The 114,793-nt window shown below is 68.3% G+C and overlaps 18 protein-coding genes and 1 long non-coding RNA gene across 23 annotated transcripts; 7 read left to right on the top strand and 12 right to left on the bottom strand.

The window, feature by feature from the left end:
* Positions 1-272: 272 nt before the first annotated feature.
* On the bottom strand, positions 273-1,771 carry POLD4 (DNA polymerase delta 4, accessory subunit). The gene is made up of 3 exons (XM_082318888.1): positions 1,466-1,771; positions 1,167-1,278; positions 273-1,040 (listed from the first exon to the last, which is right to left on the bottom strand). Exons 1-3 carry the CDS (start codon positions 1,677-1,679, stop codon positions 1,016-1,018), a joined length of 351 nt encoding a protein of 116 aa, XP_082175014.1. The 5' UTR covers positions 1,680-1,771; the 3' UTR covers positions 273-1,015.
* Positions 1,772-3,100: 1,329 nt separating this feature from the next.
* Positions 3,101-5,735, bottom strand: LOC309592932 (glycine N-acyltransferase-like protein 3; the record flags this gene model as incomplete). The annotated part of the gene is made up of 5 exons (XM_082316927.1): positions 3,101-3,521; positions 3,608-3,728; positions 4,468-4,588; positions 4,689-4,796; positions 5,658-5,735. 5 exons carry the CDS (start codon positions 5,733-5,735, stop codon positions 3,101-3,103), a joined length of 849 nt encoding a protein of 282 aa, XP_082173053.1.
* A 391-nt stretch (positions 5,736-6,126) lies between these two features.
* Positions 6,127-8,260, top strand: LOC309593158 (glycine N-acyltransferase-like protein 3; the record flags this gene model as incomplete). Its single annotated transcript, XM_082317313.1, has 5 exons — positions 6,127-6,204; positions 6,650-6,757; positions 6,851-6,977; positions 7,062-7,179; positions 7,858-8,260. 5 exons carry the CDS (start codon positions 6,127-6,129, stop codon positions 8,258-8,260), a joined length of 834 nt encoding a protein of 277 aa, XP_082173439.1.
* A 1,687-nt stretch (positions 8,261-9,947) lies between these two features.
* Positions 9,948-20,043, bottom strand: CLCF1 (cardiotrophin like cytokine factor 1; the record flags this gene model as incomplete). Of its 2 annotated transcripts, none has more annotated exons than XM_082317161.1 (3): positions 9,948-10,439; positions 12,710-12,876; positions 19,928-20,043. In XM_082317161.1, 3 exons carry the CDS (start codon positions 20,040-20,042, stop codon positions 9,948-9,950), a joined length of 774 nt encoding a protein of 257 aa, XP_082173287.1. The 2 variants fall into 2 exon arrangements, with proteins under 2 accessions (XP_082173287.1, XP_082173288.1); XM_082317162.1 differs by lacking the exon at positions 19,928-20,043 and adding an exon at positions 19,042-19,069.
* Positions 20,044-21,397: 1,354 nt separating this feature from the next.
* LOC309593582 lies at positions 21,398-23,572 on the bottom strand. The gene is made up of 3 exons (XR_014228871.1): positions 23,486-23,572; positions 22,468-22,544; positions 21,398-21,915 (listed from the first exon to the last, which is right to left on the bottom strand). It is a non-coding gene; the product is annotated as an uncharacterized lncRNA (long non-coding RNA).
* A 1,709-nt stretch (positions 23,573-25,281) lies between these two features.
* Positions 25,282-27,432, top strand: RAD9A (RAD9 checkpoint clamp component A). Its single transcript, XM_082316892.1, has 11 exons — positions 25,282-25,373; positions 25,458-25,528; positions 25,660-25,794; positions 25,883-25,997; positions 26,075-26,174; positions 26,288-26,397; positions 26,483-26,589; positions 26,673-26,737; positions 26,813-26,914; positions 27,016-27,229; positions 27,299-27,432. Exons 1-11 carry the CDS (start codon positions 25,340-25,342, stop codon positions 27,395-27,397), a joined length of 1,152 nt encoding a protein of 383 aa, XP_082173018.1. The 5' UTR covers positions 25,282-25,339; the 3' UTR covers positions 27,398-27,432.
* An 80-nt stretch (positions 27,433-27,512) lies between these two features.
* PPP1CA (protein phosphatase 1 catalytic subunit alpha) lies at positions 27,513-31,607 on the bottom strand. Its single transcript, XM_082316893.1, has 7 exons — positions 31,530-31,607; positions 29,895-30,026; positions 29,457-29,687; positions 28,936-29,040; positions 28,567-28,790; positions 28,125-28,259; positions 27,513-27,874 (listed from the first exon to the last, which is right to left on the bottom strand). Exons 1-7 carry the CDS (start codon positions 31,582-31,584, stop codon positions 27,764-27,766), a joined length of 993 nt encoding a protein of 330 aa, XP_082173019.1. The 5' UTR covers positions 31,585-31,607; the 3' UTR covers positions 27,513-27,763.
* A 4,246-nt stretch (positions 31,608-35,853) lies between these two features.
* Positions 35,854-41,728, top strand: CARNS1 (carnosine synthase 1; the record flags this gene model as incomplete). Its single annotated transcript, XM_082318959.1, has 9 exons — positions 35,854-35,864; positions 36,739-36,970; positions 37,346-37,435; positions 37,634-38,121; positions 38,521-38,701; positions 39,285-39,370; positions 39,789-40,020; positions 40,115-40,386; positions 40,502-41,728. The coding sequence occupies exons 1-9, from the start codon at positions 35,862-35,864 to the stop codon at positions 41,726-41,728; spliced, it is 2,811 nt and encodes a 936-aa protein (XP_082175085.1). The 5' UTR covers positions 35,854-35,861.
* A 3,033-nt stretch (positions 41,729-44,761) lies between these two features.
* RPS6KB2 (ribosomal protein S6 kinase B2) lies at positions 44,762-48,392 on the top strand (the record flags this gene model as incomplete). Its single annotated transcript, XM_082317340.1, has 15 exons — positions 44,762-44,872; positions 45,681-45,715; positions 45,805-45,925; positions 46,026-46,094; positions 46,176-46,323; positions 46,423-46,480; positions 46,567-46,667; positions 46,753-46,843; positions 46,932-47,022; positions 47,172-47,279; positions 47,361-47,423; positions 47,521-47,598; positions 47,681-47,788; positions 47,862-47,974; positions 48,224-48,392. The coding sequence occupies exons 1-15, from the start codon at positions 44,801-44,803 to the stop codon at positions 48,390-48,392; spliced, it is 1,425 nt and encodes a 474-aa protein (XP_082173466.1). The 5' UTR covers positions 44,762-44,800.
* A 657-nt stretch (positions 48,393-49,049) lies between these two features.
* PTPRCAP (protein tyrosine phosphatase receptor type C associated protein) lies at positions 49,050-50,673 on the bottom strand. The gene is made up of 2 exons (XM_082318813.1): positions 50,572-50,673; positions 49,050-49,709 (listed from the first exon to the last, which is right to left on the bottom strand). The coding sequence occupies exons 1-2, from the start codon at positions 50,572-50,574 to the stop codon at positions 49,134-49,136; spliced, it is 579 nt and encodes a 192-aa protein (XP_082174939.1). The 5' UTR covers positions 50,575-50,673; the 3' UTR covers positions 49,050-49,133.
* A 705-nt stretch (positions 50,674-51,378) lies between these two features.
* On the bottom strand, positions 51,379-56,467 carry CORO1B (coronin 1B). Its single transcript, XM_082317113.1, has 11 exons — positions 56,385-56,467; positions 54,971-55,173; positions 54,746-54,868; positions 54,530-54,659; positions 54,246-54,427; positions 53,922-54,041; positions 53,745-53,849; positions 53,519-53,664; positions 53,375-53,432; positions 52,263-52,565; positions 51,379-51,816 (listed from the first exon to the last, which is right to left on the bottom strand). Exons 2-11 carry the CDS (start codon positions 55,169-55,171, stop codon positions 51,691-51,693), a joined length of 1,494 nt encoding a protein of 497 aa, XP_082173239.1. The 5' UTR covers positions 55,172-55,173; positions 56,385-56,467; the 3' UTR covers positions 51,379-51,690.
* Positions 56,468-57,341: 874 nt separating this feature from the next.
* On the bottom strand, positions 57,342-58,757 carry GPR152 (G protein-coupled receptor 152; the record flags this gene model as incomplete). Its single annotated transcript, XM_082317314.1, has 1 exon — positions 57,342-58,757. The coding sequence occupies one exon, from the start codon at positions 58,755-58,757 to the stop codon at positions 57,342-57,344; it is 1,416 nt and encodes a 471-aa protein (XP_082173440.1).
* A 1,668-nt stretch (positions 58,758-60,425) lies between these two features.
* On the top strand, positions 60,426-64,232 carry CABP4 (calcium binding protein 4; the record flags this gene model as incomplete). Its single annotated transcript, XM_082318326.1, has 6 exons — positions 60,426-60,707; positions 61,405-61,435; positions 61,918-62,061; positions 62,144-62,253; positions 63,949-64,096; positions 64,204-64,232. 6 exons carry the CDS (start codon positions 60,426-60,428, stop codon positions 64,230-64,232), a joined length of 744 nt encoding a protein of 247 aa, XP_082174452.1.
* Positions 64,233-67,101: 2,869 nt separating this feature from the next.
* Positions 67,102-73,863, bottom strand: OSBP (oxysterol binding protein; the record flags this gene model as incomplete). 2 transcript variants are annotated; one of them, XM_082318017.1, is made up of 14 exons in its annotated part: positions 67,102-67,934; positions 68,014-68,234; positions 68,371-68,552; positions 68,650-68,745; positions 68,870-68,973; positions 69,664-69,784; positions 69,862-70,107; positions 70,193-70,324; positions 70,485-70,539; positions 70,623-70,725; positions 71,144-71,342; positions 71,447-71,694; positions 72,421-72,629; positions 73,547-73,863. In XM_082318017.1, 14 exons carry the CDS (start codon positions 73,861-73,863, stop codon positions 67,792-67,794), a joined length of 2,376 nt encoding a protein of 791 aa, XP_082174143.1. In that variant the 3' UTR covers positions 67,102-67,791. The 2 variants fall into 2 exon arrangements, with proteins under 2 accessions (XP_082174143.1, XP_082174144.1); XM_082318018.1 differs by having other exon boundaries at positions 70,193-70,318; positions 73,547-73,649.
* Positions 73,864-74,313: 450 nt separating this feature from the next.
* On the bottom strand, positions 74,314-84,433 carry PATL1 (PAT1 homolog 1, processing body mRNA decay factor). 3 transcript variants are annotated; one of them, XM_082318145.1, is made up of 19 exons: positions 84,355-84,433; positions 84,033-84,144; positions 83,289-83,503; positions 83,137-83,211; positions 82,264-82,458; positions 82,067-82,168; positions 81,658-81,747; positions 81,245-81,456; positions 81,082-81,171; positions 80,720-80,903; positions 79,047-79,170; positions 78,837-78,934; positions 78,673-78,732; positions 78,003-78,151; positions 77,414-77,573; positions 76,619-76,774; positions 76,215-76,306; positions 75,392-75,541; positions 74,314-75,257 (listed from the first exon to the last, which is right to left on the bottom strand). In XM_082318145.1, exons 1-19 carry the CDS (start codon positions 84,367-84,369, stop codon positions 75,236-75,238), a joined length of 2,301 nt encoding a protein of 766 aa, XP_082174271.1. In that variant the 5' UTR covers positions 84,370-84,433; the 3' UTR covers positions 74,314-75,235. The 3 variants fall into 3 exon arrangements, with proteins under 3 accessions (XP_082174271.1, XP_082174270.1, XP_082174272.1); XM_082318144.1 differs by having other exon boundaries at positions 83,137-83,214; XM_082318146.1 differs by having other exon boundaries at positions 74,314-75,541; positions 83,137-83,214.
* A 1,357-nt stretch (positions 84,434-85,790) lies between these two features.
* On the top strand, positions 85,791-93,578 carry STX3 (syntaxin 3). Its single transcript, XM_082317130.1, has 11 exons — positions 85,791-86,067; positions 87,456-87,536; positions 87,615-87,714; positions 87,816-87,890; positions 88,027-88,094; positions 90,375-90,483; positions 90,741-90,814; positions 90,914-91,048; positions 91,956-92,066; positions 92,818-92,931; positions 93,420-93,578. Exons 1-10 carry the CDS (start codon positions 86,038-86,040, stop codon positions 92,905-92,907), a joined length of 873 nt encoding a protein of 290 aa, XP_082173256.1. The 5' UTR covers positions 85,791-86,037; the 3' UTR covers positions 92,908-92,931; positions 93,420-93,578.
* Positions 93,579-95,565: 1,987 nt separating this feature from the next.
* MRPL16 (mitochondrial ribosomal protein L16) lies at positions 95,566-97,297 on the bottom strand (the record flags this gene model as incomplete). Its single annotated transcript, XM_082317744.1, is given in 5 exon segments — positions 95,566-96,090; positions 96,518-96,666; positions 96,789-96,854; positions 97,205-97,270; positions 97,273-97,297. Coding segments are annotated over 5 exon segments (792 nt in total). The 3' UTR covers positions 95,566-95,604.
* Positions 97,298-97,672: 375 nt separating this feature from the next.
* CBLIF (cobalamin binding intrinsic factor) lies at positions 97,673-99,746 on the bottom strand (the record flags this gene model as incomplete). The annotated part of the gene is given in 9 exon segments (XM_082316925.1): positions 97,673-97,734; positions 97,809-97,927; positions 98,013-98,236; positions 98,238-98,483; positions 98,570-98,745; positions 98,820-98,963; positions 99,061-99,204; positions 99,362-99,541; positions 99,677-99,746. Coding segments are annotated over 9 exon segments (1,365 nt in total).
* Positions 99,747-105,732: 5,986 nt separating this feature from the next.
* On the top strand, positions 105,733-107,838 carry LOC309592870 (membrane-spanning 4-domains subfamily A member 15-like; the record flags this gene model as incomplete). The annotated part of the gene is made up of 6 exons (XM_082316795.1): positions 105,733-105,822; positions 106,045-106,164; positions 106,461-106,517; positions 106,830-106,961; positions 107,527-107,640; positions 107,722-107,838. 6 exons carry the CDS (start codon positions 105,733-105,735, stop codon positions 107,836-107,838), a joined length of 630 nt encoding a protein of 209 aa, XP_082172921.1.
* Between the last annotated feature and the right edge of the window lie 6,955 nt (positions 107,839-114,793).

The following is a 114,793-nucleotide window of genomic DNA, read 5'->3' on the forward strand; positions in this document are numbered from 1 at the left end:
CCCACAGATGCGGAGAAGAGGAAAAATCCCGCCTGCAACTTCGTGATGCCGCTGTGGTCCAGAAGCGAGCCCCTGCCGCCCGCCCAGTCCCGCACAGGACTGCGGCTCCCGCGGGGTGCCGTGGCACGTCACGGCCAAGGGCTTCTGCGTGGGACGAGGCAGTGCCTCGCCGGGCTCGTGGGCCCACCGGACGCTCGCGGTGACGCGTGGCACGTGCAGGCGGGGACGGTGGAGTGGCAGTGCCGCAAGCGGAGGATGTACTCGTGCGCGCGGGTAAGGACACGCGTGGGCACAGGGACGCCCGGGCTCCCCTGCTGCCCCCACCCACCGTCCCAGTACGCCCCCACCCAGACCAACCAGTGATGACGCGCTCCAGCCAAGCCCCCGCCAGCCTGGGGACACCTTCGTCCCCGGCTCTCCGGCGCTGCTGGCCACCACCCCCCTCCCTCCCGTTACCCCAGGGACGGGGCAAGTGGCACTGCCCGCTCCGTGCCGGCCTTGCGGGCACCCGGATGGGCAGCGACTCGCGTCATGGCTCCGTTTTGATTCTCCTCCAGGTGCAGAAGACGGAGGACAAACCAGCAGCGCTGCCCTCCCAGGTACCAGCAACCCGCGCTCGCTGTCCGAAGGGCTCCCCTCTCCCAGTTTGGCCAGTTCCATTGGTATTACTGGGAGTCCCGGCACCATCGGCTTCTGGATCTGGACTCGCCAGCTCCCCTCGCCCTTTCTGTGCCTCGTGCTCCCAGGGCTGGCATTAAACTCTGTGTCACCGCACAACCCGCCTGGCTCGCTCTGGGGAGGGGGGTACAGACCCCTGCCCTCAGAGGGGCTTCGCCCCCCGCCCCGGGTGCCCCACAGACAGCACGCGGCAGCCCCCCACCTTTGCTCACACCAGCCTTTAATCCGCCCGGTGCCCCCCCACCGGGGCTGCGGCACAGCTGCGGACAGGCCTGGGGGGCAGCGGGCACGGTGTCCCCCCCAAAAAACTCTTCACTCCGGCGTGGGGCGCGGGGGCTCAGAGCGGGTACTCGTGCCAGAGGCTGCGGGGCAGAGCCGGGGGGTCAGCGGGCACCGGTGCCCCCCACCCCTGGTTGGTGGGAGGGTGGGGGACACCGGGAGAGGGACGGGGGTGCTCGGTGCGTGTCCCCCCCCATCCCGCCACCCACCTGTAGGTGACATCGGGGTTGTCCCGGTGCTCCAGGAGGGCGTCGCGGACGGGGTCCGGGGGGCTCAGCCCCAGCGCCTGTGCCCGCTCCCAGCGCTGCAGGCGGGTGATGCCTGCGGGAGGGCTGGGGTCAGCGGGGCGGGGGGGGGGGGTCCCGGTGAGAGGGGGGTCCCGGTGGGAGGAGGGGTCCCGGTGGGAGGAGGGGTCCCGGTGGGAGGGGGGGTCCCGGGAGGAGGGGGGTCCCGGGAGGAGGGGGGGTCCCGGGAGGAGGGGGGGTCCCGGGAGGAGGGGGGGTCTCACCGGTGCAGGGTCCGTACTCCCAGGCGAGGTCGAAGCGTCTCAGCATCTCCAGGACGGCCTGGTCCGGGGGGACCGGCGGGGGCTCCGCGGCGGGCGGCGGGGCGCGGGGCCGGAGCCGGGGGCAGCCCTTCAGCCCGCCCCGGAGCCTGCCCGCCGCTCGCCCCGGTCGCCGGCGCCGCGGGAAGGAGTCGGTGATGCGCCGGGGCTGCTCCATGGCCCTGCGGGAGAGCGCGGCTGGCGGCGGCGGCGGCGGCGGCGGGGGGGGCCCCGCCGCTACCGGGAACCGGGCGCCCGCCCCGCCCCTGCCGCTCGCCCGGCGGAAGGGGCGGGGCCGGGGCGGGGCCGGGCTGGGGGGGCCCGGCTGCCGTCACCCCCGGCCCGGGCGTCCCCGTCACCCCGGGCACTGGCTCCCCCATCTCGGCGGTCCCCGTCACCCCCCAGCTGTCCCCCGGGTCCTGTCACCCCATCCCAGCTGTCCCCATCACCCTGGGCACTGTCACCCCCTCGCTGTGCCCGTCACCCCGGGCACTGCCACCCCCCAGCTGTCCCCATCACCCTGGGCACTGTCACCCCCCAGCTGTCCCCGTCACCCTGGGCACTGTCACCCCCTCGCTGTCCCCATCACCCTGGGCACTGTCACCCCCAAACTGTCCCCATCACCCCAGGCACTGTCACCCCCCAGCTGTCCCCATCACCCTGGGCACTGTCACCCCCCAGCTGTCCCCATCACCCTGGGCACTGCCACCCCCTCGCTGTGCCCGTCACCCTGGGCACTGTCACCCCCCAACTGTCCCCATCACCCTGGGAACTGCCACCCCCTCGCTGTCCCCATCACCCTGGGCACTGTCACCCCCAACTGTCCCCATCACCCCGGGCACTGTCACCCCCCAGCTGTCCCCATCACCCTGGGCACTGCCACCCCCTCGCTGTGCCCGTCACCCTGGGCACTGCCACCCCCCAACTGTCCCTGTCACCCTGGGCACTGTCACCTCCCAACTGTCCCCATCACCCCAGGCACTGTCACCCCCTCGCTGTCCCCATCACCCCCAGGCACTGCCACCCCCCAACTGTCCCCATCACCCTGGGCACTGTCACCCCCCTGGCTGTCCCCATCACCCCCACAAGCCGTGACTCGCGCCGTGACTCACGCCGCGCAGCCGTCACCCTCTGCTCCGCGCAGCGCTCTGGCTGTCCCCCCTCCCCGGGAAGCACAGCCGGTGACCCACAGGCGTTGTGCCTGTCTGTCCCCCTGCCAGCTGTGGTGACACCGTCCCGGGGGGGGGTCACACACAGCAGGTGACACCGGAGCAGATTTGCCTGATGCTTTTCACCCCTCCCTGGGGGGGCTGAGAATAGCTCAGGGCAGGGCCGTGGTCCCGGCACAGAGGGACAGGGTGACTCCCCGGGGACACAGCTGCGTCTCGCAGCGGTGACACCGCACCGCCCAAGCCACCAAGCCGAGTCATGGCTGTAACGGCTGGCGCCAAGCCAGGTGCAAGAAAACTGGTGCTGGAGGGAGACACAACCCTATAGCAGCCATCAGAGAGTCCACACTCCGCTTTAGTTTAGTTTCGGTTTTCTTCCTTGCCCCACAGCGCGGGGACATCCCTGCCCCAGGGCGAGTGACCGAGGGGGTCAGGGTCCAGCCCTGCCCAGGCCGGGGTTGTGCAGGACAAAGCGGCAAAGCCCAGGCAGTCGCTGGTGGCCCAGCTCCTCCTGCAGCCGCTGCATGGGCCGGTTGCCCGTGGCCGTGTGCCCAAAGGCGGGAAAGCCACGGGCCTGCGCCCGACGAGCCGCGATGGCCAGCACCGCCCGCATGTGGCCGCGCCGGCGGTGGGCAGGGAGGGTGTAGCCGTGGGCCCCCGTCCCGAAGGGGTCGGTGAGGGCCCAGCAGAGGGGCTGCCCGGCCCCGTCCTGCAGGCAGAGGCTGGGGAACCGCCCCAGCACCTCCGCCAGGTACCGCCGGCTGCGCGCGTTGCCCCCGTACGCCCACGTCTCGTTCAGCAGATCCACGTGCGCCGGGCTCAGCGAGCCCACCTGCACGCCGGGGGCCAGCCTGCGGCGAGGGGTGGCCGTCAGCGGGGGCTGCCGGCACCAAGCCGGGGCTAGCGGGGAGCTCGCCGGGGCCAGCGGGGAGCTCACCGGGGCTCGGGCAGGGTGCTGGGGTCGGGGTGCACGTAGGTGTAGTACTCGGAGACCTCCAGCTCGATGCCCTTGGCCCCCGCGATGGCCTGCGACACGGTGGCCACCCCCTCCTGCAGGCCTGGGGATGGTGCTGTCAGGGGGCCCCGCTCCCCCAGCACCCCCATTCCTGCCCCCTGCCTCCCCTTTCTGACCCCAGCATGCCGGCGGTGCCCTCCCCAGTGTCCCCAGGGGCTCCCCACAACCCCAGTCTCTATCCCCAGTAGCCCAGTCCCTACCCCCAGTGTGCCCAGCACCCCAATTCCTGCCCCCAGTGCCCCACAAGTCCAGCCCCAATGCTCCCCAGTGGCTCCCAGTGCCCCCACTAACCCCAATTCCTGCCCCCAATGCCCCCCAGCACCCCCGAGTCCAGCCCCGGTGCTCCCCAGTGACAGCACCCATCAAACCCCTACACCTCAGTGTGCCCCCCACAGCCCCAGTGCCCCCCAGTGCCCCCAAGTCCAGCCCCAATGCTCCCCCATGGCCCCCGGTGCCCCCACTAACCCCATCCCTGCTCCCAGTGCCCCCCAGCACCCCCAAATCCAGCCCCAGTGCTCCCCAGTGACAGCACCCATCAAACCCGTTCCCCCAGTGCCCCTCCAGCACACCAAGTTGTGCCCCCCAATGCCCCCAGCACCCAAACGCCTGCCCCCAGTGTCCCCCAGTACCCCCAATTCCTTCCACCAGTACCTCCCAGTGCCTCCGGTTCCTTACCAATGGCTCTCCCACGCTCCCAGTGCTCCCCAGCACCCCTGATCCCCACCCGCAGTGCTGCCCGGTGCCTCCCGATGCCCCCCAGGACCCCCCCGTCCCCGGGCCACCGAAGACGTGGAAGGCGGTGTCCCAGCGCAGGCAGCCGGGGGTCTCCAGCAGCGCCCGGTAGGCACCCACGTCCCGGTAGAAACCCGCGTGCATGTTCCTGTAGCAGTCATCCACCGGCATCTGCGGGGCACCCACGGGTGCCCTGAGCCCCCCTGGCGTGTGCCAGGGCACCGTGTGTGTGTCCCCCCCACCGCCACGTCCCCCCGTCCCCGCCGGCCACCTCGCCGCTGCGCCGCGCCAGCACGGCCCCGAAGTGGGGCCACGAGTCCACCACGACCTCGAACTCGCCCGGGTTGCCCCGGTTGATGTTCCTCACGGCCCCGTGGACCTGCGGGCAAAGGGGTCAGAGCTGAGGGGGGGGGGGGCAGATTTGGGGGTCCCCGGGGCTCCCCGGCCTGGCTGCACCCCACAGCACCCAGCCCTCCCCAAAGAAACCCCCCCGCACCCCATGGGGCTCGGTGGGGTGAAGGCAGAGGGGGCGGTGCCTAAAGCCAGGCTGCCCACAAGTGGGCGGGGCTAGGCGGGGTGGGCGTGGCCAGAGGGAGGAGAACCAGGCAGGAAGCTTGGGATTGGCCGCATTGCATTCTGCCTGGGTTGGGATTGGCCGGCTTGTATGGGGGATCTGGGAGGGGATTGGTTGGCTTGTACGGGGCTAGAAGGGGATTGGGTGGCTCGGAACCAAACTGGGCTGCGATTGGCTGGGGTAGAGTCCAGCTGGGCTGGGATTGGCGGGGACAGGGTGGCACTGGGGTCACTGTCACTGGTGGGGAGGTGACACTGGGGGGCCCGTCACCGGGGACAGGAGGCGGAGGTGACAGCGGGGTCCCCATCGTGGCACAGGGCAGGGGTGACACTGGTGTCCCCGTCACGGCACAGGGCAGGGGTGACACTGGGTCCCCGTCACCGACAGGGCGGGGGTGACACTGGTGTCCCTGTCACAGCACAGGGTAGGGGTGACACTGGTGTCCCCATCACAGCACGGGGCAGGGTGACACTGAGGTCCCCGTCACCGGCAAGGCAAGGGTGATACTGGTGTCCCCGACACGGCACAGGGTAGGGGTGACACTGGGGTCCCCATCATGGCACAGGGTAGGGGTGACAGCAGGGTCCCCATCGTGGCACAGGGCAGGGGTGACACTGGTGTCCCCGTCACGGCACGGGGCAGGGGTGACAGCGGGGTCCCCGTCACCGGCAGGGCGAGGGGCAGGCTCCTCCGCAGGGCCCCCTCCAGGCGCTGCAGCTGGGCCGGGCACGTCAGGATCAGCATGGTCCTGCCGAGAGACCCTACAATAACACGGGGACAGGCCCCCGTCCCCGTCCCCGTCCCCGTCCCCAGCCCCTCCGGCACTCACCCCGCAGCAGTCCCGGGGCCGTGGGTCCCAGGGTGGGCGTCTGGAAACCGTGGGGCAGGCGGTGACACCAGTGGGTCCCAGGGCCACCAGCAGCCGTCACGGGCTGGCGAGTGTCCCCTGCCCAGGGGGCATCGGGCAGTGTCCGTCCCACCGGGCACCGCCCGCCCTGCGGCCTCCTGGGGACGGGTGCTGGGCCAGGACACCCTGCCCCACGGCCACCCGTGCCCCACAGCTCCGGGATCCTCGGTGTCACCGCCTGCTCCACGGATCCTCGGTGTCACCGCCAGCCCCACGGCCACGGGGACCATGCTGATCCTGACATGCCCGGCCCAGCTGCGGTGCCTGGAGGAGGCTCTGCGGAGGAGCCTGCCTGCCACCCTGCCGGTGACGGGGACCCTGGGGACACCCCCCCCGCTCCCCCCTGCCAGTGACAGGGACCCCGGAGACCCCTGTCCCCTCCCTCCCCTCCATGCTGGTGATGGGGCCTCCAGTGTCCCCAGTGCTACCGGTGACGGGGACCCCGGGGACCTCCATGCCCTCCCCTCCATCCTGCCAGTCGTGGGGACCTCGGGGACCCCTGTGCCCCCTGCCCCGCAGCCCCACTGGTGACAGGGACCCCCAATGTCACCGCTGCCCCATGCCATGACAGGGACACCAATGTCACCGCTGCCCTGCCTGTGTCGGGGACCCCATCCTGGGAGGTATCCTGGGAGGCTGGCAGCACCCAGGGTGCAGCCGGGCACTGTGGGGGGACAGAGGGACCCGTCACAGCCCCGTTGCCCACCACAGCTCCCCCATGTCCCCCCCCAGCGCTGACCCTGTCCTGCAGGTCCTGGGGACCGTGATGACGGTGGCCCGGGGGAACCCGGCTGCCCACGAGGTGCTGGTGGACTCCTGGCCCCATTTCGGCGTCGTCTTGACCCGCCTGCGCCCAGAGGTGCTGCTCCGGGTGCCCCCCATCCTGGCAGCACCCCACACACCATGGGGCTTCTGGGGGGGGGCCACACTCAGACCCTGTCCCCCCCTCCAGGAGCACAGGGACCCCGGGGACTTCTACACCAACCAGTTGACGGTCTACTACCGGGACGAGGGTGCCTGGCGGGCGCTGCTGGGGGACACCGAGGCGGTGGGCTGGACCCGGGCCTTCCAGATGCAGGGTAAGCCTGGCACGGGGGGCCTGGGGGGGGCCGGGTACCCCCCAACCCGCTGCACCCCTGCCCGGGCTGACGGCGCTGCCCCAGGGATGCAGGAGGGGATGTATGAGGCCGTGCGCCAGGCGGCCGATGCCAAGGGGCTGCGGCTGGTGACGTACCGGTACCAGGCGCTGCTGAGCCCCCGGCCCCCCCGGCCCCGCGTGCAGTGAGTGCGGGGGCACCTGGGGACATGGTGGCACTGGGAGTCCCAGTCACATCCCCGGGTGGCACAGGGGTCTCCAAGCACAGCCTTGGGTGGCACAGGGGTCCCAGAACACATTCATGGGTGGCACTGGGAGTCCCAGTCACATCCCTGGGTGGCACAGGGGTCCCCAGTCACATCCCCGGGTGGCACAGGGGTCCTTGGGCACATTCCTGGGTGGCACAGGGGTCCCCAATCACAGCCCTGGGTGGCACAGGGGTCCCAGTCACATCCCTGGGTGGCACAGGGGTCCCAGGCACATCTCTGGGTGGCACAGGGGTCCTTGGGCACATTCCTGGGTGGCACAGGGATCCCCAATCACATCCCTGGGTGGCACAGGGGTCCCCAAGCACATCCCCGGGTGGCACAGGGGTCCTTGGGCACATTCCTGGGTGGCACAGGGGTCCCAGTCACATCTCTGGGTGGCACAGGGGACCCTAAGGACATCCCTGGGTGGCACAGGGGTCCCCAATCACATCCCCGGGTGGCACAGGGGTCTCCAAGCACATCCCCGGGTGACACAAGAGTCCCCAGACCCATCCCTGGGTGCGGCAGCTCTCCCGTGCCATCCCCGCCGGGTGGGGGTCGGTGCAGGTTCCCCCGTGCCCCCCCCCCCCACCTCTCTGCTCTGCCCCATTGCAGGGTGCCACCGGGCCTGCGCCTGGCACCCGTGTCCCCCTCCCACGTCCCGCTTCTCAACGCCACCTGGGATTTCGGGGGCAACGCCCGCAGCCGGCGCTTCCTACTGGGGCTGGTGCGGACGCTGCCCAGCGCCTGCCTGCTGGGACCCCGCGGGCGCCCCGTCTGCTGGAGCCTGCTGGACCCCCTGGGGTGCCTCAGCCACGGCTACACCTTGCCCGCCTGGCGCGGGCAGGGGCTGAGCGGGGTGACGCTGGGTGCCCTGGGCCGGCACCTGCACTCTCGCGGCTTCCCCATCTATTGCGGGGTGCTGCCCCGCAACACCCCCTCGCAGCGGGCCGTCCGCGCCGTCGGCTTCTTGCCACAGCCCGGTACTTTCTACATGCTGGTCGTCACCCCTCGGTAGCGCCCGGGGATGGGGGTGCCCGTGGCACCGGGGCTGGGCTACCCCCCGGGATGGGGGTTGCGGGGGCATAAGATGGGGCTACCCGGGCCCGGAGGGTGCTGGCTCCCCACCCTGCCTCCCCCCAGACGGGGGGACCCCCCCCCTCACTGAGCTCAGTCTGGCACAGCTACCCGTTCACTCTGGTCCCTACTGACGGCACGGCTGGCTCCTTGGGCCCCCCGCCATGTGGCGCGGGCGGGGCGGGGGCGCTGGAGAAAGGCTTTTATTCGTTCATACAAGAATAGATCTTCTGCAATAAATACCCCAATAAATAATATCTCCAATAAATAAACACTCATAGACGCACCGGGACAGCGGCCCTGGGGCCCCGCCTCCAGCCCCGCCCACCGCAGCCCAGAGCCCCGCCCTCATGGGGGGGGGGCCTGTGGGTTGCTAGGCAACCGTGGGAGAGGCGGGGCTTGGGCAAGAGGGGGCGGAGCCTGTTGTAGGAAGGGGGCGGGGTTTGCTACACAGGCTGGTGAGCGGGGCTTATTGCCATCCGGGGAGGGGTGGAGCCTAATGCTCGGGGGCGGGGCTTGCTGCTGGGTGGGGCGGGGCTTATTCCTATGCTCTGGGGGATTGGTCCTTTCAGGGGTGGGCGGGGCTTGCACCCACTCTGGAGCCCCTGGGGGTGGGGCTTATTGCTGCCGTGAGGCAGGGGGAGGAGGCCGCGGCCCTCCCCAGCCCCACGGGCGCGGGGACGGTGCCGAGGGGACACAGCACGGCGGTGGGGACACCGTGGGGGCGCCGCCCCCGCCTCAAGGCACAGGCGGTGGGGACAGGGGGGGCTTTGGTGGCACTCGGGGTCAGGAGCCCCATTTCTCAAGGGACACGGGTGATGGAGGGGGGGCATGGGTGGCTTTGGTGGCACTTTGGGGTCAGGATCCCCATCCCTTAAGGCACTGTGATGATGGTGGGGCTGTGGGGTGGCTTTGGTGGCACTTGGGGTCAGGATCCCCAACCTTTAAGGCACAACGTGGTGACAGAGGGGATGTGGGGTGGCTTTGGTGGCACTTTGGGGTCAGGAGCCCCGTCCCTTAAGGCACAATGTGGTGACAGAGGGGATATGGGGTGGCTTTGGTGGCATATGGGGTTAGGATCCCCATCCCTTAAGGCACTGTGATGATGGCGGGGCCGTGGGGTGGCTTTGGTGGCACTTGGGGGTCAGGATCCCTGTCCCTTAAGGCACAACGTGGTGACAGAGGGGATGTGGGGTGGCTTTGGTGGCACTTTGGGGTTAGGATCCCCATCCCTTAAGGCACTGTGACGATGGTGGGGCTGTGGGGTAGCTTTGGTGGCACTTTGGGGTCAGGATCCCCGTCCCTTAAGGCACAACGTGGTGACAAAGGGGTTGTGGGGTGGCCGTGGTGGCACTTTGGGGTCAGGATCCCTGTCCCTTAAGGCACAGTGTGGTGACGGTGGGGCTGTGGGGTGGCTGTGGTGGCAGTTTGGGGTCAGGAGCCCCACTTCTCAAGGCACACCGGTGATGGAGACGGGACGTGGGTGGCTTTGGTGGCACTTTGGGGTCAGGAGCCCCATCCCGCAAGGCACGGCAAGGTGGCGGTGGGGACGTGTGGCGGCCCGTCGGGGTGAGGAGCCCCGTCCCCAGCCCGGCGAGGCGGGGAGGGGGGACATCGGCGGAGGGGACTCAGAAGCCCCTCGCCTCCAGGCGCAGCGTCACCACGGCGGGTGGCACCTTCTTCTTGAGGCGGTTGAAGTCCTTGGCCGAGCGCCACAGCCAGGTCTGCAGCTCCTTCAGCAACCAGAAATCATCCATCTTCTTGAGGAAGTCATTGGGGGCCACGGGGGTGCCGGGGGGCGCGGGGGGCCCGGCGGGGCCGGCGGGCAGCGGGTAACCCAGGGAGGACATGACGCCGGCGATGCTGAGCACCAACCCTTGCAGGCTGGAGCAGAAGTGGCCGAGGCGATGGCGCAGCTCGGCGGTGCCCGCCTGCCCGTCCAGCGCCCGCAGGTAGCAGAGCAGCCGGCTGTAGGCGCGGTAGTTGGCGGCCAAACGGGCGTTGTCGGTCAACCCTCGCCACAGGTCCAAGTCCACCGTGGCGCTGGGCACCCGTTCGGCGCGCGCCAGCCGCGGCGGGTTGAAGTCGGGCTCATTGAAGGGGGGGCCCAGGTAGTTCAGCTGCAAGGTAATGGGGGGGCGGCTGTCAGGCGTCGGGGGGGGACACGGGGGACACTGAGGACAGCGTCGGGACTGTCCCCCTTGTCCCCCATCTCCATGTCCCCCTGCCTGCCATGTCCCAAGTCCCCATGCCCACCGGGTCCCAGTCTCCACGTCCCCCACATCCCAGGTCTCCATGTCCCCCTGCGCACCATGTCCCAGTCTCCATGTCCCCCACATCCCAGTCTCCATGTCCCCCACATCCCACGTCTCCATGTCCCCCTGCCCACCACATCCCAGTCTCCATGTCCCCCACATCCCAGGTCTCAGTGTCCCCAATCTGGACGTGCCCCCCTCATCCCAGGCCTCCATGTCCCCCTACCCATCATGTCCCGCTTCCCATTAGGTGCCCAGTCTCCATGGCCACCAGGTGGACATACCCGATATGTCCCAGGTCTCCATGTCCCCCTGCACACCATGTCCCCAGTCCCCGTGTCCCCCATATCCCAGGTCTCCGTGTCCCCAGTCTGGACATTCCCAACACATCCCAGATCTCCATGTCCCCCTGCACACCATGTCCCCCTGCCCATCACATCCCTCTTCCCATCATGTCCCAGGTCTCCATGTCCTCCTCCCCACCTTGTCCCCAGTCTCCATGTCCCACAGGTGGACGTGCCCACCATGTCCCCTTCCCTTTCATGTCCCTGGTCTCCGTGCCCATCATGTCCCCCGTCTCCGTGTCCCCCTGCTCTCATCCCACGTCCCCCAGGTGGACATGACCACCATGTCCCATGTTCCCCAGGTGGACGTACCTACATGTCTCACGTCCCACGTCCCCCAGCTGGACGTGCCCACTACATTCCCTTCCCTTCCATGTCCCCTGTCTCCGTGTCCCCCTGCTCTCATCCCACGTCCCCCAGGTGGACGTGCCCACATGTCCCAGGTCTCCCCGTCTCCCTCCCACCCACGTCCCCAGCCTCCACGTCCCTCTCCCCGCCATACCCCCGGTCTCCCCATCCCCACTCATCGCGCCCACAGCTCCAGGCCGCAGCCCTGGAGGCACCCACGGGTGGGGCCGAGCCCCCCTGCACCCAGCCCCACGGCAGCACCACCACCCTTGTCACCCCACGTGCCGGCAGCACCGGGGCTGAGCCGGCAGCACCAGGGGCACGTCAGGGCAGAGATGGGGAACCTCTGTGTGAGCCGGTGCTGCCGGCGGGCAGGGACAGGCAGATGCCTGCACCCCTGCCTGCACCCCGGGGTGCAGGGCGGCTCCCAGGCCCCTGCCCTCAGCTGATGAGACATTTCCTCGGCCCCCGGCGTGGGTGCAGCCGGCCACGGCAGGGGAGACCCGCAGCCCCCGGGGAGGGCGGGCAGCACCGGCACCGCCAGCAGCGGGCGAGGGCACGTGAGTCACCTGCACCGACAGGGCGCGGCGCGGCACACGCGTCTCCGGCGTGCACGTGCGTAGGAGCAGCGATGCGGACGCGTGTATGTGCAGGCACACGGACGCGCACGTGTGTGCAGGCGCATCAATGCACACGTATGTGCAGGCGCATCAATGCACACGCACACAGATGTGTGCAGGCACGCGTGTGCAGGCACACCGGTGAGCATGCAGGCACACACGCGTGCAGGCACTCCAATGCGCACATGTATGTGCTGGCGTGCATCTGTGCAGCCCGACTGACGCACAAGCACACACGTATGTGCAGGCACATGGATGCACACGCACAAAGGTGTGCAGGCACGCATGTGTGCAGCCACACGAACGTGCGGGCACACCAAGGCACGTGCACAAAGGCGTGCAGGTATGCACGCACGCAGACACACTGATGCACACATACGCACACGTATGTGCAGGCACACACGCATGCAGGCACTCCAATGCGCGCACACACACGTATACGTCCTGGCACACGCATGCAGGCACACTGATGCACACACACACATATGTACGGGCACGCACGCAGCCCCGCTGATGTGCACACACACACGTACGCGCAGGCACATGCACGCAGCCCCACCGAGGCGTGCACACACACACGTGCAAGCACCGCAGTGTGCATGCAGGCGCGCTCCCACGCGCGTGCACACCCTCACCCTGGTGCTGGCGGTGCCGTGGGGGGGCACAGAGCCAGGGAGCGGGTGGGCACAGGACCCTGGTGGGGTGTACCCGCTCCGGGGAGCTCCGACCAGCCAGGGCGTCTCCCACGGGAGACGGGCGTGGACGGGGCAACCCACCCCGGTGCCGCAGGGCAGGGGTACGGTGCGGGTGAGCCCCTACTCACGTAGGTGCCGGCGAGGGTGCGGAGCTGGTGCTCCAGGTAGCGGGTCAGGTCGTAGGTCTTCTGGATGGACTGGCCGGCGCCCAGCTCCTCCGTGCAGTTCAGGGCGGGCAGCGCCGGCAGGTTGCAGAGCGCGGCGCAGAGGAAGGTGAAGATCCCCCAAGAGTCTCCTGCGGGGACACGGAGCCTTAGCGGGGGGACACACGAGGTTTGGGGGGGGCACCTCATCCAACCCCTGGGCCTGGGGTGACAGGGACACCCCCGGCCGCGGGCAGGACCCCCTCAGGCACGGCACTGCCGAGCCCTCGGGGATCCCCCCGTGCTGCTGCCAAGCGACCCACCTGCAAGTGGGGAAACTGAGGCACGCAAGGGTTATGCGTAGCTGGGCAAGGGGCACCCACGCCTGCAACAGAGCAGCTCAGCATCGCCCCGGCACAGGGCACCTCATGCCTTGGCACGGCCGGGAGCCCGGAGCGACGCTGCCGGTGCACCGGGAACCCCCCGCCTTGCCGCACTGACCCCGCCAGCACCGCCGAGCCCCGGGCTCCCCTCCGTGCGCTCCCGCCCGCGGGCTGCAGCAACAATCCTTTATATGGTCTGGAGCGAGCGCGGTTCGCAGCACTCCCGCCGGGACGGCACGGCTGGGTTATATTTGGGCACGGCAACTCACCCACCATCGCCGCCGGAGCGGGCTGGGCATCCCACGGGGCTGCCGGCAGCCCCTGCCCCCGGCGGGGACCCCCGGCCACCCCCACCAAGGGGCCCCTGGGAACGGGGGGGGGCCGGGACGGGGACCCCGAGGGGCGGCCGGGGCGTGGGGTGACCTTTGCCGAGGCTGCTGGAAACCGCCGGCCAGGTCCCCGTCATCGCCCCTGACGTCAGGGCGGCCTTACGAGCCCCGGCCTCGTTAGCCGGCGGTTGTGCAAAGGTCACGGCCCACGGCCAGGATGCTCCCGGCCAACTGGCACCTCTCGGTACGCCGGAGCCGGGCTTCCCGGCAACTCCTCTGCCGGGAGGACCCACAGCCGGCACGGCTCATCACCGCAAGGCTCGGCGGGGCTCCCGGCGTGGGCAGCCCCCGCGGCGGCCCCCCGGGGAGGCGAGGCCGGCGGGAGCCCCGCGGTGCCCTCGCGCGTCACCGCTCCCCGTCACGAGCCGCCGGGAGGTTTGGAAAAACGGGAGCAGCCAAGCGCCGGTGACGCACGAGGGTCCTCGGGGACGCCCCGGCTCCGGCCGTGCCAGCACCGCTGCAGCGGGTACCCGGCTGCCCTTGCGCCCGCCAGCCCATGGCGTGAGCAACAGGCTGCTCACGGTGGTGATACACCCTGCGGGTGTGCGACGGGCTGCTCACGGCGGTGATACACCCTGCGGGTGTGCAACACACAGTGCAGCTGTGCAGCGCATCACGCAGGCGCGTGAAACACCACGCGTGCGCGGGATGGACCTTGCAGGCGTGCGACACCGCGCAGGTATGCAATACAGCATGCACGTGCGCGACGCACCGTGCATGTGTGTAACACCCCGTGCGTGTGTGCAACACCCCGTGCGTGTGTGATACGCTGTGCAGGCGTGCAACACACCCTGCAGGTAGGCGATGCAGCGTATAGGTGTGCCATACACCGTGCTGGAGTGTCACACGCCCGTGTGTGTGACATCGTGCATGTGTGGGCTACACCATGCAAGCGTGCCGATGCACGCTGCGCAGGCATGTGACACGCTGTGCATGCGTGACATACCACGTAAGCGTGCAAGACGCTGTCTGTGCGTGACACACTGTGTATTTGCGCAACGCACCGCGTACGCGTGACACCCCATACAAGCGTGCGACGCCTGCGCACGCGTGCGATGCGTCATACACGTGTGACGCACCACGAAGGTGCGTGACACGCCGTGCCCGTGTGTGACGCACACCGTGGGCTTATCTCAAGGGCTGAGCCCCGCGGTGGGCCCGTGGCCGGGCCCCGGCGTGCCGGTGCGTCCCAGCGCATGGAGCGTGCCGCTGTCCTGCCGAGCGTGCGTGCGAGCGTGCGTGGGATGGGCGGCGGGGGGGCCCCGCCACGGTGACTCACCCGCCCCCGGGTGTTTGCGTTGGCCGAGCCCCGGCACCGCTGGGCTGGCCGGACCCTCGCCCGCCGCCGGCTCGAGTTTCCAGCGCGGGATTTACACCAGGCCTGGCCCTGCCGCGGCCAAACCAAACACAGCCGGGGGAGCGGGGCTGGGGGGCCGGGGCTGGCAGGGAAGGGATGGGGACGGAGCCGCCGGCAGCTCCCGGGCAGGTGGCTGCGCCGCGGGGTGGAGGAGCGTGAGGATGAGGAGGAGGGAGGAAGGGGACGGGGAGGTGGATGGCGGAGGTGGATGGCTGAAGGCCAGGAGATGGCGGGATGCACGGCCGTGGCGGTGGCACCATGGTGGCCGTGGCACAGCGGTGGCATTGGCACAGACATGGCCATGGCACGGCGTTGGCGGCGGCACAGCAGTGATGGTGGCCACGGCACAGCAGCGGCACGGATGTGGCCATGCCACAGCGATGTGGGTGGCACAGCGACAGCCACGGCACAGCGGTGGCACAGACATGGCCATGGCACAGCAGCGATGGTGGCGGTGGCCCAGCCGTGCCGGGTGCCAGCCGCTCTCCCTCGCCCACCCTGGTCACAGCGGCTCGGCGCCGGGTGGAAAATGTCTGGGCACCGGCACAGACAATGGCGGCGGCGGCGGCCCGGCGGGGAGGAGGGAGGCGCGGGGCCGGCACAGCTGGATCCCGGTGACGTCGGAGAGGAAGATCCCGAGGGTTTCAAAACCGGCCCTGGAGCCGAGCCAGGATGCTCCCAGCCCACGTAAGCAGCTCACGGCGTGGCTGCCCAGGGTCACCCGCTCGGCGGCGGGGGCAGCTGGGGAGCCGGGGGCATGGGACCGGGCATCCCCCGGCTCCGCCAGGCAGTGCCGGCAGCACCCGGCGGCACCCGCGCTGCCGATGCTGAGGGGCTGCGGTGGGTGGCAGGGCCCACCGGCGGTGCCACGGGCGTCCCTCGCACACGTGGCGGCAGGGATGCGGCTCGCCCACCTTTGGCGGGATGCGCACGGAGCCACGGGCGCGCCGGCGGGACCCCTGCCCTCCCGCAAGCCACCCACACCCCCCGGCGACGCAGACGGCCGATGCTGGCCAGACCTCCCGGCGAGCGGCCGAGGCGGGAGCGCAGCCGCGGTGCCGGGTGAGCTGTTCCCCGGGCATGCTGTGGGCAGAGCTGCCGAGGTCAGGAGCGACCGCAAGCCGCCCAAAGCCGTTTTCCCGAAACCCTCGTGTAAAGCGGCGCCCGGGGCGTGGGCGGCAGCCGGGAAGGGGGGACCCTCGCACCGGAGCCCCCGGGCAGCGCACAGAGCCGAGCCAGCCCCGCGGCCCCCGGCACCGCGGTGGGAGCCGCCGGCCGTATCTGATGGGCCGGTGGCCAGCGGCGAGCAGAGCCCCATCCCGCCCAGCGGCCCCATCGCCGGTGTGAGAGCCCAGCAAGGGAGGTCCCAGGCATGAAGCCGGCGTTGAGGACAAAGTAGCCCTGCCTGCAGGCAAGGCAGGGAGCAGGCAACAGGCAGCAGCCGCCTTCCCAGCCAGGGCTGCCTGCGACCCCGACCCGCAGCACTTAACCCTTCCCCACGCGCCGTCATGGGCAGTTTCGCAGCCCAAGGCGGCAGCCGGCCTCTGCCCACCGCTCCGTGGGTCTTGGAGTGGGTGATGCTCAAGGACGGACACCTCTGTGTCCCCAGGCTGGTGGCATTTAACCCTGCTGTGGCCGGGGAGGTGATGCTGTGGCGGCGGGCAGGCACAGCGGCAGCCCTGCCGTGAGGATGCTCGTGCTCTGCGGCGGCCCCCGAGCACCGGTGGGAAGGACACACGGGAAGGACACACGCGTCCCTGCTCCCCAACAGCGGCCACGGCCGTGGGGTCCCCATCCCACCCCGTCCCGTGGGATCCCACCTGCCTGCTCCCAACCCACCCCTCCATCCCACCCCTCGCCCAGCTCTCCAGCAGCCACCAAAACCCACCAGCCCTGCCTGCAGCCCCTGCCTGCAGCCCCCGGTGCCCACCGAGCCCCCGCTGGCCCCCTCGTCCCCCCGCAGGGCTCCCGGCGAGCGAAGCCGCCGTGCCGGCTGCGTGCGGGGCCGGGGAGCGGGTGGGTGCGCGGCGGGGGGGAGCACGGCCCCGCGTCCCCCCGCCCCGGCCGTGCCTGCGCTCGCAGCGCTGAGTGTTTACATCCTGTCTCCTCCGTGTGTTTATAAATGCGGCCGCGCACGGGAGACTCCAGCGAGGCCGTAATTAGCTGGGCCTGGATTTCCCATCCGGCTCCAGCCAGCGGCACGATGGAAACACTCCCGCCGGCGAGGGGGACGCAGGCCCCTAATCCCAACCAGACCCCATCGCCCGGCACGCACAGCCAGCCCGGCACGGGCACGGCACCCACCGCCGCCAGCACCGGTTGGCACCCATGAGCCACGCGAGGCACCCGGCTGCCTTCCCACCCCTCCCGGCGCAGGTCGCGGAGCCGTGGAGCCCCCCGGACCCACCGGCTGCCCACCGCCGGCCGCCCCGACACCGCTCCTGGGCGGTGGAGCCAGGGCGAGCCCCTCTCCGGCGGACCACGGGACCCCCGGTGCCAGCCCGCGTGGCACTACGGAGCCCAGCGCGGCACATCCCTCTCCATCCCCTGGCACCTCCGTACCCGCTGCCATCGCTGGCGTTTCCCGTGGCCACCGTGCCGCCGGGGACACCGCCTGGGCGGGCTAGCGTGGGACTGGCAGCTCCGCGTGGCCGTGCCCGCTCGGGACGGCTGTGCCCTGATGCCTGAGCTGGCCCCACGGCACCCTGGCCAAGCCCAGGACACCTCCGTTACCCATGGGCCAGCAGCTTGCCACCCAGACGTCCCGTCTGTGCATCCACGTGCCTGCCGGGGAGTTGGCGCTGGCACTCGGCAAGCGGGCGAGGGACCACGGGTGCCCTGTGCCGGGCAGCGGGGTGCCAGCCCCCATGGCACAGGGGGAACGGGCGCTGCCCCGGCGGCCGGGCAGGTAGCAGCGGGGCCAGGGGGGTGATTTATGGAGCTCCGTGCCACTTAGCAGGGCATAAATCTTCCCCCCAGCCCGGCCCTGTAAGCAGAGCCCTCCGCATTTCCCTTCGGAGGCTGCTCGCGGGCTGCGCCTAATGCAGCCCAGATGTGCGCCGCCACCGTGCCCTCGCGCAGCCTGCTAAATAGGCGCGGGGACACCGGTGCTGCCGAGCGTCCCCGAGCCACGCCGGGGCCAAAAGGCTGGGTCGCCGCCGGCCGGGGATACCCCAAAACGGGGAGCATGGCTGGGGCGACCAGGCTTTCGCCCCCCGGCTCCTCCCGCCATGCCGGGCTCGGTGTCCCCTTCCCGGCCCGGTGCCGGCCGCTGGCTGACCGCAGGCCCCGGGTCCGGTTGTGCCACCGGCTCCACGTCCAGCGGCCCCGGCGGCGGGCGGGAAGGGGGAGAGGAAGGGGTGAGGGAGGACGACGGAGCCGCTCGGGATCCCGGCCTCGCTTTTCCGGTTCCCCGGCGCTCGCCCCGCTTTGCCCGTCCTGCGTCATGCCGGCACCGCGGGAGCTGGAGCCAAACCCGGCGCCGGCATCGTGCTGCCCCGGCCCCGGTCCCACCGGGTGGGAGCCCGGGGAGCCCCGCAGCGCCCACAGTTTGACCTTTTAAGGGTGTTTTCCAGCATTTTCCCCGTCCTTTCCGGGCGAGGAGCCCCTGATCCCGGTGTGCCGCGGGGCCGGCCAGCCCCCCAACCGCCCCGGCTCTGCCAGGACCCCCGAGGCGGCCGCTCAGGCTGGGGGAACAAAACCATCCCGCAGCGGCAGCCGCAGCCTTGGGGACGCTCCCATCCGGAGAGCGACATTTCCCCGACACCCCAAAATCCCGCTGCCGTCTCCCGGAGGAATCTCGCCTGCTCCGGCAAAGGCGTTGGGAGGCAAACCCCAAAATCCGAGCCCGGGCAGGAAAAATAAAGTCTTCCTGCCCCCCCAAATCCCAACGCTTTTTATTTTCCTCCCCTCTGTCAGTCCCGGGGTTTAATTCTCCGTGCTCAGCGGCGGTTCCCTCCCTGGTAATCACAAACATGCATGGAAAAGAGGGAACGAGAGAAAGGGAAAAAAAAAAAAACCCCAACCCAGAGAAGGGAAAGTCTTAAATCAATCCCAAAGCCAGACAGACGTTTTAATCACATCAAATTAAAATCAGCAGTGGCTCGGAAAGGAAAAACCACGGCAGGCAGAGCGCAGGCAGCCCCCCGCCCCGGCCCCGGCCGGCAGCACCCAGCGCCTCGGTCTTACCTGAGAGCTCCCCAGCAACATTTAGCATAGTCGGGGGTGCGGGATGGGGTTGGGGGGGACGAGAGGAGCCCAAAGCGGGGGGGCCCTGGCTCTTGCTCCGCGCCCCGAGCGGCCGGCCGAGCCCGCCTGCTCGCCTCTGCCCCGGCTCGCTGCTCGCTTGCGCTCGCTCGGGTGGTTTTGGGTTTGTTGGTTGGTTGGTTTTTTTTTTTTTTTTTGGTCTTCCCCCCCCCCCCCCCCCCTATTTGTTTTGGTTTGTGTTTGCTTGGGTGTTAGGTGGGAAAAAAAAAATAATAAAATAAAATAACGCTGTCCGGGTTGGGTGGGTTTTGGGTTGGGTGAGTGCGTGCACGGTTCGCACCACGCTCCGGCTGCCTCGCTCGCCGCCTTTTCCCCCTTCCACCTCCCTTGATTTGCTCTTTTGATTGGTGTCCAGGAATGCAAGAATAAAAAAAAAAAAAAAAAAAGAAACAACAAAACCGCGAGCTCGCATACACCCTCTCCGAGCCGCTGCCTCCCTCCTTGGCCTTTTTTTTTTTTTTTCGAAATTCAAGTGTTAAGCAGAACCAGGTTGCTTTCAAGAATGTATTTGATGCGATTGTACACAAGAGCGGGCTCCATTCATTCCCTCCCTCTCCCCCCCCGGCTTTTTTTTCCCCCCTGCTCCCCACCTTCCCCTCCCCAGCCCCGGGGTCCCGGGGCCGGCGGGGGGGGAGGCTGGAGCCGAGCCCCGGGGAAGGGAAAGGGGGGTCGCGGGGTGCTGCTGGCCGGGATGGGGGGGGGACACCCCCTTCCCTTCGCCCCCCCCCCCCCCTCCCGGTTTCTGGCTCCCTCCCGGCTTTTGTTAGCGGCGGTGCGGGGCCGGTGCGGGGGTCGGGGGGTCTCCTACCTGCTCGCAGCTCCATGCGGGACAGGCGCGGGCTCGGGAGGTTGGATGGGTGCTTGGGGGTTCCCGGAGAAGCAGGCAAAGATCCCGCACGGCGGAGCGGGACTACGGCTCCCATTTGCCGGTCGGAACCCCCGCTCCTCTCCTCCTCCCGACGTGCAGAGCCGCCGCCGCACGCCGAGAGTCCGGTCCCCCGGGGGGGGGGGGGGGGTCCGGGGAAGGAGGGGGGGGGGGGGAACGGGGCGAGGGGCGGCGGAGCGGCCCCTCTCGGGGGGCCGGGAGGGGGGGGGCGTGGGGTGCCAGCCCCTCTGTGTGCGTGTGTGTGTGTGCGTGTGTGTGCGTGTGTGTGTGTCCCCGTCCCCCGTGGGCAGGGGAGAGGTGGGAGCGGGGAGGGGCGGCCGGTGCGAGGCGGGTGGCGGGACGGACGGACGGACGGACAGACGGGGGAGGCTGTCCTCTCCTCAGGCACGGCCAGGCCCCCCCCTCCCCTGCCGGTAAAGAGAGGGGGGGGTCCCCGGAGGGGCGGGGGGGGGGGCTGGATTCCCCCCCCCCCCCCCCCCCGCTCCGGTTGGACGGGGCCCGGCCGCCGCCGCCCCGCCGGGATGGCGGCAGGTGAGCGGCGGGGACGGGAGCGCGGCCGGCGGGGTCCCGCTCCCAAATCCCGGGGGGGGGGGGGGGGCTCCGGGTCCCGGTGGCGGCAGAGCCCGGAGCCCCTCGGAGCGGCGGAGGCTCAGCCCCGCTCCCACCGCACCGGCTGCCGGGACCGGGACCCCTCCGTCCCCGGGGGGGGGGGGAGCTTGCCCCGGTCCCCACGGGGGGCAGCAGCCAGCAGCCGCCTCCTTCCCAATGAACCTCCCTCGTTAGGACGAACCCGTCACCCGTGGGGGACTTTGGCGAGGACCGCGGCCGTTCCCAGCGCCCACCCGGGGCGAGGGCAGAGCCCCCCGGGGCCAAGCGGGGCGGCAGCAGCAGGGGAAGGGACAGACAGACAGGACAGACAGACAGCCCACCCACCCACACCCCCTCGTGCCCCTCGTCACCCTCGGCCACCGGTGGGTGCTGCCACAGGGGGGGAACGGCCTCGCCTGCGCTGGCTCCCCCCAAAAAAAAGCTTTGTTTAAAACAAAGAGGCTGCTCGGAAGCGCCGGGAAGGGCCGGGAGGTAAAAGGCGGATTCGTTTCGACTCCAACCCTCGGCCTTGGCCCCGTCTGAACGCTCCCAGCTCCTTCGCCGGCAGCGATCGCGTCCTCCCGGCTTCCCTCCGGGACACGGAGCAGCGGGGAGCCTGTTCGGATCACGCCGAGACCAACCTGTCCCCAAATCCACCGGGAAACCTCCCTGCCGAACGCACCAGCTCCAGCTTTAGGGATCCCCCGTCCAGATAAACCACGCACTGACACGCACCCCGCGGCGCTGCCGGGGTGATTTATTGGTTGGGAGCCGCGGATTTGGTGTTGAATCCGTGAGGAAGCACCCAACACACGTGCTCGGGGATGGCGGGGAGGGGGCTCTGGATCCCCCTGGTTAAGATGGGGGATTCTCCGCTCGCCGCTCCAACCCCGGGGCGATGCCGTGCCTTCGGCGAGCCTCGCCGATCGGCAGCGAGCCACGGAGGGAGAGCCGGCGAGAGCGGCTCGGCGGAGGGAAGGTGCCTCGGCCCGGCTCCCCAGCAGCGTTCCGGAGGCGGGGGGGGGGGTCCCCACCTCCGCCCCTGCCCGCACGGCGTGGGGCCAGCTTCTCCGCTCCCCCAGCCCGCGGTGCAGGGTATCTGGTTTCCCCCCCCGAGCCAACAGCCCCCGCCAGCAGCGCGGAGCAGTTGGGAAAAGCCGCCTTCGCGTCCCCCGGGGGCTGCGGGAGCGGCTGCCAGCCCCGGGACGAGGGGGGGGCCGTCGAGTCCTGCCCGTCGCTTTCCCGTCCCCTCCCCAAAAAAAGCAGCGCCGAGGTCGTTTCTGGGGAGTTTTGCGGCTGCACGGCTCACGCTGGGCCAACACCTGAGAGAAGAGGGGAGGAGGAGGAAGGTAACGCGGCCGGCGGACGTGGCAGGAGCCCCCCAGCCGGGCAGTGAGCACAAGATCCCCCCCACAGCCGGTGCCTTCCTCCCCAGCTGCCTCCTGCCTTCCCCAGCCCCCTCGCCTCTGCCAGAGAGCCCCGCGCCGGCCGGCGGTGCCGAGACGGAACCCCTGCCGCCCCTGCCCCGGGACGAGGCGGGGACACAAAGCACAGGCAGGTCAGACCGCTGGAGAGCCCCAGTCGGGCCAGCATCATCATCATCATCCTCCTCCTCCTCCGCAGGCCCTGCCTGCTCGCCCAGCCCCGGGCAGCTGCGTGGGTGAGGCCGTGCCCCGTCCCTGCCCGCAGGGACCACGTCACCGGCAGCGCTGTGGGCAGTTGACCTCACCTTCGTCCTAAGCCGGGCGACGCCGGGTCCCGACGCCGGCGCCGCTGCCGGCTCTGCCTCCCACTGCTGACCTTTGCGGCGGGCAGCTCGCCGTCTGCCCACCCGCAGTCGCGCCGCCACCCCTGCCTGCCCCTCGCCCTCCTACCTGGCCCCTCCGTGGCTCCCAGTTCCACATCCAGCGCCAGCCGCGACGTTCCGGGGCTGCACCAGAGCCCTGGGCCCCTGCCAGATGGAGGAGAGAGAGAAGAGGGGCTGCGGAGTGCCCCGAGTGCCAGGGGGGACCCAGAAAACCCCACAGCGGGGAGAGTTTTAGCCCCAAAGCGCCTGCAGCCCTTCCGAGCCATGGGCTGGGGCAGGCAGGGCGCTGTCCCGGCTCCTCGGGGACATCCCCAGGGGCACCGAGCAGACGCTGGGCCTGGCGGTGGCAGGCGCCTGTCCCCTCCTGCCGGGCAGGGAGCAGGAGCCCAGCTGTGGCCGTCTGTCTCCCCGCGCCGCTGGCTGGGTGAGGGCACCGCGCCATGTGCTCGGGACGCTGCGCCGGGGAGGAAGCCGCGGATCACGGGAGAGCGGGTGGCCGCCGGCACTGGGAGACGGCCCCGAGTGCGCCGGGCAGGAGGGGGCACCCAGGAAAGGTGACAGGGATGAGGGTCCCCAACCCTGGGGGCTGCCAGAGCCCCCCAAGGGCTACCAGGCTCCTGCCCCCGGCCCGTAGCCAGCCCAGTCCCCGGTGCCTCGTCAGCGCTGGCTCAGGGCGGCCAGGGGAAGAGGGAGGGGTGCGGGTGGCTTTGGCCACCGCTGAGGTGTGTGTGTCACGACCGCAGCCAGCTGCGTCCTATCCGCAGCCCCATAAAACGCCGAGCCCCGAGGCCAGAGCCCCTCCTGGGGACGCCGGCTCCAGAGGAACCCGGCTGCTGTTCAAGAGCTGGAACGGACGCTCACACACAATCCCGTCCTCCTCCTCCTGGGAGGAAGGGGCCGGTAGCCAGTGCTCACCCCAGGGGCGGAGGGAGGCAGATCCAGCTGACCCCGGGGGGCCGGACCCCCAGCCCAGGCCAAGGCAGGCCCGGGAGTCCCCCGAGCTCCCCGCCTGCGGTCTGAGCCTGGCCGCACACACGTGGCTTGGCCCGCAGAGCGGCCCTGCAAAGGTCGAAAGTTTGCTGTACCTGGAAGGGATGCGCTGCCAAGGGGCGTCGGGTCTGAAATCCCAGGCGCAGGGCATTCGGAGAGGCGCTGAGCACCAGCGGCACACCTGAGGCGGACAAGAGGAGGAGGAGGAGAGGCTGTAGCTGCGTGTTGGAGCACGGCAGCCGTGGGAAAGGGGCTCCGCGTCCCCCTCCCCGCCTCCCCCCTCGGGTGCCAGCCCCGCTCCGCAGGCTGTGCGCTGGGGGCCCCTCGGCTCGGGCTCCGTGGCCACCGAGCCCAGGAGGAGGGACTTGGGCAGCCGCTGATCCTGCCGCGGGCGGGAGCCAGCTGAGGGACCCCGCTGCGAGCGCGAGTCGAGTTCCTCGCAGCCAGATCCCCCCAGCCTCCCTCGAGGCCCCAACCTGAGAGCCGGTGGCTCCGGGCTGGCTGCTTGCGTGAGGAAAGCAGTTTGCCGAGCTCGCCCAGCCTCCCCGGCAGGACCCCTTACCCTCTTCGCTGCTTTCATACCCTCGCCCGCCTCGGACGTGGCACTGGCCTTTCCAGGATGAGCTTCCCGCTTTCTGCTGCGGCACGGCCTGCGGGATAGAGAGAGCGTGAACTGCTGCCAACCCGGGTACAGCACCCCCGTGTGCCCTGAGCTGTTGCCTGGGGCAGAGGTCCCCCAAACACCAGGCTCCCTGGAGGCTCCCCCAGCTCCTGCCCACCCCCTGGGGAGCTGCCGCCCTTCCCGGCCCCGCAGACAGGGCCCACGGGTGGGCAGCGGGGGAGCACCGCGCCCCAGGAGCGTGGGCAGGGGCTGGCGGTAGCAGCTTGAGGGCTGAAGGGGAGGAGAGGGTGAGCCCGGCGGAGGGCAGCCTGGCCCCGGGTGCCGCTGGGAGAGAGGGGGGAGCCAGGCGTGAGGGGGGACGCTCACCAGGCGCGAGGGGAAGGGAGAAGGGGGCGGTGGGAGCCCCGGCAGGCTGCACCTGTGGGGAGCGGGCACGGGGAGGCCGGCTGGGGTCCTGGGGAGAGCCACGGTGCGGGCTGGGGGCTACCACAGCCGCGGGGGACGGCGCAGGCCCCTCCGAGAGGCCCGGGCAGCCCGGAGGAGGCTCCCGGGAGAGGGCCGGGGCCTGGCAGGCCGGGGCCAGGCCCCGGGGAGAGCCCGGGGATGGGTGAGGAGACCTGGGAAGGGGCCCGGAGGACCGGGGAGGGGCCCGGGGGCAGGCGGGGAGGGGCCGGGGGGCCCGGGGCCGGGCCGGGGAGCGGGGCCGGGCCCCGAGAACCGTGCGGAGGGACGTACCGCCGCCGCTCAGCCGTCGAAGCCCCATTGGTTGAGCGCCACGTCAATCTACCCGCCGGCGGCGCATGCGCCCTGCCGCCCAATAGCGAGCTGCGTTGTGGGGGTGTGGGCGGGCCTGCCCGCGCGCGCGCGCCGGGAGCACGGGGAGGGAGGGAGCCGCGCCCCGGTCACGTGAGTCGAAGCCCGGCATTCGCGCCTACCAATCGGTCGGCGGCGGGGGCGGGACGGAGTTGGGTTCCCGACCAATGGGAAGGCGGCGGGACAGGGCGGTGCGGAAGCGGGGAAGGTGGCGGCGCGGCGCGGCGGTGGAGCGGGCGGAACCACCGGCGGGTGGACGGGGGGGGCGGGCGAGACCATTCCGGGGGCTGGAGGGGGGCGGGTGACACCGGGCGCAACCATTTGGGGGGGGGGGGGAGGCACCGCCGAGGCGCTCCGGAGCCGGGGGGGGGGGGGAGGTGGGCGCGTCCATCGCGGGGGGGGGGGGGGTTGAGGGACGCTGGGCGCAACCATTTGGAGGGGAGGGGGCGTGGCCTACGCTGGGGGCGGGGCCTGGGGCAGAGAGGCGCGAAGCCCACACGTGGCCGATCGCGCCATGAAGTGCGTCGTCACCGGTAGCAACGTCAAAGGTGAGCAAAGGGGGGGGTATGGGGGGGGGCAGCGAGGTGGGGGGGGGCCCTGCCTCCCCCTGACCCCCCCCCCTCGCCCCCCAGCCCTGGGCCGAGCCGTGCACGCCCTGTCCCGCGTCGGGGACGAGCTCTACCTGGAGCCCACCGCGAGCGGGGTACGGGGCGCCGGGGGGACACGGGGGGGGGGGGACACGAGGGGGGGGGGCCATTCGTGCCCCCCCCCCCCCCCCGCTGGTGTGGCCGGCGGTGCCGTCACCCTGCGTGTCCCCCCCCCTGCCCCCCGAAGCTGTCCCTGCGCGCCGTCAACTCCTCGCGCTCCGCCTTCGCCTCCTTCCTCTTCGCGCCCCTCTTCTTCCAGCTGTACGAGGCGGGCGGCCCCCAGCCCCACGCCGAGCCCCTCCGATGCAAAGTCCTCATGAAGGTGCGGCACCCCCAAAGCTCCCCGTGTCCCTTTTTTGGGGGGGGGACCAGGCAGGGTGACCGTCGCCGTCCCTGTCCCCTACCCGCAGTCTTTCCTGAGCATCTTCCGTTCGCTGCCTTCGCTGGAGAAAACGGTGTGGAAATGCCTCGTTTTGCTCAAACCCCGCGCCGGCCGCCTGGTCGTGCAGCTCCACTGCAAGTACGGTGAGTGGCGGGGAGGCGGGAGGGACGCCGTCCCCGCCGTCCCGCCCCGCTGAGCCGCCGCCGCCATCCCCCGCCAGGCGTCACCAAGACCCACAACTTGGCCTTCCAGGAGTGCGAGCGGCTCCAGGCCGTTTTCGACACCCGGCGCTGCGCCAGCAGCCTCCGCGCCCCAGCACGGTGAGGGCGAGCGCGGGGAGAGGTTGGGGCGGGGAAGGAGGGACCCTGCTGGCCCTGGGGGGTTTTGGGGTGCTCAGCCCCCAGTGCCGTCCCCTCCCTCCCTGTGCCCGCAGGGTGCTGGCGGAGGCCGTGGTCCACTTTTCCCCGACGCTGGCTGAGGTGACGCTGGGGGCCGGCCCCGGGGGCAAGATCAGCCTCCGAAACTACGTGGAGGACGAGGCGGGTGAGCCCGGCGGGGCGGGGGTGCCCCTTCCCCGGCCTCGGGGTGCCGGCACGGCCCCCAGACCCACCTCTTCCCCCCCTTCCAGAGCCGAGCAAGACGATGGTGACGGAGCTGTGGCTGGCCGAGGACGAGTTCCAGACGGCAGCCGTGGCCCCGGGCTCCCACATCACCTTCTGCCTCAAGGAATTTCGGGTGAGTCCCTGCCCGGGTCGTGTCCTCCCCCTCCAGCCCTGGGGTCACCCCTCAGCCCCCCTCAACCTCCCCTTTGTCCCCAGGGGCTGCTGAGCTTCGCCGAGGCCTCCAACCTGCCCCTCACCATCCACTACGACGCGCCTGGCAGGTAGGAGCGGGCGCCCCGGCCCCCCGTGCCGGCCCTGCCCCTGGCCACCTCGCCTCAGGCCCTCTGTGCCCCCAGGCCGGTGATCTTCACCCTGGACGACGCCGTGCTGGAGGTCCACCTGGTGCTGGCCACCCTCTCGGACCCAGAAAGCGGCTTGCAACCCACCCCGGCCAACGGGTAAGCCTCGGGGTGGGTGACAGTCCGGCTGCCATCAGTAGGGACCAGAGTGAACAGTCCCCCCCACTCTACCTCCAACTCATTCGCTCTCACCCCAACAGTGTGTCCCACCTGCCCGCGCCATCAGATGACTTTGCCGATGACCTCGAATCCTACATGATTGCCATGGAAACCAGCACCCACGAGGAGGGCTCGGGGGTGCCCCCCAGCCCCACCTTCCCCCTGCGCACCCCACGTCCAGCCGAAAGCGACCCTGAGGAGGAGGAGGAAGAGGAAGAGGACGGAGCTGTGCCGGGGACGCCCCCTCACAAGAAGGTCTGGGGTGGGCACAGGCGTGCCTGGGGATGGGCACAGCCCCCTCCTGACCCCCACCTCTCCCCACAGTTTCGCTCCCTGTTTTTTGGCTCGGTGCTGACACCGGGGGGGCCCGGCCCGGCCCCCACCCAGGAGGTGCTGGCAGAGGACAGCGACGGCGAGTACTGAGACCCCCGAGGGCGCGGAGCTGCCGGCACCCCGCCCCTGCGTGACCCCCCCAGGCGCTTCCAGCCCCCAGGATGGGCACCCCCCCTAATCCCCCAAACACAGGCACCCCCCCACGACCCATTACAAGTTTATTCCCAAAAAATTCCTCCTGCCTCGCCCCTCCACTGCCATCCCAGGGCTGGGCTCTGGGCTCCCCCCTCGCCCCAGCGGTCCCTGCCCTGGGGGGGGCTGGATTTGGTTCGGTGGAGCGTGGCGGGCAGGGGGGGGAGCAGGATCTTACAAATAAAAAAACAAGTCGAAAGAAAAGCGACCTGATGCTGAGGGCGGGGGGCCGGGCCCCAGCCGGGCGCAGGGGTGGCTCGCGGCTCATTTCTTGGCTTTGGCAGAGTTGCGGGGAGGGGTGACGGGGCGTCCGGCGGGGTTCAGCCCGCTGAACTGCCCATATTTGCCCTTGTTCTTGTCGGCCGGCTTCAAAATCTGGCAGGGAGAGGGGGAAAAGGGGTGAGTGGGGGGTCTGCATGCTGTGCTCCCTCCCTGCTCCCCTCCCGCCTTGAAGGCAGAGGCTCCCCCCAATTCCGTGGGCACCAGGAGCCCCCTCCGCTCTCCCTCCTGCCCCCCCCAGCCCTGCGTGCACCAGCACCCGCTCCCTGCAAGAACCGGGGCCCCCCCAGCCGCCCGTGGTCACTTTGGGCCTGTCCCCCCCTCGCTGGCGGTGCCCCCGACCCACCTGAAATGAACACATCAGCGTTTCGTCCACGCTCATCATGGCGCCCGCGTTGTCAAACTCCCCGCAGTAGTTGGGAGCCGAGAAGAGGGTGACGAGCTGGCGCTTGGCGAAGAACTCGTAGCCGTCCTCCACCACCTGCGTGGGTGTCAGAGCCGGCGCTGAACCGAGCACCCCCGGGGCAAACACCCACCCTCTGGGGCAAACGCCCCCAGGGGTCCAGCCCACAGAGTCCCAACAAGCCCCCCAAGCTCAAACATCCCCTCTGGGGGCAATTACCTCCCCAGGAACCCCACCTGAGACAGCCCCAAGAGCAAATATTGCCCTTGAGGGGCAAATCCTAGGGGTAGCAATGCCTGCCTCATACCCAAGACCCACCGGGGACCCAAATTTCCCTCCCAGGGGTGCACCCGCTTGCCCCCAGCAGCGGGGTGCCCGGCGGTACCTGGTGCGCCCGGCAGATGAGGTCCAGGTCGTGCTTGTGCAGGAACTTCGCCACCACCTCTGCCCCGAAGGTGAAGGAGACGCCGCGATCGTTTTCACCCCAACCCTGCACGTCCTTGTCGGGGTCGGACCAGAGCAGGTCGCAGAGCAGACCCTGATCTGGCACATCCGTGGGGCGCATGATCCGCCGGATCTGCTCCATCGACTGCAGGTCGGGAGAAAGCCCTGCACGGAGACGGGGGGGCATCGTCAGCTCCTGCCTCTTCGGCAACAACCCCCGTCCCCCTGGGGCACCCCCAAAAAAGCTCCTGTCCCCCCCTCCAGCCCCCGGTAGCTGCTTCCCCGAAGCCCCGGGCAGGGCCGTGCCCACCTCCGTGGCAGCAGAAGATCTTCTCATCCACGATAGCGGCGATGGGCAAACAGTTGAAGCAATCGGTGAACGTTTTCCAGAGCTTGATGTTGTACCGTCGCTTGCCTGCAAGGCAGAGGGTGTGGGTGCCTAGCGCTGCCCCTCTGGGATACCAGGGGGTGCGTGGGGCTCCCTGTGAGCCCCCGCGTGGGCTCGTGCCCCCCAGGTGAAGCACACAGAGGCCAGAGGCCCCGGCAGAGCTCCGGCTGCACGGGGACAATGCCGTGGGGTGGCACTGCATCACGCATGGGGGGCACGGGGTGGGCGTGGGACGCTCAGGGTGGACGATGCTGGGAGCACCGGGGCGGTACAGGTTGGTCGTGGGGATGAGGATGGCACAGGGGTGGCAGGAGGACTCCCCCCGGTCACAGCAGCTGTAGACGGGGTGGGTGCAGGACAGCACGGGGAGGAGAGCGGGTAAGGGACGCGCGGGGACGGCAGAGGGGTTGTGGGGGGCACGCGGCCGCAGCCTGAGCACTCACACTCATCGTAGAAGCCATAGATGCGGTTGATGCTGGCGCACTCGTGGTTGCCGCGCAGCAGGAAGAAATTCTCGGGGTACTTGATCTTGTAGGCGAGCAGCAGGCAGATGGTTTCCAGCGACTGCTTGCCCCGGTCCACGTAGTCGCCCAGGAACAGGTAGTTGCTCTCGGGGGGGAAGCCCCCGTACTCAAAGAGCCGCAGCAAGTCGTAGTACTGCCCGTGGATGTCACCTGGAGGGGGACACAGGGTGCGCGTGGGACCCCAGCTCCCCGCAACCCCCCACGCCACCCCACAGCGGGTCCCAGTGCCGCCCATCCACGTCCCTGGGGAAGCGCAGGGCCGCGCCACTAGCCCAGCTGGCCCCCGCGCCCGTCCCGGGGGCTCGCCCAGCCTCTGCCCGGGGTGCCCGGCCGGTGCGGCACCCAGCCAGCCCTCACCACAGATCTTGAGGGGTGCCTCCAGCTCCAGCAGGATGGGTTGGCTGAGGAAGATCTCCCGCGACTTGAGGCACAGCCCCCGGATCTCGTTCTCCGTCAGCTGCACGTTCTTTCCCGGCCGCGACCCTTGGACTGGCCCCACCGGAGAGAGAGAGAGAGGTGTCAGGGACCCCGCCAGCGCCCCACGGGCACCCCACATGCTGGCACTGAGGGACAGGGATCTGGGCCGTGGTGCAGCCTGTGCCCGGGCGCTGGCAGGAGCGATGGGCATGAGGGATTCGGGTGTCCCATCCCGCACCCAGAGATGGCCTGCCCCAGCATGGGTGGGCACGGATCACCCCCCGCCCCAGTGGACCCCTCTCCTGCCAAAGCTGGGGGTTGTGGCAGGGCCCCCCAAACCACGGGACCTGCAAACCCAGATCCTCCTCGCTCCCCGGTGCCTGCCAACCTGGCACCCCTGTACCCCAACACACCCCTCACGCTGCTTATCTCAAATCCAGCCCCTTGCCCGCCCTCCCCCAGCCCCCCAACCCAATATCCAGCCCCCATCCCCTGCACAGCCCCCCAAGAGCCAGCCCCAAAACCCCCACCTCTCCCCTCCCCCAACACCGCCCCCCCAGCCCCCCAGGACTGCCCCCCATATTCTCCAGCCACTCCCACCCCCAAAACCTCAACCCCAGGACCCCCCCCAGGGGGTTCAGCCACTGCCCCGGCCTGACAGGGTGGGAGGGGACAGATCCCGGGGTGCCCAGCTTTTGGGGTGACCAAAAGCTGCTAGGGGGAGATTGGGGCAGTTGGGGAGCGGGTAGGGGTTGTCTGGGGGGGGCCAGGCTCGCTGGGGGGGGCTGGAAGCCGTTAAGGGGAGGGGCCAGGCCCATTAAGGGGGGGTCAGACCCATTAAAGGGGGGCCAAGCCTGTTAAGGGGAGCCCAAGCCCGTTAAGGGGGGCCAAGCTCGTTAAGGGGGGCCCAGGCCCGCTAAGGGGGGGGGGCAGGCCCTTTAAGGAGGGCGCATGCCCATTAACGGGGTGCTAAGCTCGTTAAGGGGGTGCTGAGCTCGTTAAGGGGGGCCCAAGCCCGTTAAGGGGGGGGCCAGGCCCGCTAAGGGGGTGCTAAGCTCGTTAAGGGGGGCCCAGGCCCGTTAAAGGGGGTGCTAAGCTCGTTAAGGGGGTGCTAAGCTCGTTAAGGGGGGCCCAGGCCCGTTAAAGGGGGGGTCAGGCCCGTTAACGGGGGGCCAGGCCTGCTAAGGGGGTGCTAAGCTCGTTAAGGGGGACCCAGGCCCGTTAAAGGGGGGGGTCAGGCCCGCTAAGGGGGTGCTAAGCTCGTTAAGGGGGGCCCAGGCCCGTTAAAGGGGGTGCTAAGCTCGTTAAGGGGGTGCTAAGCTCGTTAAGGGGGGCCCAGGCCCGTTAAAAGGGGGGGTCAGGCCCGCTAAGGGGGTCCCAGGCCCGCTAAGGGGGTGCTAAGCTCGTTAAGGGGGGCCCAGGCCCGTTAAGGGGGGGCCGGGCCCGTTACGGGGGGGCCGGGCCCGTTGGGGTCCCGAGGCCGTTGGGGGGTCCCGAGGCGGCTGCGGGGGGGGATCCGGGGCTGCTAGGGGTGGCGGGGGCGGCGGGTCCTGGCGGCGGGGGGGGGTCCCTCACCCTCCAGGAGGCGGCTGATGATGGAGTCGAGGTTGAGCTTCTCGGTGTCCGCCATGGCCGCCGGACGCTCCCGCCCCGCCCCGCTCCGCTCCGCCCCGCCCCTCGCGCCGCGCGTGCCAGCGGGAGCGGCCCTGGCCGGGGGTGGCGGGGTGGGGAGGGTGGCGCGACGCCCCCTGCCGGCGCGGAGGAATCATCGCGGGGGTCACCGGGAGACGGGACAGGGGAGAGGGGACAGGGGACAGGGACAGCCTCCGCCTGGGCACCGCGACCCCACCGTCCGGGGCACCCCATCCCCGGCGTGGGGGCACCGCAGGCACCCCCACCCCTGGCATAGAGACATGGGGACACCCGTGGCAGGGGGACACCCGTGGCAGGGGGACATCTCGGGCAGGGGGACATCTCGGGCAGAGGGACACGGGGACACAGGGGACACCGGGTACCCGCATCCCGGTCCTCGGGCCACGGGGACAGCCTGGGGACACAGGAGCAGGGCAGGGGGGGTAGCCCAGGTCAGCAGAGGGGGTCCCAAGGGCTGGGGTGTGATGGGGCATGGGGACACGGGGGGACACGGGGGGGACGCGGTGCCTGGCGGGGACCAGGGGTTGCCCACGGGTGGGCAGGGGCCCCGGTGTGTTCCCCCCCCCCCGGCGGCGTGTGCCAGCTCGGGGACCCGTGGGGCCACCGTCGCCAGCAGCACCGGGCGGTTGCTGGGAGGCTGTTGCCACCCCGGTGTCCCCGGTGTCCCCTTGGGCACGGCTCTGGGGGGGCCTCTGGGCCCACGGCGGGGACCGAGCCCCGTTTGCCGTGCTGTGCCACACTTCACGTGCCGTGCCGCGCTGTGCCACACCGGCCATGCCGCACCGTGCTGTGCCACGCCATGCTGCACATGCCACGCGTGCCATGTGCTGTGCCGAGCCACGCCATGCTCTGCCATGCCATTCCCTGTGTGCCGTGCCATGCCATTCCCTGTGTGCTGTGCCATGCCATTCCCTGTGTGCCGTGCCGTGCCATGCCATGCCGTTCCCTGTGTGCCGTGCCGTGCCATGCCATTCCCTGTGTGCCGTGCCGTGCCATTCCCTGTGTGCCATGCTGTGCCGTGCCATGCCATTCCCTGTGTGCTGTGCCATGCCATTCCCTGTGTGCCATGCTGTGCCGTGCCATGCCATTCCCCGTGTGCTGTGCCATGCCATGCCGTGCCATTCCTTGTGTGCTGTGCCATGCCGTGCCATGCCATTCCCCATGTGCCATGCCAAGCTGTGCCATGCTGTGCCATTCCCCACGTGCCAAGCCATGCCATGCTGTGCCGTGCCATTCCCTGCGTGCTGGGCTGTGCCATGCCATGCCATTCCCTGTGTGCCATGCTGTGCCGTGCCATGCCGTGCGGTGCCATTCCCCATGTGCCATGCCATGCCATGCCATGCCGTGCCATTCCTCACATGCTGTGCCATGCCATGTCATGCCATTCCCCGCGTGCCATGCTGTGCCATGCCATGCTGTGCCATTCCCCATGTGCCATGCCATGCCGTGCAGTGCCATTCCCCATGTGCCATGCTGTGCCATGCCATGCTGTGCCATTCCCCACATGCTATGCCATGCCACACCATGCCATTCCCCATGTGCCATGCTGTGCCATGCCATGCTGTGCCATTCCCCACATGCTATGCCATGCCACACCATGCCATTTCCCATGTGCCATGCTGTGCCGTGCTGTGCCATGCCATGCCGTGCCGTGTGGTGCCATGCCCTGCGTGCCATGCCGTGCCGTGCCGTGCCATTCCCCACACGCCGTGCCATGCCGTGCCGTGCCATTCCCCACATGCCGTGCCGTGCCGTTGGAAATAGCACCGGGGGGGTGGCAGCCGCCTGGCCCCAGCCCTGACATTTCTGCTCCGCGGTGTCAGTTTTACAGCCGGCCCCGGGTGACCCCGCCGGGCTGTCCCTGTCCCCCCTCCCTGTCCCCTGTCCCCTCTCCCTGTCCCCTGTCCCCCCTCCCTGTCCCCCCTCCCTGTCCCCTGTCCCTGTCCCCGCTCCCTGTCCCCCCTCCCTGTCCCCCCCGTGCCCTCTCCCTGTCCCCCCTCCCTGTTCCCATCCCCTGTCCCCTGTCCCCTGTCCCCGCGGTGGCACCCCGGCCCCGCCGCCCCCGTCTCCCCCCTCGCCCCTGTCCCCGCTCCCCCCCCCCGGGGGCTCCGCACCCTTCGCACCCCGGGGCCCCCCCGGGCTCCCCCGGCCCCGCCCCGCCGCTCCCCGGGGCCGCCCCGCCCGGGCAGGAGGCGCCGCCGGGACCGGAGCGGGCACAGCGCAGCGCGGGGCGCGACCGCACCGGACGGACCGACGGACACCGCCACCGCCACCGCCACCGCCACCGCCGGTGGGTGCTGGCGCGGGGGGGAGCGTGGGGCCGGGGGTGCGTGAGTGTGGGTGCCTTTTTTTGGGGGGGTGGGTGCGTGTGCAGGCAGCGGGGGGTGCTGGTGCTGGGGGGGTGCGGGATTTGGGTCGGGGGGGGGGGTGTGCACGCGTGGGGGCGTGCGTGTGTGCACGCCTGTGTGTGCGTGTGTGCAGGGCTGTGTGTGTGTGCGTCTGTGTCTGTGTGCATCTGTGCGTGCATGTTTGCGTGTGCATATGCGTGTCTGCATGCATACATGCATGTCTGTGTGTGTGTGCACGTGTGCACGTTTGTGTCTGTGTGCATGCGTGTGTGGGCACGTTCGTGTGGGCACGTGCACGTCTGCATGCATACATGCATGTCTGCATGTCTGTGTGCGTGCATGTTTGTGTCTGTGCATGTGTGCGTGCATGCGTGCCTGCATGTTTGGGAGGGCGTGTGCATGTCTGCCTGTGTGCATGCACGTGTGCGTGCCTGCGTGTGTGCATGTTTGTGTCTGTGTGCATGCACGCACGTGTGTGCGTGTGCACGGAGCAGCGCGGGTGCGCAGGGCTGGGGACACCCCGGGCTCGTGGGGCGGTTGTGGCCATGGGGTGGCTGTGGGTGGCAGGGTGCGCGCAGGGCTCTGTGGCGTGGTGGCCCTGTGCTGGTGGCTCTGTGCCTGCCGGTGACGGTGACGGTGACAGTGACGCCGTGGGCAGCTGGAGCTAAGCCGGGGGACGTGCGGCCTGGCAGCTCCACCATGCTGGGGAGACGGGGGGCCGTGCCCAGCCTGGCCAGCTCGGGGACAGGGACAGGGGGACGGGGACACCCCGGCACACCAAGCCACCGCTCCAGGTCCCGCTGCGGCAGCGTGTCCCCATGGCCTCCCTCGCCATCTCTGGGGACGAGGCCAAGGACAGGGGTGCAAGCCCAGCTCAGGGCGAGGGTGCCAGCGCCTGGCGCGAGGTGCCCGTGCCCCCCCGGCCGCGGAGGGGACAATGGGGCTCTGTGCCGCCCGCCGTGCCCGCCACCTAATCCGGGCCACGGGGCCGGGGGCCGGGCACCCCGGGGTGGCGCAGGGGGGGTTTAAAGGCCAGAGCCGACTGCTGTCCCCTGTGCCAGGCGTCCCCGAGCCCGCGTCCCCTGCGTGCTCTCAGGCCGCGGCTCCCACCCCAAGGTACCTGGGGCAGGCGGTGGGACACAGCTGTCCCAGCTTGGGGACTGCAGGGCCATCTCCCAGCTGGGGACGGAGGGGGCACAGGGTGGTCCCCAGGCTGGGTGGGGGGCACAGACCTGCAGGGACCCCTGCGGCTGCCCCATATCTGGGTTTTGGGGGGGTCCTCGTGCTGGTGGGCACTCACCGGTGGGCAGGGGACCAAGCCGTGTGTCCCCTAACCCTGTCACTGGGTCCTGGCCACCCCGTGGGGACACCCTCCCCGTAGCCCCTGGGGTCCCGGACCCCCACGGGGCTGTAGGAGCTGGGCTGAGGAAGCCGGGGTGGGTGGCTGCAAGCAGGCACGGCTCAGCTCCGTGCCTCAGTTTCCCTCTGTGCCCAGGTCTGCCAGGTGCCCTGCAGGGAGCTGGGGCACCCCAGTGGGGTGGACAGGGAGGCCCTGGGTGCCCGGATCCGTGCCTCTGGGCTACCTTGGCACCCCAGGGCAGGGGTTACCCCCAGTTGTGCTGAGCTGGCGTGGGATTATGCTAATCCCTGCTTGGGCTCAGCCGGAGCTGCCGGGGTCACCAGGGCTGGCACCGAGGGGACAACCTGGGGTCACCGGAGCTGGCACTGAGGGTGGCCCAGGAAGGGTGCCTGGCTCTGGTGGGTGCTGCAGAAGGGGTGCCCTGGGCACTGTGGGGCTGGGGAGGGGGCTCCCCGGCGCTGGGTGGGGGTGGCTGGGGGGTGGCAGGTCCCCGAGGAGCCCCGCTGACTCTGCCTGTCCCTCTCTTGCAGCCCCTCGGTCACCAGGATGGTGAGTGGCCCCCGGGTGGGGGGGTCTGGGTGGATGTGGGTGCCCCATCCCAGCGGGGCACGGCCCCGGTGAGCCCCGGCGGTGCCGGGCACTGCCACGGGGAAGCGGGCGGCGTGGCGCGCTGTGCCCACCCGCCGCGTGACCCCGTGGGGACAAGGGGACGCTTTGTCCGGGAGCTGGCAGCCCCGGCGGCTGGCACTGCCCCGCTGGCCCCGAGGCGGTGGCTCTGTGCCCGGCACCCGCAGCCCCCCAGCACCCTGACACCCCCACCCATGCGTGGGCAGAGGCACCCTGTGCCCCTCTGCTCCGTGCCACCCCTTACCCCTGTGTCTGCCCCATGTCCCCCATGCCAGCACCCTACACCCATGCCAGCCCCGTGCCAGCCCCTTAGCCCCATGCCAACCCATTAGCCCCATGCCAGCCCCATGCCAGCCCCATGCCAGCTCCTTAGCCCTGTGCCAGCCCTGTGCCAGTCCCATGCCAACCCATTAGCCCCATGCCAGCCCCATGCCAGCCCCGTGCCAGTCCCATGCCAACCCATTAGCCCCATGCCAGCCCCATGCCAGCCCCGTGCCAGCCCCGTGCCAGTCCCATGCCAACCCATTAGCCCCATGCCAGTCCCATGCCAGCCCCATGCCAGCTCCTTAGCCTCATGCCAGCCCTGTGCCAGCCCCATGCCAACCCATTAGCCCCATGCCAGCCCCATGCCAGCCCCTTAGCCTCATACCAGCCCCATGCCAGCCCCATGCCAGCCCCTTAGCCCCATGCCAGCCCCATGCTAGCCCCTTAGCCCCATGCCAGCCCCATGCCAGCCCCGTGCCAGCCCCATGCCAGCCCCTTAGCGCTATGCCAGCGCTATCTCTGCCACCCGCAGCTCTCGGTGGACCAGATGAGCACGGAGCAGGCATCGAGCCTGAAGGAGCAGGAGTGGGCAGGGCCGGAGGCGCTGTGCCCGGGCTGGCTGGAGGACGAGGTCCCTGATGGCGAGATGCCCGAGGACAGCGGGGACCCTGGCTGTGCCACCCACGCCTACGAGCTGCTCCAGGGTGCCCTGCGCCAGGAGGGGCTGCCCCACACGCTGGATCGCTCTGCAGAGCCCCGCATGGGTGGGGGGCATGGGGGGCACGGGGAAGATGGGGTGGGGGGCACGGTGCCAGGCTGGGGACATGGGGGTGGCAGGGACTGGGATGGCGATGGGGGCACGGTGCCAGGCTGGGGACACGGGGGTGGCAGGGACTGGGATGGCGATGGGGGCACGGTGCCAGGCTGGGGACACGGGGGTGGCAGGGACTGGGATGGCGATGGGGGCACGGTGCCAGGCTGGGGACACGGGGGTGGCAGGGACTGGGATGGCGATGGGGACATTGTGCCAGGCTGGGGACATGGGGGTGGCAGGGGGCTCGCAGCCAGGCTGGGGTGCCAGGGACAGGGTGACAAAGGGGTCCCCAGCCTGGGGCTGTTAACCCTTGCCTTGCTGGCAGGATTTGGCCCACTGGACATGACCGTCTGCATCCTGGGCTCCCCCACCACCTTCCTGCCTGTCCTGCTGGAGGGTGGCACCCGCTGCCCAGGTGGGTACGGCCACCTCATCCCCATTAACCCCAGTACACACCAGTGCCAGCAGCTAATGCCACCTCAGGGTGCTGGGGCAGCCGCAGCATCACTCCCCCAGTGCTCCTGCCCTGGGTGGGTGCCCCCTTTGCCCCCCTGGGGGGTCTCAGGGCAGGGGGCTGGGGACAGCCGCTGCCCGTGCCCCTGCCTGCCCGCAGGTGCCATGGTGCTGTGCCTGTCGCCCGCCTGGGCCAGCCGGGTGCCCTCGGAGACGTCCCCGGGTGCCTGGTCACTGCTGCTGTCCCGGGGGGTCTCCTTTGAGGCGGGGGGCCGCAGCACCCTGGAGACCTTCGTGCCCCCCCGCCGGGCCAACTACGTGATGGGCACCTTTGCAACGGGGGACCCCGAGGGCGGCTGGGTGGGCGAGCTGGCCCGTGACCTCGACTGCCCCACGGGGGGCTCGGTCCCGCTCGCCCGCCGGCTCGAGGACCCGCTGGTCACCCGTTGGGTGCTGGCGGCCCGCGCCGGCCTGCCCGTGCCCCCCACCCTGGCCTTTGTCCTGGGGCCGAGGGCGGACTTGCCCGCGGACCCGGTGGCCCCTGGGGTGAGGCTGGTGCGGCTGGAGGACCCCCAGGGCCAGGAGAGCCTGGTGCAGGAGGAGGTGGGTGCCTTCCTGGAGGGCACCGCCATGGAGCCCTACAGCCAGGTGGGCACGGCGGGGCACGGGGGGCACCCACGGGGCAGGGACATAAGGGGCACAGCTGGGGTGTAGGGGTCAGGGGCATCCATGGGGCATGGCGGGCTGGGCAGGGGCACCCATGGGGCACGGTGGGGGCACAAGGGTGGGGGGCACCCATGGGGCATGTTGGGGCATTCGGGGGCACCTATGGGTCACAGGCAAGTGACATGGGGTGATAACTGTACCCAGGCGGTGGGGTGGCTGTTGGGGTGGTGGTGGCACGGGGTGGCACAGGGTGGCACGGCGGTGCATGCAGGTGGTAGGGTGGCACGGGATGGCACGGTGGTGCATGCAGGTGGTGGGGCGGCACAGAGTGGCACGTGGTGGTGGTGGCCACGGTGTGGGGTGACATGAGGGTGTACGCAGGTGGTGGTGCGGCCGGCGGGGTGGCGGTGGCGCGGGACGGGCGCCCGCAGCACCCACGGGAAGGCGGAGGGGGCGGCGGTGGCGCAGGCGGTGGGTGCCCGGCTCCACGGGCTGCGGGAGGAGGAGAGCGTCCTGCTGGAGGCCCTGGTGCCCACCGCCCGCCTGCCCGTGCCCCCCCCACGTAAGACCCCCGCCCTCGGGTGCCCACCACCCTGGGATGGGAGGGAAAGGCCCCCCGGGCTCCCTTGGGTCCCTGCGGCTGTGCCGGCCATGTGGTGGGTGGCCATTGGGGCACCCAAATGCCTGGGCTCCTGGGGCAGGGCATGAAGGTGGCCATCTGGGACCCTCACAGTCCCCATGGGTGGGGGAGAAGGTGGCCACCCTGGACCCCCACAGTCCCTTGGGTGGGGAAGAAGGTCACCCTGCACCCCTGTGGTCCCCTGGGGTGTGTGGGAGGGGAAGGTGGCCACCCTGGACCCCCATGGTCCCCTGGGATGGGGGTGATGGTGGCCACCCTGGACCCCCGTGGTCCCCTGGGGTGTGTCAGGGAGGAAGGTGGCCACCCCGGACCTCCGTGGTCCCCTGGGGCAGGGCAGGGTGGTGGGGTGACCACCTTTGACTCCCTACAGTCCCATGGGGCTGGGGGGTGACAGTGGCCACTGCGGTGCCACACGGGGTCCCAGAAGCCCACGGGGGTCGGGGGGTCGGGCAGGGACCCCCGTCCCCGGGCGGCGGCCGTGCCTGCCCTGTCCCTCGCCCCCCAGGCAGCCCAGCCCCGCGGCTGCCCGTGGCCCTGCGCATCTGCACCCTCGTCTGCAGGTCCTGGGGGGACCGGCCCCAGCTCTGCCAGGTACGGCCCCGCCCGCCCAGGCTCCTCCCCTTCGGGTGGGTGGGGTGGGGTGGGCGTGGCCGTGGGCATCCCCACCTGTGGGTGGGGTGCAGCCGTGGGCATCCCACCAGGCTATGGGGTGGTGGCACGTGTCCCCAGGCCCTGGTGGCCATCCATGTCCCCAAGCTGTGGTGGCCCTACATGTCCCCAGGCTATGGTGGCCATCCATGTCCCTGTGTCCTGGTGGCCCTGTGTGTCCCCAGGCTATGGTGGCCATCCATGTCCCCATGCGCTGGTGGCAGCCGCTGTCTCCAGGCCATGGGGAGACAGCCGGTGTCCCCATGCCCTGGGTCACTGTGTCCCCAGTCTACAGGGTGGCAGCCCATGCCCCCAGGCTATGGTGGCCATCCATGTCCCCATGCCTGGCATGTCCCCGCAGGTGGCGTGCGGCGTGGGGCGCGCGGAGGCGCCGGTGCGGCATGGGGCGGCGCTGCCCCAGGGCCTGGACTCCAGCCTGCAGCAGTGGGGGGTGGTGGCCCCGGGCCAGCGGCAGGCCCTGGCCACGCGGCTGCGGGGGGCCGCCGAGACTGCCATGGCCGCCCTCCTGGCCGCCGAGGCTGAGCTGAGCCCCCAGCAGCGCGGCGGCGCCCGCACCCACACCGACCTCCTGGGTGAGCACGTTGGGGGCCAGCACCAGTCCCCGGGGGCCACCCCATGGTGGTGGCACTGTCCCCGCGGTGCTGAGCACGGTGTCCCCGTCCCCAGGCGTGGACTTCTTGCTGGCGTGCGTGGATGACACCCTGGAGCTGATGGCCCTGTCCACCAACAGCCAGCGGTGCCTGGAGACCTGCCTGCTGGCCGAGGCCATGGGGCACGCCGTGGGGGAGCCCCCCGGTGACCTGCCCCGGCTGCTGGCCGAGGCCCTGCTGCACCGGGCGCAGTGTCACCTGGTCGAGGGCAAGGACATCCTGCTCATCGGGGCCGGTGGCATCAGCAAGAGCTTCGTCTGGGAGGCGGCCCGCGACTACGGCCTGAGGGTGAGGGGGCTGGTGGGCACCGCCATCAGTAGGTTTCAGAGTGAACACTGGGTGCCACCAGTCTGCAGGGGCCCCCACCTCTGTCAACCGTGGTGACGCTTCTTTGGGGACACAGATTCACCTGGTGGAGTCAGACCCAGAGCACTTTGCGGCCGGGCTGGTGCAGACCTTCCTGCCCTACGACAGCCGGGAGCACCGGCGGGACGAGGAGCACGCGGAGCGGGTGACGGAGCTGGTACGCGCCCGGGGACTGCGACCCCACGCCTGCCTCTCCTACTGGGACGACTGCGTGGTACTGGCGGCACTGGTGTGCCAGTGCCTGGGGCTACGCGGTTGCCCGCCCGCCGCCATCCGTGTGGCCAAGCAGAAGAGCCGGACCCACCAGCACCTGCAGCGGTGCCGCCAGGGCCGCCCGCCGCCCTCCGCCTTCGCCGTGCCCTGCCACCGGCTGCAGAGCCACGGGGACGTGGACCGGGCGGCCGGCGCCGTGCCCTTCCCCGCCGTCGCCAAACTGGAGTTCGGAGCGGGCAGCGTGGGCGTGAGGTTGGTGGAAAACGCCGGGCAGTGCCACGCTCATGCCGCCCGGCTCTGGCGTGACCTGCGGGATGACGCCGATCACCCGGGCATCGGGCTGGGCTGGGGCAACGCCATGCTGCTGATGGAATACGTGCCGGGTACCGAGCATGACGTCGATTTGGTGATCTTCGAGGGGCGGTTGTTGGGCGCTTGGGTGTCCGACAACGGCCCCACGCGTCTGCCCGCTTTCCTGGAGACGGCTGCCTGCCTGCCCTCCTGCCTGCCCGCCGACCGGCAGGCGCAGCTGGTGCGGGCAGCCCTGCAGTGCTGCCTGGCCTGCGGGCTGCGGGACGGCGTCTTCAACGTGGAGCTGAAACTGGGACCGGGTGGGCCCCGGTTACTGGAAATCAACCCCCGCATGGGGGGCTTCTACCTGCGGGACTGGATCCGGGAGGTCTACGGCCCCGACCTGCTGCTGGCGGCCGTGCTGGTGGCACTGGGGCTGCCGCCGGTGCTGCCCGCTCGCCCCGTGCCCCGCACCCACTTGGCCGGGGTTATGTGCCTGGGCTCGGAGCACGGGCCGGTCCTGGGGGGCGGCGGGGGGCTGGCGGCTCTGCGGGCACTCCAGAATCGTGGCCTCATTCGACTCAACCGTCTCTTCGAGGAGACGGCGGGGGCCGGCGAGTACGAGGAGCCCTGCCTGAGCGTGGCCTGCGGCGGGGCGACGCGGGCAGAAGCCTGCCTGCGCCTGCTGGGGCTCTGCCAGGCGCTGGGCATCGACTCGCCCCGCTACCCCGTCGAGCATTTTCTATCCCATTTTAAATAGCCCCGGGCAGGCAGCGGGGCCGGCGGGGGCGCAGGGGGCACGGGCACTGACCCGCTGACCCGGCACCCCCTCCCGCGGTCCCGCCGCCCTGGCATCCCCCCGGCACCCTGTCCCCTGTCCCACAGCTCCGTCATCTCCTCCCCTGGCATCCCCTGTCCCGGCACCCCAACCCCAGCATCCCCCCATCCGGGCACCCAATCCCCTGGCATCCCCCCCCCATTTCCCTGGCACCCCATCCCCTGGCATCCCCCCATTTCCCTGGCACCCCATCCCCTGGCATCCCCCCCATCACCCTGGCACCCAATCCCCAGCATCCCCCCAATCCTGGCACCCCCCCCCATTCCCCTGACACCCCATCCCCTGGCACCCCCCCCTGCCCTGGCACCCCATCCCCTGGCACCCCCATCACCCTGACACCCCATCCCTGGCACACCCCCCCCCCCCCCCCGTCACCCTGACACCCCATCCCCTGGCATCCCCCCATCACCCTGGCACCCCATCCCCTGGCACCCCATCCCCGTCACCCTGACACCCCATCCACTGGCACCCCATCCCCTGGCACCCTGACACCCCATCCCCTGGCATCCCCCCATCACCCTGGCACCCCATTCCCTGGCACCCCATCCCCTGGCACCCTGACACCCCATCCCCTGGCATCCCCCCATCACCCTGACACCCCATCCCCTGGCACCCCCCCCCACCGCCACCCTGGCACCCCATCCCCTGGCTCCCCCCAGCCCTGCCCCAGCACCCCCAAGCCTTGTCCCCGGCGTTCCCTGTCCCCACAGCCAGCAGTGGGGCCGTGTCCCTGCCGTGCCAGGGGACACGCAGGGGGACGCCATGCCATCCCCGCGGCAGAGAGGTTCCCCCGTTAACGAACTTTTGCTAATGGGGGGTGAGCGCAGCCCCCCCAGAGGCACCCAGGGCACCCCAGCAGAGCAGCGGGTGCAGCCTGGGGTGTGCTGGCACCCGCCGGCATGGGGAGACCCTACAATAACAAAGCAGCACGGGGAGACCCTGCAAGAACCGATCCATGGCAGGGAGACCCTACAATAACAAACCAGCATAGGGAGACCCTGTGAGAACTGACCTGTGGCAGGGAGACCCTACAATAACAAACCAGCATAGGGAGACCCTACAATAACCAACCTGTGGCAGGGAGACCCTACAATAACAAACAAGTGTGAGGGAGACCCCACAGTAACACACCTAGGTGGGGAGGCCCTGCAATAACACATCTTGAAGGGGAGACCCTACAATAACAAACCAGCGTGGAGAGACGCTCTGCTAACAGACCTGTGCGGGAAAACCCTACAGGAACACATCAGCACAGGGAGACCCTACAATAACAAAGGAGCACCTGGGGATTCCCCGTGGTAGCAGAGCAGCTGGGAAGACCCTCCGGGAAGAGACCTGTATGGGGAGACCCTACAATAACAAGCCAGCCCCAGGGACCCTAAATAACGCCTGGGACTTGGTCCAACCGGGCACGCGGTGCCGCCCCAGAGCAGGGTGGCCGGGCGTCCCACGGCAGCGCGGGGACACCCCCAGGTCAGCACCCTGCCCCAGCCACCCCGGGGACCCCCTGTGGCACCCAAACTCTGTGTCCCCAAGAGCGGAGGGTGGTGCTGCCACCCCCAAATGTCCCGAGTCCGGGACAACACCCACCCTGTAGTGAGAGGCAGCCCTATAGTGCCTGAGACCCTACAATAACAGCACATAGCCCCTGTAGTGCCCCAGACCCTACAATAACAGCACACAGCCCCTATAGTGCCTGAGACCCTACAATAACAGCACATAGCCCCTGTAGTGCCCCAGACCCTACAATAACAGCACACAGCCCCTATAGTGCCTGAGACCCTACAATAACAGCACACAGCCCCTATAGTGCCCCAGACCCGCAAACACACAGCCCCTATAGTGCCCCAGACCCTACAATAACAGCACACAGCCCCTATAGTGCCCCAGACCCTACAATAACAACACACAGCCCCTATAGTGCCCCAGACCCTACAATAACAACACACAGCCCCTATAGTGCCCCAGGCTCTACAATAACAACACACAGCCCCTATAGTGCCCCAGGCCCTACAATAACAGCACACAGCCCCTATAGTGCCCCAGACCCTACAATAACAGCACACAGCCCCTATAGTGCCCCAGACCCTACAATAACAGCACACAGTCCCTATAGTGCCCCAGACCCTACAATAACAGCACACAGCCCCTACAGTGCCTGAGACCCTACAATAACACACAGCCCCTATAGTGCCCCAGACCCTACAATAACACACAGCCCCTATAGTGCCCCAGACCCTACAATAACAGCACACAGCCCCTATAGTGCCCCAGACCCTACAATAACAGCACATAGCCCCTATAGTGCCCCAGACCCTACAATAACACACAGCCCCTACAGTGCCTGAGACCCTACAATAACACACAGCCCCTATAGTGCCCCAGACCCTACAGCAACACACAGCCCCTATAGTGCCCCAGACCCTACAATAACACACAGCCCCTATAGTGCCCCAGACCCTACAATAACACACAGCCCCTATAGTGCCCCAGACCCTACAGCAACACGCAGCCCCTACAGTACCCACGACCCTACAATAACACCACCGACCCTACAATAACACACGGCCCCTGTAATCCCCGCGACCCTACAATAACAGCAAAGCCCCACAGCCCCACGCACCACCGCCGCCCTATAAACCCGCGTGGACCCCGAGCGGGGAGGGCGTGGGCGCCGCTCCTCCCCCCTCCGCTGTCGTCACGGCGGCGCCGATGAGGTCACAGCGACGCAGAGTGGGCGAGGCAACCCCGCGGGGGGGGGATCCCCAGTAAAGGCTGTGAGCGGCCGGGCTGGCTCTGTCCTTGTCGCTGCGCCGCCTCCCCGGGCCCCGCCATGTTCCCCCGGGACTACAACTCCCGGCGTGCCCCGCGGCGGGGATGCCGGGGGTCCCCGCGGTGACGCGTGGGAGGGGCGTGGCCAAGGGGGCGTGGTTACCGGGGAGGGGGCGGGGCCATCGGGGCGGGTCCCGGCCGGGGTCCCGGTGCGACGCCGTCATGGCGGGGGTGTTCGACATCGACCTGGAGACGGAGGAGGGCAGCGACGGGGACGAGCCCGAGCTGGGCGCCGTGAGCCGCCACCGGGGCGGGGCGGGGGACTGGCACCGGCACCGGCTCGGGGAGGGGATCGGGGACCGGCTGGGGACGGGGGGCAGCGGGACCGGCGGAGCATGGAGCGGGGATGGGGACGGAGCGACCGGGATATAGGGACGGGGACACCGGGACCGGCTGGGGACGGGGAGGCGGATGGGGGCGCGGGGGGGGGGGGGGGAGCGGCACCGGGAGCCGGTGGGGACGGGGGGGACCGGGGACAGCGCGGGGATGCAGCGGGGCCCGCTCGGTGCTGGGGACAGGCGGGAGGGCGGGCAGCGGAGGGAGGGGGGACGGGGACGGGGACAGGGACGGGGACAGGGACGGGGACGGGGACAGGGACAGGGACAGGCAGCCGGGGTCCTGCCGGTGGCGGGGCCGGGGCGGCCGTGGGGACCGGGCACGGGGGGCAGGCGGGGGTCCCGGCCCCGCCGCCCCGGCCCGGCCGGGCAGAGGGAGGCTCCCGCTGGGCCGGGCCCTGCCTCAGCCCAAAAACATCCGGCAGGGCCGGCGCAGGGCACCTCGCCCCGCGCTGCCTGCACCCTGCCTGCACCCTGCCTGCCTGCCTGCTGGGGGCCCCTGCCTGTCATCCTGCTGCCTGCACCCTGCCTGCCCTGGGGCCCCTGCCTGCCCTGGGGCCCCTGCCTGCCATGGGTGCCCTGCCTGCCTGCCCTGGGTCCCCTGCCTGCGGTGGGCACCCTGCCTGCTGCCAGCCCCCTGCCTGCTGCCGGCCCCCTGCCCACCACGGCCCCCTGCCCGCCACTGACCGTGGGGTTCCCTCCCGCAGGAGATGGAGCTGGAGCCCCGGGGAAACGGCCTGGAGTAAGTGGGGTGCAGGCAGGGAGGGGCAGGCAGGGAGCAGGCAGGGGACAGGCAGGGGGTCCGTCCCCGCTCACCCCTTCTCCCGCCAGGCCGGTGGGGCACTACGAGGAGATCGAGATCTCGGAGAGCAGCGTCAACAACGGCCCCGAGCACATCGGTCCCCACTGCTTCGAGCTGCTCCGCGTCCTGGGCAAGGGTGGCTACGGCAAGGTGGGGGGCATGGCACGCCGGGGGGAGCCTTTGGGGGTGCCGGGGGGTGTGGGGGGGTCCGGCCATCCCCCAGCTGTTCCCCCCCCCCAAATCCATCCAGGTGTTCCAAGTCCGTAAAGTGCAGGGCACCAACACGGGGAAGATCTTCGCCATGAAGGTTCTGAAGAAGGTAACGACGTCCCGGCCCCCCTGGGGGGACCCTCCCTGGGGACCCCCCCACCCCGCTCACCGCCTTCCCCCCCCCCCGAAGGCCAAGATCGCCTGCAACGCCAAGGACACGGCTCACACCCGGGCCGAGAGGAACATCTTGGAGGCCGTCAAGCATCCCTTCATCGTCGACCTCATCTACGCCTTCCAGACGGGCGGCAAGCTCTACCTCATCCTGGAGTGCCTCAGCGGTAGGGGTGGGGGGCCAGGGGGGGTCCTGGGGGGGCCGGGGATGGCTGAGGGGGTCCCCCTTGGGTTGGTTTTTGTTTTGCTTTTTTTTTTTTTTACAGGTGGAGAGCTCTTCATGCAGCTGGAGCGGGAGGGCATCTTCCTGGAGGATACCGCCTGGTAGGGATGGGGTGAGGGGGATTTGGGGGGGGGGGGGACATGGACCCCAACGCCGCTTACAGCCCCCCCCCCCCGCCATTCCGCAGTTTCTACCTGAGCGAGATCACGCTGGCCCTGGGCCACCTGCACTCCCACGGCATCATCTACCGCGACCTCAAGCCGGAGAACATCATGCTCAACAGCCAAGGTGGGCTGGGGGGGGGGATTTGGGGGGCACAGGGGGGTCCCCAGGGGTGGCGTTGACACCCCCCCGCTGCCGCCATCTCCCGCAGGTCACATCAAGCTGACGGATTTCGGGCTGTGCAAGGAGTCGATCCACGACGGGGCCGTCACCCACACCTTCTGCGGCACCATTGAGTACATGTGAGCTGGGTGCAGCACTGGGGGGGGATATGGGGACCCCCACCCCACCCCAAACTCAGGGCACCCCGCACCACCCCCCCCTCCCCAGGGCCCCCGAGATCCTGGTGCGCAGCGGGCACAACCGGGCGGTGGACTGGTGGAGCCTGGGCGCCCTGATGTACGACATGCTCACAGGATCGGCAAGTCCCACTCCTGCTCTTTCCTCCTTGGGGTGTGGGGAGAAACATGGGTGGGGAGGGGGTCCCAGGGGTGGGGGGGTCCCCGGTGGGGTGATGCCGAGCCTTCCTCGCCCGCCTGGCTCTTCCTCGCCACCCGGTGCCTCTCGCAGCCCCCCTTCACCGCCGAGAACCGCAAGAAGACCATCGACAAGATCCTCAAGGGCAAGCTGGTTCTGCCGCCGTACCTGACGCCCGACGCGCGGGACCTGCTCAAGAAGGTACCCCCCCCTCCCCGGCTTGTTTATGTAGGTCCTACCAAAACACACCCCCCCTATACCCTTCTCCATCCCCTTTTCCAGTTCCTCAAGAGAAACCCCAACCAGCGAGTTGGGGGGGGCCCAGGCGACGCGGCCGATGTGCAGGTACAGGCAGGGGCGGGCAGCGGGGTGGGTGCCAGGCAGACACCCCCCCCCCGCCTGACGCCCCCCCTCCCGCCCCAAATCCCACCGCTGCCCGCAGAAGCAGCCTTTTTTCCGCCATATCAACTGGGAGGACCTGCTGGCCCGCAGGCTGGACCCCCCCTTCAAACCCTGCCTGGTAGGACTGGGGTGGGCAGGGTGGGCACCGGGGGGCACCCACGGGAGCACCCACCGCCTGTTCCCCCCCCCCCCCCCCGCAGCAGTCGGAGGAGGACGTCAGCCAGTTCGACACCCGTTTCACCCGCCAGACGCCCGTCGACAGCCCCGATGACGCCGCCATCAGCGAAAGTGCCAACCAGGCCTTCCTGGTATGGGGGGGACACGGGACCCCCACCCTCCGGCGGGGTACCCAGCACCCCCTGACACCCCCCCTGCCCGCAGGGCTTCACCTACGTGGCCCCCTCGGTGCTGGAGAGCATCAAGGAGGGGTTCTCCTTCCAACCCAAGGTGCGCTCCCCCCGCCGCCTCAACAGCAGCCCCCGTACCCCCGTCAGGTACCTGTCCCACCCCGGGGGGCATGGGGGGAAATTTGGGGGGGTGGGGGCAGCGGGGTGGGTGCTGCGGGGCACAGCAGCGGGAGGTGAGGGGGTGCTTTGGGATGGGGGCATTGGGGTGGGGGGGGGACAGGGGGCATTAGGGTGGGCACTGTGGGGTGGGGGGGGCAGTTCTGGGGGGGGAGCAGGGAAGACGGGGGGGCTTGGTGTCCCTGACACCCCCCCCCCCATGTGTGTGTGTCCCCCCAGCCCCGTGAAGTTCTCCCCCTTCGAGGCGTTCAAGCCGGGGGCGGCGGGGGAACCGATGGAGCTGGGGGCCAACCCGCCCCCCCCGCCCGAGGGCACGGCCCCGCTGCCCATCAAGACCTCCGTGGGTGCCAAGAAGCAGAAGGGGGGCCGGGGGCGGGTGCCCAGGTAGGGGTGGGGGGGCGGTGGGTGGGTGAGGGGGGGGGCGCAACCCGGGGGGAAGGACCCCGGTGGCAGGCGGGGGCGGTGGGGGGCCTGGTGCCCCCCCATGGGGTGGGGGGGTGCCCGGCGATGCTGCTTGTGCTCCAGCGCGGCCCCCTGCCCGCCCACGCTGCCGCCAGGCAGGGCTGGGTTTGGGGGAGCGGGGGTACCCCCCCCCCCCAAGGGGGTGGCTCCCCCAAGGGTGTGGCCTCCTGGGGTGTGGCCCCCCCCAAGGGTGCGCGTGTGCCCCCCCCGGGGGGTTGGCGTGGGGCCCGGCTGCTGGACGCGTGCCAATTAAAGGACTTGATGAGGCCACGGTGGTCCTGTGCTGGGTGGTCCGGGGGAGCACTGGGCAGGGGGGAACAGTTGCCCCACAAGGGTGGGGTTCAGGCCCCGCCCCTTCTTTCACGCCCCGCCCCTTTCCCAGGCCCCACCCCTTTCCCAGGCCCCACCCCTTTCCCAGGCTCCACCCCTTTCCATCAGGACCTTTGCCTTTCCCCCTGCCACACCCTTTCCATTGGCCACGCCCATTTCCCCAAGCCACGCCCCCCTCCCCCCCACCCCCTCCAAAACTGGCAGCCACGGACAGGCAGAGCTGCTTTTTTATTGGCCGGTGCCCAGGCCGGGGGCGGGCAGGGCCTGCAGGCAGGGCAGCAGGCAGGAGGGCGGCGAGGGCAGCGCGGGGGTCCCCGCTGCGGGCAGGGCGGGGGCGTCACAGGGCGGTGACGTGGGGTCGCGCGTCCCCCCAGGCCGCCGTCCCCGAAAAGGCGTGGAGGTCGCTGAGCAGGGCCTCGGCGCTGCCCCCCGCCGCCGGCCCCTCGCTCGGGGGGCTCCCCCCGGCTGCTTCGGCCTCCTCGTCCTCCCCGTCTTCCTCCTGCTCATCCTCCTTCTGCTTCTCCTCTTCCTCCTCCTCCTCCTCCTCTTCCTCCCGCTGCTCCTGGCTCTGTGGCATCAGCTCTTCCTCCTCATCCCGGGGGGCCGCCGCCGCCGCCACCTCCCCGTCCCCGCGGCAGGGTTGAGCCACGGGGCTACCGAGTCCCCGCAGCCGGTGCCAGCGTCCCCGCAGCAGCGCCAGGGCCCGGCGGCCCATGGGCCGGGGATGGTAGCGACCGGCTGAGAGCCGGCAGAGATGGTGCCAGGCTAATGCCAACCCCACCACCAGGCAGAGCAGGAGCCCCAGCAAGGCACCCACCGCCCGGTCGCTGCGGCTTCCCGCCGGCTCACTCGCCGCCACCAGCCCGGCCAACGCCAGCAGCACCGGTGCCGGCGGGAGCCACCGCGCTCCAGCCTGCGGGCGAGGGCAGCGGGGTCACTGCCATGTGCTTGGCACCCAGCCCGGCCCTTCCCAGACCTGGGGTGGCCGCCCCGTCCCGGAAAACGGGGTAGGGCCGGGGCGAAGGGCAACGGGCACGGGGGACAGGGGCTGTACGCCCCGCCGGCGGTGGGTGCCGGGCAGGTGGCCCAGCCGGCGCAGAAGCCGGCCCCATGACGGGAAGCCGCGGTTGGCGGGTGCCGCAGCACCTGCAGGTGCTGGGGGAGAGGAGCCGGGTCCTGCCACCCCCGCGCTGCGCCGCTACGGGGCCAGGCCGCCCCACACGGCTGCACAGCCCCACGGCAGCCCCACGGCACCCCTCACCCCTTCCCGCACCGCTGCGGCCCCACAGCACCCACCCCATGGCTCTGTGCCCCCCCCCCCCAGCCTCCGCCCTGGGTCCCAAGCCCCCAACCTGCCCCCCCCAGCCCCACCGTGCTGCCCTCACCCCCCAAAACCTGACCCTCCCCAGCCCCCCACATGCTGCCCTCACCCCCCAACCTGCTCCCCCCCGGCCTCACCGTGCCGCCCTCGCCCCCCAAAACCTGCTCCCCTGCCCGCCAGCTCCAGCTGCCCCCCCCACACACACCCCAGCCCCGCTGCGGGAGGGGGATCTGCCCCAGGGACCCCCCACTGCTGCCCCCCCCAGCCCCTGGTCGGGGGGGAGCCGAATTTGAATGAAGCACAGCCACCCCCCCACATTTAGCAAGGGAAAGTGAGGCTGGAGAAGGGCCTGTCCCGCCCCCCCCCAGCTCCCATTCTGGGGGTTGCCCCCCCACCCATTCCCCCCATTCCCAGACACCCCATCTCCCCTCCCGCCCGGTTTTGGGGTGCTCACCATCAGCGGGGTGCTGCCGGAGCGGGTTCTGGCGCTGCGGGTGCAAGCCGTGCTTGGGGGGGGCCCCCCCGGCGCTTCCTGCCCCCACGTAACGGATGTATCGGTGCGGGGGGAGGCGAGGTGCTGCCTGTCCTCCCCCCGCCTACCCAAAATGCACCCAGGGCCCTGAAACCCGGGGTGGCTGCCAGCCCTGGGGACCCCCCACCCACTGTCCCCCACTCCCCGCCATAGCCCTGAGGTCACCGGTGCCCCCCCCATCGTCCTGGGACCACTGAACCTCCCCCCCCCAGTGCTGTGCCTGGCTCTCTGGGGGCACCGAGGGGACCCCCCTGCGTACAGGGGTCCCCTGCCCCATGGCTGCTTTTGGCGGGGGGGGGGCAACATCTGCGCCTGCCACGTCCCCCCTTTTCCTGCTGAAGGCGGGCGAGCTCGTACCCGTGACCGCTGCGCCTTCCTGTCCCCCCCCCTCGTCCCCTCCAGCCTTCAGCGCTCCCTGGCCCCACAACGGGCCCCCCAACCCCCCAGCAAACCCCCCCATAGCCCCCCCAGCCAACACCCCCCCCCACCAGGGCATGTCCCCCCCAGCCCCCTGGCCTCACCCACCATTTTTCTTATAAAGTCCTTTATTTGGAGTGAAAATATAGATTTTGACCCTGCACTGTAGGGGGGGGGACAAGGAGAGGAGGGGGAAGAAGCCCCCAAAATATAGGGGGGACAATATTCCACAGCTGGGGGGGGGTAGATCATGCCCTGCCCCACAGGAAGGGGGGGAAGACCCCACCCCACCCGTGGACGGGGGGTGCAGGGGGTAGTGTTTGATCCCAGGAGCAGCCCCCCAGCCCGAGGACATGGGGGGGGGCATGGGAATGGTCCATGATTTGGGGGGGCAGCACCCAGTAAGGCAATGGGGGTGATGGGGGGGGGGGGCTGCCAGAGGGGCGGCCAGCCCTCCGATAGGAGAAGGACCCGGCAGCGGGTCGGGGGGGACCCCAGGGGGGTGGGAGGGCTTGGGGGACCCTGGGGTGCAGGCATGGTCCCTGGCAGGCGGAGGGGGGACACGGGTGTCCCCCGGCCGCGGTCCGCGGGGGCGGTGGTCCCTGAGGGGGTGGCGGCGGGTCGCTAGACGTGGCCGTTCTCGAGGCGGCTGAGCTGCTCCTCCAGGCGGGCGATGCGCTGGCCCTGCTCCGCCACCAGCGCCCGCAGCGCCGCCACCTCCTGCAGCACCTCCTCCAGCCGCCCGCCCCCCTGTGCGCCCCCCGTCAGCCACGCCCACCACGGCCACACCCTGACCACACCCATCCCCGCAGCCCCCCACCCACCACTCCCAGCCCAGCTCATCTCAGACAACCCCGCCCCCTGCCCTGGCCCCGCCCACCCTGACCACACCCCACCCACCATCCCAGCCTGGCCCTGCCCACATCACAGACCCCGCCCCACCACCCCACCCACAGAGATCCCACCCACCCAACCCTGGCCACACCCACTCCCACATGCCCCACCCACTTCCCCACCCTGGCCACGCCCACTCCCACATGCCCCACCCACTTCCTTACCCTGGCCACACCCACTCCCCAGCCCCACCCACTCCCAGGAGCTCACCCATTGGTCCAGCCTGCTCCCGCCCTCCAGACCCCGCCCTCCAGACCCCACCCACATAGGCCCCACCCACATAGGCCCCGCCCCACACATACCGTGGGTGCAGAGGGGAGGGTGCCCAGGGCCGGGGGTGCGCTGAGGCGGGCGGGGGCGGGCGCGGCGGGGGCCGTGGGGGGCGGCGTGGTGGGGCCGGCGGCGGCGGCGGCGGCGGGGGGGCAGCTCTCGTGGAGGAGGGTGCGGCGGCTCACCTTGAGGTCCCGCTGCTTGCTGGGGACGTAGGCCTGGCGCAGGGACACCAGCACCGGCCCCGCCGTCTGCCCCGCCACCCACTCCTCCGCCTCCATGGCCGCCTCGGGGCCCGCCGTGTCGGGGTACAGGTCGTCCTGGAACAGGTCCGACTGCGCCCACCCCCCCCAATGTCAGAGGGGCTGATGGGACCCTCCCGGGGACCCACACACAGCCCCCGCGAGGACCCCCCACCCAGGCACCATGTCCTGCCCAGGGACCCCACAGGGACCCCCACCCAGCCTGACTGGGGCCCCCCACCCAGCTCCCATGTCCTGCCGAGGGACCCCATCAATGCACTCGGGGACCCCCCACCCAGGTGCCATGTCCTGCCCAGAGACCCCACCCAGACCCCATGGGGCCCCCCACCCAACTCCCATGTGCTGCCACGGGGCCCCTATCAGGGCACTTGGGGACCCCCCTGCACCCAGCCTGACTGGGGACCCCCCACCCAGGCACCATGTCCTGCCCAGAGACCCCACAGAGCCCCCAGAGGGACCCCCACCCACCGTGACTGGGGACCCCCCACCCAGGCACCATGTCCTGCCCAGAGACCCCACACAGACTCCGCAGGGGGACCCCGACCCAGCCTGATTGGGCCCCCCCCCCCCCAGCCCCCATGTCCTGCCCAGGGACCCCTGTCAGTGCACTTGGGGACCCCCCTGCACCCAGCCTGACTGGGGCCCCCCCACCCAGGCACCATGTCCTGCCTAGGGACCCCACGCAGCCCCTCCCGGGACCCCCACCCAGCCCCGCTGTCCTGCCCCAGGCACCCTGCACAATCTGGATGGGACCCCCCCACCCCCAGCCAGCACGTCCTGCCCCAGGCACCCCACGCAGCCCCCACGGGGACCCCCACCCAGCCACCTCCCCCTGCCCAGGGATCCCCACCCTGCTGCCGTGCCCCCCGGTCCCCACTGACCTTCCTGGGCACCGTCATGATGATGGGCTCACACTTGCGCTCGTGCAGCTTGTAGAACCTGCCGGGGGACAGAGGGGGTCATGGCGGGGGGGGGGAAGGAAATGGGGGTCACCCTCCTTGTCCCCGCCGTGTCCCCGTGCCCACCTGGCGATCTCGCACTTGCTGACGTCCAGCCCGCGCTTGGGCATCCAGCCCATGCCGCGCTGGGGCTCCTTGCTGGTGAAAGTGTTGAGAAAATGGATGTAGGGCGGCTCTTCCGTGATCTCGAAGTACCGGATGCTCGAGTCACCCTGGGGACATGGCGTTAGCGGGGTCCACGGGCGGGGAGGGGACACCGCAGGCGAGACGGGGGGACACCGCGGGGCCCTACCTTGCCGCAGACGTAGACCACGTTGGTGTCGGGGTCGTAGAAAGGCAGCAGAGCCCCGTTGCTGGAGTCCAACTCCTGGAGCCCCATGGGTTCCTCCAGGTTCTCCTGTGGGGCAGGGTGTCAGCCCTGTGGGGACACCCCGACGCGGTCCCGTGGGACCCCCGGGGTGCTCCTCACCAGGTCCCACAGGGCCAGCTGCCGCTCGCTCATGCGACTGAAGCCGGTGGTGAAAATCTTGCCGTCGGCCAAGAAAATGGCCCGCATGGGCCGAGCCCCTTCGTGCGCCCGCTCCTTCTCCTGGGGAGGGGACGAGGGGGGGTCAGCAGCACCGTCCCAGCACCCAAGGGAGCAGGGGACAGGGACACTCGAGGGACACGGGAGAGTGGGGAGCACCAGGGGACAAGGGCAGGGCTTGGGGGGCGGGGGGTCTCCCCGCCGAGGACCAGGGCAGGATGGCTCCCTGGGGACACGGGCAGGGTGACAGGTCCCCCGGGGACTCACGGCCACCACGGTGCCGCGGCGGGGGTCGATGACGCGGACGCTCTTGTCCTTGCAGGCGGTGCAGAAGCGGGCGCCGTCCCGGCTCCAGCTGACGCTGTAGATGAGGTCGGGGTGCAGCCCCTCCAGGCGGTACAGCTCCTCCGCCGTGCCCACGTTCCAGATCAGCACCACGTTGTCACAGCCTGGGCAAGAGCGCGGCGGGGGGGGGGGGGGGGGTTGTCACCTCGGCCACGTGTCCCCCTGCCACCGAACGCGTCCCTCTTGACACCCCCCGGACCCCGTACCCGCGCTGAGCAGGACGTTGCGGGCGGTGGGGTGCCAGGTGACGATGCCCACGCGTTTCGAGTGCCCCTCCAGCACCACCACCGGCTCCGTCAGCGGCAGGCTCAGCCCGTTCTCGGGGATCTGCCAGACCTGCAGGGACAAGAGGGGACATTGAGCAAAGCCAGGAGGGGGGGACACCCCTCACGGCGTCCCCCCGCCCTCCGCCACCCCCTCACCATGACGGTGCAGTCCTCCGAGCCGCTGGCGATGACGTAGTCGTTGTGGGGACACCAGTCGATGTCGAGGACGGGACCCGTGTGCCCGCATACCGTGGGGTACGACTTATCGATGCGGCCGGTCTGGGGACAAAGGGACACGGGGAGGGGGTCACCCACCAGCGCGGACCCCCCCCAACCCCGGCTCCGTCCCCGCGCTGGCCGCCCCGGTATCGCCGTCGGCACCTTGTGCAGGGGTAGGACGAGGAAGGCGCCGCCGCCGCTGGCCTCCACGATGATGGCGACGAAGGAGGGGTTGACGGCGCAGAAGGTGCTGTCCCAAGTGACACGGGAGACGCGGATGTCATCGTAGCACTGCTCCGTCTTCACCGGTTGCCCGAAAACGTGCCGGAACTTGCTTTGCCGCACCACCTTCCGAAACGACATGGCTGGGGCGTACCCCGTGCCGGGGTCAGCGTCGGGGGGGGACCCCAAAATGTGTGGGAGAGCCAAGGGCTCAGCCAGGGGACAAGGGAGGTGGCACGGAGCGCCCAGGGATGTCGGGGGGACACACACACTTGTCCCCGTCCCCCGCCCCGGGTAAAGGGCGGCTCGGCTCCTCCCGGGAGCGGGAAGCTGGGGCTGCCCTGTGCCCGCCGGGCAAACAAACCCCTCCCTGCCCTGCCCTGCCCCGCGGCGGGGGGCTCGCAAGGGGACAGGGAGCGTCCCTCCCGGAGCGGGGACAGCGGCGGCCCCCTCCAGAGCTGGGGACGGGGACAAGGGTGTCTGGCCCCCTTGGGCAGAGGGATGGGGACAGAAAGGAGGGCAGGGACGGTGCTGGTGGGTCAGGGGATGAGGACAGGGATGGGGACAGGGACGGGGACAGGGACGGGGACAGGGGTGGCCCCACTGGGTAAGGGGATGGGGATGGCGCTGCTGAGTGAGGGAACAAGGATGGGGACAGGGATGGAGACAGGGATGGGGACAGGGATGGGGACAGGGATGCCCCCACTGCGTAAGGGGACACAGATGGCCCTGTTGGGTGAAGGAACAAGGATGGGGACAGGGACGGGGACAAGGATGGGGGCAGGGGTGCCCCCACTGGGTAAGGGGACAGGGATGGCGCTGCTGAGTGAGGGAACAAGGATGGGGACAGGGATGGGGACAGGGACGGGGACAGGGATGGGGACAGGGATGACCTTACTGGGTAAGGGGACAGGGACAAGGACAGGGGTGCCCCCACTGGGTGAGGGGACAGGGATGGGGACAGGATGGGGACAGGATGGGGACAGGGACGGGGACGGGGACAGGGATGGCCCCGCTGGGTAAGGGGACAGGGATAGGGACAGGGACAGCGACAGGATGGGGACAGGGACAGGGACGGGGACAGGGATGGGGACAGGGACAGGGATGGGGACAGGGACAGGGACAGGGACGGGGACAGGGACAGGGACGGGGACAGGGATGGCCCCGCTGGGTAAGGGGACAGGGACGGGGACAGGGGTGACCCCCGGGAAGGAGGACGGGGGGGACCTCGGGGGACGGGGACGGTGGCTCTGGGTGCGGGTGCGGGTCCCGGTCGGCCCCCCCAGGCCGGGCCCCGGGGCTGCCCCATCCCCGCGTCCCCGGGAGCGGGGCCGGGGCCCGTCCCCGCACTCACCGGCGGGCCGGGGCCGGGGCCGGGGCCGGGGCCGGGGCCGGGGCCGGTGGGAGCGGGCGGCGGCGGCGCGCGGGGCCGGTGGCGGAGGCGGGAGGGGGCGGGGGCAGGAAGTGACCGGGGCGGCCCCGCCCCGCCCCGCCCCGCGCATGCGCCCCGCGCCGGGGCGGGGCCGGTACCGGGGAGGGCGGGGCCGGTACCGGGCGGGGGGGGTCCGGTACCGGGGGGGCGGTGTCCGGTACTGGGGGGCACCGGGAGCCGCGGGGGCACGGGGGGCACCGCGCGGGGCAGGGTCCCCGTGGGCAGGGTCACCCCGTGGGAAACGGTCACCCCGTGGGGCAAGGTCCCCGTGGGCAGGGTCACCCCGTGGGGCAGGGTCCCTGTGGGCAGGGTCACCCCGTGGGAAACGGTCACCCCGTGGGGCAGGGTCCCCGTGGGCAGGGTCACCCCGTGGGGCAGGGTCCCCGTGGGCAGGGTCACCCCGTGGGAAACGGTCACCCCGTGGGGCAGGGTCCCCGTGGGCAGGGTCACCCCGTGGGACACGGTCCCCGTGGGCAGGGTCACACCATGGGGCATGCTCACCCTGTGGGCATGGTGCCCCCGTGGGACACGGTCCCTGTGGGCAGGGTCACCCCGTGGGGCAGGGTCCCGGTGGGCACGGTCACCCCATGGGCACGGTCACCCCGTGGGGCAGGGCCATCACCCCACGCGGTGGCCAGGCACGGGTCCCCCGTGGGCACCCACAGAGCCCGGCCAGCGCCACGCTGCGCCCCACGTCCCCACGGGTGGCCGTGCCCCACTGAGCCCCCATCTTCGTGGGTGGGCACAGGGCTCAGCCCGCGCGTGGGGCCCGAGGGGACGTGGTGGGGATCCCCCCAGCCCGGGGCTCAGCGGGGACGCGGGGGACACCCAGCCCCGTGCCACCCCACAGCCGGGCCGGACGGGGACGGGGGAGGCAGCTCACGGAGCTGCTGATGGGCACCCCACGGGTGCCTCGGCTGGTGGGTGGGTGACAGCGGTGGGTGGCACAGGGGTGATGGTGGCCAGTGGCACAGAGGTGATGGTAGTGGGTGGTACAGGGGTGACCGTGGCTGGTGGCACAGGGGTGACAGCAGTGGGTGGCACAGGAGTAATGGCAGTGGGTGGCACAGGGGTGACAGTGGCCAGTGGCACAGAGGTGATGGCAGTGGGTGGCACAGGGGAGACGGCGGCAGATGGCACAGGGGTGACGGTGGCCAGTGGCACAGAGGTGATGGCAGCGGGTGGCACAGGGCTGAGGGCAGTGGGTGGCACGGGGGTGACGGCGGTGGGTGGCACAGGGGTGATGGTGGCCAGTGGCACAGAGGTGATGGCAGCGGGTGGCACAGGGGTGATGGTGGCCAGTGGCACAGAGGTGATGGCAGCGGGTGGCACAGGGCTGAGGGCAGTGGGTGGCACGGGGGTGACGGCGGCGGGTGGCACAGGGCTGAGGGCAGCGGGTGACAGGCGGGCGAGGGCGGCCCGCGGCAGGCGGGCAAGGTGGTGGCAGGCGCGGGAGCCCAGCAGCAGGTACAGGCAGGGGTTCAGGCAGCTGCTGACGTTGAAGGCCAGCCCCAGCAGGTAGAGGAGGTGGCCCGGTGGCCTGGGGGCCACCAGCTGCAGCAGCTGGGTGACCTGGAAGGGCAGATGCAGCAGCACGTAGGCGCTCAGCGTGGCCACCACGATGTGCTGGAAACGGGCGGGCGGGCGGCCGCCTTGGCCACGCCGGCACCGAGCCAGCACCAGGGCGGCCCCATGGCAAACCACAACCACGCCGAAGGGCAGCAACCCCTCCACCACCACCTCCAGCCACCGCATCGGCACCTCCCAGCTCCCCCTCTCGCTACGGCACACCACCAAACCGGGCAACAGCTCGGCCGTCGTCGACAGCACCGTGTCCGGCACGCTGCAACCGCTCGCCATCAACCAGGCGCCCGTGCACAACGCCGCCGGTAAACCGGCCGGTCGCCGGCACCGGTACCAGACCGGGGCGGCCACCAGCAGGCAACGGTCCAGGCTGATAGCCGCCAGCAAGAAAAGCCCGCTGTAGTAGCCCAAGGCATAGAGAAACTGGTGGAGGCGGCACAGGTGGGTGCCCAGCACCCACTGGTGACCGTGGGCCAGCGACCAGATCTGCAGGAGCGAGTTGGCGAGGAAGAGGAAGTCGGAGGCGGCCAGGCTGAGGATGAAGGCAGCCAGTCCCCGGCACCGCAGTCGCCAGCCCGTCAGCCAGAGGGCGAAGGCGTTGGCGGGCAGCCCCAGCGCGGCGCAGGCCACCAGCAGCCGCCCGTCCCACTGCAGGGTGCCGGGGGGCGGCAGGGGCAGGGTGGGGGCCAGCGTGGCGTTTGACGGCTCCATCGCCTCCGGGGTTCCCACCCTGCGGGCAGCGTGGGCTGCGGGAAGGGCTGTCACCCCCTCCGGTGCCACCCCTTTCCCATGTCACCCCCTGCCATGTCACCCCATCCCGTGGCACCATGCCGGTGCCCACCCAGGGCCCCCCCAAAGCCCCCGACCCACCGCAACCTGGCTTTCTCCTGCTCTGCCCTCATTTTGGGGTACACCCCCCGTCCCCCGGCGTCCCTGTCCTCCACCGCCTGTGCCCACCCACCCCATCACGCCCCGGCCAAGCCCGGGGGCACCCCACCACCCCCTGCCCCGGGGGTCCAGGGCAGTAAATAGTGTAGGACCTACCTTAATGCTGGGGAGAGCTCAGCTGGAGGCAGCGGGTGGGGGGTGCGGGGTGCCCTATATGTTGGAGCAGGTGGGAGGGGCTTCAGTTTTGAAGCTCCACCCACTATCCCCCCCCCCCAGCAGTGACCCCCCCCAAATCTCTCCCCCCAACCCAGCACTGCCCCTGTGCCTGTGGGGAGCTCTGGGAGGGGCCCTGGGGGATGACCCCAACCCTGCCTCAGTTTCCCCACCCGGCGGGGGGACCCGCTGCCTGCTGCCCACCATCAGGCAGGGCAGCTGCTGCAGGCAGGGCAGAAGCGGCCCCGCTGTCAGCGCTCGGGGACGGTGGCATGGGACCGTGGGGCAGGACCCCCCTCTCACCCACCCGGTGCCGGCACCCACGGGGCATCGGGTCCGTGGTCCCGGGGCGGCGGGGAGCCCCCCCCGGGTGGGGGCATGGGGACACGTGAGCTGTGGCCGTGCCGGTGCGGTGGCGGTGGCCCCCGCGATGGCATCTCCCCATCACGCGCTGGCTTCCTGCTGCCACCCGCCCTGCAGCTGCTGAGCCGGGCCGATGGTATCGCGGGGGCACGGGGGGGCCGGGGGCCTGCGCCCGCCACGGTAGCCACAGTTGTCATGTCCCTGCCGGGGGGATGGGTCCCCAGCTGGGGACATGAGTGGCAGCCATGGGGTGTCACCGCTGGGGACGTGGGTTGGTGCTGGGGACACTGGTGGTGGCCGTGGGGTGAGAGTGCTGGGGACGTGGGTTGGTGCTGGGGACACTGGTGGTGGCTGTGGGGTGTCAGTTTTGGGGACATGGGTTGTGCTGGGGACACTGGTGGTGGCCATGGGGTGTCAGTTTTGGGGACATGGGTTGTGCTGGGGACACTGGTGGTGGCCATGGGGTGAGAGCGCTGGGGATGCGGGTTGGTACTGGGGACACTGGTGGTGGCCGTGGGGTGTCAGTTTTGGGGACATGGGTTGTGCTGGGGACACAGATGGTGGCCACGGGGTACCAGTGCTGGGGACGCGGGTCGGTGCCAGTGCAGGGACTGGGAGAGCGGCCCCGGGACGTGCGCCGGGGACCCGGCTGGTGGCCGGCGGTGCCATGGCCGCGTGGCTCTGCCCCGGCGCGAGGCCGTGGAGGGTGGCGGTGGCCGGTGGCCGTTTCCTGCCGCTAATCACCGCTAATTGGCTTTGCCTTGCCCTGGGCCAGGGAGCCCACGGAGGCGGGGAGGCGCGGGGGCCACGTCGGGGCGTAAGAGGATTTCCCTGCCTCCTTCTTAAGGCTCGGCCGCCCCGGGGTCCCGCTCCCTGCCCGCCTGCCCGCCTGCCCGCCCGCCCGGCCCCGGCCCCATGCCACGCACCCGGGGGGACAAGGGGGCCCCCAAGGACACGGAGACCCCGGGCAAGGGGAAAGGGGGGGAGGTGGGCGAGAAAACCCCCAAAGCCCCCGAGGACGGTGGCTCTCCGGTCACCAAGAGCCCTGGCTCTGACCTGGCTCCGGTCACCAAGAGCCCGGACCAAGAGTCCCGGCACAGCGGCCACGGGCAGAAGAACAGCAAGAAGGTCACCGGGGACCCCCACGCCGCGGCCACCAAGACCTACTACCCCTTCCTCAACACCGTCTTCGGCAAGGTGGGGGCAGCCAGGCAGGGGACGGTGGCACTGGGAATGGAGGGGACATGGGGACGAGGTTGGGGATGCTCTGGGACCCTGGGGATGGAGGGGACATGGAGCATTGGGGTTGGGGACAGGGATAATCCAGGACCTTGGGGATGGAGGGGACATGGGGACAGTGCAGATGGGGTTGGGGATGCTCCAGGACCCTGGGGATGGAGGGGACACTCCGGGACCCTGGGGATGGAGGGGACATGGGGCATCGGGGACGGGGTCAGGGACACTCTGGGACTATGGAGATGGAGGGGACATGGGGGCAGTGGGGATGGCGCTGGGGACGTTCTGGGACGCTGGGGATGTCCCTGGGCCAGCCCGGGAAGGGGGAGCCGAGCCGGCAATCCTCCACGGGGGAACACATCCTGCTCCCCCACCTCCAGGACTACAGATCACCCTTGGCAGCACCCATGGGTGCTGGGCAAATCCCATTCGGAGCCTGGGGGTCCCGGGCTGGGGCAGCCCCAGGGTGGGTGGTGGGAGAGGGGGCCTGGGGGCCAGGGCAGGGCAGGGCTTTGCCTCCAATCCCTCTAATCCCTCCCGCCGGAGTTAATTTTGGCCCACGCTTAATGAAGGTGACACCGTGGTTTGCTGGGGGCGGGGGGGAGTTGGGGCTGAGCCGGGTCTGATTCTGTCCCCACCCCGCGTGTGCCCGGCCCAGGAGCGGGAGCTGTCACCAGAGGAGCTGGACGGTGAGCGGGGGGGGGACACGGGGGGCCGGGGTGGGCTGTGGGGACGGGGGACCCGTGCCACGGAAGGGCTCTGCCGTGGGGCGCGGTGCCACGGGGACGTGTGCCTTGGAGGGCTCTGCCGTGGGGCGCGGTGCCGCGGGGACCCGTGCCATGGAGGGCTCTGCCGTGGGGCGCGGTGCCGCGGGGACCCGTGCCATGGAGGGCTCTGCCGTGGGGCGCGGTGCCGCGGGGACCCGTGCCATGGAGGGCTCTGCCGTGGGGCGCGGTGCCGCGGGGACCCGTGCCATGGAGGGCTCTGCCGTGGGGCGCGGTGCCGCGGGGACCCGTGCCATGGAGGGCTCTGCCGTGGGGCGCGGTGCCGCGGGACCACGTGCCACGGCACCGCATCCAGGGCGGGAGCTGCCCCGGGCTGGCACGGTGCCCGGGAGCCCCCCACGCCTGACGGGGTCCACGTGCCCGCGCGCGCCCGCGTGTGTGGGCAGAGCTGCTGGACGCCTTCAAGGAATTCGACACGGACCAGGACGGGTACATCAGCTACAAGGACCTGGGCGCCTGCATGCGCACCCTGGGGTACATGCCCACCGAGATGGAGCTCATCGAGGTCTCCCAGCACATCAAGATGAGGAGTGAGCGTGGGACCGGCCACCGTGGGGCTGGGGTGGGGGCCTGGGGCGTGGGGGGCTGAGGTTGTCCCTTTCCCGCGTGCAGTGGGCGGCCGCGTGGACTTCGAGGACTTTGTGCAGATGATGGGGCCGAAGCTGCGGGAGGAGACGGCCCACATGGTGGGCGTGAGGGAGCTCAAGATCGCCTTCCGTGAGGTATGGCCACCGCCATGGGGGACCACGGCCACGGGGGGGGACCGCAGCAATGGGGGTGACCGCAGGCATGGTGGGGACGGCGACCACGGGAGGACCATGGTGGGCACAATGACCACAGGGGTGATGACAGGCATGGAGGGGACAGCAACGATGGGGAGACCATGGGGAGACCATGACCACGGGGGAACGGTGACCATGGAGATGACCACAGGCATGGAGGGGACAGCGACCATGGGAAGACCAGGGGGTGACCATGACCATGGGGGAATGGTGACCATGGAGATGACCACAAGCATGGAGGGGACAGTGACCATGGGAAGACCATGACCATGGGGCGACAGTGGCCATGGGGGTGACCACAAGCATGGAGGGGACAGTGACCATGGGAAGACCATGACCATGGGGCAACAGTGGCCATGGGGGTGACCACAAGCATGGAGGGGACAGTGACTATGGGAAGACCATGGGGTGACCATGACCACAGGGAAATGGTGACCATGGGGGTGACCACAGCCATGGAGGGGACGGTGACCATGGGAAGACCATGGGGAGACCATGACCATGGGGGAATGGTGACCATGGGGGTGACCACAAGCATGGAGGGGACAGTGACCATGGGAAGACCATGACCATGGGGCAACAGTGGCCATGGGGGTGACCACAAGCATGGAGGGGACAGTGACCATGGGAAGACCATGACCATGGGGCAACAGTGGCCATGGGGGTGACCACAAGCATGGAGGGGACAGTGACTATGGGAAGACCATGGGGTGACCATGACCACAGGGAAATGGTGACCATGGGGGTGACCACAGCCATGGAGGGGACGGTGACCATGGGAAGACCATGGGGAGACCATGACCATGGGGGAATGGTGACCATGGGGGTGACCACAAGCATGGAGGGGACAGTGACCATGGGAAGACCATGACCATGGGGCAACAGTGGCCATGGGGGTGACCACAAGCATGGAGGGGACAGTGACCATGGGAAGACCATGACCATGGGGCAACAGTGGCCATGGGGGTGACCACAAGCATGGAGGGGACAGTGACTATGGGAAGACCATGGGGTGACCATGACCACAGGGAAATGGTGACCATGGGGGTGACCACAGCCATGGAGGGGACAGTGACCATGGGAAGACCATGGGGAGACCATGATCATGGGGCAACAGTGGCCATGGGGGTGACCACAGGCATGGAGGGAACAGTGACCACGGGAAGACCATGGGGAGACCATGACCATGGGGGAATGGTGACCATGGGGGTGACCACAGGGGTGGCCACAAGCATGGAGGGGACGGTGACCATGGGAAGACCATGGGGTGACCATGACCACAGGGAAATGGTGACCATGGGGATGACCACAGGCAGGGAGGGGATGGTGACCACGGGAAGACCATGACCATGGGGTGACAGCGGGCATGGGGGTGACCACAGGCAGGGAGGGAACAGTGACCACGGGAAGACCATGGGGTGACCATGGGGGTGACCACAGGGGTGGCCACAAGCATGGAGGGGACAGTGACCATGGGAAGACCATGGGGTGACCATGACCACAGGGAAATGGTGACCATGGGGATGACCACAGGCAGGGAGGGGATGGTGACCACGGGAAGACACCAAGGGGTGACCATGGCCCCCGGCGGTGGGGCCGGAGGGGAGGGTGACCCCCAACCTGTGGGCGCCGCAGTTCGACGTGAACGGGGACGGGGAGATCAGCAGCGCGGAGATGCGGGAGGCCATCGCGGCGCTGCTGGGGGAGCAGCTGAAGGCGCAGGAGGTGGACGAGATCCTGCAGGACGTCGACCTCAACGGCGACGGGCGCGTGGACTTCGACGGTGAGGGGGTCCCCCCTTCCCCGCGGCCGCCCCACGGCGCGCGGCCGAGGGCTGCGAAGGGTGGCTCGGCCCCGGGTCCCCTGACGCCCTCCTCCCTCGCCCTGCAGAGTTCGTTATGATGCTGTCATCCCGGTAACGAAGCCTGGGGGGGGGCAGGAGGGGCCGCCCCAACCCGATCCTTGCCCAGCCCAACCTCTCTGCCAGCATTAGGCTTCAGAGTGAACAGCTGGAGCTCAGCCCGCATCTGGGAAGGGGGCGGACACGAGACCCCCCCCGCCCCACCCCCAACAGCCCCCGGGGGGGTCGGCGGGGCCGGGGGGGGGCCGGGGCACCCAATAAACCCCCGTGCTCGGAGCCGGCGGTGTCTGGTGGTCGTTGGGGTGGGGGGACACGGGGTGGGACCGGCCCCTGCCCCCCCTGAGCCCCCCCTTGGGGCGGGGGCAGCCGTGGGGAGCGCGTGGGGTCGGGGGTGCAGGCAGGGCGTGGGCAGGGTGGGGCAGGGTGCAGGCAGGGTGCAGGCAGGGTGCCTGCTCTGCGCTCCTGCAGGCACAAAGCGCCTGGGGAGCGCGCTGGGGACAGGCAGGGCCCGGGGGGGCAGGCAGGGTTCAAAGGCAACAGGCAGGGCCCGGGGGTGGAGGCAGGACCCGGGGGGGCAGGCAGGGCTCAGGAGGGACAGGCAGGGTTCAAGGGGCACAGGCAGGGCCCGGGGGGTACAGGCAGGGCTCAGGGGGTACAGGCAGGGCCCAGGGGTACAGGCAGAGGTTCAGGGGGTACAGGCAGGGGTTCGGGGGGCACAGGCAGGGCTCAGGGAGTACAGGCAGGGGCTCAGGGGGCACAGGCAGGGCTCAGGGGTACAGGCAGGGCTCAGGGGGTACAGGCAGGGGTTCAGGGGGTACAGGCAGGGCTCAGGGGGTACAGGCAGGGGTTCGGGGGCACAGGCAGGGCTCAGGGGGTACAGGCAGGGGCTCAGGGGGCACAGGCAGGGCTCAGGGGTACAGGCAGGGCTCAGGGGGTACAGGCAGGGGTTCAGGGGGTACAGGCAGGGCTCAGGGGTACAGGCAGGACTCAGGGGTACAGGCAGGGGTTCAGGGGGTACAGGCAGGGCTCAGGGGGCACAGGCAGGGGTTCAGGGGGTACAGGCAGGGCTCAGGGGTACAGGCAGGGGCTCAGGGGGCACAGGCAGGGCCCAGGGGTACAGGCAGGGCTCAGGGGGCACAGGCAGGGGTTCAGGGGGTACAGGCAGGGCTCAGGGGTACAGGCAGGGGCTCAGGGGGCACAGGCAGGGCCCAGGGGTACAGGCAGGGCCCAGGGGTACAGGCAGGGCTCAGGGGGCACAGGCAGGGGCTCAGGGGGTACAGGCAGGGCCCAGGGGTACAGGCAGGGGTTCAGGGGGTACAGGCAGGGCCCAGGGGTACAGGCAGGGCTCAGGGGCAGCGGGTGCGAACCCGCGCTCTGCCATTGGCTGGATGACGCGACTCGCTGCAGCCAGCCGGCCAATCAGCCTCCCCAAAGCGGCTGGCCAATCAGCACGCACCAATTAACGGCGGGGGGGAGGGGGAACAGCAACCTTCCGCGGTGTTTGCCCAAACCAACTGGCCAATCAGCGCGAGGGAGGCCACGGGCTCAACCAATCCCGAGAGAGCACCCTGCTGGCCAATAAGCACAGTCCCTCAGTGCCAGCTGGCCAATCAGCACACGGGGAGGGGTTCACGTGCCGTGGGGGCAGGCAGAGCTGGGGGCGATGGGGGGGGGGGCACGGCCACAGCCCTGCCTGCTCCCCCCCACCCGTGTCACCCCCGCGGGACCCCCCGCCCGTGGGTGCGCCCCCAGGGTGTCCCCCCGGCTGGTGCCACCCCCTGGCAAAAGGGGGGGGGTGTGTCCGTGGGAAGAGGTCGGGGGTCCCCCCAAAAAGTCGCGTGGGGTGGCTCCACTGGGGCTCGAACCGAGGACCTTCTGCGTGTAAAGCAGACGTGATCACCCCTACACCATGGAGCCGGCCGGGGGCGCCCCCCCAGGCCAGCAGCAGACCCCGGGGGGGGGGGGGGGGGGGGCCTGTGGCGCAAGGGAGAGGGCGTCGGGCTTCGAACGGGGGTGGCCACGCCAAGGTTGAGGGTTCGAGTCCCACCGCAGCCGCTGCTGTTACTGGGGGGGAACACAGGACACACGGGGATCCCCCCCCAGGACAGAGCCCGGGGGTGGCAGGGCTGTGGGCCAGCACGGGTGGGTTGGGGGCAAGGAGACAGGGAGGGGGATAAGCCCCAAAAGATGTGGGGTCACCCCTTGGGTGCACAGGTTTGACCCCCACTTCTGGCTCCCGTTTCTTGCTGGGGAGCCGCACACACAAGCCACCCCCGGGTGGCCCCAGCGACACTTGGGGGGGGTCACGGGAGGTGTTTGGGGGACACTGAGGGTCCCTGCAGCAGGACCCGGGTGAGGGGGGACAAGGAGCCACATCCCACGGGCAGGAGGGGGTCAGGGTGGCACCTGGGGACCCCCGGAGACAAAGGGGCGCCCACGGGGACCTTGGGGAGCACGTATTGGGGACCCACAGTGCTGGCACATCCAGGAGGAGGAGCAGGAGGAGGAGGAAGGCTCTGTGCCCCCCCAGGGTCCCCCCTACACCCCAAGAGCGGCCCGGGTAGCTCAGCTGGTAGAGCATTAGACTTTTAATCTGAGGGTCCAGGGTTCAAGTCCCTGTTCGGGCGCTACGGTCCCCTTTTCTTTTTGGGGGGGTGCAGGGACCTACACGGGGATCACGTGGCCTCTCAGCTCCCCAGGGTGGCCCAGTAGCAAAAGGGGCCCCAGGATCAGCACCCACACCCCCCCAGAGAGCAGGCACGCCTGGGTTGGGCAATTCACAGATTTTAATTTAGTTATTTTCCTGGAGGGGGGAGGAAAAAAAAAAAAAAAAAAAAAAGGCATCATACACCCCCCACTTTTCAGTTTTGGGGGTGCAGAGACCCCCCCCAGCCTCCCCCCCCAGCGTTATCTCCCGCCCCCTGTAGTGTTTTGGGGGTGCAGGGGCCCGCTGCTCCCCAGAGATGGATGGGAGAGCCCCCCCCCGAAAGCCAGGACCTCCCCCTGCCCTAAACCTACGGGGAAGGCACCTGGAGGGGGACCCCCGTGGCGGGGGGACCCCCCGGGGAGGCTGGGGAGGGTCCTCTCTACATATATATAATATACAGCTATAGAACAGGCTGTGGGGCGGAGTCTGGCCCCCCCCCCCCACACCCCGAGAGCACCCTGGGGGGGGGCGAAGGGGAAATGGAAAAAAGGGGAAGGGTGGGGGAGAGACCAAGGCCAGCCTCGGGCTCGCCCCGCTGCGCCCACCGCCCGGGGCAGAGCCGGCCCCCTGCCCTCCCCGGGGGACCCCTGCTGAGCCCCTGGCCCCGGGGGGGGCTGCCCAGGGCGCCGGGGGGGGGCCGGGAACAAGTGCGCATGTATGGGATGAAGGGGGAACCCCCCACTTTGCCAGCGGGTTTTGGAAGTGGGGAGAGGGGAAACCCGTGCCGGCTCCTGCTCCCCACCCCGGCATCAAGGTCAGTTTGGATCGGCTAAGGCAACCCCGGCGACGTGTGGGGACAGACGGGCGGTTAAGACAGACGGACAGACAGATGGAAGGGGGGGGACTGTGGCAAGCGCCAGGCGGTGCCGGCTGGCCTTCATCCCCCTCCCCGCCGCTCTTCCCCGCCGCCTCAGAAAATGTCCGGGCACAAGGTCCAGTCCTGCTTCTCTTTGCTCTCCCAGTAACCGCCCTTGTAGACGTGCGCCAGCTCCTGGGTGACGGGGTCCTTCTTGCGTTCGAACCACAGCGGCTTGTAGGGGTCGTAGGGGGTCCCTGGGGGGGCACAGGGAGGCGTGAGGGCCGTGGGGACCCGTCAGGGAGTGGGGTGGTGGCCACTTGTCCCCTTTCTTACCGTCCTCGGTAGCCCTGGCGGCTTCGGCCTCGCGTCTCTTGCGGGAGATGCGTTGCTTCTCCTCCAGCCGCTGTTTCTCGGCGTTGGCTTCGTCCCAGCGGCCGTTCTCCATCAGGCGCTGGTCGGGGCGCCGGCGGCTGTCCGTGGGCGCCGTGCCGCTCTCTGGGGCGTTGAGCGTCAACGCCAGCTCCGAAAAGTAGTACATGTTCTCCGCGTATTTCCTACGGCGGGGAAGGGGAGGGATCTCAGCCCCTCCGCCGGCGGGCTTCACACCCGGCCCCGCTCCCCGGCCCTTTGCCGGGGGCCCGGAGCTGTCCCCCAGCTCTCGGGACACCCTGTCCCACGTCCCCTACTCACGGGAGCGGGTTCCTCTTCCACAGCAGCACCCGGCTGTCCTCGGCCTCGTGGGGTCTCTGCCGTCCCTCCGCTCCGTTGTCCCCAGCGCCCAGCATCACCTTGTAGCAGTCCATCTTCTCATCCCAGGTGCCCAACAGGACGTAATGCACCTTCCCCGCGGGGTCTGTCACCTCCCCGGTGACCTGGCGGGACAGGGGACAGCCTGAATCAGGACACCCAGGAGCCACAAGCAGCCCAGCGCGACCCACGCTGCACGCCCAGCCTCCCCGTCGTCCCTACCTTCCTCGCCACATCCCGTGAGAAGTAGCTGTAAGGAACGAACTTGAGGTTGCACTTGTCACCCGTCTTGTGATTGACAATCTCGATTTCACCTGACTGCGGAGGGGAGGAGGAGGAGGAGACGGTCAGATCCAGCCCGCGGCCCTTTCCCCGGCGGCGGGGGAAACTGAGGCACGGGGGATCCACGTCTCTGTACAGGGGTCCTGGGATTTCATCCCACCTGGTCTATCCAGAGCTTGCCCACGATGATGTTGTGCACGGTGGTGGTGACCTTTTTCCACGTGTAGTGGTTGCCGGAAGAGTGGAAGACGCAGTGGATGGTACCTGAGGAGGGAAGGTTGTGCTGGGAACGGTCCCCAGGAGCCTGCCCGGCCCACGGAGACTCGGCTGGTCCCCAAACCTGCCCCACTCCCATAGAATCACAGAATCCTTTAGGTTGGAAAAGACCTTTAAGATGATCGAGTCCAACCATCAACCCAGCGCTGCCAAGGCCACCACTAAACCATGTCCCTAAGCACCACATCTCCCCGGCTTTTAAATCCCCCCAGGGATGGGGACTCAGCCCCTGCCCTGGGCAGCCTGGGCCAGGGCCTGACAGCCCTTTGGGGGAAGAAATTTTTCCTAATACCCAACCCAACCCTGCCCTGGCGCAGCTTGAGGCCGTTCCCTCTCGTCCCATCGCTTGTTCCTGGGGAGCAGAGACCGACCCCCCCGGCTCCAGCCTCCTTTCAGGCTGTTGCAGAGAGCGATGAGGGCTCCCCTCAGCCTCCTCTTCTCCAGGCTGAGCCCCCCCAGCTCCCCCAGCCGCTCCTCCCCAGCCTTGTGCTCCAGCCCCTGCCCCAGCCTCGCTGCCCTGCTCTGGCCACGCTCCAGCCCCTCCATGGCCTTCTCATAGCAAGGGGCCCAAAACGGAACACGGGATTCGAGGTGCGGCCTCCCCAGTCCCACGCGCAGCACAGACATCCGACCCCCCCAAGCATCTCCCCCCGTGGCGCGCGTGCCCGCGGAGCTCACCCAGAGGCATGATGGAGAGGTATTTGCCCCGAAATTTGCTGGTGATTTTGATTTCCTGACGAAGCGTCCAACCGTGCTTGGAGTCGGCGTGGTGGGCAGCGGCCGGCGGGTGGTGGCTCACCTGGCCGGGAGAGGGGACAGGTCAGCGCCAGCCACCCTGAGCGGGCCGGTGGCCCGGAGGAGCGGGGCTAGCGGTACCTGCTCGCAGAGGGAGCGGTAGCCGTTCTCCTCCAGGCGATCCAGCTCAAAGGTCTCCCCCAGGAGGGGATTGAAGGGCTTGCTGGTGCGGAAGACGGTGGTGGAGTAGGATGAGACGGTGAAGGCGGCCACGTAGCACAGCTGCTCCAGCGAGCTCTCGCACTTGGCCGCCCGGTCGAGCAGCTCGTGGTACTCCAGGTCCTCCGTCAGGCGCTGCAGCATGGACAGGGGCTCGTTGAAGTTCACCTGGAGGGGAGCGAGAGGTAAGAGGGGGGGTCCTGGGGTGCCCCGTGCCCACCCAGCAGCCCTGCCGGCTGCATCCCCGGCTCACCGGCATGGGGATCTTGGACAACTCCTTCCCGATGCAGTTTTTCATGATGCTCCAGAGGTTGAGGCTATAGTTGGGTTTGTAGGGGATGCGGGTTCTCTTCTCCTTCTTGGTGTCCTCAACCTGGTGCTTGTACTGGGGGTGAGACGAGGGCTGCTGCAATGCTGCTGTGACCGCCCCCCCCTCCCTGGGAACCGGGGCACCCCCAGCCCGGCCTCACAGCTGCCCCCCCACCAGCCCTACTCCTCCAAGAGCCAGCTCAGCACAGGACGCCGGCAGAAAGCCCCCATCCTACCTGCTCATCCAGGCTGATGTCGCTGCTGGTGCCGCTGATGTTGCTGCCGGTGCGCCTGGAGGGGACGAGGAGAGGGGCAGAGTCAGGCTCGAGCGGGGTCTGGGGGGCAGGAGGGCAGCCCCGCGCCCCAGCACTCACTTGTGGCCCATGCTCTCCGGCACGGTGATGATCTCCGGGGCGTCGAAGAACTCGTTGTCATCGTCCTCGTCGCTCAGGTCTCCTTTCGCAGGGCAGCAGGGATCTGGGCGGGGTGGGGGAGAGGACACTTGAGGCAGCGAGTTCAAGGTTTCTCCCAATTTCCCCCAGCGGGCATTGGAGGGTCCCTTGTCACCAGCAGCCAGGCGAGGGGCCATGACACGCCACCCCTGCGGCAGACAAGGCTTAGGAGGAGCAGGGGCAGAGTGAGGAGGGGCAGCAAGCTGCCTGCTGTGGGGGCCGCAGCCGCTCGGCTGCGCAGGAGAGACCGAAAAACCCATCCCTCGGGGTCAGCGATGCGAAGGAAGCTGAGCCCGGCTCAGGAAAAGGACTGGAAGCAACCGGGGGTCACCCCAGGCACAGAGCTGTCAGCTTCCCCTATCCCTGTCCCGCACCATCAGCTCCATCCGCCCCAATCCGTCCCCCAGCACATGGCGCAGGGGCTCCGGTCGAACCGGCGGTACCTTTGGCGGAGCCGCCGGTGCCGGACGCGCTGGCAGGCAGGACGGTGGCGCCGCGGAAGGCCCTTTCCAGGTGGTTGTGCTGCTTGGCCAGTTGCTCCAGCGTCTCCTCCAGCCGAATGCGCTGGTCCCGCTCGTGTTGCAACGATTTTTGCCACTTCTTGCTGTGGGTCTGGGCCAGCATCAGAAAATCCCGGCAAGCCTGCGGGGAGAGGGTGTCCCATCAGCGAACGGTCGGCGTGCGGGGGTCAAATTCCTCCTGCGGGACCCCCTTGCCCTGCCCCACGGGGTGGGGTGCGGACTCACGTTGATCATGGCGTTGGAAGTGATGCGGAAGAGGGTGGCTCGCTCGTTCACCTGCTTGATCTTCTCGGTGCTCTCGACCGGCAGCCGGAGAGTCTCCAGCTCGCTGAGGGAACGCTGCAGGGCCGTGCCGTGCTTGGCAATCAGGTCGTTGCAGGTGCTCAGATCCTCCACCTTGCTGGAGAGGGTGCGCAGCGTGCTCTGCAGCTCCGTTTTGTCCGTTTGCGACACCGACTCGTCGCCGGAGTCATCTGCCAGCGGGAACAGACGTTAGCGTGGTCCTGCGGGACCTTTCTCCTCCCAGGAGATGAGGAAGAAGGCGAAGCTGCGCGCTGGGAGCAGCGGGAGCACCTGCCCTCTGAGCCAGACCAGGCTCTGACCGCGGGGCTGCCAGGGCTGGCACAGCAAGAAGCCCCCTCTCGCTCCCCGAGGGCTGGGAGCCGCACACAGGGCGCTCCCGGCCACGGCATCCCGGACGGCGATGGCGCGGCAGGGAGTGGCAGCTCGGAGCAGATGGCCGATCTCCCGGCGTAGGAGCAGTCACGCTAGCGAGGAAGCGCGTGCCAGGCTGCTGGCGGCGCCTCAAGCCGGAGCCGGGCAGCGGGACAGCGCCGCTGAGCTCACACGTGGATGGACACGGCCGCCCCTTCCAAACCCTGCTCGGGGAGCAGCTGCCAGCAGCCGGGGCCCCGTGCTGCGACGCCGTCCCTGCGCAGCACCCCAGCCGGGCACGGGAGACGGCTGGGGAAAAGCAGGTTGTGTTTCTGGCCCGGCAATGAGCAAAGAAGCCTTGGGAACAGGGAGGGGACGAGGAATCGTGTTCTGCGGAGCTGCAAAACAGCCCCTGGGCCCAAGGAGCGGGACCCACACAGGTGTAGCAGGGGGCTGACGCGTGCTGTGTGGCTCCAGGGGGCTGGGGACACACACACCGGCTCACACGAGGGCTGTGAAGGCACCCTGGCGCGCGAGGGCCGTACCTGATTCCTCCAGCATCTTGACAGCTTTGGCCTTGGCCAGCTCCAGGGCGGTGACCCAGCGTTGCCGTTCCACCTCCGAGCTGGCCTTCAGGTGGTAAGTCTGGGCCCCGCCGTTGGAGATGATAAAATTGCAGGAATCCTCCACGGTGATGTTGGCCGTGGCCAGGTTGATGGTGCCGCGGCAAGTGTGCCGCATCTCCGCCTTGGACCTGCGTGGGGGAAGCAGGACGGGGGCACAGTGAGGGGGCTGGAGGAAGGAGGTGACCGGTAGCCCGGCCCAGCCGGGAGCCGAGCCCTTGGGGGGCCGTGGAGGGGGCCTGGCATTCCCCACCCCGCAGGCAGGACTATTAATAGGGCACCGGCTCCAGCCCCCGGCGGTTTTGCCAAGCCGGCTGGGCAGGCACGCAGCCGGCGTGAGGTTTCACCGCCAGCGCCGGAACGGGGCCAAGGGCTGGCAACGCCGCTTCGGGGGAAGAGTGCGGGGAGGGGTCCGCAGCCCCCGGCACAAAGGCAGGGCTCAGCAGCTCCCGGGACCACCGCGCTCCCCCTCGGTGCCTCCCGCATCCCGGCACGGCTCGGGATAGAGGATGAAGTCCTCGGCGCGGTGCAAGGCTGTGCCAGCCCGGCACACCCCTTCCACGTCACCGGGCCCGGGCCTGCCGGCCGAGGGAAGGAGGGAGGGAGGGAGGGAGCCAGCCTGGGACTCCCCCAGCCCGGCCCGGCTGTAACTCGAGCCGGCAGCTGCCCGCAGGCTCCGGTTCCCCCATGAATAATGGAGGGCCCAAGAGGGACAGGGCCCCCGGGGCCGGGCTCAGGTGTCCCCTTAGGGACCGAGCGGTGGCACAGCGGGGAAGGGGGGGGCTGTCACCCCGCTACCGAGCCGCCAGGCCGGCTCCCACCCGGTACAGCCCTCGGTGCTGCCGGGGAAGGGCTGCTCGGGGGGGACGACCGGGGGGACGGGATCCCCGGCAAACAGCCCCGGGGGACCACGGGGGGACACCGAGGCCTCACCGGCTTGGGGCGGGGGGACGCGAACGCAGCGCGCACCGCGGCGGGGCCGGGCCCAAGGTCACGGGGGAGGGGGCGAGGGCCGGGGGGGCGGCGGGGCCGGTCCCCCGTAACGCACCGGTAGTAGCTGAGGAGGCCGTTGCTGAGGACGAACCAGCGGCGCTGGTAGCCCTTGATGTAGTTGGTCCACTTGAAGAGCCAGCCTTCCCGCGCCGAACCGGACCCGGCGCCGCCCGCCCCGGAACCGCCGCCCCCCGCCGCCGCCGCCGCCGCCGCTGCCGCGCCCGCCCCCGGGCCTGGGCCCGCCCCGCCGCCCGCCGCCGGTGAGGGCAGGGCGGGGGCAGCACCGGGCGCCGCGGGCAGCGCCATGGGGCCGGGCAGCGCCGCCGCCGCCGCTGGGCCGGGGCCCGCGGGCGCTGCGCGCAGCTCCGCCATCGCCGCCGCCGCCACCGCCCCGCCGCGCTGCCGTCACCCGCCCCGCCCCCGGCCGCGCCCCATTGGCGGCGACGGCCCCCGCGCGCAACGCCCCGACGGGCTGATTGGTTCCGCCGTCCGGAGGGGGTGGTGCCTGAGCGCTCATTGGCTGTTGGCGTGCTTGCGCCACAGGCCGCCAGGCTGCGCGCACCCCCCTGCCTTCTCACTGGTCCTCTCGCCTGCCTCTCCCCGCGGGGCGCCAATGAGAGGGGAGCCGCGCGTCACCGACGTCACGACGCGCTCGGGTGGGCGGGGCATCGCGGCGGAGCGGTGACTCATCTCGCCGCCCATTGGCCGCGGGGGCGGGCCTTCCCCCTACTCGCGCCGCCATTGGCTGAACCCATGACCCTGCGGCCGGGGCGCGCGGCCCGTCCTCCACCCGCCTCAGAGAAGGAGAGGCCACGCTCCCGGCAGTATACAATTCATCTTTATTTACAATACCCTATAAAAATGTAAATTTAGAAACTTTATTCTCATTAACCAGAACCAAAAACTGAGGGAGGGGAGGGGGGGGGGGGGGGAAAAGCACAAAGGAAAAAAAAATAAAAATAAATGAACTTTCCACTTGATCGGTGGGAGGAAAGTGAGGGGGCGGGGGCGCAGCCGAAGGGAGCTGGTTAATGCCGGGGAGGAGTTACTGGTTGTAAAATACCTACATGTGCAAATCTCTTTTGTTTTCTTTTTTTTTTTTAAAAGCAAAAAGAGTAAAATTAAACACCACCCCCCCCCCCCCTCCACCCCTCCGCCACATTTCCCCGAGGGGCAGAACAGCAGAATCCCCCCGAATCGGGAGGAGAAGGGAGGCCGGGGCATGGCCGAGCCCCCTCCGGCCCCCGCAGCTGCTGGGCCTGACCCTGGGGCGAGCGGAGGGCGAGGGAAGGAGGCGACTTTTTTCGGGAAGACGAAGGCAAGTGTGCAAAAAAAGGTGTGCGTACGCGCGCCGACACGTACGGGAAAGGGCAGGGAGCAGACCTCAGTGCTCGAGGGGGGCTGGGGAAGGAGCGGGGAGGGAGGCAGAAGGAGCTGGGGGGCTTCTCCCAGCCCTACAGCCCCCCTTCCCGGGAGCGGCGGGGCGCTCGCCTTCCTCAGTAGTGTGCGTGTGTGTGTGTGGGGAGAAGCAGCAGCCGGTGTGGGGGGAGCGGAGGGGGCTCGGGAGACGCAGCGCTTTTGGGGGGGAGGACGGGGAGCAGCCAAACCCCCTCCCCAGCCAGGGTGACGGGCGGGGGCCGCGCCTCCTGCACTGACGATGCCAGGCCGGGTGTCGGGGGGAACAGCCTGCCCTCCGTCCATCCTCTGGAACACTCTGGTGCCGACGAGGAGCCGCGGAGATCTCCTACCGGATCCCGTGCACTAAGCTGGTACCGGGGGGAACAACGGCAGAGGGGTCAGAGGAGCCACGGGCCACACCGGTCCCGCCCACGGCCTCCCCAGCCTCCGGTTTCGCCCTTTTCCCCCACTGCGAGGGGACTGGAAAAGGGCCGACGCTTACTGCAATTTAGTCTCCAGCAGGTTCAGCTTCTGCTGATCGACGTAGCGAGAGAAGAGGGAGATCAGGTTCGAGGGGATGGATACCGGCTTGGCCAAGGCCGCCTGAGGGATCCGCAGGAGCTCCCGGGTTGCCATGAGCATCAGCTCCGTCCTGCCGGAGAGGGGGCACAGCAGGAGGGAGGAGTGAGAACCGATGGGTGCTCGGGGAGCCGGGCGCTCTCCAGCTCCCTTCAGGAGAGCTACGCACGCCTCGAGGCGTTTTGGCACTGCAACCACGCAGGAGGCGGCGCGGCGCCGCAGCCTCGCGCGCCGGCCTCCCCGCAGGGCAGGGTCCTGCCTGCGCTCGACACCCCCGCTGCGTCCCCTGCACCGAGACGCCCTGGCTGCTCCGCGGGGCCCGGCCTTCTCCCCCACCAGCGACTCGTAACGCGGCGCCGTGCCGCGCAGGAGCTCGCGGGGACGCTCGAGCCGCGGGGGAAGAGCGGTAACGCCGTATCGCGCACCTCGTGCGAGACTCGGCAATTTCCTATCTGCTCAGGCGAAAGGCGCTACGGCCGCTCAGCCGAGGTGCGAGAGCTTTCCCGCACCCGAGGGACCGGTCTCGGCACGTCCCAAGCCGTATCTACCGCGTTCTCGCTCTGCCTCGGGCCTGCCTTTCTCCCTTCAGCACCGTGGCTGTTTCCAGCACCGCTACCGAGAGACCGCAATTAAACCTCCTCCTTCATCAAATCTGCCTCCCGAATTCTTCAAACCCTGCACGGCGCAGCGTCCGACCCCGACGGCGTCGCCGCCGGCCCGAGGCGCAGCCGAGGACGGGCGCTCACCACTGGTTGTCCTGCATTAGCTCCGTGTTGGCGTCCGAGCTCTGCAGTTCCTCCCCGCGGCTCAAGACCAAGTACAGCAGGGACAGGCCGAACTGCGGGGAAGAGAGGGAAGGCGTCAGGGAGGGCGCTGGGAGCCTGCAGCCCAGCGGGACAGGGAAAGGAGCCGGCCATCAGCGTGCAGCAGACTCTCAGGCCAGCTGAGACGGCTAATTAATCTGCCAGACACCAGTTAATCAGCAAAACAAGGGGAGAGCGCCAGGGGCTGGCTCCCGTGCCGTTCCTGCAACCACGGCTGCATCCAGCTCTGCCATCTAGCGCCGGGAAGCTGCTGGGAAACTCAATTTCCCGACTACGGGGAGACATCGGGACGTGGCGGGGAGCGGAGGGAGGGAGAGGGACCGCACCTTGTTTTGGAGCACAGCAGTGAGGTGCAGGTTGGTGGGCGCTGGCGCGGTGGCGCTCTGAGGTAGGTTCGTTAGCTGCTGCACAAGGCTGGTGACCGTCCCCAAGGGAAGGTGGTAGAGAACGTGGGAGAAGGGCCTCAACAGGCAGGGCAGCACCTGCGGAGAGAGGAGCGGGGTTGGGAGCTGCGAGATGGGCTTCCTCGGGGCCGGCTGGCCGCCCCGGGGCCTTGCGGACCCCGACAAGACGCTGCCTCGCTGCTACGCCCACATCAGCAGCACCTCCTCCCCCATCCCAACGGCACCAGCCCACTTTAAGTCTTTTTCCTTCTTAAATCATCCCCTTTCTCAAAACAAGCTGGGCTTTATTTCGCAGACACCTCTATTTTTGTTCCCTGTCTAAGAAAAGATTGCAAAGGACAGTGAGAGCACGTCCCTCGGAAGACGCTGGCTTCTGCTCTCTGTCTCTGGAAGATGGAGTCTCCCGTTGTCACCCGATGAGTCAGAGACGCGGCCCTTTAGACGAGCGCTCAGCCAAGAGCTGGGCTCGTTAAACAAAGGCATCGTTTATCAGAAACCCTTCCCGGTGAAGCCGTGCCGTGCCGTGCCGGCAGGCAGGGGAGACGGGCCCTGCCAGGAGCTCAGGGCTCTGGCAGTCTCCCAGGAGAGGCAGAAACGATCGTCCTGAAGCCACACGATGCCGTTTGCCGTCTCCTTCCCCGCGGAGGAGAGGAGATCCCGCGCCGATCCCCACCTCACAGCGAGCCAGGGGAACGCTCCCAGCCCCTGGAATCTCACCTCGTCCTGAGCATCCTTCTTGATGAGGAAGGGCAGGTTCCTGGCCGTCGCCATGAGTACGTCGGCCGCTTGCTCGGGTGATAAGAACGGGAGGATCCGGGCCACGAGGCGCTTCCCTTTCCGAATGCACATGATCTGCATGAAGTGGTCGTCGCTTGGCCTGCCGAGGAGAGGAGAAAGGTGTCGATCCTCAGCTGGGAGCATCCCGGGGCGGCAGAGAAGGAGCCACCGCGACCCCGTGTCCTTCCTTGCCCATCCGTGCTGCTGAGGCTACAGCTCAGGCGAGAGGTGACGGACTTTAGGCACCCAGAGATGGGCCGTGGCGCGGAGCTCGGGGTGGACGGACACCCAGCGAGCGCGCAGACGGGCGCTATTCGCAGCACCCCAGCGGCAGGGATGGAAGTTATAGGATCGTAACCACGGCAAACAATCGTGTGGAAAAAATGGCGTTATTTCAGCCCCCAGTTCCCAACGCACGCCTGGAAGAACTGGCCTGACTCTTTTTTGGGAAACAGGCTGCTGGAAAGCCAGTTTTAGCAGCTGCGAGCGCCCACGGACTCTCCGAGCTCCAGACACCCCCTCTGCTCACCTCTCCTGCCCGGGCGCCTTCCCCCGCAGATTGTCATACATATCGCAGATCTTCTGCTTCCTCTCGCCCATCAGGGCCGGCCGCTCGCCTTCCAGGCTCAGGAGGTAGCGTCTCTCGTAGTCCTCCACGTCCAGGAGGAGGCTGTACGTCTGCAGGAGAGACGGAAATCACACGGGGATCTGCAACGGGATCCGCTAGTCCGGAGATCCATGGAGATCCAGGATGCGCCCGGGGCCCTCCCGTCTCCTTTGCTACTACGGGAACCGCGTATCCCGGCCCAGACCACGTCGAAGCCTCGCGACCCAGCGCGAGAGCAGACCGATTCTGCGATCCGCAAGCGTCCGTCCTCTCCCGCGGTGGCTGCGGAGGGCCGAGGCGTTGCTGCCTTGCGGCTGTGAGTCAATAACGGACCCTGCAAAGCCCCTCCGGGCTGTTTTGGGGGAGGGTGAAGGCACGGCTGGTACCCGGCTCCAGCCTTTCTGCTCCAGGGTCCCCCCGCCTCCTTCAAGCAGGAGCTCAGCCACTGTCGAGCGCTGGCTTGTCCCCAGCTGGACGCCCAGAGGAGTCCATCGGTGCTGCACCGTGGTCTCCCTGGCCCTTCCTTCGCCCCAGCCCACCTCACGCCCCACCGCAGATCTCCGAGGGTGGCAACGGTCCCCCTCGAACTCACCTTCTCGATCGTGACAAGGGTCTGGCGCCTCTTGTCTCGAACCTGCTTCTCCTTCGTCTCCTGCCCAGGGAGGGAGAGCGAGTCAGGGCCGCGGGGCGGCTCCCGCGCTGGCCCGAGCGTCAGCCGCAGAGCTGCGTCGCAGGGGAGGCAGGGCCAGAACTCACGTCATCCTCGCTGCGGGAGGTCACCACCGCGTCGATCATCTTCCGGGGGTTGTTCACGCTGGAAACCGTGAGCTTCCCGAGCGAGCCCTCAAACTGCACTGCAGGAAGGGGGGAGAAGGGAAGCAAAAGGAGTCAGTCCGGGCCTGACCCCACCTCATCCCGCTTTATCTCTGGCCCAGCTCCGGGCTGCGCGGAGAAAGAAGCGCTTACCTGGCTTGTAGGTGTGCTCCAGCTTAGCCACCTGAGGTGTGATGAGTTTAGTACGTTCCTTTTTGGGACCATCACCGTGGACTTCCTCCGCTGCCGACAACTTCTCCAGCTTCTGGAAGTAATTCTGAGGCAGGGAGAGGAGAAGTTGAGACCCCCCGAAAAACAGTCGGCAAGGACCGACGCAAGATATCGCTCTTCCCAGCCTGCGCGCCATCGCTCGCCCATCGCTTACTGGTCTTCCCAACGTCAGCAGCAGCATTTTAAACCACCGTTCTTCCCCCAGCACACGAGGGGACGATTGCATCCTCCTCTTTATCAGCCCTCGAGATTACAGAGGTCGAGGTTCCCCCTCAGCCCTCTCTTTCTCAATACAAACAATGACAAATCTGCTTCTCCCCATGAGGTCCTTGGCTCCCAGTCCTTCCCAGCACGTTCCAGTTAGCCTGCCTTGCTCCGTTCGCACCGTGCCCGGCCTGGGCAGCGCGTGGCTGGGGCCTCCCACACCGGCGCTCACGCGCTTTTCCCATCCACCCCGGGCCAACGTTCGCCTCTTTCGCAACGGCACAGCTTTGTTGACTCATGTCCCAGCTGCGGCCGCACCAGTTCCCCTCCTCTACTGGGGATCAGCTCACCCACAGCTCCTGGAAAACCTCTGTCAGCGCGATGCCTTCCGTCCACCCCGGAGCGGACGGACCCACCGTCCGTAGTTTTCCTGCCAGCTCCCACTGGAGCCCAGATAATCCGCAATGAGCGCTCGTCCCCGCTCCCACTGGGCCCCTGGCCGACCGCGGAGGGGACCGGACTGCTCCGACCCGTTTCACCGTGCTGGTGACCGCCCTCACGGCTGCACTGGGACCTTTCTGGGTGCGTGGCTGGTTCCTCTACACCCCCTTGAAGAAGACAGGGGCCAAACTTCCCGCACAGCTGACGACCACCCCTGATACACTCCCCGCAAGTCCCGTTCAATCTCCCGAGCCAGGCGTCCATCCTACGCCGCTCGAAGCCCTCCGCACGTTTCCCTCGCGTGAAGTTGCCCTGTGTCCTCCTCAAACCCGGCCGAGCTTTGAGCATCTACCACCGGTGGCAAGAAGCCGGCCATCACCTTGCTCCGTCTGCTCCAAATCTGGCTCCTCCGAGCCCTGTCTGGCGCTCCCTAATCTTGAACTGGAAAAGAGCAGGAGTGGTCTCTCCCCATCCACCTTCTCCGCCTCGCTCTGCGGATCCCATCGCCTCCACCACCACCCCCTCTCAGACTCGAGTCCTTACGCAGCCATTCCCTGCCCGGGGCTCTCTCTCCTGCATTTTCCATTTCGCAGCTTCCCCGTTCCCATTCCGGGTGTTTTATTCTACCACTCTCACATGCAGCTTCCGTGAATCCACGCTGCCAGCGTCCCCCAACCTCTCCTCACCCCTGGAGCTCTCGCCCAAGAAGGGGAAGGCGGTTCTTCCCTTGCCGGGGACGCTCGTCCCGCTCCGTCCCTCCGCCTTCCTCCTCCTGGATCTAAAAACTCTTCCTCCGCTGTATCGCTCTCGGCACTGGCATCCCCTTCCCACCCGGAGGCTGCACCGGGAAGACACCGGTCCCCTTGGAGCATTAAGGCGCTGCCCTACCGGCAACCACGGACACGGGACGCGCCGCGGGAGCGGGCTGGATGCTTCCCCTTCCCCGGTACCTGGTAGTAATAGTCATCCAGGTAGGGATCAGTGCTCTGCAGCTGCATCATCTGGATCTTGGACACCCAGTCCTTTTCCCGCTGCAGCATGAGGTTGGCGTAGGGATCTTTGCGCATTTGCTCCTGGTGGCTGCTCCGGTGGCCCCCTCGGTCCCCCACCGAGCCGTTGAGGCTCCGGTGCTGGCTGGCAGGAGGCAAGAAGGGCACCCGTGAGCACACAGGAGCTACAGGAAGGGACAGAGAGCGGTGCACAGGCTAGCCCCAGCAGCACAAACCCCCCGCGGCGGAGGGGCGATGCATTCCCGCCCCGCCACCGCGCCAGGCAGCCCCTCTCCCGGCTCCGGCGCGGGGCCGGCACTCACTTTCGATTCTGCTGCTGCCGCTGGTGGAGGAGCCGGCGGTGCTGGGGGTGTAGGTGGGTCGTGTCCGGCCGGAACATCTGGGGCTGCGGCCTGGGGGAGAGCGGGAAGTCTTAGAAGCGGCTACAGAAAGCGGGTAGGCGGCCGGGAAAAGGATGGCACCTACCTCAGGCTCTGCAGGTGGGATCCGGGGCCCGGCGGGTGCTGCGGCTGCGAGGGAGGTGGAGCAGGGGGAGCCCCGAAGAAGGCACGAAACCCGCTGGCCGGAGACATCATCTGCCCGACTCTGCCCTGGAGCAGCTTGGGATTGACGGAGGGGAGGGGGCTTCCAACCAGGCCAGAGACCCGGGCAAACTGGCTGGGGGACATTCGGCCGGCCTGGAAAAACGGAGAGGGTGCCCGGAATCAGCCAGGGGGGAGATTTGGGGGCAAAGGGAAAGGCGCAGCCAGGGCAGCGGCGCCCGGGATGGCCAGAAGGAGCCGCGTAGAGCCAGCTCCCGCGGCGGCGTGAGGAGAAACGCGGGACCCCGCCGGCGGCGGGGCCGGGGAAGGGCAGGAAGGGAGCGCAGGGGGCTTTACCTGGGCTCCTCCCAGCAGCTGCGCTCTCTGCAGGTGGGTGAGGACGGGAGAGACGCTGTGGGGAAACGGGTGGCCCAGGAGGGAGGAATTCTGGGGAAAGAGAAGGGAAGAAAGAGCCCGGTCACAACCCTGGCGCAGCCGATGGCGGGCAGACAGGGAGCAGGCGATGGCGCAGGATGAAGCCCCGGGAGGGCTGGGAGCCGGGCCGGGCTGCAGGGAGCAGAGCCGACGCGGCGGGACGAGGCAAACGGGCCGAGCTACGGAAGCAGAGACGAGCAGCTGGCTGGCTGCGCATGACAGTGACGGGTCCAGCGCCATCAGGGCCTGGAGTCGCAGGCGGGAAGAAGGGAACGGGGCGTTCTGGGGGGCAGCGCCAACAAAAGAGGGGTGCGGAGGGGGTGCTGGGTACCGGTACGTTGCAGAGCTGGTTGGGGGACATCCTCTCGCCGTAAGGAGCGGGGTAACGCTGCTGCATGGTAGCTCGGATGTGGACAGGCTTCGGACACAGGATCTAGGAGGAGGGAAGCAGCACGTTTCCCCTCTCCGTCAGCTCGCCGGGGACCAGCCCGCGGCCTCGGTGCCGCCGGCGGGGCCGAGGGGAGGTACCTGCTGGTTGAAGTTGGGCACGGCAGCCTGTTTGGGAGGGGTCCCGATGGGGACAGCCCGGACAGGGGGGCTCCCGATGACAGGGGACGACGAACGGCGGGGCAGCACCCGCTCGGAGGGATCCCGCTCTTCCTCTCGAGTTTGCGGGGGTCTCTGAGGCAGAGCGTAGTCCAGCACAGACACCGACGGCATCTCCTGCAAGCGCAAGGGGAGAGAAAGCTCCCCCCAGGACGACAATCACCAACCGGGACGGGGAAATCTGGCACCGCGTGTCCCAGGGACATTCCCGGGAATTGACGGCCACATCCTTCCTCCCGCCGGGGCTCCTCCGCATCCCACCGCGCTTCCTCGGCAGCCCCCTACGCGCTGGCGGGGGGTTCCTGGGGACCCCCAGAACCCACGGCGCTGCCAAAATGCCCGTTTGTGGCGACGCCACTGCCCGAGCGTGGGGTGGGAACTCTGTGGTGCTGCCGCCCGGGCTGCACGCAGACGCTGGGTCCCCAGCCCTGCGGAGCCGGGAGAGGGCTGGCCGCGCAGCACGCTCCGCTCACACTTAAAAGCTTAACTCTTAATTAAAACCGCAACCAAAACAAAACAAAAAAATCCTCTGCCTTGAGGCGTCGACATTCCCAAACCCTGACGGGAGCGCTGCCGTCTCTCAGACATCCCCAGGATCAGCGATAAACCCCCGGCCTCTGAGGCGGCGGGCAAGGGGTGATGTCTATAAACGAGCCAAGCAGCGTCCACCCGGACCCGGCCGGTGGCAAGCGGAACGCCCCGCCATTCCGGGCTGATCCGAGGAGCCCGCGGCGGTACAGGGCGTCTCGCGTTAGGGAAGCCACGCCGCCTCCCGCCCGCGCCCCGGCACCCTACCTGAGTGAGAAGCGGCCCCCGGATGCGCCGCAGGACGGCCGAGCTGTCCCAAATGCTGGAATTCAACCCTCCGGGCTGCTGGAAAACAGACAGGGAGTCAAACCACGGCGCTGCCGGCTCCATCCCCGATCCTTCCCCGGCCCCGATCCCACCTGCGCGGGGATCCGGGTCTGCACGGCCTGCATGATGGCGGGATCCTCCAGCTCGCTGTCGATAACCAGCCTGGTTAACCGCTCCGCCAGCGTATCCTCGGGGTCGCCTAGCAGATCCGTCTCCTCGCCGCCCGTCCCGTCCTCCTGCTCCCTGCTCGTCACCGGTTTATCCTCCAGCTCCGCCAGCCGCTCGTGGGCCTCTTGCCAGTCGTCGTCTGGGGAGGAAGGGAGGTGAGGGGATCGGGGAAGGGAGACGGGGAAGGGAGACAGGGAGGGAGAGGGGGAGGGAGAGGGGGAGGGAGAGGGGGAGGGAGAGGGGGAGGGATCGGGGAAGGGATCGGGGAAGGGATCGGGGAAGGGAATCGGGGAAGGGATCGGGGAAGGGATCGGGGAAGGGAATCGGGGAAGGGAATCGGGGAAGGGAATCGGGGAAGGGATCGGGGAAGGGATCGGGGAAGGGGATTGGGGAAGGGGATCGGGGAAGGGGATCGGGGAAGGGATCGGGGAAGGGAATCGGGGAAGGGAATCGGGGAAGGGAATCGGGGAAGGGATCGGGGAAGGGAATCGGGGAAGGGAATCGGGGAAGGGAATCGGGGAAGGGAATCGGGGAAGGGATCGGGGAAGGGATCGGGGAAGGGAATCGGGGAAGGGAATCGGGGAAGGGAATCGGGGAAGGGAATCGGGGAAGGGATCGGGAGGGGATCGGGGAGGGCGAGGGGGCTGCGGGGGTAGGCGAGTTCTCACCGACAGCCCCGGCTCCGAAGGTGTCGTCGTTGAACTGGTCGATATCTTCATCTTCCTCCCCCAGGGCTTGGAAAGCGTCCTCATCCTCATCCAGCGGGCAGTCCTCCAGGGACTGCGGAGGAAGAGGAGGAGGATGGGGGGGGGGGCAGCACCGGTTCCCCCCCCCCCCCCCGCTGACTCCCTTTTCCCTCTCACCGAACCGCAGCGGCCTACCGGTACCGGGGGTTTCCCCCAAACCTCCCCGCCCGGGGGGGACGCGGTTCCCGGCCCGGCGCGCCCCCCCTCCCCACCCCGGCCCGCGGCCTCCGCCCTCCCCGCTCACCTGGTACCGGAACATGGCGGCGGCGGCGGCGCCCACCGCCCGCAGGCTCCGCGAGGCCCCGCTCCGGTCCCGGGCCTCCGCCGCGCAGGCGCGGGGCGCAGGCGCATGACGTCACCCCCCGCCGGCGGCAGAGGGGGCGTGGTCCGAATTAACCACGCCCCCTCGTGGTACTTAAAGGCGCCGCACCGCCCCCGGGCTACTCTTAAAGGGGCAGCGGCCTCCTTTTTCTCCCCGCGGGTGCAATCGCTGACGGACGCTGTTGCACACACACCAGTCACGCCTCCATGTCCCCTGCACGCAGCTGTGTCCCCTATCCATAACGGTGTCCCCAAAGCGTCACCCCATCCCCAGCCGTGCCCCCCAGCCCTGTCCCCCGTCCCCAGCCGTGTCCCCCAGCTGTCACCCCATCCATAGCCATGACCCCCCAGCTGTGTCCCCCCCACCCATGTCCCCTGTCCATAGCCACGTCCCCCCAGCTGTGACCCCTGTCCCCAGCCATGCCCCTAGCTGTGACCCATTGCCGTGTCCCCCCAGCTGTCCCCCAGCTGTGTCCCCTGCGCCCAGCCGAGTCCCCCAGCTGTGTCCCCCGGCCCCCAGCTGTGACCCCCCAAGGAGTGTGCCCTATCCATAGCCATGTCCCCCCAGATGTCCCCCAGCCGTGTCCCCTATCTATAGCCATGTCCCCCAGCCGTGTCCCCTATCCCCAGCCGTGTCCCCTATCCCCAGCCATGCCTCCCAATTGTGTCCCCTACCCCCAGCTGTGTCCCCCAGCCATGTCCCCTGTCCCAAGCTGTCCCCCAGCTGTGGCCCCTATCCATAGCCATGTCCCTTATCCCCATTGTGTCCCCTATCCGCAGCCATGTCCCCCCACCCGTGTTCCCTATCCCCAGCCGTGTCCCCCAGCTGTGTCCCCTATGCCCAGCCATGTCCCCCCAGCCGTGTCCCCTATCCCCAGCTGTGTCCTCTATCCCCAGCTGTGTCCCCCAGCCATGTCCCCTGTCCCCAGCTGTCCCCCAGCTGTATCCCCTATCCATAGCCATGTCCCTTATCCCCATTGTGTCCCCTGTCCCCAGCCATGTCCCCTATCCCCAGCTGTGTCCCCCCAGCTGTGACCCCTATGCATAGCCATGTCCCCAGCCATGTCCCCTACACCCAGCCATGTCCCTTATCCCCAGCTGTGTCCCCTATCACCGGCTACATCCCCCAGCCGTGTCCCCTCTCCCCAGCCGTGTCCCCTCTCCCCAGCCATTCCCCCACTGCAGCCACCCGTGGCCAAGGAGGACACGTCGGCGGCGCGTGACCCCCCCGTGGGGACCAGCTTCCTCATCGCCTCCGAGCCGTGGCCACCCCACATCCGTCCCCGCCTCGCCGCCACCTCCCGGGGTGGCCGAGGGCACCCACAACCGTCGCCTTTAACGGAGCCGGTGTCCCCGGGTGTCCCAGGTGAAGGGTGGCTCCACCTCGTCCCTCCCCTCGGCGCCTTCCTTCCTTGTGCCTGTCACTGGGGATTAGCAAAGGGACAGCCCGGGGCTTGGGGACAGGGACGGGGGACAGGGCCACCCGTCACCTCGTCTGGATGTAGGAGGCCCAGCCGGCCGGGGAGGACCGAGGGCGGCATCCCCCATCCCTGCGGTGGGCGAGGACGGGGACCCTCCCCGCGCCCCGCCAGCCCTCGGGGGCACCATGAAGGATCGGCTGGAGCAGCTCAAGGCGGTGAGAGACCCCCGGGGTAGAGAGGGGATGGGGGACACCTCGCGGTGTGGGGGTCCCAGCTGGGGGTGTCACGGGAATGGGGGTCCCTGAGCCCCCACCCCATGGTGCATGGGGGCATCACGGGGACGGGAGACCCCAAAACCCAGGTCTGTGGTGGATGGGGACATGATGGGGATGGATGTCACCGACACCTGTGCATGGGGCTGTCAGGGGGACAGGGGGGTCCCTGAGACCCCACCCCACGGTGGACGGGGACACCACAGGGATGGGGGGCCCTGAGAGCCAGCCCCACGGCAATGGGGGTGTCAGGCAGAGGGGACCAGGGGGGTCAGCCCTCTGTGTCATTTTGGGGTGGGGAGGGTATTTTGGGGGGAGATCACCCCCCAGGCGAGGGCTGTACCCCCCAAGCTGTGGGGTGCAATGGGGAGACACCCTGCATGGGGTGTCCATCCTTTGGGGGGCTGGGAGCGGATGTGGGGTGCCCGCTGTGGCCAGCACCCCATCCTGCACCCCACGCCTCGCCGCGCTCCCCGCCACCATCGTTGCTTCCTCCTCCCGCGCCCGCCCTGCCGTGGGGCCCCGCTGTCCCCCCGCTCCCTGGGGACCTTCCTGCCCTGGTGTCAGCTCCCCCCGGGGCAGTGGGGGTCCCAGCAGCCCCCCACCCTGCACCCTGGGCCCCAGCGTGGGGTGGGCAGCCGTGGCAGGGAGGCTTGGCGGGGATTTAGCGGGGATTACGAAGCCATCAGATAAAACCCTTGGGAGGGAGAGAAGGGATTAATTTTATTTTTACTCTGGTGGAAGGAGGCGGGGGGGCAGGGGTCCCCAACCGGGGCCTGTCCCCCTCTCTGGGGACACCGCAGCCGGGCACCGGGCACCCCCCGGGGTGCTGGCGGAGCTGAGGGGGGCGAGGGGAGGCGGAGGGGCTGGGGCTGCCACCCCGGGAAGGGACGGAGCTGGGAGTCTGTGGATTGGGGGCCAGACGTGATGCCAGGGTGATGGGCAACAGCCACCTTTGGGCCCCCCGCTGAGCCCCGAGATGCTCAGACCTGCCGCAGGACGAAGGCTGGGGTCATAAACCCCTGTCCCGTCCCTGTCCCCGTCCCCGTCCCCTCCCTCCAGCCAAGCCCAGCAATCCCTTAATTCCCTGGCCGTGCGCAGCCAGATGTGAGACGAGCTCGGTGTCCCCCCCCCCGCTGCAGATGTCCCCCGCTGGGCCACTGCGTCCCCATGCCTGCTCCCGCCACGTCCCCCTCTGATGCTGCCGAGCTGGGCTGGCTGGTGGCCACCGTGGCCCTGCAGGGTGGCTGTCACCCGGGGGGTGTCCCCAGGGTCCCCGGGTGTGGGCAGGGGGATGCCACCCCTGAGCCGCTGCCCGCTTTACCCCGCAGAAGCAGGACACGGACGATGACACCGAGGAGCTGGAGATCGCCGTGGACAACACGGCGTTCATGGACGAGTTCTTCTCGGAGGTGAGGGAGGGCGGGCGCGGGGCCGGGGGGCGCAGGGCTGCCACCGACCCCCCCCCTCATCGTCCCCGGCTTGTCTAGATCGAGGAGACCCGGCAAAACATCGACAAGATCTCGGAGAACGTGGAGGAGGCCAAGAAGATCTACAGCATCATCCTCTCGGCCCCCATCCCCGAGCAGAGTGAGTGCGGTGGCCGCGTGTCCCCCTCCCCGGGTTACGGGTCCCCTTCCCAGGGACGTTCCCGCGGTGGCTTTCCCATCTCATGTGCCGTGACCCCGCAGAGACCAAAGATGAGCTGGAGCAGCTGACGGCGGAAATCAAGAAAATGGCCAACAGCGTCCGCAACAAGCTAAAGAGTGAGTGGCCGCGTCCCTGCCGCCGTGCCACCCAGCCCCGCGGGTCCCCCTGTCCCCATGGGAAGGGCAGGGTGTGCTGGGGACACTGGGGCGGGTGGGGAAGGTCCCTGACAGACTGGGATCCGGCTCCCGCCAGGCATGGAGAGGAACATCGAGCAGGACGAGGCACGATCCTCCGCTGACCTCCGGATACGCAAGTCCCAGGTGAGCTCTGGTCCCTGGCACCCGCTGCCGGGGCTGTCCCCACGCAGCACCCCCAGGTCCTGAGCGCCCTGTCCCACCCTGTCCTCCACGGGCTGGAGATGTGGCATGTCCCAGGTGTCCCCAGGTCTCCCATCTCTGTCCCCAGCATCCCGTCCCAGGCTTTGTGTCCCTCTGTCCTGTCCCCAACACTCTGTCCCTCATGGGCTGGGACATGCCGTAACCTGGGTCCCCTGGGTCTCATGGCCCTGTCCCCTTGTCCTGTCCTGTCTCCTGGGGCTGGGGACACGCCATGCCCAGAGTGTCACTGCTCTGACTCCCCATCCCCATCTTGTCCCCTGGGTTGGGGCTGTGCCATGCCGGGGGCGTCCCCAGCGTCACACCCCTGTCCTTGCTCCTGTCCCCCGGGTCTGGCACGTGCCTTGCCTGGGGTGTCCCTGTCCCCCGGGGCTGGGACATGCCATGCCTGGGGTGTCCCGTGTCCCCATCTCTCTCTGCAGCACTGGGTCCTGTCCCCCGGGGCTGTGCCATGCCCAGGGTGTCCCCAGCCTCAAGCCCCTGTCCTTGGTCCTGTCCGCTGGGAAAACGGCCCATGGGGACAGGCCATGCCCAGGGTGTCCCATGTCCCCATCCCTGTCCACAGCAATGGGTCCTGTCCCCCGGGGTTGGACATGCCATGGCCAGAGTGTCCCCTGTCCCCAGCACTCAGTCCTGTCCCCTGGGGTTGGACATGCCATGGCCAGGGTGTCCCCTGTCCCCAGCACTCAGTCCTGTCCCCCAGGGCTGGGACACGCCATGCCCAGGGTGTCCCACATCCCCATCCCTGTCCACAGCAATGGGTCCTGTCCCCTGGGGTTGGACATGCCATGGCCAGGGTGTCCCCTGTCCCCAGCACTCAGTCCTGTCCCCCGGGGTTGGACATGCCATGGCCAGGGTGTCCCCTGTCCCCAGCACTCAGTCCTGTCCCCCGGGGTTGGACATGCCATGGCCAGGGTGTCCCCTGTCCCCAGCACTCAGTCCTGTCCCCCAGGGCTGGGACATGCTATGGCCAGGGTGTCCCGTGTCCCTGTCCCCAGCACTCAGTCCTGTCCCCCGGGGCTGGGACATGCCATGCCTGGGGTGTCCCATGTCCCCATCTCTCTCTGCAGCACTGGGTCCTGTCCCCCGGGGCTGTGCCATGCCCAGGGTGTCCCCAGCCTCAAGCCCCTGTCCTTGGTCCTGTCCGCTGGGAAAACGGCCCATGGGGACAGGCCATGCCCAGGGTGTCCCGTGTCCCCATCCCTGTCCCCAGCAATGGGTCCTGTCCCCTGGGGCTGGGTCATGCCATGCCCAGGGTGTCCCGTGTCCCTGTCCCTGTCCCTGTCCCCGTCCCTGTCCCCAGCGCTCGGTCCTGTCCCCTGGGGCTGGGACATGCCATGCCTGGGGTGTCTCGTGTCCCCATCCCTGTCCCCAGCAGTGGGTCCTGTCCCCCGGGGTTGGACATGCCATGCCTGGGGTGTCCCATGTCCTTGTCCCTGTCCCCACCAGTCGGTCCTGTCCCCTGGGGGCCCAGGGAGGTGCCATGCCCGGGGTGTCCCCAGCCCCATGTCCTCGTCCCCATCCCCAACACTGGGTCCTGTCCCCTGGGGTTGGGACATGCCATGCCTGGGGTGTCCCTGTCCCCATCCCCACCCCCAACGCTGGGTCCTGTCCCCCGGGGGCTGGGGAGGTGCCAGCCCAGGGTGTCCCCAGCCCCACGTCCTTGTCCCTGTCCCCAACACTGGGTCCTCTCCCCTGGGGTTGGGACATGCCGTGCCCGGGGTGTCCCTGTCCCCATCCCTGTCCCCAGCAGTGGGTCCTGTCCCCCGGGGTTGGACATGCCATGCCTGGGGTGTCCCATGTCCTTGTCCCTGTCCCCACCAGTCGGTCCTGTCCCCTGGGGGCCCAGGGAGGTGCCATGCCCGGGGTGTCCCCAGCCCCATGTCCTCGTCCCCATCCCCAACACTGGGTCCTGTCCCCTGGGGTTGGGACATGCCATGCCTGGGGTGTCCCTGTCCCCATCCCCACCCCCAACGCTGGGTCCTGTCCCCCGGGGGCTGGGGAGGTGCCAGCCCAGGGTGTCCCCAGCCCCACGTCCTTGTCCCTGTCCCCAACACTGGGTCCTCTCCCCTGGGGTTGGGACATGCCGTGCCCGGGGTGTCCCTGTCCCCATCCCTGTCCTCAGCACTGGGTCCTGTCCCCCGGGGGCCGGGGAGGTGCCAGCCCGGGGTGTCCCCAGCCCCATGTCCCTGTCCCCGTCCCCAGCACTCGGTCCTGTCCCGCAAGTTCGTTGACGTCATGACCAAGTACAACGAGGCGCAGGTCGACTTCCGGGAGCGCAGCAAGGGCCGGATCCAGCGCCAGCTCGAGATCAGTGCGTGCCCCCGCCCCCTCAGGCCCCGCCCCTCGGGCGAAGTGGGCGGGGTCTCCCCACTTGACCACGCCCGTTTGGTGAAACGGGTGGTGCCAGACCCCAAAGACCCCGCCCCCTTTTGGCAAAGTGGGTGGGGCCCTGCCCTACAGACCCCGCCCCTTTGGTAAAATGGGTGGGGCCAGGCACTGCAGACCCCGCCCCTTTTGATGGAGTGGGCGGGGCCTGTGCCCACCGCTGACCCCTCCCCGTTCCCGCAGCCGGCAAGAACACGACGGACGAGGAGCTGGAGGAGATGCTGGAGAGCGGGAACCCCTCCATCTTCACCTCGGGGGTGAGCGCCCGCCACACCGGGGGGCCGGGGGGGGCCACCGGGGACCAGGACACCCCTGCTGACGGCCACCGTCCCCTTGCCGGTCCTGTCCCGTTGCAGATCATGGACTCGCAGATCTCGAAGCAAGCGCTGAGCGAGATCGAGGGGCGGCACAAGGACATCGTGCGGCTGGAGAGCAGCATCAAGGAGCTCCACGACATGTTCGTCGACATCGCCATGCTGGTGGAGAACCAGGTACGGGCTGCACGGGGACGGGCAGGGACCTGTGCGTGGGGACGAGCAGGGACCTTTGCATGGGATCCATGGGGACAAGCAGGGACATGTGCATGGGGACAGAGATCTGTGCATGGGCTGCATGGGGACGAGCAGGGCCCTGTGCATGGAGACAAGCAGGGACCTGCACATGGGATGCACGGGGACAGGCAGGAACCTGTGCGTGCGCTGCATGGGGACGAGCAGGGACCTGTGCGTGGGATCCATGGGGACAAGCAGGGACCTGTGCATGGGGACAGAGATCTGTGCATGGGCTGCACGGGGACGAGCAGGGACCTGTGCATGGGGACGAGCAGGGACCTGCACATGGGGACAGAGATCTGTGCATGGGCTGCATGGGGACGAGCAGGGACCTGCACATGGGCTGCACGGGGACGAGGAGGGACCTGTGCATGGGGACAAGCAGGGACCTGTGCATGGGCTGCATGGGGATGAGCAGGGACCTGTGCATGAGGATGAGGAGGGACCCGTGCATGAAGCCGCCCAGGGAGTGGCACGCAGGGCTGCACAGGGCTCCATGGGGACACAGGGTGGCACAGAGCCACGTGGGCACCTGCACGGGCCACACAGGGCAGCACAGGGACCCGTGCAGCAGGACCCAGGCACGGAGCCACGTGGGGTCCACAGGTCCCCCTGGGGCCACCCAGCACCCGAGCCCGTGGGGATCTGGGGGGGGAGGCAGCGGTGCGCCCCACAGCGCGGTGGTCCTGGCCCCTCTCTCAGCCCCTCTCTGTCCCCCCCATGCAATGCGAGGAGCCGCTGTGTGCACCGGGGAAGGGTGAGTACCTGCGCCGTGGGGCCGTGCCACGTGCCGTGGGGCCGCGTCATGGGGTCCCTGCTGAGCGCGTCCCCTCTCCTGTCCCCGTAGGGTGGGCTGCTGGATAACGTGGAGCAGTACGTGATGCACACGGCCGAGCACGTGGAGCAGGCGAACCAGCAGACGAAGAAGGCGCTCCAGTACCAGGGCCAGGCGCGCAAGGTGGGTGGGTGCCAGCACCCCTGGGTGCTCTCAGCGTGTCCCCCCCTCTCTTTCTGTCTCTCTCTGCCTCCGCCCCGCCGCCCCCCGCGCCCCGTAGGGAGCCATGATCGACCGCATAGAGAACAACATGGACCAGTCCGTCGGCTTCGTGGAGCGGGCCGTGGCCGACACCAAAAAGGCCGTGAAGTACCAAAGTGAGGCCAGGAGGGTGAGACGGACCAACGGCCCCAGTGTCCCCCAGCGTCCCCTCCATAGCCCCCAGCATCCCAAAGGCACCCCCAGTGTCCCGCTCTGTCCCTCAGCATGCCTTCACATCTCCCAGTGCCCCCAGTATCTTCCAGTGGCCCTGAGACCCTCTTGTGACCCTAGCTGCTTCTTGTGTCCCCCAGCCACCCCTTCTGTCCCCTAGCCACCCCTCGTGTCCCCAGCTACCCGCAGCGGTCTCCCAGGTGACCCCAGTGGCTCCCACCTTTCCCCAGTGACCCCCAGCCACCCCAACTGGTCCCTGCTCCTCCCTTGTAACCTCCATGGGGGTTGGCAGCTTTGTCCCTCTCTGTCCCCCTCCCCAGCCCTGAGCCCCCTCCTACCCCCAGGTGTGATGAGCTGGTGAGGGCTCAGCCCCTCCTGCCCTGTCCCCGGGTCTGCAGCATCTCTGGCTTTTCTGGGCTCCTCCGTGCCCACCTCTCCTCTCCGTTCCTCCCCGCACGGGGCAGGCGTAACCCTCTCCCGTCTCCCCTTTTGCCCCCTCCAGAAGATGCTGATTTTGGCGGTGGTAGTGGCGCTCTTGCTGGGGATAGTTGCCCTCATCATCGGACTTTCTGTGGGGCTAAACAAGAAATAGATCCCAAGGCAGGGGCTGTGGTCTGTAAGTGTTGGGGGACAGGGGAGCCCCACCGCGGGGCCACAGGACCCCGGAGGGCTCGGGGACAGCGGGCAGGCACGGCCGGGCTGGCCCTGCCATCATGCCCTGCCCGGGCTGCTCTGCCCGCCCGTGGGGCTCTGCGTCCCCGTGCCGGGGTCGGGCTCTCCGGTGCTTCAGTTTCTGCTGCTGCCTTTGGGGCTGGGGGTGCTGAGCTCTGGGTGCTGGGTGCTCACCGGCTGGCGGCCTCGGGTCTGCGGTGCTCGGGGCTCTGCGGTGCTCGGGGCTCTGCGGTGCTCGGGGCTCTGCGGTGCTCGGGGATCCGTGGTGCTTCGGGGTCTGGATTTCGGCTCAGCGCCTGGCTGCGTGTTCCCCACCTCAGTCTCTGCCATCCCCGCTCCCTCCGGCCCCGCAGGGCCCTGCTGCAGCCCCTGTCCCCTTCCCCGCTGGCCGCTCCGGCTGGGGGCTAACGTCTCCCCCTTTCCCTCCTCCAGACGCTTCCGACCGTCCCAGCGGTGACATCTCCCTGCGGGACCCTCCCCGGCACCGCAGCCTGGCCCCCTCCTCTCCCCACTTCTCCCGGACCTGCTGCCCTCAGCCCCCGCCTACTGGCTCCTGCCCGGGCCCCGGCTCGCCTTTCCTCCATGGAGGGCTCCCATCGCCGGAGCGCTTTCCCCCACCGGATCATCCCCTGCGGCCCCCGCTGTCCTGCCGGTCCCCGGGGTCCACCCCTCTTGTCCTCGCGTCCCCCGCGGGAAGGGGACAGGACTCAACTATTTATTTTCCCTTTGCTGATAAATCAACTTCTCTGGGTCCCCCATCTCTTGCCGGGGGGAGCGAGGGGACTGGGGGCCATGGCGGCACCGTGACACCGCAGGGATGTGGCAGCCGGTGCCACGGCCCCGGTGAGAGGAGACGAGGTGCCTTGCTCGGGGCAGGCGAGGGCCGGACCCGCACGGGCGTCCCAGGAGGACGAGGGACAGGGATACGGTCAGGACAGGGGCTTTGGTGGCACCAGCAGCTGCCGGTGTGTCTGGCCGCGCTTCGCTGTCCCCTGTGCCGCGGCAGACGGAGCCGCCGGCGACCCCGTCCCCTCTCGGCCTTGATGTCTGCGGCTGGCACGTCGCCCGACTGCGGTGGTCGCAGTTATTTAATTCCCGTGACAATAAAGATCCCTGCTGACGCCCTCCCTGCGCCTCTCCTCTCCGCGCACAACGCAACGCCGGGGCGCTGCGGGGCAAGTGGGGTGTTGGCGTCCCACACACCCAAAGCAAGGCTGAGGGGGGCAACCGTGGCATCGTGGCCGGGCCGGTGGCTTTGGCTGAGAACCCAGGGTCTGGGACCGGCCTCCGTTTTCGGCTGCCGTAGCGAAGGAGCCCCTCGGGGTGGAGATGTGACGGGTTGGGGACACCCCCAAGCCCCACGGGCTCTGCCGGGCCGGGCCAGGCCGTCTTCCCGCATGGTTTTGGGTGAATCACGGTGATAGGGACGCGTCCCCGCCGGTCTCAAGGTGACACCGGCGCGGCCACATCCCGGTGCTCCGCAGAACCAGCTCACACCTGCCCCGCCGCCCCCCCAGCCCCTGTCCCTTGTCCCCCCCTCCCCAGCCCCGCGGCTCCGCCTCACGGCCCCTCTCTCCCCGCGCAGAAGAAGATCATGATCATGATATGCTGCATAATCCTCGCCGTCATCTTGGCTGCCAGCATTGGGAGCATCTTCGCCTGAGACCCCTCCGCCCGCTGCCCTCCAGGTGAGGGGGCGCACGGCAGGAGGGTGGCAGTCGGGGTCCCCAGTACCCCCCCGATGTCCAGAGAGGGGGTTCAGGCCTCGGTGGGGTTGAGCCGGGTGGGATTCACCCCGCTTTGACTCATCAGTGCGTCCGTAAGGCATCGGCAGAGACCGGGCGTCCCCAGGTAGCCACACCGGGGAGGGACGGGGCCGGCCGCAGCGGTGGGAGCCGCATCCCCTTCCTCAGCAGCGCCTCATCTTCCTCCCCACTGCAGGTGGCCTTTCCCCGCTCCTGCCCCGCCGCCCGGATGATCCCGTCCGCATCCGCCTGCGGCTCCAGCCATCGGTGAGATCCCAACCGCCGGCCCTGGGACCCGCCTGCCAAGCCCTCGTCCCCGGAGCCCCGAGGCCATCCCTCTGCCGCAGCCCGCGCGTCCCTGGAGGAACGGAGACCACCCGCCCTGCTCCCCCCTTCCCTCCCACCGCCGGGCGAACGCCCCAAGGTCCCCCCTCGCTTCCCATCCTCCATTTGGCCGCCGGTCAGTGGCCCCTGCGAAAAGCAGCCCCCTCCTCGGTGGCACAGAGCGGCCGGAGGAGCCGCGTTCCTCCCCGGGACAGCGTGCGGGCGACATAGGGGGCTCTGCCTTGCTCGGGGTGGAAGGAGGAGCCTCTCCCCTGGCTCGGAGCTCGTTTACGGCGACTTCTCTGTCTCGCTGGTTCTTCGGATGTGCAGCCGCCCGCGCCGGAGCCCTCCTCCTGAATAAAAAGATCACCCACGCTCTGCTCCAGGGCGCTGCGTTGCTGCGGGGCGGGGGTCTCAGCAGCGGGAGACAAGCCCCGATGCATTCATCACCTCCGGGCTGCTCCCGTCCCCCGCGTTTGCGCCTCCAAGGACCACAGCAGGTTCTCGTGGGAAGGTTTAATTAAGGCATCCCCCTCCCCAGCTGCTCGTTACACCCTGTGTTTCAGGAAGAATTTGCCCCAGTAGCGTCCCTTCAGCCGCAGGTCGTAGGGGCTGAGGTACTTGCGCATCCCCAGCATGTTGGCGGTGACGACGCGTTCGAAGGTCCAGGGGTTTTGGTTGTTGAGTTTCTTCTCCTCTTCCTCCCGCCGCATCTGCTGGAGGCCGTCGCGGCTGACGGCGACGGCGGGGAAGGGCAGTTTCCTGGCCACCTGCGTCAGGAAGGGTTTCACCTCCCCAAACTCGCAGCGCCCGCCTACCTCCACCACCAAACGCCCGCTCTTCACCGCCGTCACGTAGTGATCGATGGGGCCCTTGCCGCCCCCCATGCGGTGTCCCAAGCTCTTCCGTGTCACCGGTTTGGAGGGAGCCGGCACGCGCCAGATGGCGAACATGCTCTTGGGGTCCATGCTGCGGCCGATGGTCAGGCGGATCATCTCGAAGTGGCCCCAGTGGAGGTACCCGCCCCCCAGGGCCTGCGGGGGAAGCACGGGACAGCTCAGGGACGCGGCGCCGGCGGGGCGAGGGGGACAGAGGTTCCCCTGCGCCACCCCGCGCTCGCAGCCGGCCGCCCCCCACGCTTTCGTTTGGGGGAGCGGCCTCACCCAGCATGTCTCAAAGCTGCCTTTCCAATTTAAGCTCGGTATTATCTTATCCCCTCGCTGGGGAAACTGAGGCGCTTCCTGACGGAGGCGGCTCACTCAATCCAGCTTTTCCGAGCCAGTTTGAGAGCGGTTCCCTCCTGTTGCTGGTTTGGTTGGAGTTTTTACCACCCACGGGAGGGCTCAGCACCAAACGGGGGGGCTCCGGCTCCTGCCCCCTCCCCACCTCCTGCCCAAACGCAGCCCCCGGCCCCTTCCCCCTTGCCACCCCGTCGCCTCCGGCTGGCCCCGTCCCGCTCACCATGATCCCGTACTGCCCCTGGGTGAAGTCGGTGGCCTCCTGGGATGGGCCGCGGATGTCACGCAGCTGCCGGGGCTCCCTCCTGACCTTGGGCACCGCTGGCACCTTATCCATAAACTTCAGCTTCGTTTTCTCCGGGAAGGTGATACCTGGCCAGGGGAGAGGCGTGTGAGGGTCACCGGCCTCGGGACGCCCCGGTGGGGGCGGCAGCAGATCGGGGGCAGACCCCGCATCCCCGGGGGGGGGCTCTCCCCTCGCCTGTCCCCCTTACCGCTGTAGTCCGGAGGCAGGACGAGCTTCTTGAGGCCCGCCCGGGGGACGGTGAGGCCGCCGGGACCTGGGGGACAAAGCGGGGGGGTCAGAGCGGGGCCTGATGCAGCGGGAGGGGGGCCGGGGGGCGGCCCCGCTTCCCGGGAGCGGCTCCGGCAGCGTCGGACGGGACGCAACCCACCCCCTCCGGATCCCAACATCCCCCCACGGCCACCACAGCCGCCCCGGGACTCCCGGACCCCAACGCCTCCCGGTTCATCCGGGAGAGGGCCCGGGCGTCCGGATGCCAGAGCCCCCCCCTCCCGTCTCCGGCTCGTCCTCCGCCGGGACCCGGGCACCCGGACACGCTTCCCCCCGGCCGCCCAGGGCAGCCAGCGGCCCCGGCGGCCCCGCGGAGCCCTGCCCAGGCTCCCCGACCTCCTCCAGCCGGGAGCGACCGCGGGAGCCGCCATCGCCACATCCCCGAGCCGCGCCACCGCACGGCCGGAAGTGCCTGTAGGGCGCCGCCATGGGGTCCGATCACCGGAGCCGCCCGGCGGGGGACACTTCCGGTACAACGGTCCGTCCCTTCGGCGCACCCAGGAAACGCGGAGGGGAACGTTAGTTCCGGGCGGAATCCCACCCCACCGTCTCCCTCCACGGCGTAGCCCCCGGACCCCCACCCCGGGCCGGCCATGGGTCCCCGCCGGGCAGGACCCCCCCGCTCCGCCTCGGTGTCCCGTCGAGGCCCCCATGTCCCTCCCAGGGCCTTCCCCAACCCTCTCCCGGAGGCCTCGGGTGGTCCCCACGGAGGGTCTGGGTCCTGCGTCCCCCCCCTCAGACACACACAGACGGGGCTGCGCTGCAAATGGCTCTTTATTGCCTTCACGCTGGGGCCGGCGGGCTTCAGTAGGTGCTGAAGATGGCCTGGATGTGCTCCCCGTCCCGCGGTTTGTAGCTACCGACCCCTGCGGCGAAGGGACAGAGGTGAGGCCGGGGCAGCGAGACCCCCGGCGCGGCCCCCCCAGCCTGGGCTGCCCACCTTCCGAGAGGGGGTCCCCGGCGCTGAGGAACTGCCAGTAGGTTCTGTCGTCCGAGTTGGCTGCCAGCCCGTGGATGGAGACCACCATGGGCCCCCAGGACATCTGCTCTGTCTGGAAGCTGCCGGAGAAACGGGAGGGCTCGGGGCTGGGTGCGAGGCGGGGGGATGCCATGTTCCCCCCGCCCTGGCCCCTCTGGCTCTCACCTAAATGTTTGGGGGTTTTGCTTCTCTGCCTTCTGCAGCACCGTGAGCAGCGTGGAGCCGCCCGGGACCTGCACGGTGGTGGTGTAGCTGAAGGGCGTTCCCTGCAGGTTGTTGATGATGGAGTAGTGCACCATGATGGGGGCTGCGGGGAGGGGAGAAGGGCAAGGTGGGTGCCTGCCATAGGGTGGGGGGGAGGTCCGGCAGCGTCGTCCCCGGGGGGTCTGGGGATGCTCCAGCCGTACCTCTAAGAACCTCGGTTGTACCCAGCTCTGGGGACAGGAACAACGGGAGGTGCAGGGTTGTGCTGGCACAGTCCAGGTCAGCCGCTTCCAGGTAGGATCTGCCCACGAGGGCAGGCAGGACCTGGGCGATGGCCATGGGCTGGCGATAGTCATGGCTGTACACCACGGAGAAGGCCTGGCCGCAGTTCCACTTCCGCGGGGCGTAAAACTTAACCGTGGCCTCCAGCGCCTGCGGAGGAGGAGGAGGAGGGAGGCGGCGTGAGCAGCCCCGGGAGCGGCACCGGGCCGCCGCAGCGCCGCAGCCGCACCCTGTACCTGCAGGGCCAGCCCCATGCTGTAGATGTTCCCAATCATGCCATGCTGCTTCTCCTGCTCGTTGAGGAAGCCGTTGGTCACCGTCGACAGCGCCTTTTGGAGCAGGTCCCGCACGTCGTGGAGGTTTATGTGGTCGTACGCGCACGCCAGCGCCAGCGCCGCCACGGCACGGGTGTCTGCCAGATCCCGGCGTCACTACAACTCGCTTTGCGAGGGGAGGGGACACGATGGGGCCGGAGGGGACCCTTACCCACGGAGACGTGGCTGTCAGGGCTCAGCACCTCCTTGGCCAGGGCCACAGATGGCATTTCATAGCCGCTTGCCCCCGAGAGGCACAGACCCAGGGCGTCCAGGCTCAAGCTGTACAGGGTGGTCTTGGGATGCCCGCTCACCTCTGCAAAGCAAAGCGTGGCGAGCTGACGGGGAGCTGGGGCGCGGGGAGGGAGATGCCTCCCCCAGCACCCTGGGTCCTCCCTCCCACCCCGGCGTACCCAGGGTGGCCATCTCCTCGTCCGTTTTCTGCTGCAGGATGCGGAGCAGGTCGACGGTTTGCCCCAAGGCGTGGACATGCTGGGGGTCCTGGCAGGAGGAGAGGAGGGCGAGCACGTACAGAGCCACCTCTCCCGAGGTCATGTCTGCGGGGACAAGAGAGCAGCCAGGGCATGAAAGGGGACAGGACCTGGCACCCCGGTCCTCGGCCGGGGTGGAGAGAGCCGGCGGTGCCAAACCTGCGGTACCACGGCCGCCGGGACCGGGTGCCGCGGCAGGGGTGCACCCCCCGCCCCTCCCTACCTTTGTGGGCTCTTTTCACGGCCTCCTCCTGTAGCGCATCGAGCAGCCACTTTTGGGTGTTACCGCCCCTGGCCCCGGCCAGGTTCATGGCCAGCAGGACGCTGGGGTTTGGTGGCTCGTTCTTCTTGACGGACTTCTCCAGCCTGAGCAGCAGCTTGGAGACCAGGTCTTGCGGGGCAACTGGAAGGAGAGGGGCCGGGAACCCCGCTGGCACTCACGGTGGCAGGTCACCAGAGACCCCACGTCCCCTCCATGCAGCCCCTGGCAGGGCCACCGGTCCCGCTCCGCTGCCTCTGCGAGAGGGCTGACACTCACCGCAGCCCTGCGTGGCTGTGCTGCCCACCAGGGCCAGCAGGACCCCGATGCCGAAAGCCACACGGAGCATCCTCTCGTCCTCGGGGCAAGCAGATCCACTCAGGCTGGCGGAGTCCCTTGGGCGCTCGTCTCTCCGGGCGTCCTCTCCGTTTTTATCTGCTCTGATCCGGTCACCTGCCCTTCCAAACCCTCCTGGCACTGCCAAGCACCGCCTGCTTATCTGTGTGCCCAAGGGTGTCAAACAGAGTTGGAGGGTCACCGCTGCAGGGGCAGGGATTTTCCATTTGAGGTCACTGAAATCGCAAGGGACCAGTTGGACCAGTTGAACGTCCTCTGTGGGACTGGCTGGGATTCATCCTGGGGCCGGTGGGTGTCACAGCAGAAACCTTCCCCTCCCCAACCCCAATCTCCCCAAGGTCCTGGGCGCCTGGGGAGGTCCCCGCTGGCTGGAAGCTCGCCAGCTGTTTCCCAGTTTACAAAGAGGGCTTGTACCTTCCAGGGAACGACAGCCTTGTTAGTCTAACCTCAGTACCCGGAAAAATGATAGGGGAAGTTACCCTGGTTGCTATTTGCGGTATTGAAAAGTATTTAAAGGACAGTGCCATCAAAAGGGTGTAGGGAAGGGGGCTGCAGCTGGCTGGAGGCCAGTCGCTGCAGTTGAACACACCCTGAGCAAATTTGCTGCCAGTAACAAACTGGGAGGTACTGGTGACTGCCTCGGGGGACAGATGCCCTGCAGAGGGTTGGGGGCTTTGGGCAATCATCAATGGCAGGGAATTTAACAGGAAAAATGCCGGGTTCTGCACCTGGAATGGAGCGCACCGGTGGAGACTTTCCTTACTGGTGTGGGTGACCACGTAGCGGCCGTGGTTACGCAGCAGCTCTGCCTCCAGCACCGCGCTCTGGGCAGGGGCAGCCATGGGTAAGCAGGACGCGGGGCCTCGGGGGCAGCTCCGGGTCCACCGACCGGGTCATTTTCTACCCCAGGCTGCTCGCCACGGAGCGCCGGGGGCTGCCCACCCCTGCCTGCCGCCCCACGCCAGAGCCCGGAGGCAGCCGGGATGGGGAGGGCAGCCTGGGGGTGCCTGGGTGAGCTGCATGCCCCCCCTGTCCCAGCACAGCTCGAGGGACCCCTCTCAGTGCCCTTCGCATGCCTCAGTTTCCGCAGAGGCTCTGCAGTGGGAGGGTGCCCCAAGGACACGCTCGTCACCCTGCGCGCGAGGGCCAGCCTGCTTTTGGGGCGAGGAGGGCAGCACATGGCCAGAGATTGACCCCCACCCTCTCCATTGTCCCCCAGGCAGGGGCAGGGACCAGGACCGGGGCAGGGACCAGGACCAGGGGAAGGAGCAGGGCTGGGGCAAGGACATGGCCAGGGCCCAGGACCCTTGATTTGCCCCCCGGGAGGAGGAAAGCTCTGCGGAGACGGGCCCCAGCTGGGTGCGAGGGGCTGGGCGTGGGGCTGCAGGGCCCACCCGGCCTCCCATTGGGAGAGCTGCGGCCGCCGACCTTGGCCCAGGGGTAAAAACCCATCAGTGGAGGCTGCCCCTCCTCTTCCTCCTCCATCACGATGAAGGCTCTCAGGAGGAGGTGGTTTGTGTTCTTTCTTGCGACCGCAGCCTGGGCGCAGGATGCCCTGGGTAAGGGGCTGTTTTGGGGGGAGCCCTGCTGGGTCTCCTACCCTCCCTGGGGAGGGGGAGCGGGCAGTGCCCCCCCAGGCTGGGCTGCCCAGTGCCTCTGCCCTGGGCACGGCTGTTTGCCGTGGGGTGGTGGGCATGGGAGACGCCTGGCTGCCAGCGGAGGAAGACTACGGTCTCCTCTCCGCCCCAGGCAGGGCAGGTCTGTAGGTCAGGCTGCCTCAAGCACCAGGTTTGGGGCTGCGAGGCCGAATCCGGAACGAAGGAAGCCCTGGGAGGGGGGGGGGTCCTGCATCCCCATCTCCCCATGGGGACCCATCCGGAGCATCCCAGCCACATCGGTGCCCTGGGGTGACAGCACAAAGCAGCTCAGCCCCTGGGGCCACCTCCTTCCCTGTCCTCCCCAAGGCTGTCAGTGATAAAATGGGGGAACTCGAGGGGACGTTGGTAGCGGGGGCTTGCTGGCTTGCTCCCCTGGGAGCAGGCAGCCTGGGGGTCCCCAGCGAGCTGGCTCAGCCCTCCCTCTCCTCTCCTTGCCACAGTCTCTGTTACGTGTGGCCACGCGTGGCTCTCTGTGGCGGTGCCGGCTGGCCTCCTGGGGAGCCGTGTGGCCGGTGGGGAGCTGACCCTGGGAGCCGGCTGCGGGGTGACCGCCACTGATGGGGACAGGTACCGGCTGGAGCACCCGCTCGTGGGCTGCGGGACCACCCTGGAGGTGAGGAGCTGGGGGTGGCTACGTGTCCCTGTCGGAGGGGCTGCGGCAGCGTGGCCCTCCTCGGGGCGGCTGTAGGATGGAGAAGGGGGACACCACATCCCAGAGGGGAGGGACACGGTGTCAGGGCATCCTTGGCTGTGCCTGCCGAAGCCCCCGTGGCTGGGAAGGAAGCCACGTGGGACAGGCGTGGTGGGTCCTCCACAACCACCCCTCTCCCCAGGGTGCCTGTGCCGTCGTTGTCACCGCACCCATGTGTTGGGTGAGCTCCAGGGCCGGACCCCCGGGTCCTGCTGTCCCCCTGGCACAGTCCCCGGCAGCACCCATGGGGACAACCACCCCTTGTGCGAGGCTGGGAGCGCCAGTTAATGTGAGCGATTCCATTACCGATGACCTGGAACCCGGCTCTCACCGTGTGCCGAGCAGGCTTCTGGCTCCTGGGCTGGCCGCACCCCTCCCGCGGTGCTGGGGACGGGGAGGGGACACCCGCTCTGAGCCTGGTGACACCTCCAGCCCCACGTCTGCTCATTCCCCCAGCTCCTCCCGGACAGCATCCGCTACAGCAACGTCCTCCGTTACCGTCCCACGGCCGGGGGGCCCGTGGCTCGCGCCAGACCCTTCTCCCTCCCCGTGGAGTGTTACTACCCCAGGTAAACGGGGAGCCCCACGGAGCTGGTCTCCGGCTGAGCCCCGTGTGCCCACGCTCCCTGGGCGTGATCCACGATGGGATCCCTCGGTGCCTCGGCCGCCAGCCCATTCTGGGCAGGGAGGGTGCGGTGGGGTGCCCTGCCTGCCCCTGGGTGCCTGTCACCCCGCTCAAGGATGCTTTGTGGCGCAGGACGGGCAGCGTTTCGTCCGGGGCCGTCCAGCCCACCTGGGTCCCCTTCGGCTCCACCATCGCTCACCGGAGACGCTTGCGCTTCGCCCTGGATGTGTATGACAGTGAGTGGGGGAGCCCCAGACCCCCTCGTTCCCCTGGGTGGGGGGGACCCCCCTGCCTGGCCAGGGCCCCGGGGCGATGCTCGGGGTGGCCGCAGCCGTGTGCCTTCCAGGTACCTGGTCCTCCCGCCTGCGCCAGCCCACCTATTCCCTGGGGGAGCTGATCAACATCGAGGCGTCGGTGAGCACCGACCCCCGTCTGCCCCTGAGGGTCTTCGTGGACGAGTGCGTGGCCAGCCCGAGCGCAGCGGCGCGGCTGAAATACAAGGTCATCGCTGACAACGGGTGAGAGCACGGGGTGGTGGCTGCTGCTCCAAATTGCCGCTCTCCCTCCTTGCCGGGACCCTGCGGGCGGTGGCGGAGCCCAGGGGGGTGGCAGCGCCCATCTCACCCTGTCTCCCATCCCGGCAGGTGCCTGCTGGATGGGCAGCTCGGTCGCTCCCGCTTCCTACCCCAGCGCGGAGACGGCTTTCTCCGCTTCCAGCTGGATACCTTCCTCTTCCCAAACGCCTCCAGCAGGCAGGTCTGTGCCAGCGGGGTCTGGGGGTGCAGGGTGACACCCACCCACCAGTGCGGGGAAGGGGTGGCTGGGGGTGATCGGTGGAGAGCCGCTCGGGTGGCGCGGCAGGAGGATGCTTGTCCCTGCAGATCTACCTCCGCTGTCGCCTGAAGGCTGTGGCAGAGGGGGCTGGCAGCACCTCCGGCAAAGCCTGTTCCTACGACCGTGTGGCAGCTGCCTGGCGCTCCCCGGATGGGGCCGACTGCTCGTGCTGTGGGTCCCCGGCCGGCTGCGGGGGCCGGCGGCGGCGCCGGCTGGCCGGCAGTGGAGGTAAGAGGACCCCCTCGGTGGGATCCATGAGCCCTATGGGGGATGCCTGTGCCCAGCGGTGCCTGATGGGCTTCTCCTTGCAGGGCTCCTGGGAGAAGCCAGCGTCCGCCTCGGTCCCCTGGGGCTGCTCTCGGCTCTGCCCAGCTCGTCCCCGGCCCCCACGGGGCTCCCCACGGCACCGGAGCCCGGCACGGCACCGCCTCGCCGCCCCTCCGTCCCCGTGGTGCGGGGGGAGAAGAGGGACTCGGGTGAGTGCGAGCTGCCCCGCGGTGCTGGGGGGTGGCTGGGGTGACCCTGCCGTCCCCCTCACCCCACTGCCTTTCCCTGCAGGGTCGGCTCTCCCCGTCCCCGCCACCATGCTGGCCATGGTGGCCATGTGCTCCATCCTTGCTGCCGTGGGCATGGCTGGCTGCTACTGCTCGGTGCGGCGCTACCGGAGTGGGCAGCGGGTGGGGGGCCCCGAGGCAGCCCCAGGGGAGCCCTGTGCTGTGGCCATGGCCCCCACCGCAGCCGGCGGTGCCCGGGCCACCCCCAGGAACCCCCCTGCTCCTGCGAACCCTGCCATCGTGTGAGCCTCCTTGTTTTAGAAATAAACCTGCGGCAGAAAAGCTGTGCCAGATCAGTGTGGGAGGGGGCTGCGGAGACCGCTGGGTGCTCAGGGTGAGTGGGTGGGGGGGATGTGACATGTCCCCGGTGCCTCTGTGTACCCCAAAGCATCCCACTGGCCTCTCTGGGGTGCTGCCGGCCAGCCCACGCTGCCCACCATGGCGTGGGAAGGGGGGCCGGGTCCCTGGCAAGCGTGGCTCCCGTGCCGTGGTGGCCACTGAGCCGTGCGGACCCTCGCCTTATCGGCCGCTCTCTGCGTGGGCAGTGCCAGGCACAGGATCGTGGTGCGTAGGGTGGTATTGCACGGCTTTAATTATTTACTGACTTTTGTTTTTTCTCCCTTACCTGGAATTCTTGGCTTCTGCTCTTGGCTGGACACCCTGAAACTGTGGGCCAGCACCCTGGGTGTGAAGCCATGGCGGTGAAGAGTGGCTGGCTGCGGTGGGGCCATGACGATGCCAGGATCTGCTTGGCATCCCCTCTGCCAGGGAGCAGGGACCTTCCCGGGGCAGAACCAGGCTGGAGAAGGGGTGCCGAGGAGGTCTGGGGCAGTACCCAGCCCCACGTCCCGGCTGTGCGGGGCAGGGGCCAGCCCATCACCGCAGCTGCAGGGAGGAGGCTTTTCGTGCCTAATGGCCTCTGATGGATCTTTCTTCCAGGAACTCAGCTGCAGAGAGCGCTTTTTTTTTTTTCCTTGCTTCTTTCTGAGCTCCTGTAAACATGGCCTTGGGCTGTGGCATGGGGGCTGCAAGCGGGGCTGGGTGCAGCTCTCGGCAGGGTTTGGGGGGGGACAGACACATTTGGGGGGGGCTTTTGGGGCAGTTTTCCTCCCTGGCACCCCGCTTTCCTCATCTGTAGCCCTGGGCGTGCTGTGGGTCGGGGTCTGAGCATCTTTTCCCCGTGGGGCCATGGTGTCCTGGACCCCTTCCCCGCACTGAGCAGCTCCCCCCCTGCCCCACGCAGCTGGGGTAACCCCACTTTCCCCTCCCCACGGGGGCTGCACCCACGGGTGGGGTGGTTTTGGGGGGGCTGCCTCTTCCTTTCCGCCCCCCCGTCCCCCGTCCCTATTTCCCATCTGCTCCGTGTCCCTCGCCCACCAGCCATCGTGCGGCAGGGTTCCACCCCTGGGGGTCGTGGGACCCACGCGTGGGTTTTGGGCGGTGGCCCGGGGATGCTGCAGCTTCTGACATCATCCCGCGATGAACCAATGGGAACCCGCCGGGGCGGGGTGGGGCGGGGGCGGCCCCGGGAGGGACCGGGCTGCTCCGGGGACCGGACGGGGCGGCCGGGCCGGGGGGGGGGGGGGGAATCCCCGCTGTCCCCCCCCGCTGCCTCCATGCAGGGGATGGGGAGCCTGAGGCTGGGCAGCCGCGCGGTGATGTACACGGCCGAGACCCTGCCCAAGGGCAAGAACCGAGTCATGGGGGTGAGTCCGGGGGGGGGGGGGGGGGCGGCTTGGGGGGGGGGCTGGCACCCCTGGAAAATCCCCCCTGCCCCATCCCTGGGGGCTTCTGCCCCATCCCTGGGGGCTTCTGCCCCTCCTTGTGAGCCCCCGGGGGATGCCACGGGTCGGGGACCGGGACAGCCCCATCCCCAGGGGGGTGCTGGTGGTGAGTTGGTGCCAGTCTCACCCTGCTTCATCCCACAGACCATCCAGATCATGACCGGTTTCATGCACATCGGTTTCGGGATCGTCCTGACGACGCTCACCAACGTTTACACCTCCGTCTTCGTCATCGGCGAGATCCCTTTCCTGGGCGGCGTGTCTGTGCGTAGCGTGGGGCCGGGGAAGAGGGATGCCCACTGGGGAGGGATGCCCACTGGGGAGGGATGCCCACTGGGGTCCTGGAGCTCCCAGAGACTGGGGACAGGGGCTTCTGCTTCAGCAGCTGTAAAACTCAAGGACCAACAATGCGCAAGGGGGGGTCACTGTACCCTTGAGAGCCGTGGGGCCGTGCCCGTGGGCAGCTTGTTAATGCTGGGTGGGTGTTTCGTGCCCCGTGGGTTCGGGGGGCTCAGGGTGACTGCGGCGGCGGCTGACTGTCCCCCTCTCTCCCGACGCAGTTTATCATCTCAGGCTGCCTCTCCATCGGGGCGGAGAAGAGCCCCACAGAGTGCGCGGTGAGTGTCCCCGGGGATCCCCCTTTGCTGGAGGAGGGGGACGGGCGGGCGGGAGCAGCTCGACCCCTGGGGTGAAACCCATCGGGGTGAAACCCATCGGGGCGAAGCCACGTTTGAAGCTTGCGCCAGGGTTATTTCTGGAAACGAGCAGTGGGAAAGAGGGAAGGAAAACAAACCCCAAAGGCAACCCGAGCTGTTACCCGTGGCCGGTCCCCCAGGGCTCGGCCGGGCAGTACCGCAGAGCCGGGGCGGCGGGCGTCCCCACGGGCTTTGGGGTTTGATGCCTGCCCCAAAGCCTCTCCGTGCCCGCAGGTGAAGGGCAGCCAGACCATGAATGTCATCAGTGCCATCTTCGCTCTGCTGGGCATCGTCGCCTTCATCGTAGACCTCAACCTGAATGGCCTCTATCGCTCCAGCTTCGACTACTACAGCTATCTCGTCTTGGTAAGCGGGGATACAGCCGGGCCCCCCCCAGCCTCCGCTTTCAGAGCAGCGGTGCCCAGGGCTGGCTGAGCCTGCCCAGACAGGGCTAAGCCTTTTGGGAACCTCCTTTGTCCCCTTTTCCATCCCTCCCGGGGGCTGTTGTGCCTCCCTGGATGCTGCCTGAGCCCTTCCTTGGGGGGAGAGCTTTGCTAGGCTCCTCCGTGGGGCTCAGCCCCATCACTGTTGGGGAGCAGGGAGCCCACGGCCGGCGGCACCCCGACCGCAGGGCCATTTGCCGGCGCGGCACCGTGCGCCTGACCTATTTTAGGCCGATACCTCGGGAGATGACTCACGCCCTGGAAGCGCCCGTTTCTCTCCGCAAGCCATAAAAATGGCGAGGCGGAGGGCTCCGAGCGAGACCTCGGTGCCTGCAGAGCCGGGGCTGCAGTGCTTAGGATCGGTGGGGGACAGAGGAGGGGAGCCCCAAAATCCTCGCCCCAAAATGTGGGGTGGGGTCCATCCTGTGGGGCTGAGCCTGGGTTTCCTCCTCCTGGGCACTGCTGATGGGGCTTTCCCTGTCCTGGAGCTCGCAGGGAAGGGGATTTCCATCGTCCTGCTCATCTTCACTATCCTGGAGTTCTGCATTGCCGTGGCCACCGCCAATTTTTGGTGCCGGGCCACCCGCCTCAGCTCCAACGAGGTAGGGCAGGGGGACGAAGGGCGGCTGGGCGAAGGGCAGCCGGACGAACCCCCAGCACCGTCCCCCCCTGCTCTCCCCCAGGCCATGCTGATCGTGCCCAGCGCCACACGGGTGGACCTGGCCGTGCCGCTGGCTGACCTGCCCCAGCCGCCCAGCTACGCCGAGGTGATCTACGACCCCAAAGAGCAGCCCAGCTAGAAGCGGCGCCGGGGCCAGGCTGGCTCCCAGGACCAACGTCCGACCCCTGCCTGCATGACAGACCTCCTCCTGCCGCCGCCGGTGTCCCCCATCCCGGGAAAGCATGCCACCCCCGTCCCCGGGGAGCACCTCCACCTCGCTGCACCGGGCGCTGCTCCAGGCGTGGGTGGGCGCGGGGGGCGGTGGAGAGGCCGAAGGCCCCGCGGGGTGGTGGGTGCCGGGGGGGCCACCCTAAGCCCTGTCCCCCTCCCAGAAGCATCAACTCTTGGGTTTCTTTGCAGCTGGCCACCCCTGAAGTCTAGCGAGGCGCTGGCCCCGAGGACATCGGTGCGGGGTCCTACCTCCACGCTCCCGAAATCGTCCCCAGCTGGCTCCCCGCATCCAGGGCTACAGCATCCTCCTCCTGCTGCGCTGCAGGCTGGGACACGCTGGTACCCCCTCCTGAAAGCCAGCGAGCACCCCAAATTTGTCCCGTCCCTGCCCCTGTGCTAGGTCTTGAAGAGGGGCTCTTTGCCTGCTGGCTGCTTTGGAGAAGGGGCTTCTCAGGGGGGAGCATCTTGGGGCTCCCCGGGATGTTTCTGCCCATAAATACCCGGTTGGCTGCTGGGGTTCACTCACATCGGGGTTCAGGACCTCCCTGAGGTCTGGTGGCCATGTAGCAGGTAGCTTATAGAGACCCTGACGTATGCCAGGAGCCGCGCGGGTAGCTGGACCATCTACCTCGGCTTGTACCCCGTTGGCTTTATTTTATCTTTGACATAAACGCTCCAGCCGGGCCTGTGTCTCCTTGTTTTGGGGATTTCTCAGCGCAGGAGCTGCAAATCTGCTGTCCGTCAGGCAAGGGGCTCATTCTGCCTGGTTCGGGGCTCTCCCGTGCCCGTCACCCTCATCTGGTCCCGCTGGAGCTGGCGAGATGCGTCGGTCACCCCGGTACCTGCTCCCCCACTAAGGAAATCTGTCACCCTAAATCCCCTCCACCCAAATACGTAGCGGTGCGGCTCGCTATGTTTAGCGCTGCCGGAGCAGCCGGTGGCAATGACGGTGACGGCAGCAGCTCCCGGTTCTTCCACCGGCGGCGGAGCCCCCCTTGGGCTGGGGCCGCTCCTCGGGGTGACGCGGGGACACCGGTGGCACGCGCTCCCTGTTCCCACGAGGCTGCGAACGTGTCTGGGTGATCCCGTGTGGCGGGAACGGAGCCGAGGGACCTGATGAGTGCTCCCAAACCTCACCCGGGCTCATTTTGGGGGCAGAAATTGAGATCAAAGGACTTCTCGGCCCATTTTTAACCAGCAGAGAGGTTTGTCGGCTCCTGACGAGCTCGTTATTGATGTCCATCCTTAAGCGCCCTGCAGTGGTGGGGATGTTGAGAGCCTAATGGGGAGCCAGGGCGGTGATGAGCATCTGGCGCAGCACGCCGGCGGAGGCAGGTTATTTAAGGAGCAGTCCGAGCTTACGGAGAGTTTGGGATGAAGGTGAGGAAGGAGACCCCGGCGCTGATTTTTCAGAGGGGTAGGAGCACCCTGGTGAGTTGTCAGTCCCCTATTTGGGGACAGCGTCTGCCCCCAGCCCCAGCGCAGGGTCAGGGAGTGCCTGTTTGAACCAACTCTCTAGTTTTGGGTTGAATTAAATATTTTCTTTCTTGTTTCGACAGCCCCCGCCCTGCCCTGGCAATGCTCACGCTGCTCAGCCAAAGCCTCATGGATTATTCACTCGCTGTCAGTTATTTCTGTTCCTAGCTCTGAAAAAATAATGAGCTGGTTCAGTAGGAAAAGCCCCAGAGACTGAGGGAGCGGGATGAACAGGCTGTCTCTGCTCACCCCTGTGTTCATGGCCCATTACGGCTCCGGCTCCTCACCTGTGGCTCCGGAGCCTCCCGTACCTCCTCTCCCACGGCAGCCGGGGAGGCTCTCCAGCGCCGGGGGGGCCACCACCAAGCTCTGTCACCCCCCCCCCCAAGCAGGCTGGCAGGTCCATCTGTCTTTTCCCAGCATGGTGCTCCTCTCTTTGCTCATCCTCCACCAGCATCGGGCTCTTCTCCTGCCCCCTCGGAGCATCCCACTCCTCTTGCTGCCGCTGCCAACTGCAGAAACGCCCCTTCCCGTGAAATCAGGCGTTAGCGCGGTGATAACCCAGAGCCCCCTCAGTCTCTAAACTTTGATTATCTTTCCATGAGCTTTTAAGGTTTTCTGCTGCTTCGCTGCGTTTAGGTGCAGCTTTCTCTGGAAACGCAGGAATAGGGGTTTTAAGGCTCTCTGGAAATGTGTTTCTCTTCTATATGTGTAATTCTATGCGTTTGCAGCCCTAAAAGCTCCCGGGGAGGAGCGGGTGCCTCTCAGGGATGGGGACAGCGGGTGGCAGGGACCAGAGAGGGTTTGGGGACCCAGCAGGGTCACAGGGAGGGACCCGCTTGGGGACACACGGTGCTGGCGAGCCGGGAAGGTGGCGGTGACCTAAAGGGCTGTAAAAAGGGTGGCAAGGCAGGCAGGAGAAACGCCGGGGCGAAGGCTGGCAGCTGCCGTGCCGGTGAGGATGGGGTACCCCGAGGGACGGCGCGGTGAGTGCCCCACGGCTGGGGGGAGACACCGTGCACCCCGGTGCTGCCTCTCCGCTGTGACGGGGAGGGTTGGGGGGCTCGAAGGGGCCGGCAGCGTCTCTGGGCTGGGAGAGGCGGAGGGAGCCCCTGGCTCATGCTGGCCTCGGCGTCTCCGAGCAGCTCTTGTTTATGGCGTCTGCCGCAGCCGCAACCGACCCCGAGGCAGAGGTGGGGAGCATGGGATGAGCACCTCTTACCCGGCGTCACCGGCACTGCTTGGAAAGCTCTGGCTCTCTTCAACCGCATTCGGGCGCTGTGAATGTTCCCCGGGGAGACCCCCACGCCGGATCGCCCCACCGGGAGCAGGGCTGACCCCCCGTGTGTACCTGCTCCCTGCCCCACGGCGCTGGGCGATGCTCCCCTGCCTGCTCCTCGGGGTGGGCACGGGCCGAAGGACCACGGGGCTTCTCTCCGCAGCCCCCCTTGGAGAGAAAGGGCCCCTGGGGAGATGCAGGGGACAAGGCATGGGGTGGCAGAGGAAAGGGCATCTCCGTGTTGGGCAGCGATCTCGGGGGTCCATGAAATGCCCGTGATTTGGGGGAGAGGAGCTGCTGGCGGAGCGGGGCTGCTTTACATCCCCGGGTAAAGCCGGGGAGTGCCCGCATCCCAAACACCAGGTCTGGGTCCCGCATCTCGGAAGGATGCTGGAGCCCCAAAGTGGGGCTGGGAAAGGGCGAGGAGGATGCCCGGGGTGCTGAGCGGGCCAGGGGTCCTCAGGATGGAGAGAAGGACTGGGAGAGCATGCGGTGGTTGTCGGTCTTCATGCGAGGTGTAGCGTCAAGCCGGCGGTGGGCTGAGCTGGGCTGCAGGAGGGGTCTCTGCACGCCCCCGGCGAGGGAAATGGGGAGATGTGGAGCTGAAAAAGGGGGGACGCAATCTGCTGAGGGGCGCCGAAGCATCGCCCCGGTGCTGCGCATGGGGAATGGTGCAGCTGGGCCAACCACGTGTACTCTCCCTTGCAGTGCCTGCGTTGGAGATAGGCAAGAAATAAGGCAAAGGACGTTAAGGCAGGTGTTAATCAACCTCTGTAAACACTTAACGAGACCTGGCCTGAGAGAAGGAACAGGAGGACACCATAAAACAGTCAAGCAAGGAAATACCAAGATAAGCACGAGAATACAAGGCCTCTGATTACGTTGAAGTGAGAATCACTTGAACCATGAAGGAGCGATCTGAATTAATATAGTGACACCCACACCTCCAGCAATGAAGCCCCTGGCCCAAGCACAGACCCAAGCACTGAGCGTGCGCTGGAAATTTAAAACACGCTGTATCTTTAAGTGGAGACGAGGCTCGCCAGAAAAAATAGAAGCAAGGATGAATAAGCGGAATGGTAAAAACACTAATAACAGCTACTCAAAACGTATAAAATGTCGCTGTGTGTTAACCAAGGGGCATGAGATTTGTAGAACTGCCACCTAGCACCCATCTTTGCGCAAATATAAAGGGAATAAAATACCTCGGCTCTGTGCGTTAATTGGTGTCTGCACACCGGGCTAACGACCCCGCTGTTGGGACAACAGCTTTTGGTGACCGAGATGGGACGGCGCTGACAGCCTTGCCCGGGTTGGCTTGCCGTAGCCGACGGGGAGAAGGGAACCGAGTGGATTCCAGGGCGCACCGACCTGTTGATCGGGGACTCCATCGTCTCCTCTCCTGCAGTCGGGCGGTGAGCGACGCCACGGTGCAACGCTATTGAAAAGAGGTATTTTCTAATATTGGGAAAAGGGGGGACGGGTGAAATCTCTTGGGAAGCAGTAAGCCACTGGTAAGCCCTACGCAGCAGAGGCGTAACCGTTTCGTTTCTACACACTGTTCTGTTGGCGAAGGGAGACGACGTCCCTCGTTCTGTTGGCGAAGGGAGACGTCGTCCCTTGTTCTGTTGGTGAATGGAGATGTCATCCCTCGTTCTGTTCTGTTGACGAAGGGAGACGTCGTCCCTCGTTCTGTTCTGTTCTGTTGGCGAAGAGAGATGATGTCCCTCGTTCTGTTGGCGAAGGGAGACGACGTCCCTCGTTCTGTTCTGTTGGCGAAGGGAGACGTCGTCCCTTGTTCTGTTGACGAAGAGAGATGATGTCCCTCCTTCTGTTAGCGAAGGGAGATGACGTCCCTCGTTCTATTAAATTGTGTACGAAACGCTGGGCTAGGAAATTCTTTTCGGTACCAAAATGGGCTCTGCTGCTTCTCAGGAGGCACCCCGTGGTCCTCCGCTAGGATGCACCCTAAAACATTGAAATAAATTTGGTGGGGACGCCGTAACAAAAGATAAATTGAAAAGATATTGTAATCAATGGTGGCCACAATATTGGCCACTTTTCATGAAAGAACGCGTGAAGTAGCTTGAAAATGGGTACAAATTTGGATCCGGATGACGCTAGTAATACGAAAGAATTTCATATGTTTTTTATTGGCCAATCGGCGTCGGACATTAGGAAGAAATTGTAAAAAGCAGATGGTGCGGATGGAATGACAATTTCACAGTTGATGTCAATTGCATATAAAGTTTATTATAATCATGATGTAGCAAAAAAACCCCCCAAAACCCAAAAAAGACAAAGCTACAGGCTTCCTTGTTAGCCGCTTTGGCAGAAGGACAAGGGAGAGGTGAAGGAAGAGGCAGAAGAAATTCCCCAAGTGGATTTAGGGGCTGAGGAGGAGGCTGTGGAAATTTGAGGGGGAATGGGTGCGATACCCCTTTAGGATCTCATCAATGTGCTTATTGTAAGCATCGGTCATCAGAAAAACAATTGTCCGCATCGGTCGAATAGTCAGGAAAAAGGGACGGAGACAGCCGCTGAGGGACGGGCAGAAATAGGATCAGATTGAAGGGGACCAAAGGAATCTATCAAAGTTTCCCCAGCCGATCCCCCCGTTCCAGTGAAGCCGGGGAATAAAATAATAGATTATTTTTAATAGGTAGTGGGGCAACACGTTCCGTACTTACAGACTGTAAGGGACCATTCAGTAAAATCAAAACTAGCATAATTGGTGCCACCGGGAAAAGGACTCTAAAATCATTTTTGCAACCAACGGAGTGCACGATTGGAAATACTACGGTAACTCGTTCCTTTCTCTATACGCCGGCGTGTCCCCTGCCACCGCTGCGGGGAGATCGATTGTGTAAATTGAATGCGCAAGTAACTTTAAAAATTCTGTACAGTTACGTATTCCCCCAGAAAATGCTTGGAAGGCACAGATATGTTTGCTGACTCAAGAACGAGGAAGATGCAAATATTCCTGAAGAAATATTTCATGCAGTAATCCCGTTGGTATGGGCATCAGGAAAACCAGGACGAGCAAGGAATAAAACTCCAGTTAGAATTGAATTGAAACCTGGAGCACAACCGGTAAGAAAAAACAATATCCTATAAAATTGGAAGCGAGAAGAAAACTGGGACCACTTATCAACTCCTGCTTTGAATATGGACTGTGAGGAGAACGCCAGTCAGAATTTAATACCCACGTCTTACCGGTAAGAAAACCTAATTCTCAAGAATTTAGACAAGTGCAAGACTTGCGATAAATTAACGTTCGGACAGTCGATGTCCACCCTGTGGTACCAAACCCTTATACACTACTCGCTTCTATTCCTGAAAATAACATGTATTTTACAGTTGGGGATTGGAAAGATGCTTTTTTTTGCATCCCGGTGGACGAACAGAGTCAACTCATTTTTGCTTTCGAATGGGAAAACCTGACCACTGGACAGAAAACCCAGTTACATTGGACTGTACTGCCCCAAGGATTCAAGAACAGCCCCGGGTTATTTGGTAACGTATTGGCAAAAGGATTGGAAGAATGGCGAGGTGACAATGAACATAGAACTTTGTTATAGCGTGTTGATGATTTATTAATTGGTTCGGACAATTACAGCGAGCGCCTTGAAGCCACAATCAGTTTATTGAATTTCTTAGGACTTGCAGGATGCCGTGCCTCCAAGAAAAAGGCACAAACAGTAAAAGACGGAGTTTGATATTTGGGATTTGACATCATGCAGGGACAGAGGGGGTTCAGTGCGGAACGAAAAGAAGCGATTTGCAGAATTGCGGTACCCACCTCAACGAAACAATTCAGAGGATTCTTGGCTATGGCTGGGTGGTGTCGGCCGTGGATCCCTAATTTTGGACTGATTGCTAAACCATTCTTTGCTGGTATTAAAGGGCCCGAAGGGCTGTCGGAGCGGCCGGCTGAATGCCAAAAAGGGTTTGATGAAATTAGGAAAAGACTAATGGAGGCTCCTGCACTGGGGTTTCCAACTTTGGAGAAACCCTTTCAGCTCTATGGACACGAGAGGCAGCAAGTAGCCCTAGGAGCCCCAACCCAAATGCTGGGAAGCTGGAAGAGACCCGTGGGGTATTTTTC

The sequence above is a fragment of the Platalea leucorodia genome, assembly GCF_965183815.1.
Source record: "Platalea leucorodia genome assembly, chromosome: 7".
NCBI lineage: Eukaryota > Metazoa > Chordata > Aves > Pelecaniformes > Threskiornithidae > Platalea > Platalea leucorodia.

Coding starts and splice junctions, on each gene's coding strand:
- POLD4 (XM_082318888.1), bottom strand. CDS start 1,679: ATGGAGCAGCCCCGGCGCATCACCGACTCCTTCCCGCGGCGCCGGCGA. Junction 1,279..1,465: donor GGAGTACGGACCCTGCACCG/GTGAGACCCCCC, acceptor GCCCTCCCGCAG/GCATCACCCGCCTGCAGCGC. Junction 1,041..1,166: donor AACCCCGATGTCACCTACAG/GTGGGTGGCGGG, acceptor TCTGCCCCGCAG/CCTCTGGCACGAGTACCCGC.
- RAD9A (XM_082316892.1), top strand. CDS start 25,340: ATGAAGTGCGTCGTCACCGGTAGCAACGTCAAAG. Junction 25,374..25,457: donor CACCGGTAGCAACGTCAAAG/GTGAGCAAAGGG, acceptor CTCGCCCCCCAG/CCCTGGGCCGAGCCGTGCAC. Junction 26,398..26,482: donor CTACGTGGAGGACGAGGCGG/GTGAGCCCGGCG, acceptor CCCCCCTTCCAG/AGCCGAGCAAGACGATGGTG.
- PPP1CA (XM_082316893.1), bottom strand. CDS start 31,584: ATGGCGGACACCGAGAAGCTCAACCTCGACTCCATCATCAGCCGCCTC. Junction 29,688..29,894: donor GGCACCCCTCAAGATCTGTG/GTGAGGGCTGGC, acceptor GTCCCCCTCCAG/GTGACATCCACGGGCAGTAC. Junction 28,260..28,566: donor TCATCTGCCGGGCGCACCAG/GTACCGCCGGGC, acceptor ACACCCACGCAG/GTGGTGGAGGACGGCTACGA.
- CORO1B (XM_082317113.1), bottom strand. CDS start 55,171: ATGTCGTTTCGGAAGGTGGTGCGGCAAAGCAAGTTCCGGCACGTTTTC. Junction 54,042..54,245: donor GCCGCGGCACCGTGGTGGCC/GTGAGTCCCCGG, acceptor TCCCCTCCCCAG/GAGAAGGAGCGGGCGCACGA. Junction 53,850..53,921: donor AGCTGGCCCTGTGGGACCTG/GTGAGGAGCACC, acceptor CCTGCCCCACAG/GAGAACCTGGAGGAACCCAT.
- PATL1 (XM_082318144.1), bottom strand. Junction 77,574..78,002: donor AAGGCGCCCGGGCAGGAGAG/GTGAGCAGAGGG, acceptor TCTCCTCGGCAG/GCCAAGCGACGACCACTTCA. Junction 76,307..76,618: donor CTGCTGTGCTCCAAAACAAG/GTGCGGTCCCTC, acceptor TCTTCCCCGCAG/TTCGGCCTGTCCCTGCTGTA.
- STX3 (XM_082317130.1), top strand. CDS start 86,038: ATGAAGGATCGGCTGGAGCAGCTCAAGGCG. Junction 88,095..90,374: donor TCCGGATACGCAAGTCCCAG/GTGAGCTCTGGT, acceptor CCCCGTCCCCAG/CACTCGGTCCTGTCCCGCAA. Junction 92,067..92,817: donor ACCAGGGCCAGGCGCGCAAG/GTGGGTGGGTGC, acceptor TGCCCCCTCCAG/AAGATGCTGATTTTGGCGGT.